Raw genomic sequence first — 144,179 nt, 5'->3', positions numbered from 1 at the left:
GAAGCTCAACCTACTCTTAACAGAGGTCTTCATTGAAGAGAGTGCTATTATGTTTTTGTTAAGTATTTTTGTATGGCTGGGTGAGGAGCTTTAGTCTAGACTGTTTCAAAAGATTTGGGAAAAGTGGGGACAACTTGGCAGTTGGGGATCACCAGTTGGGGACTAGAGCCATAGGTGGTTGAGTGTGATTGGAGTATACTGTGTACATGTATAAAATATACAACTAATGTATATTTTTTGAGGTCAACAAAATGGCTCACAGAGTAAGAATGCTTACTGCCAAACATGAGGACTACAGAAGCCATACCAGGAAGGAGGGAACTGACTCCCTCCCACAAGTCATCCTCAGATAACCATACTTGTGCCCAGACTCTTGCATGCATGGACACACACCTCAAAACACACACACACACACACACACACACACACACACACACACATTACATCACACTACATATATCTATATTCTTTTTTTAAAGACCATTTTAAGCTGACTTCTATTTTTTTGTTTTGTTTTGTTTTGTTTTAGGGAGGTCTGAGGATGGAACCCAGGGCACTGAGCTTCAACCCTTCCACAGAATTAAATCCCCAACTCCTTTAGCTGACTTCTAATGAAGACTACAAAGAAGAAAAGCTAGGCATCACTTGTACTGTATAGCTGCCACCCAAATGGAAGTTCTCAACAGAAGAAGTGCAATTAATCAATTCATAAAGAAAATCGTTACATTCTAAGTGAAAAATGTAACTAGTAATGTGGAATGAAACCTAATAACAGCTCTAACTATTCAAACTCAGAGATAGCCATTCATTTCCCCCAAAGAGCTATTTTATGGGGATGGAGTAGTAGTTCAGTGGTTGCGAGCACCTCTTGATAGTACAGGAGACCCTAGTTCAGGTCCCACCACCAGTATCAAGTGGCTCACGGCTGCCTGTAACTCAAGACACCCTCATCTGGTCTTCCCAGGCTCTCCTCTCCTTTCTCCTACCTCCTCCCCTTCCCACTTCTTTCCTCTCTCTCTGATCTCAAAGGGTCTCTCTACATAGCCCTGACTGTCCTGAAACTCACTCTGTAGACCAGGCTGGCCTCGAACTCAGAGATCTGCCTGACTCTGCCTCCTGAGTGCTGGGATTAAAGACATGAGCTACCATGTCAGTCTCAAATACTCTTTTCTAAAAGACCTTTTAAAGTCTCTCTCTCTCTCTCTCTCTCTCTCTCTCTCTCTCTCTCTCTCTCTGTCTGTGTGTGTGTGTGTGTGTGTGTGTGTGTACATGTATGTGTAAACCAAAAGAAAGCATTGAATCCCTTGGAGCTGGAGGCAGAAGCACACTTATGAGCTGCTACTGGTAGGTACTGGGAAAGGAACTCAGATCCTCAGCAAGAGCAGCCAGGCCTATAAACTGCTGAGCTATCTCTCCAGACCAAATCTTCTTTATAAGACATTTCAGGGCCTTGGAGAAATAGCTCAGTAACTAAGAACTCTGGCTGCTCCTGCAGAGGACCTGGGTTTGAGTTGAGGCACTCACTTGGTGGCTTACAACCATCCTTTAATTCCAGTTCCAGGGGATCTGCCACCCCCTTCTGGCCTCCTCAGGCAATTCACACACATGATGCACAGAGATACACATGCATGCAAAAACACCCATACACATGAGTTATACATTTTCCTTTTTATTTAAAAATATATTTTGTAATAAAACATATAGAAAATAAAACCAGATTTCATACATTTATGTATAAAAGCATTTCAAGTAAAATACTAGGTGGATAAAAATCTCAAAGCAGAAAAATACCAGAATCATGTGAGGAGTTTTTAGAGATTTTTAAGTTTAATTTTATGCATGTAAGCGTTTGCCTGCATGTATGTATATGCACAATGTTCATGCCTGGTGCTGGCAGAGGTCTGAAGACACAGGATCCAATGGAACTGAAGCTAATGATGGTTGTGAGGTATCATATAGGATAGGAACTGGGGATCCCTGCACGAGCAGCAAGTGATCTTGTTTTTTTAATTTTAAAACTATTTTTCATTTTACATACCAACCCCATTTCCCCCTCCCTCCCTTCCTCCCACCTCCTTGTCCATCTCCTTCCCACCCCCCATTCACTCCTCAGAGGCAGTAAGTAAGGCCTTACTTGGTGAGTCAACAAAGTCTGGCATACCAAGTTGAGGCAGGACAAGCCCCTCCCCCGTATCAAGGTTGGGCAAGCTATCCTACCACAGGGAATAGACTCCAAAAAGCTGGTTCAGCAGCCAGTAGTGTTAACTGCTGAGTCATCTCTCCAGCCCCAGGTTGGTTTGCTTTTACTCATGCATGTTATTTTTTTAAACTTAATTCCCCTTTTATTCTTAAAAACAAAACAAAAAAAATGTTACATTTCAGTAATCAGTGGAAAACAGAAACTGTTACAGACCAAGTAGTTAAAAATGTCAATATATAAAAATTGAAAATTCTGATTTAGGTCTTAATAATCCTTTGGAACATAGTCCTCTCCTTACTTTTTCCCCTCACCTCTCGCCACCTCCACGTTCTCAGGCTGCCATCTTTATCAAGTACCAACAAGGGAAGTGATGCTGTCAGAACTACAACTTCCATTTAAATGTAGTTAAGAATTTTAAACATTGCTTTGAAATGACTTCTCTTAAAACAAACTAATATGGATTATTTGGTCACCTTGGTATTTATTTGTAGGTTTTTCCTCACTGTATGGATGGATATGTATCTATTATATTATAGTACCTAAGAACTTGTGTACATGATTGGGAGGAATTTGTCAGCTGTTGGTTATAACTTGTTAAGTAAAGATAGCTAACCAGAGGAAGTATATGGCCAGAAATTCTACACTTACAGATAGCTTTAGGATCAGAACAGGCTAAAAGGCACCACCTGAACATTATTTTTTCTTTTTTTTTTTTCTCCCACCTAAACTTTTTAGAACACCTGGACTTCTGGACATCTTAGTGTTGTCACAAGAGGCATGGGTGGTCTTCACGAGACAAATGCAGTAAATGTACCCCCATTTCTGACACCTCCATTTGTCTTTCTAAAGTTGATGGTTTAAAAAATAGTATACCTTTTCAAAAACTAATATAATAAATAGAAGAATTATATTCGCTTGCATTTATCTGGATGGAGATCTGAGACTATGAAGTCAATTATCTGTCTTTTGTTTTTGCAGGAATTGATCTCCAATAAATCTGTACCAATGATTCAATTCTTGCATCTGGTGGATGGGTTGTGGCGCCCTTTCTGACATGCTTCCATGAAAGATGCCGCCCACTGTGCTTCAAAATTCAAGTTACATACCTTGAAGACCTCATCTAGCACAACTTGATTAAGGATATGTTATGTACCTGTAACTAAATTGTGCAGACTGTAATTTCTTAAACAGAAAAGTAGGAAAGATATTCTGTGTTCCATCTGAACCTTGGCTTTCTTTCTTTGGGGTATGATGGTCAATTTTATATAACAAGCCACCAAAGTGGGTTTTCCTCAAGATGAGACACCCTTTAAAGACTGTGGGTTATGTTATTCACGACTTTGTATTATGACCAACTCATGACTATGTTCTAAGCTAGGATACTACATGTCTTTCATGATCTGATGTTTCAGGTTGTGAGGGCAGATGCTTGTACTGCATTCCAGGAAGACAATTCTCCACTGTAGCCCTCCTAATTATTAAGATGGATCTTCATTTCTTTAAAATAGCTGTTATTCAAGTTTGAAAAGCAGCTACTGTGTAAGCAGCCTGACTTAAACTGACAAAAGCAAGGAAATTCTGGATCCATAATTCGCCTTCCACCCCTTGACCTCACAAACCGCCATATTAGCGTGATCACACCAAAATACCAGCTTGTGTTTACAGTTGCTATCCTCCTGATGGCGGACGGGCGCGTGTACACGAGCACTCGCCCTGTGTGCACTCAATAGGATCACGATCCGGAGAGCTGAAAATGTAAACACAAGCTGGTATTATGGTGTGACTGGCGGTTTGTGGTTCTTTGTTTGAATACTTAAAAAATGGGCACCCTGGCAAGAACAAAAGAGGCAGAAAGCTGAACTGCTCTTAAACGGCTTCTCTCATCTTTGTCCCTACTCAGGTAGACCCAAAGTAACATATCCATTTCACGGGGTCCCGGGAACCATGTGTTTTTGACTAGTTGGCTACACTTCAACTCAACAGTTTTGTTTTCAAATGCAGGCCGTTAGTACTGTGCGGTTGGTAGCTTTAAGTGATGCTCTGAGTACCCTCCAGCACTGTACCTCTCTGATTATTATTTACAACAGAATCTTCCATGTTCTGAATTCATCCCGATGTTTGATGTTTAATCAAGAACTCAAACACCTTATTTGTTTTGTTTTTTAAATTCTTGCAAGTTATCAGCGGTTGGCTCTTTTGCCCTCAAAGAGTGTTGACACCAACATAACCACCTATCTGCCAATCACAGTTCTTGCTTATGTTGTTTCAGTGTTGATTTTGAAGTGTAGAAGTAGACCACAAGAGAAATGCAAAGAATTAAAAGAAAACCAAACCATAAGCTCTATTTTACCACAGTATTCAGTTGTCTAGTTGGCCCATCTGTTTCCTGAGTAGTTTTTGCTATCTCTTAACCCTAACACTAAATAAACTTGATCATTGGCCTCACCACAATGAACTTTGATTCTGAAACTGATTTATGCCATGTTGAAGTGATGACCAAATCATTTCAGGGAAAAATTAAGACATAAAAAAAGAAGTTTAAAGAAATATTTTCTGGAAAATGTCAACATGAGGCAATATGCTTGACTTGGTGGTAAATGACAATGACATGCTTTTTTAAGAACAAAAATTTCCCTTTGGAATTAAGTATGCCTTTGGTTCCAAAAGTCAGTAACTAAAGGAACAGTGTGTAGTTTGACAGATCTCTTTTCTTAAATAAAGGTTATAAATTGATTTTACACCTATTGAAACAACCATTCACCTATTTCTGACAACTGTTTCTCTTGGAATTGAAAAATAAAAGTGATTTTCTCAATACAGTTGAAAAGTAGTTAATGTAGAGACATAAATACAATCAAGCTGTGGTCATGGTCATAGACAGTTTTTATGTAAACTTAATAAAAGAATGAGAGAACTTAGCTTGGGATGTTTTAATGAAATGCCACTCAACCTGAAACAAGTGATTCAGAAGTGTTGTCAGTCACTTTAGACTGAAAAGAAATAACCAGAAATAGCTTTTAAGATATCAAATAATTTGCACTAAAATGATACACTTGAATACCTCGCCTTTGAACGGGCTGTCAATTTCCTTTGTTTGTTTAAAATGGACTAGATCACTTCACGAACCCACACAATCTGACAACCCCGGCCATCTTGTATCTTAGTTCTCTCTTCCCATGTGAGATCTCTTGCCAGGACAGCTCACTAGCTCTTCACAAATTATAATAAAGGAGCCACCTCCATGTACATCAATACTGACAGATTCCGATCTTCTCATTTTCACCTGAGATATGCTCAGGCCCAATTGAAAAGTAAATTAAAGAATGAATCGATTTCCTGAAAGAAAAGTTCGGCTTTATTTTACACATATGTTATGAGAACAGACATATGAAAGCTGTTTCAGAAACTCAATGTCTATGGTAATATTTGACTATACAAATAATGTACAAAGAATTGACATTTTCACAAGTTTCAGCCCCCAGTATCATCTAAACTCATCTCCAGAACAGTCTTGAGGTTTCAGGAATTCATAGCTGTGGCACTGGCTTTTAGTTTTAGAGGTTGCTTTTCAAATCTGTTTTGTCAGTTCACCACTGTAACTTTACAAATGCTTTGGAATATCCATGAGTCTACAGACACACTATTTAACCTTAGAATTCTTTTCTCATCTATTTTCTAACTTCATCACTTTTCTTTCTTAACTACTTCTTCCTCTTTTTTTTTTTTTTTTAATAAATACAAGGTTGGCCTTTTAAAATTCAAAGGCCTTTGACATTTTTTTTCCCTGAAAAACACCTAAAAAAAAAAGTACAGAGGAAGTAGTATTATTTTTATTTTATGTTACTTATTTTTTTAGACAAGGACTTACGATGTAGTCCTATCTGTCCTGGAACTTGCTATATGGACCAGGATGGACTTGAACTCACCAGAGATCAGCCTGCCTCTGCCTTCTGAGTACCAAGACTAAAGGTGAGTGAAAAATTTTAAAGCTGCAGCAATGGCCCAATTCTACATCTCTAACAGTAAGGGATGTCTTAAAAGTCTACATTTGGATGGTTATAGAGAAGGACAATATAGATAAAATAATAAATCTTGTAAGTGATGTGTATTTTACCACAATAAATAAGAAATCTGGGACCCAGTTTGAGACGCTGCTTAACACCCCAGTAAAAGCAAGTACGTAAGGTTGAGCAAGCAGGAAAATCAAACAAGCTTCCCAATTCTTTGGAGCAAATGTTTAGGTGTTAACTTGCTGCTGGAATTCATTCAAGCACCGATTATTAAAGGAAGTCACCAAAGGCAATAGTAAAGTTAAATATAATCAATTAACTGTTCTTTCCCACCCCAGCTCAGCTTCTTTCTTCCCTTCTTTCCTTCCTTCCTTCCTTTCTTCTTTCTTTTCCTTCCTTCCTTCCTTTCTTTCGTTCTCTTCCTTTCTGCCTTTCTTTTCTTTCTCTAATCAAGCATCTTTTTCTCCAGGTTGAATTTTTTTTAAGTACATATGCATGAGTGTGTAATTTCTCTATATGAGTATTGGTAAAAATGGGAATGAAAAAGAAGTGAAAACAACATTGCCTTAAACAGTAACGAATTTCAAGCAGTTGGATTTTTAAAAGTAAACTCTAAGTCATACTTTGGGGCCTACTTTCCCACTTTTTAATAGCTTTCTAAAAAAACTCCAACCTTGAAATGCATGCAATTAGAAACATGCAACAGTGAGGCTAGGCTTAGTCACAGAACTATTTCAATGCAAGCTGCTTCTATTTTTGGTGTCCTACAGAGAAATAGAATCAGAATGTTCTAACCTCTGCTCATTCTGTAGGTGAGAATATTAAACTAACTGTTTGGAAAAAAAAAAAAAAAACCGGGGAAAGTCAGCTCTTTATCATGTTTTAGTTACTAGGTGATTGTTCTACTATGATGGAGCAGAAAGGACATTGTGGAGCAGAAAGGATGTACAATTAATTTTACACTCATAATTGCATCCACATCTCCTTCTGCAGTGATATGGAGTGGCCTACCTGTAACATCAGGACATGGCTCCCTCACATTGTCACCTCAGCTTACTGCATTGGCTTTGTGTCCCATCTTTATGAGTCTTAAGGCTCTCCATCATCTGTTACAGCAGTATTGGATAAAGTGAAGAAATATTAGAACTAAGCCAATTCTGAGTTCAAGCACCCATCTGACACCTGTATCCCTTTAAAAACATATGCATCCTCGATGTCAATCATTGTTTTGGTTATTGCTAGAACATAGGTAGTTAGGAATAAGCAAAATAATAAGCCAGGAATGAATTACTACTTCTTTATCTGTGAAGGACTTATAGAACCGGGGATTAAATTAATTAACCTATAGAAACATGCCTAGCAAGGTGTTAGAAAAAGAAAGAGCACTCAGAATTTTATATTTAAATCATTTGCAGCACACTTGTTCGAGTATCTGGTCCTATTTTCTGTCACAGGAGTTTTGGTTCTTTGTTGTCATTATGTTAAAGATGGGGTTGCTGAAGTGTCATTGGTCTAATAGTATCATGTAGAACCAATTCACAACTTCTTAAATGAAAGAAAAATGGTGCTACTTCTCTCATATACTAGATTACTATAGTGATAGGACTTTGGCTATGTCAAGATGAATTTGCATAGATATTTACCTGTTCATTTCATTCTCACTCACTCTGTTGCTCAATACTCAGTCCCAATCTACAAACGTAACAAGAAATTCTAGAGTCTTACGATAGTCTCAATAAATTATCTTTACAAATCCAAGCTTCTTTAACTCCATTCATGCCTTTTGACTGACTAGACATAGGAGAAGGAAAACTGTAAACATTGATATCTAAATTATCCCACACATCTATTTCATAATTTCATGTATAGATAGAAAAAACTCCACTTTTCTCTGGTACATTTTCATTCTACTAGATATTGTGATTTTTGAAGCTTTGATTTCAAAAGTTCTTAAAAACTCCTCATTCTGTGGTTATAATTATCATTAAAGAAATCTGGCTATAAGCAGCTTTGTTGAAGATAAATTAATTCCGTTTATGAATACGTGACCTAAAAATGTTAAAAGTAATTAGCAGCTCTAGCTTACCTGAAAGATACAGTTATCAGGAGTGGATAACTTAATATCAGCACATTTCTAATATCGATGTTATTTAAAGCCATATATTAAGAGTCATAAGCATCTGTAGTGACAGAAGAGGCATGCAGCAAAGTACTGAAAAACTGGAATAGAATTAATTGGTTTTGGTCTACCCACTTCAAATTAGAAATAGCAACAGAAAAAAAAAATCAAACACTAAATGTATTCGTTAGGCAGGATCAGCAATCATGCTGCCCACACATGATCTGCAAGTAATTTGTAAATAAGAAAATTCATCACCTGGAGAATAATAAACTCTAGTTTTATGGTCCCAAAGACTAGACAAGTAAAAACCCTAATGAACGCACCACATAAACACAGGGGTAAAAATGTACATTGGTAAGCAAGTGAAGATAATAAGGAGGCTCTTTTTTTTTTGTTTGTTTGTTATTATTATAGTAGACTAGAAGATGTATAGCACACATCTGCAGATTTCCCGACGTGTTAGCACTGCTCAAAACAGGGGCACTTAAAAGACATGGCAAAGTGTTACTACCAGTTAAGGAGGGCAAAAGTCGATGTTTAGAAAGAGTTAGCATTTCACCAAAGGAATGGTGTTAAAAAAAAAAAAAAACAAAAAACTACCTACAACAGCCTCCTCGATTTTAATTTTCCTAGTTGTATATTAGAAAACCTCAGTAGTAAATGATAATCTGAAGCAATTTTAGTTTATCATCCTTAGAAAGATATGACTAGGTCTTTGGAGAAATCCCCCAACGCATTATTTATTGAGAAAATAAATATTAAATGGTACTTTAAGTATTGCTCTACTTTGGAAGGATCTTTGATGTGGAACACTACATTTTCTCTTGTAAACTGTGGTTATGTAACACACTTTAATTCTGAACTCAAGCTAATGCACTCTATTCTATTCGACTGAGAATTTCTTTTACAGTGCCAGCTAAGCATTCAGAAGGAAAGGTTAATTCTGTTGGACTGTTTCTTTAAAATACAGAGGTTCATTTGCCTGGTTTAAGAAGGGGAAATTATATAGCCCATTTTACAAAGAGTTTAAAGAACTATTAACTCTTTAAGTTTTTGTAATTGACTGTGTATATGGGGGTGCACTTGTGAGTGTAGGTGCCTGAGGAATTCAGAAGATGACATTGGAGCCTCTGGAGCTAGAGTTACAGGTAGCGATCTGCCAGGTGTGGGCTCTGGAGACAAATCCCAATCCTCTGGAAAAGTGGCATGCATTCTTACCTCTGGAGCCATCTGGCCAGCCCCAATTCTTACTTTTAAGAGAAACTTCAGTCAGACTTACCTCAAAGGAAGACAACATAGTTTAACTCCAATATAGTGTAACTCAAGAATGGATTAGGTTACCTAAACATAAGAATCATATGCTGCTTCCAAGGTAAATGTTTTCTCATCTAGATTAGGATAAGGAACTGGCCTAAATCCAAAGGCTTCAACTCCACAGACTACTCTGAAAATCATTCACTTAAACTGAAAATACAGAATAAGGAAGATGACAAAGAAGTCGAAGATAGTAAAGGTACCGTTAACACAGACATAATGTAAGACAAGAAAAATGAAAAAAAGTACCAGTCTAGTTTAAGGAAAAGCATAACTGAATGCTTATTATAAATATATTATTAATTAAATATAGACATTTTATTGGAGCCAACTTTCTCAAATTGTAGGTTTCTTTTTTACATGTTATTAATGTGGCATGGAATTCTCTGATAAGGGTGATTACATAAAGTATTATTGGATTTGTGTGTGTGTGTGTGTGTGTGTGTGTGTGTGTGTGTGTGCGTGTGTGTGTCCATACCAAAGCCTCACACATGCTAGGCACTGCACACATGCATACCACTGAATGGAATTTCCAGCCTTTTTCTTTCCAGATAAGGTCCTTTACTACAGCTTAGATGAATCTGAAGCTCAATAGCTAGTCCACACTGGCCATAACTTGGTATATGGCCAAGGTCTTGACCTTGAACTTCTAACCCCTCTGCTTACATATCACACGTGTTGGGCAACCATCTCCAGTCTTAGCTCATGAGACACTATCTATCCAAAAGTTAGTTCTTCATGGGGCAAAATGATTTTCCTGATTAGTTAAAGTTAACTAACAATATTAAGTACATGTCCCAGGAAATTAATGGGTTGAAAGGAAAACATTCATTTTTGTTTATATTCTAAGTGATTTATTACAACAAGTAGCATTTAGTTACCAAGTTGGAAAAGTGATCATTTAAAAGGCGGTCTACACCTATAGCCACTGTTTCATCAAAACTCAAGACAGGGTTTTCTTGCTTTTTTGTGGTGCTTTGTGCCATCTTACTAAAAAAGCAAATATCTTTTTTTCTTTTTCTGTTTCTTTCTTTCTTTTTCCTTTTTTTTTTCTTTTGGTTTTCCAAGACAGGGTTTCTCCGTGTGGCTTTGAAGCCTGTTCTGGAACTTGCTCTGCAGACCAGGCTTCCTTCGAATTCACAGAGAACCATCTGCCTCTACGTACTAAGTGCTGGGATTAAAAACAGACCTGCACCACCACAACTCAGCAAAATATCTTAAAAGTCTATAGAATACTCATATTTCTACAATTAGCATATATTTATTCAACTTCTGACACTGCTGACTCAAACATAAATATATTTTTTCCCCAGTGTTAAATAGGAATTCTTCTTGCATCAGCAATCATTGTGGATGTTCATGAGTCATCAGGGAGTATGCAGGTGGACTTTGGGTTGAAGCCCAGTTTTGCCAACTTTTAGTTTTCAGAGTATCTGCAAACTGTCTGGCATACAACCTTTTGTGTTATAAAAAACACGTGTTGTCAACTGTGTGGAACCATACACAGCACTGCATGGCTGTAGTAGGTGTTTCCTTAGCTTTCCTTCCTTCATCCTTTGACCCCTTCACCAGCTCCAATAAAAAAGACTAGTAAAAAAAAAAAATCACCACTTAGATGGGATATGATTAGACAAGGGAGGATTTAAGATGTTTTGAACAAGGTAGAAGAGGAGAGTGACAGATATAACATGACAAAGAGAAAGCAAGGAGACATAGCAGCTAGGAGCATGGAACTGGAATTAACATGCAATATTGATGTAGGAGTCAAGGTAGAGAGAAAGAAAAAAATAACATGAGAATGGCATTAAGGTTATGTAAGAAATCATCTCTAAAAGGTGTATTTTATATGGTAGACAATAGGGAACCACAGAATTTTCTTGAAGAGAAAAAGAACTACCCAGGAAAGCTAGTTTCCTACCTTATTTTGTCATTAAATTGACTTCTAAATGCAGTGACATGAATCTTTCCACGGAAGAAAGTTAAAGGCTTAAGTTTTTGTTTTGTTTTTTTGTTTTTGTTTTTTGTTATTGGTGGTGGTGGTGGTGGTGGTGGTGGTGGTGGTGGTGGTGGTGGTGTGTGTGTGGGGGGGGGGGTGGGTGTGTATGACCAGAGAACCTGAAGAAGAATCTAAGGATTGTTTTTTTCTAGACACATGGCTCAATATGTGTTCACAGTGTTTTTCTTCATTCCATTCATTCCTTCTAATTAAAATTTCTATATAAAACGATGTACAACATCTCCAAATTCATTAATTATTTTACCTGAGTATGGCATTAGACATAAAGAAATAACAAAATAGAGGAGAAAACCCTATCTTTGTATAAGAGTTTGTAACTAGAAGGCTTCCTGTTAGGAGGGTGTGCTTCTTGCTGAATTGCCTTAAGCTTGCCCACGTGTCTTAACACAGTCCTCATTAAACTGTCTTCTAAGGTATCTTTTGAATATGTGTGTTTCCTGTTAGGATTCTAACTAATTCAAGGCCCTTAGAGTTCTAGGAAGTATTTTATTTAAAAAATGAAGCTATCATAAACAAATGAAAATAAGTACATTACTTATGTAAAATTGTGTATATATATGTGTAAATATATATGTATATATATGTAAACATATATATATATATATACACATTTTTTACTTTTCACAACTTTGAGGTGTTCAAATTCCTGTATTTGAAATGAAAATAAGTTTACTCATAGCTTTTATTTTCTTGAAACAAGATTTTCCCATGTTGATCAAGATGGCTTCAGACGTCTGTACTCAAATGATCCCCTTGTGTCAACTTCCTCATAGCTGGGACTCTAAGCCCATTTATAGCTATTTTTGTTATAATTTCTTATAAAATTGTTATGCAGATGACATGCTGTTAAAGTGAGTAGAGTCCTTCCCTGCCTCTCTTCTTACCTATAATGCAATATCATAAAAGTTTCTAATTAAAAATTAGATTGAATATAACGCTGTGCTTAAAGAGGAAGATGGAGAACATCTTGAAATGTTAGAAGAAAGAGGGGATTTGTAGCCAGAAGGAGTCCATGTCCTAATCCCAAGAATCTGAACAAATTGCTTCTTATTGCAAATGGGACTTTCCAGACATGACTGAGTTTGGGTTCTTGAGATAATAATGTCCTGGATTGTGTGGGAGGAAGGAGACTGGAGAGAATGCAATGTGACAAAGAAGCATACAGGAGTGATATAGCCATAGCCAAAAATGTCTGGCCACCTTGGGAGATAAAGCAGTTAAGGAATAGATTGTCTCTTGGAGGCATCCAGAGGAAATTAATTCTTCAAGTACCTTGAAAGAGCTCATTTTTTACATCATCACTCTTATTAGGAGAATAAATATTTGAGGCTTTTGGCCACTGTTTGTGGCAATTTGTTAAAACAGCAGTGAGAAACTAGTACAGATGCCAAATCTAGAATGTAAACCAAATAGGTTAGAAAATAGAGTTCTAACTCCCATGTGGAAATTAGAGACTTGAGCCATACTCCTCCAAAGACAGGAGCAGAAACTGAAGCCATGCCTAAAGACAGTGATCTGAAATGCAATCCCTTCTGAACCATGCATGCATATTTACACAATATGAATTTTCACAAGGAAACTCCATGAAGAAAGGAGTTTTCAGAAATGTAAGATTAGAATCCAAAGAGAGAATTGGTGAACCAAAAGATAAAAGTTATGATAAAATTAAGAATTTTAAGGTCTACAGAGATATCTCAGTGATTAACAGCACTGGTTGCTCTTCAAGAGGGCCTGGGTTCAGTTCCCAGCACCCACATGACAGTTTACAACTATCTGTAATTTCAGCTCCAGAAGATCCACCACTCTCTTCAGGCCCATGTGGGCACTGCAAGTAAAATATCCATATACATAAAAATAAATAAAATATCTTTAAAAAGAATTTTAAAGAATTTAAAATTTAGAATTAGAAGGATGAAAACATGGAAATCCAAAAGGGAAATTAAGAAGTTGCTTCAAAGCCTTCATGAGTCTGCATGGGGTCCTAGAGCTGAAAGGAGAAGAGGACACGTGGCCCTATCCTTAACACATTTGCTAGCTCCAGTTGGTAACCACTTGCAAATGAAAATTTAGTTTCCTCTAAGAAAGCCTCACTGGGAAATAAACTACTCTCAAGGGTGGGCTACATGCCCACCAGTAAATAGCCAAAGTAAATTACCTCAGTGACATCTTTGGATGTTCCTTGTCCGTAATGTGTCAGGGCTTTTTATTTTGTTTGTTTTGGGTTTTTTGTCTTATTTTTATTTATGTTTTATTCATATACTTTAGCACAATGTACTGATTCCATATAAATTCCAAGTTTTCTTTTCATATGGTGTCACCAGAGAAGCAGTTGCAGAGTATATATTGCTAATAACACACACACACACACACACACACACACACACACACACACGCACTGATTAGCATTAAAATGTCAACAAGACCTTTGCATTCTTGTCTCATAAACTTATTCATAGCCAGGCATGGTGGTGTACACCATTAATCCCAGCATTCAGGAAACAGAGACAGGTCAATTCCTGTGTTGGAAACCAGCCTTGTCTATACAGTGAGTTCTAGGATAGCTGGGTCTACAAAGAGAAATCCTGACTCAAAAAAAGAAAGAAAGAAAGAAAGAAAGAAAGAAAGAAAGAAAGAAAGAAAGAAAAGAAAAAGAAAAAAAAGAAAAAAAATCGTGCAAATATGCACATTTCATTTTGAATTGTATGTTAACACTATTTAAAATATTTTACTTAGAATGATAAATTGCTCTTGTTAAGCTTTAATGACCCAATTATGCTTTAAAACATAAAATGAAAAGTTACCCATAAGAAAAAAATGATCTTTCCTTCATTAAGTTCTTTGTAGATTGTTTTTTTTTTTTTTTTTTTTTTTTTTTTTTTGCAGTCTCAGAACTACAACTTTCAAACCATTTCAGTGAATTGATGACATTTAAGAGTTTCCATCGATTTGCAATGGATTTTTGTCATTTCTGTGAGCAAATATTAACTTCTTTCCAGAAATGAGCACACATTCACCCAACTCTTAGGACATCTATATGTAACACTGATATTTTAAAATATTAAGTGTTGTGAACTATTTGTGATTGTGTGTAATAAAAAGCCGAATGGCCAATAGCTAGGCAGGAGAGATAGGTAGAACTTCCAGTCAGATCTGTTCCTCTGTTCCACGAATCCAGGCAAGGCCTAGAGATTGAAATAAAGAGACAAGACAGTGGGTCATTCTTTCAATAGCAATTTTGGAACGCTGAATGACATTTATTGAGGGGAATGGAACAGGTTTAAATACTGATTTACAGAACAGTGGAAAATAACAGGATTTTCAGGCTTAGATCCTCCCCACAAGTGTGTTATTGAAACAGGAAGAGTACCAATAGCAGCTTTGGGGCAAGGAGTTCCGGCCAACAGCTTCAGGCTTGCTCAAGGTGCCTCAGGGGTCCATGCAGGGCCCTACAGGAGGAAGAAGAGCAGGACTCTAGGTGGGCAAATTCCACCGTGGAGATGCCGATGAGACATGAAGGCAGTCGGACATGCAGATGAAGGAAAGGTAAAAAGGTAACCATGATGAAATGTAGATTAATAGGAACAGGTTAACTTAAATTATGAGAGCTAGCAGGACACACCAAAGCTGAGGCTGAGCTCCCATAATTAATAAGTCTCCATGTCATTATTTGGGATCTGGCTGGTGGGACAGTTAAGTTACTGCTTTGCTTATTAAATTCATGACAAAAACACAAATAGAGGAAGCTAATTTAAAGATTAGAAAAGATTTATGGTGAACTAGTCTAAATATCAAAGAAGTAGAAGCAACTGTACTATCATTTTTAGACCCAATTAATATTACCTAACAGAGACAATTTTGTTTCAAATACCTCGTTAAAGGCTAAGAATGCCTTTGGAGTTTTGCTAGAGCACCGTTTTCAGACACTTAGCACATTGTTTCATAACCCTCATGCTGATAAGTTGTAATCAAGTTCTCTGTTGTGGGACCACCGGCCTGCAAATACTGACATGGAGACTTATTATTAATTATGAAAGGTTGGCCTTAGCTTAGGTTCTTTCCCAATTAGCTTGTAAAACTTAAGTTAACCTGCTTCTATTCATCTACATTCTGCTATGCGGTTACCTCTCCTCTGTACTGACTTCTTCAGTGTCTTACTGGTATCTCTCATGTGCCTAGATTCATCCTGAGTTCCTCCCTCTGTCTAGAAGGCCTGCCTGTTCTTTCCTGCTTAGCTATTGGACATTCAGCTTTTCATTAAACCAATCACAGTTGGCACATCTTCATACGGTCTAAACAAATATTCCACACAATATGTAGACTGTGGCTGTATTATAAAAGTTCTGAAGCTTTATAAAAGTTTTGCCCAATGAACCATTGATGGGTTTTACAATTCAGATAAGAACTAAATTTCATTTGAGGATTTTGTGAAATTAAGAAAAGGACATTTCTATTGCAATTATTAAGAAGGTAAGGTTTATATGAGCAGTTCTTTTCATACTGAGAAAAAAAAAAGGAAAGGGACAAGAAGGGGAAACAGGGTTGAATAATATTAAGGTGTGCTGTGCACATGTATAAAAAGATCATATCAAAACCCATTATCTTATACAAGTTACATGTGGAAATAAAAAACAAGAAGAAAGAAATGTCAATACCATAATTTTTTGAATCCTGCATTAAAAACCAGTTCATGGTCAGCAAGATGATTGATTCAGTGGATAAGAACACCCACCATGCAGGCCTAAAAGCCTGAGTTCAGTCTTCTGACTATACAAGGTGGGGTGGGGGCAGCCCCCAAAAGTTATCCTCTGACTTCTTCATTCATGCCATGGTGGACAGACACACACACACACACACACACACAGAGAGAGAGAGAGAGAGAGAGAGAGAGAGAGAGAGAGAGAGAGAGAGAGAGAGAGAAAGAGAGAGAGAGAGAGAGAGAGAGAGAATACATAAAAAGATAAAAGCAAGATGTGCATATTATGTCACACATCTGTAATCCTAGCACTTGTGAAGCAGAGCAGACAGATATCTGTGAGTTCTACATAACTGTTCTGGGCAGTCAAATAGTGAATGATGAAAAATAACTCACATCAAGTTGTCCTCAGACACACACGCATGCTCATGATCACACAACACACAGCAAATACTTATGCCTTGAAATTTGGGTAATTAGGAGCAAACTTAATTTTTTTCACTATGTAGTCATGACTCTGCTCACAGAGATCTGCCTGCCTCTGCTTCTACCTCTGAGGTAGTGAGATTAAAGGCAAGCACAACTATGCCCACCCAGCATTAACTTTTAAGTTTTGAATCAGTTCTACCCATCATATATTCCTCTGTTACCCATGCTTTTTAGGCTGAATACACCTAATTCTATCACTCTATTAAAAAAAAACCTTAAAAACTGCTTTATAAATCTCCCATAAATAAATGTGTACAGTGTTCTAGAGCCTAAGGCAAAAGGCAAGTATTTGAGAACATAAGAGGAGGTTCTCTACACTAAAATATTGCAACCTGGATTTACTAAACTCATATCTAACATCTGAAAAGTTTTGACTTTTGGTAATATTAAAATTCCTTTGCTGTGTAGGTAACTTGCCTCCTGTTGGCTCTGCTTGAGGTAACAGAACTTCAGCTTCCCTTGAAGGCCCAAGAATTTGATAATTGGGGCTGGGGTAAAGAACTGCTAAAATTGTAACTCCAGTTCTAGAAGATTCAATGCCCTCTTCTAGCCCCCGTGAGAACTGCACACACATAATGCACTTACACAGGCACATACACATACTATAAACTTACATAGTCTCACATATACACATACTCTAAACTTACATAGTCACACACACACATACTATAAACTTACATAGGTACACACATGGTGCACTTACATGGGCACAGGCACACACACACACACACACACACACACACACACACACACGATGTACTTATATAGGCACATACACACAATACAATGCATAGGCACATACAATGTACTTATATAGACACACACGGTGCACTTACATAGGCATACACTCATACACATAAAACAAAATATATTTTTTTTAAATTGTTAAAAGTTTGCTCATTGCAAGGCGTAGTGGCACATGCCTTTAGTCCCAGCACTTGAGAGGCAGAACTAGCATGGATCCCTGTGATTTCTAGGCCAGCCTGGTCTACAGAGTGAGTTCTAGGACTGCCAAGGCTACACAGAGAAACCCTGCCTTAAAAAAACAAAAATAATTTTGATCATCATGAAAATGATGCATTCCCTAACTTTCAGAGAGTGTAATTTGCTGGTTGATTTAGATATTCTAAATACTTTGTATTTTCAATTGATTCAGCTTGCAGGGAACTGATATCCTAGCACTGAGGCTGGCTCAGTTACTTGAAAACTAATCCTTGTACACCTTTCTTCTGAACGTATTATGCAGGACAGGCTTGTGTTTAATCTAGTGCTAATTATTCCTACTCTTGAAGCATATACCCTCCTTGGTGTTCCACCTGATGCTACCCATATGAGTCTTACCCCAAGCTCATGTAGAGGTATCGTCTCCTCCCCAAAGCCTTTCATGGACTTCTTACCCTTAGCTACACCCTTGCCTTTATCTGGATATTTGAGGGATCTCTCTATGCAATCCTAAAGTACCTCCATGAAGCTCTCTTTTCTTTCTGTGCAATGCTCTGTATAACTTTGCCTTGCAGCCTTACCTGTCCTGGGTTCCTTCTTATCTCTTCAACTCAGGTAGAATGCTGATTTCTTCCTAATCATGCGGAAGCATGGAAACTGCTTCTAGACAGTAATCTGGGACAATACAAGTGCTGGGGGATATTCAATCACACTGTGAACCCTGAGTTACCCTTTGTGTTCATTAAATAAAATTAACCTTGGATCCGGAGGCTGAGTTAGCAACTAGTTTATGGAAAGTAACCATAGACCATCATAGGGCATTCTGAAGAGACAGACAGATGCACTGGAAGTAGTAGGGAGTGATTTTGAGTGGCATGGCAGCAAGGAGGTTAGGAGAGAAGATTAGCTAGTTGTTACTCAGCCTCTCTGAGCTAGTATGTTTCTTATTTATAAATAGAACAATAGAGATTTAATTAAAGCTACCTTTTACTGCTGGTGCCTGCAGGAACAGAATCCCCACCAGCTTTCAGCCTGAGTGGCCTGGCCACTTCCAGAGAAGTAGGGTAGTAACTGTGAAGTCCCAATTGCTGGATGAAATATCAGTAGATTAAGGTGCAGCCACAACATGCAAAGAAAAGTAGGACTCTGGCAATTTGTTTTCTACCTTCTAGGGACCTTTGTTGTTTGTTTGTTGTCCAGTGTCTTGAATTCTTATTTTATTCCTTCCTATTTGAGATGGTAATTTATTTTGCAATTAGCCACTAAAGTGCAAACAGAAATGATGTGTGTAAGCCTCAGATTATGTTTTAATCCATTGTCTTTCTTCCCTTTTCACATTTTATAGTGTTAGTGAAAGACCCATGGAGGGCTCGAACCCTCATGCCCTGACTCAGGAAAGGCGCCCCTCCCCCCACCCCAAATCACTTGATGCAAAAGCATGAGGTCTTTTATATTCCAGTGCACTGGAGTCCGCAGCCATACTCCACGTGGGGTAGAGGACTGGGAACCCCGGGTACAGGGTTCAGATAGCTTTTATAGGGTTACAACAAAGCCTGCACATCACAAACCAATCATCTCATAGCATTCAGTGCGGACCAATCAATTTGAACTATCCAAGCCCGCTCTTAGCCCAGGAAGTCTGCTTTTGCTAGGGCTTCTGGGTAGTGTGGCACGGCTCATTTTTTGTTCTCATTCACTCACAGGTGCTGTTGGTAAACCGCCCTGTCCTAAACAGTCAAGAATGACCTTTTGCCTACTCACTACTAGGGAGCAGAGTCTAGGGAAAATTAGGCTAAATTTTTCCATCCTTACATTAGAAGATGAAAGAATTATGTCAGGTACACTAGAAGAACTTGAACTTTAGATTTTTCATATGTGAAAGGTAGAAATGTTGGTCTTTGCTAAAACAAAGTTAGAAAGCTACTAATGCACTAATCAGACCAGCCAAGCAAGTAACTTGCTCAAATTCACATGAATTGGCAGTGATGGAGTTAATTTATGAAAACTGATCTGTCTACACTCAAAATCATTGTTCAGTATTTCCTAAATTTTGGTTATGTGTGTACCATTACCACATTTTTCAAAGCATTTTTAACTGTACTCAGTTGTTTCTGTGTCCCACAGCTGCTCTCAAATAATCACTCAGAGGCTTAATACTGATTGCAAATGCTTGATCTATAGCTCAGGCTTATTGCTAACTAGCTCTTTCATTTTAAGTTAACCTGAAGGTGAGGATGTATTAAATATATATATATATATATATATATATATATATATATATATATATCATTACACCCAAGATAAATGATAAGTGGGTGTTTATTAGGGAACAATTACACAGAAAAATACAAAGAACTGCAGGAACATTTCCCTGCACTTTCTACCAGATCTGCTGACCCAACAGAAAACAGCAAAGGAAAGCCACACCTCAAGCTCCTCTCTTTCTTCTTCCGGTTGCTTCCAGCCACCTGAAGCCACACCCAAAGGGGTGTGGCCACCGTTACAGATCCACAGACCAGATGTCTACATTAACCCATATTCCTTATGTATGCTCTGCCACTTAACATGGCACATTCCCCTCCTGCTCTCTCTGCATCTGCCTGGCCATTCCTGACTCTTGCTCTCCTTCTTTCCACCATTCTCAGTTTGGCTTTCCCACCTAATTTTCTGCCCAACTACCAGCCTGTTAGCGTTTTATTATCCAATGAGAGTAATACATATTCATAGTGTAGAAAAAGGATTATTTTACAGCATTTTACTCCCTGTATCATTGCTTACTTTAAAACTGGACGCTTTTAAAACTAATTGAGCACTGCCTTTGATAATGGCCATGAAATCATAGGTCTGATATGTTATTTGCACATTTTCTAATATATGCGTAAATAAATACACTCAGTATAAATCTGAAATGTCTACTAAAATATATATTATTATGTATTATTAATAAGTCATAGTATATTAATATTTTCTTAGTGTTTCTACATCTGTGAAGAGACACCATGGCCATGGCAACTTTGATAAAGGAAAGCATTTTATTAGGGCTGGTTTACAGTTTCAGAGGTTTAGTTCTTTATCCTCATGGTAGGAAGCATGGAAGTGTGCAGGCAGACATGGTACTGGAAAAGGAGCTGAGAGGTCCACATCTTCATCCACAGGCAGCAGAAAGAGAAACTGAGCTGGCTTGAGCTCAAAACTGGCCTTCCAGGGACATACTTCCTCAAATAAAGCCACACCTACCCCAACAATGTCTCACCTCCTAATAGTGCCACTGCCTATGGGCCTATGAGAGTCATTTTTATTCAAACCTCCACAAATATATATAATAATATAGTCTACATTGCAATCTATACGTTTTACTTGTAGGTATATTCATGAGATCTTTTGGTGAGATGCAATAGAAGATGTAACGAGTAAGATACTTAGAATATTCATAAAAATTCATAGTAGCAAGTAATAGAAAATTACTCAAATATCCATCAACTGAAAAGTAGATAGTGTTTGAGCCATAAAGCAATGAAAATTCCTAGAGAATATATCTATCTATCTATCTATTGTATAATGTATATGTATATGTATATGTGTGTATATATACACACACACACCTCAGAAATTTGCATGTACATTGTAACTAAGACTCTACCTACTCCCCAAAGAAACTTTCCATAAAGGCCTATGGGATGAATATATATATACATACACACACACACACACACACACACACACACACACACATATATATACACACAGATAGATAGATATATCAGAAACTTGCATGTACATGGTAGCTAAGACCCTACTCCCCCCCCAAAAAAAAAAACTTTCCATAAAGCCCTATGGGATGAGAAGAGACAGGGAGGAAGGGTGGTATGGGAAGAAGGCCCATCAACTTCCATTTTGGAAAAAGCAGAGGAAGTAAAGGCCTGGATTTTTTGCTTTAATACTTACCTAGTACCAGGTACCAAATACTGCTTCATGTAGGTTAAGTGCTATTTTCTATGCTACCCATAATGGTTTTTTTATTAAAAAAAAACTTATTTTATAAGCTGGAAAATTGTTTTGTAATATATAATCACTTAAAAATAATAATCTTTAGATTATTCTTGGTTCCTCCATGTAAGGAAATAAAGTATGAATCATTTGGGTTACTCTGTGCATTCTGCTTGTTTTCCTAGAACACAAGAAATAAAGTTCTAGAGTCTCTTGAAAGAAGAGATATTCCCATCCACTAGTAACTTGAATATATACTGTAGATTCCAAATTATTGTCACCTATAGAATGTCTTTTTTTCTTAGAAGATGTGAACACAATTCTTAGTTTAATTATTTGCTCAAATAGTTGAGAACTAAAAATTACTTGGAAAGATTAAATTTAATTGACATCAGGAATACTTATACCACATCATCAAAAAATCATGACAATATCAGTAAGTGCCTTTTAAATCAAATGACAAATTGGAAGTGTTTAACAACATATGGTCGCTTTTCCTTGACATATATGATTAAGAATATATCTTTTTATCAAAATGTAAAATACCATCTGGCAAAAGTAACAATTATTCTATTGGTTTTATACATTAAATTAATTCACTGTACTTTAAAATGTAAATATTTTCCTATTTTTTTCCTTTTCCTTGTGCTGGATCTATATTTATTTATAATACAAACTGCATAATTTAAAAAACTATAATTAGGTATAACAATTAAAACCAATTTTGAATTTTGAACGGAAAGTATTCCTTAAATTATTCCCAAACATTTCTTTAAAATTAAATGGCAACAGACCTTTTTTAAACATTCATAATTGTAAAGCTGGGTTAATGAAAATTTTACTAGTATAACTTATTAGGCATATCATCAGACTTTGTATTTGATAGCAGTTGTCTGTTGAGCTCTTTAGAAATAGGAAGGGGTTTTTATTATAAAGGTAGTGTGTTGGTGCATTTTAAGGCTATGAACATGCATGTAGTGTTACTAACTCATTCATTAATTAATAGACAGGCCGAGTTCAGTGAATAGCATATGACCAAAAAATTCCTTCCCAAGGAAACACAGTGTATGCCACTCATTTAGTGATGTGAACTTTTGGCAACTTCTAAGTTTTAGGAAGCATATTATATATAATTATTTACAGAACAGTGTTCTTAAAACCATGTTGGACATAATCTAAAAGATGAATGTGCTAATGTGAGTGTATAATATTCCTATCAGATATATAGCAACATAGGTTCTGTTGTTTGATTTTAAGGAATTTATTTTTTCAAGAAGAATTTTATCTTGATTTTAAGTGTTCTTAATCTTTTCAAGTCTTCTTTATAGTAGGACAGAGTAGTCGGATAAATATATTTAGTATTTGAGGTTAACTTTAGTATCTACTATGGTCTGAGCATCTTTTCTGCTTTTAAAAAACTTTCAAGTTTAGATGAAATGTTGATAAGTAAATCAAGGCTTATCAATAGGTTAGAGGATAGGATCACTCCCCACTCCAATGTGTAGGATGTAGTGTAGGGGTAGAAATGAAAGGAAGAACAAGAGATGAGAAGAGCTATGTATGCATTTGAAGATCCTAAAGGCATAAAAACCATGATTTAAAAAAAGCTGAACCCATTTTCACCACGACCAAGGCAAGATTATAAAGGAAAACACTTAATTGGGCTGGCTTACATTTTCAGAGGTTTAGTCCATTATCATCATGCAGGCAGACATGGTCCTGGAGAAGGAGCTGAGAGTTCTACATCTTGATCTGCAGGTAACAGGAATTGAACTGTGACAGGGGGCATAGCTTGAGCATAGGAGACCTCAAAGCTCACTTCTACAGTGACGCAGTTCCTTCAACAAGGCCACACCTACTCCAAAAAAGCCCTGTGAGCTTATGGGGGCCAATTCCAGAAGAACTACCACAGTGGGCATGGGCAAAATAATCCCTTCCTTCCATATGTTGATTCTTGTCAGGTATTTATTGACAGCCATTGAGAAACACAATAATACATAAACCACACCCTGTCCTTTGATTTTAAACACACACACACACACACACACTTATTTGAGCATTTTATGTTTTAAACTTTGATTTATTCATTTAATTAATTTGCATGTGTGTATACATGTGCATGTGTATGTACACTTGCCTGTGTGTACCCAGCAGACAGAAGAGGGTGTCAGGTATCCTCTTTGATCATTCTCGACCTATTCCTTGAAGGCAGAGTCTCTTCTCAAACTTGGAGCTTTCATTTTAGCTAGGCTGAAAACCTGTAAACCTGAGCAATCTTCTGGTACTCAACTCTGATTGAAGCAGAGGTTGTAGACTGTAAGGAATGTAAGGAATGTCTGCTGGCCTGTTAGGTGAGTGCTGGGGTCTCCAGTGCTCAAAGTCACTGAGTAGACACTCTTAACTAATGAACCATCATTCTAGCTCCCTATTTTTGAGCAATTTCTAAGTGCTTACCCTAGAAATTATAATTGAATTTTTCTAGATTGGATAAATCTATTTAAGGTCACTAATGTATGAAAGCCTTATGTTATATAATTTCATTTCCTTCCTCTTTATCATTATACAAACTTTATCTTTATATAAAATATTCGTATCCACTATGATTTGTAATTGACTTACTCAGTCCTTTAGATCAAATAGAAAAAATGAGTCATTTTTATTTGAAGATGAAGAACTCTTTTTAGTATCTGTTGTGGAGATTTTCTATTGGCAAATATTGTTTATTTTCTTTAGTACATTCAATTTTGAAGTGTCTTAATATCCTGGATTCACGATTCTTTGGGTGTCTTTTTGTTGATGATTTCTTTCAATGTCTTCTGTCTCATGTCTTATCAAAAATCTTACTAAAATTATGGGAAAGTAGATTCTTTCTTGTTACTGTCAAGGCTGCTTTTCTTTGACTTTTAACATATTGATTAATATACCAAGGTATGGGTTCCTTTATTCTAGCTGATATTTGTTGGGGTTCTTTAATGTGTATATTAATGGTTTTCTTTAAAATCACATTTAGAGTTTTGGGGCCATTATTTCTTCAAGTAATATGACAGCTCTGTTTTCTTTTCTCTTACCTTTTGAGACTCCCCTTGTATGTATGTTAGTCTGCTTGATTGTGTTCCACAGGTCTTTGAAGATCTGTTCATATTTTTTCACTGTTTTTTTCCGATTTTCAAATCTCAGTGATCCATGTTGAAATCACTGATTCTTTATTCCACTGCTCAACTCTGCTGTTAAGACCCACTATACAAAGTTTTCACTTAGTTATTGTATTTTTCAATTCAAAAATTTATGTTTTTAAAATAATTGTTAGTTTTAATAATTTTTCTTTAAAGCAGAGTATCATCATGTAGCCCTGGAACTCACTATGTTAACCATGCTGGCTTGGAACTAACAGAAATCTCCCTGCTTCTTCTTAAGTGCTAGGATTAAATGTGTGCACCATCATTCTTGTTTGTTTGCTCTCCCTCCTTCTCTCCCTCCCTCTCTCCATCCTTCCCTCACTCCTCCCTCCTCTCTTCCTTTTTCCTCCACCCTCCCTCCCTTCTCCTCCCCCTCCCTCCTTTCATCAAGAGGGGGTTTATCTGTGTAGTCCTGGCTGTCCTGGAACCCACCTGGCTGGCTTCCAACTCACAGACATCCACCTGCCTCTGCAATCCTGAGTGCTGGGTTTAAAGGCCTGTGACACCAAGCCCAGCTAGTTATTTCTTATTAATTTTTGGCAAAACATTTTTCTCTTACTTTCTTCCAGTTCTTCAGACTTGGCTGCCTTTTACTTTTAAACACATTTGAATTTCTTTATTAGGGGCCGGAAAAGTGGCTTGGTGGTTAAGAGCACTTGCTGCTCTTCTAGAAGATGAGCTCTATTCTCAGCACCCATGTCAGGTGGTTCACAACTGTCTGTAACTCCAGCTCCATTGGATCTGATGCCTTTTTTTGTCCTCTGAAAGAACCTACACAGAAGTGGTATTCATTTACGCAGACATACTTACATACACACAAACAAAAATAATAAAAGCAAACCGTTAAAATTTTACCCTGTTACTCTAGAAACTTGCTAAAATATATATAAATACATGTGACAAGAGATTTAATGGAGTCACCCTACAGTGCAGGGTGGGGGCCGTACCTCAACTCAAAACCACATGCTGGTAAATAAAAGCCCAAGTACCAGGGCTTTTTTGTTACCTCTTTTTAAGTTGTTGGCCAATGGAGTCATATAGATCAGCACCCAAGCTTACAGGTTATTGCAATACTCTTAGCTATGCTCCAGACCCTATTGCTGACTCAAAGAACACAGACAAACCACACTGGTGCTCACCTGGAAGCTCCACCCCTATTGGCTAACTTTCATCGTGCTGGAAGATACAATGCATGCTACCAGAGGAGAAAAATAATCATCAGTCTCACCCAGCTCTGAACCTTACAAACTCCAAATACAATTGGCCTGACATAATATGCCCACTGAAACAATGTTATGAGAGTGACCAACACTTTCTGATAGGTCTGCTCTATGAGATGGAACCAATACCTAGCACTGTTAAAGGGACCAAGAATTGTGGCTAGATAGGTCATGGCCCTTAAGAAAGGACCCAACACTGTTAGTCAGCTAAGTGGACCTGGTATTAAAATGACTCCCAGTGACATTTCTGTATCAAAGAAGCTTCTTGTAGTAGATGCCAATTAATACATAGTCTTTCAGTGAGTGGGTCAATGTGCAGAGAATAGGAGGCTGTTCAGTGCTCATCCCTTCTTCCAAAGCTCAGGGATCTGTCCTGAAGAGGGTGTGGAAAGATTCTAAGAATCAGAGGTGATGGATAACATCAAGGAAACAGTGTTTTCTTGACACATGAGGGCAGTTGCACATATGAACTCATAGTGACATGACAGCATGAGCAAGATCTAAGCAAGCTCAAGCACACAAAATCCAGCACAGAGGTGAGAGGGTAGATACCAAACTCACCCTTTCCTAAGGAGCTATTAATAGCTGCAGGGAGAGGAAGAGTCAGTTTTCTTTAATTATGTGATCCTTGTAGGTTCAACCACCTCTCACAACTAATTGGGTAACACAAAATAGACTAGATGGGGAGGACTGGTTCCAAGTTGGGTCGGAAGACAGGGAAGGTTTGAGATGGAGGTGAGTTGAGGGAGTGAATATGCCTAAATAATAGTTTAAAATTTTTATGTGTTTGTGTATTTGTGAATGCCGTGTGGGTAGTACTCTTGGGAGGACAGAAGAGGTCCTTAGATCCTCCAGAGGTGGAGTTACAAATAGCTGTTATGTGAGAGGCCCACTTTGGATGCTGGGAAATGAACTAGGATGGTCTGGAGGGACAGGAAGAGTTCTCAGCTGCTGAGCCAGTTCTCCAGCCCCTCAAGTGTTTTGTTATTTTTAGACAGGGTCCAACCAGGTCTTAATTTTTTTTTTTTTTAGATTTATTTTAAATTAAGTGTAAGTGTGTCTGCATATGGATATGTACCCATGTGTGGTGCACTCAAAGGTCAGAGAAATCAAATCCTTTGGAGCCGGGGTTTCAACTTGTCCTAGGTGCTGGGAAATGAACTTGGCTCCTTTCCAGTGGTAGCACAAACTCTTAACCACTGAGCTATGGATCCAGGCCCAGTAACCTTAACCATGTTCTTAGTCTTCCTTCTTTGTGGGTTTCACTAAAGAAGGGGCACGATTCTGTAATCCGTTCTCTTCCTTCATCCAATAGCTCCATCGCGATATTTGATTTAGGAATGCCTAGTCTTTTTTGTTTGTTTGTTTGTTTTTAAAGTTTAGAAACGCTGTAAAGATCAATTTTAGCATATTTGAGAAAGTGGGAGTAATCTGTAAACAGGGTGAATAATCTAAATAGAGACTGTATCTAGCCCCAGGGTGTGATAGAAACCTGCTAATATTAATTTATTGGGTAACTTTGCTTTATGAACATCTAGCACAGAGCAAAGATAAAAAAAAGGTAAACAGTCGTTTATTGATAATTATGTAGAGAAATAAGTAATCTTTTCAATATTGTAAACAGCTGAACTTAAGAGGCGGAACACTGGGAAAACGTCAATTTTCTATGAGATCTATAATCCTTCTTAGGCAGTGAAGGCAAGAAGGGGTAAACTGGGATATGGAAAAAGCTTGTTTCATCGCTAAAATCCCCACTTTTTTTACCCCTTCCATTTTCTTCTCGAGCGACCAAGATAAGTTTAATTCAAACTTTTACTTTTTGAGGAGGACCATAGTGCCGAAAAACAGAACTAAGGAGATTCTGGGCTCCGCAAAGGTAATACCTCCAAAATTTCCAAAGCAGGAGGACCTCAGCGAGGCCGGCTTGGCGCCATAAGGAGGAGCCGCCCGCCTGACTTCCGCCTCCCGGGCACTGGGCGAGCGGCGGACTGCGCGTGCGCCCTGCGCTCCTCCCCCCCCCCAAGCCTGCTCCATTCCCCAGCGGTCTCCAATTGGCGGTGCGGGAAAGGAAGCCGAAGGGGAGCCGGGAACCCGGAAGTACTTCTCGGCAGAGGCCTGCGCGACTCTTTTGAATGGAATCGGGCTGATTCATCGCCGGTTCTCGGTGCCAGGTCCCTGTTGAGTGTGAGGCGCTGCTCTCGCCACCAGGTTGACACAAGGCCAGGTAAGGTGCAGACCGCGACCTCCCTCCCGGCGGCCTCAGCCGAACCCCGAGGCGGGCCCGGGCAGGTCCGGGAGCCAGCCGCGCTAGGCCGCCACAAGCCCCGGGCTTTCCTGAGTCACGTTGCCCAGCCAGGTTGCCGGTAGAGTCCGGGGCCTGATGGAGAGCACCGGCCCCTTTGGCTTCTCTTCCTTTATCTCCGGGTCTCTGGCAGAGTCAGGTCTGGATGTCATCTCCTTCTGCTTCTCCCCAGCTTGTGAGCTTTTTCTACATCAACTGGCAGAACCCTGTTTATGACCATTTGTGTTCGTCTTCAGTCCCCCCCCCCCCAGTTGAAAAAACTTCCGTACAGTCCAGGAAGTAAAGGAGAGAGGATAGACTGAATTTCAATAGAGTGCGTGTTTTCTTAATCGTTTGTTTGCCCTTTAGGCTTAAAAAATCTCAGAGAGGCATTGCTTTTAATTTTGGATATTTTCAAACTAAAGTTTGATTATTCCTGCTATGCCATCACTTGCTGAATTGCTCCATTTGAGTGCTGGTCTGTGGATTGATTACATTTCCTTTTTGAGCAAAGTAGAAACCAGCTACCGCTGCTGTGGTTTATTGGAACTCCGTTTTCCTGTGAATGGAATTCAGCGTCGATCAAAAGCATAATTTCGGCATTTCAGAGGTGTCTTAGATCTTGTGACAGTTTGTTTACTTACTAATTTGAAGACAAGGTTGGTCTATTTCTGGTTGGTCTAGAACTAATTATAATTATGTACACCATGCTGGCCTTAACCTTCCACAGCCCTGCCTCAGTTTTCAAATGTTGCAATTTTAGGCTTATAATCCCACCTCAGTACAGAGTGGAAAAAAAAATGGAATTAAAATGGCAACAAAGTTCCACTTGATTGTGAACACTTAATCCCAGCACTCTGGAGGTAGAGGCAGGCTTGTTTTTGAGTTCAAGGACAGCCTGGTTTACAAAATGAGTTCCAGGTCAGCATTGAGGTCCTGTCTCACGACAAAAAATAAAAACCCAAACATTAATCAAGATTTACTATGAAAGGCTTTAAAATTAGCAAAGAAATACAGTTGTAGTGTGATCATTCCCAACACTCGGGAAGAAAAAGGTTAGGGAATCGTTGGAAGTTTGGGGCAGCCTGGTCAGTGTGAACCGGTTATAGGCCAGGCAAGGATAGATGGAAAGACCTCTTTCTCTAACTTCAGATAAAAGTATTTGTGGGATTTGTGTGTGTGTAGTAGTATTTTTATTGTTGTTTGCTTTTGAGATAGTGTCATCCTATACAACCCAGGCTAACCTCTAACTGGTATTATCACCTTACCTCAGCTTCCCCAGCGCTGACATTATAGGAATATGCCTCAACATCCAACCCAAAAATTGGTTGTGCTTCTGCAAACATAATGTAAGTAAAGCAACAAGACAAGCACTTAGCTATGCTGCAATTAGAAACTGTGATGGAGCGTCACTGTGATGATAATTAATGTAATGGTGGCCTTCTTGCCATGTTAGCTCACTAAATGGTTCATTTTAAATGTTTGAATTGTATGATTTAGGACCTAAAGAAATAGCTCAGTGGTTAAAAGAGTGTGTGCAGTAGCATACACCTTAAATCCCAGCTCTCAGGAGGCAGAGGCAGGCTGATCTCTGTGAGTTTGAGACCAGCCTGGTCTGCAGAATGTTCCAGGACAGCCAAGGCTACACAGAGAAGCCTATCTCAAAAAACAAAACAGAAAACCTAAAGAAGAATACCTGCTGATCTTGCAGATGACCCAGGTCCTGTTCCCGGCACCCATATCCAGTGGCTCACAACAGATTGTAACTCTAGCTCTGGGGTGCCTTCAGGCAATTATACAGAAGTGTAGATGCCCACCCACCCACCCAGACAAAATTAAAAATAATGCAGATAAATTATTCGACTTAAATTGTGTGGGTTGTATGTTAAAATATACAGTGACTCCTAATTAACTATAGTTAACGTATGCTTGGTGAAAAACTGAAAATTGTCTGGAATTTGTCTAAAACAAAATTAAATCTTGCCAGAAGTTCAAGAAAACATTGAAGTCGTGATCTTTTAGTTTAGTCTTACCTATTGGATTTGTAATATCCATCCCAGCCTCAACCCCCCACCCCTACCCTGAGATCTTTGGTAATAATGCATTGCTATTCTAGTAACAAAGCTGGGTTTTAAGAGTGATGATTGTCTTTTTATGTTGGCTGTTCAGTGTGTACCTGGGAAAGCCTTACCTGAGTACTGAGTACTCACCATGTCTCTTAGTCTTGCTGCACAATTGGAGAATTCATATTTTGCTTTGTGATAGTTTGTTATCTTGCATCTGTCAAATGAAAGCATTAGGTTGAATGATCTCTATCAGTTTTTACGAACACTGTAACAGTGTCAACATTTATTGAGTATTGAGGATATTACTTCTAGGCTCTGTTTTTTTAGACACTTTTTGACAACAGACTTGGCAAGGTTATATATTTTGTAGATGAACTTTAGGGTCTAACTCTGGAAGAAAGTAACTTGTTATACATAATTCAGTGGGTAAATGGTGGTCTGGATTTAATCTCAGTAGATTGGTTCTAGAGTTGCTCTTAACTGTATACTGTCTTTTCCTATTGCATTCTTAAATCTTGAGTGTATAGGGTAGTACTTTGCAAATATTTTGCTTAAATGTTGTAATTAGTGACAGTGCAGTAGCTGTATTTCTTGTAAGAATCTTGTTTTTTAAATTACTGGCACACACACACATACACACACACAGAGAGAGGGAGAGAGAGACAGAGACAGGGCTGGAGGAGGGAGAAAGTCGACAGCCTCAACAGTCAGTTCACCACTTCTACCCTGTGGGTTCTGGGGTTCAAACTAAGACATTAGGCCAGGCAGCAAGCTTTTTCTTGCTAAGCCACCTTGCTGGTGCCTCCCAATCTTGCCATTAAATTTTTGTAATTCCAGTACTCAAGAGGCAGAGGTGGTGGATTACTGCAGGTGTGAGACTAGCTTGGTCTATAGCAATGTCCGGGCCAGCCAGGGTGTGTGGTGAGACCCTGTCTTTAAAAAAAAAAAAAAAATCTGTTTAAAGAATTAAATTTTCATTCTTTCTGGTTCTTATTCTACTGGAAAAAGTAAGGAAAAAAATTCCTATTTTCCACCTATCAGAGAATAGAGAGAATTGGAAGATGTCGAACTATAGTGAGATAACATAGAGTAGTTTAAAAGGATTTATTATTAGTTTGAGGCTATTAATATTTACATAGAGGAGTAGGAGACACAATGATAAGCCTGAATGACTAAACACTTTGTGACTTTTATATGTAGTTTATGCATTTTTGGTATGTTTTAATCCCTAGGAAAAGTTTGAAAGGTTGAAAAATCCAAATTAATACAACTTAGAAGGATCTGCTTTGTAGGTCACCATTGTTTCAAATAGTGCCTGTAAATAATTGAGAAGTGATTTAAAGCTAACATGTACTTGTTTTAAATTTACCCCATTTTAGTCAAGATACTGTCCTCAGAGATTAAGTGGTGAGTCATCAACTTTCAAGTAGATGCTTGTTTTATACTCTCTGCTGTAAGGGTAATGCTGTTGCTGTGTGTGTGATGTTGTAGTGGGGTTGTAAACCACTTCATATTGTGGTAATAAATGTGTTAAGCTAAGTTATCATATTGGGATGGAGAGAGAGGGCTCAGTACTTGTTCTTGCAGAGGCCTCAGATTCTGCCCCCAGCATTTGTAACTCTAGTTCTAGGAGATCTGACACACTCTTCTGACCTCAAGGGGCACCAGGCATTCATATGGTGCATATACATGTATGCAGGCAAAACAGTCATAACATAAAAAATAAATACATTTAAGGAAAATATCAAAGCAAATCTATCATGACTAGTCTCTTAAATTCTCAGTTTTTTGATAGGTGTAAGCTTAGTTTAGAACTATAAACCTTTTACATTGCTTCTGTTTCTGAGAATTAAAGGTGGTCTCTTTTAGACAAGTGGTGGTGATGGCTCACACCTTAATCCCAGCACTCAGGAGCAGAGACAGGTGGATCAGTGTCAGTTGGAGACCAGTGTGAATTCCAGGACAGTTAAGTTAGGGCTACACAGAGAACCCCTGGCTCAAAAAACAAACAACAACAACAAAAGTGATGTCTTTCATAGTATGGTGCACAGTTTAGTATGTGAACCTCTTTGCTGAATTCTGAAAATGTATGTCTCTGTCTCCAATGTGATGAGTTTATTTCTGTGACATACCTGGAGTTGTGAGGTCCACTAAATGACTTCAAAGGGAGAAAGAAGGGTAGGTGTTCTAAGATGGTGAGTGTGGTTGATGCATACCAGGTAGCATTCCTTGTTTGCTTATTACATGCCTATGATTGTGTTGAATGTTTTCCCATGTGCATTGGCTTCTTTATTCTTCTAAGCAGCTATATGAAATGTATTCTTTTTTCATTTTGTGGATGAGGAAGTTGAGGAGGAGAGATAACTAACTGAGGAATACACTGCTAATGAGTATTAGAGCCAGTTTGCATTTCTGGCTCTGTGGCTACAGGATGATAGCACTTAACCCTCATATACTAAGAAGAGTAATTGTCTCATTTATGTTATCCCAGTGGACTGTTTTTATTTCTTGCACTTTTAGATCATCTTGCTAATAACTTAAAGATAAGAAAATAAAGGGATGGCGAAAATGATATTGGAGATGTTAGTAAGGGGTGATGTAGCAAGTGTTAGTGCTTATTCTGTAGTTCTCTGGTTTTGAAAGTATAGGTAGCTCAGGTGGGCAACATGCTTTGAGTGTAAGTAGCTACTCACTATTCATTGTACATGAACCTGTAATATATGTCTCTTGTGAAGATGAGTTCAATAGGAACTGGAGCTATAGTTGCCAAAAAAATCCTGAAAGTATAAGTACAATTTTAGTAGGACTATGTGAATGTGTGTGAATAAAATAGATACAGTAAAATTTATCATTTTAACTATTTTTGATGGGGTTCTGCCAGCATTTAGTATATTCTCTTTGTTGAATCACTGTGTTACTACGAACCATTTCCAGAGCTTTTCATTTTCCCACTTATAATACTTTTAAAAACATTGACAGCTCATGATTTTGTTGAATGGAGGAGAGCCATCATAATTGCCTCAATTGTAAAACATCTTAATTTTAGAATTATAAATACCAATTATAATTGACAAATGGGATTACATGAAATTAAAAAACTTCTGTACAGAAAAAAAGCGTATCTACAGAGTGAACAGACAGCCTGCAGAATGGGAAAAAAATCTTTGCCAGCTATACTTCAGACAGGGTTACTATCTAAAATATATAAAGAACCATAAAAATTAAACACCAGAAACAGCAACCCCCTACTCCCACACACTCACAGTACACAGTGTATACATCATAGACACACACATAAATAAAATAAACGGTTGTTAAGGAAAAAAGCAACCAGTCAATAAATGGGCTACTGAGTTAGTTGAACAGAATTCTTAAAAGGAGAAACACAAATGGTCAATAGCTGTTTTAAAAGGTTTTCAGCATTTTAGCTACCAAGGAAACAACAAACTAGAACTGCTCTGAAGATTCCTCAGGCTCAGTGACTTAGGAGGACAACAAACACTCATGAGAATGTTGGGGAAAGGGAACTCATTCACTCTGTTGACAATAGCAAGGAAATAGAACTAGTCTTACTATTCACCAACAAATGAGTGAACAATGGAAATGTGACCCATACAGTGGAGTTTTATTAAATTGTTTTTTAAAAAAATGAAATTGTGAAATTTGCAAGAAAATGGATGAAACTGGAAAATAGTGCATTAAGTGAGGTCACCCAGGCTCCTAAAGACAAATACCATGTGTTGTTTCTCATATGCTTATCCTATCTTATAATTTTTACAGATGTGTATTTGTGTGAGATTGAATGTGGGTAAAGATCAGGAAGTAGATGGGGAAATGGAGCTTTAAGAAAGGAATGGGGAAGTGATAGAACAGCTGTAGCATGAAAGTGGGAAGGGAATACTGGGGTTGGAATGGTGTCCATTGGGGGAGGGCACATAGAGATGGGGGAAAGGAATGATGGGGTGAGTGGGGTAACCAACCAAAGTCAAGTATGTATGGAAATGCTGAATGTTTCAGTTGTCTTTATTTCATCTAATAGACTTACTGTGTAAGTGGAATTACATGTCCCCACTGCTGTGATTAAAACAAAACAAAACAAACAAACACCCTGGAAAAACAGTTTATGAAAGAAAGGAATTTTATCTTGCAAATCCAGATTGCTCTGTCCATCATCATTTCAAAGAAGTCAGGTTAGGAATTTGAAGCAGGCAGTCCCTTCACATAAACAGATAATAATAACAGAAATGAGTGTATGCCTAGTACTCAGCTAGCTTTCTTCTCTTACGTAGTTTGGGGCCCTGGGGCCCTGAACCAGAGAATGGTATTGTCCAATTTCTGGGTGTGTCTTTTCATATAAATTAAGGCAATCAAGACAGTCAAGATAATTCCCTACAGACCTGCCCATAGGCCAAGCTACTCTAGAGATAAGCTTTTATTAAAACTCTTCTCAACTCAAAGTGATTTGAGGTTATATCAGCTTGGAAGTTAAAACCATCACACTTGACATACCACGTTTTAGGTGTGATTCAGTCCTCCCCTCCACTTTTCTTCTTGTGCTAGGGATTAAACTCAGTGTTTTTTACACACTAAGGCAAACACTCAGTGGCTGGGCTACATTTCTAGCCCTTACATGTTTTCAGGTTCAGCCAAGGTGTAAAATGTATCATTACTTTGTTGCTTTTTATAGCCAAGTAGTACCTCATGATTCTACTATATGAATATATGATAGAATTTGTTTATTCATTGTGTGATGGGCATTTGGACTATTGCCACATTTTGACTATCATGAATACTAGTGTTGTACACATGAATAAAATAAAATAACACATCTTATTTTAAAGACCTGTTTTAAATTTTTGTGGCATATATCTAGGAATAGTAATTTTGTGTTTAAATTTTTGAACAAATGCCAAATTGTTTACAGAACTTCTTGGTTTTTAAGTTTGAAATTTTTTCCTTAGGATAGTTATCTCAAGATTCATAGCCTCATCTGAGGCTTCTCATTTGAGAGTGATTGTGCCCTTCCAAGAGACATTTACCAAAGTTTGGAGACTTTTTTTTTCCCCCCCCCGGTATTGTCACTGTTAGCTATTTCCACTAACATTTCGTGTGTAGAAGTCATAGATACTTCTAAACACTCTGGAATACATTAGACAGCCCCCCACAATACAATTCAGTGTTCTGGGTGTCAGTAGTACCAAAGTTAATGGTCTGATTTTTGACCTGAATTGTATTGTCGTCAGAGATAAGAGTTTCTGATACTTTGCATTAACTTGGGATTCTGCAATAAGAATGAAACTTTTTTTTTCTTCCGTATTTATTCCCTTTCGATTGTCGGTGGGAAATGTAAATTTCTAAATTCTGAAGTGTGTTCAGAGAGGGAAGTAAAGACATAATAGTATTTGTAGCTCATTGTTTTCTTGTGATTTTTGACAAGGTCTTATTGTGTAGCAGGACTGGTGTAAAACTCAGGATCTCCTGTATATTTTTGAAAGATAAGTCAATGCTTTGGGCAAACACAGTAGGAATTAAAGGATGATAATATTGCTATGATTTATTTCCCTCTAGAATTTTGTATAGTTTTTAGCACTTTACATTCTTTATTGTTTTCATCATAGTTGTGAAAATTAAAGGATGAACTAATTACAAGGATCCTGGAGGTCAAGTTTTCAAGATAAAAGAAAAACAACTGGTTATATAATAAAACGATTCTTATTCTTTTTAATATTGTTCTTTGAGGGACCTCAAGGAATACTGAAAGCCATAAAATATCAGTCCTCAAGGTCAATGGCAAAAGTAAAATGATCTCTATGTCCAGTAGCTGTATAAGTAATAAGTAAGTCCATGTTCTCAAGGAATAATTGTTAAAAATCAGTTTTAGAGCTGTCAGTGTAAGAAGAGTGTTTGCCTACCTTACATGAGGTCCCCGGTTCAGTCTCCAGCATTGGGAGAATGTTGCATTCTATTTCATTTGCAGAACTTTGTTTCTTTTAAAGATTCTTTTGGGGGGAGATATAAAATATTCTCATTTTTCAAATAAGTATCTTTCTTTTTTAGGAGAGAGAGAAAAAAGCCACTTGTGAAAAATTATACCTTTGGAATTAATAAGAAATTTATCAAATTCAACTAATTGAAGCCTAACACGAGTTCTAGTTACTGAACAGGTAAGATTTAAGACTGTATTTTAACTTTAACTGTTGTTTTAGGATCTGATAGATGCTGTGTAAATGTATTATTTTTAACAGGCATCGAATTTTGAATATGTGTGATAACCAGATTTTAGGAAGTTGTGTGATTTAGAATATTTATCAATATATTTCATTTCCAAATGTTAGTATTTTTATAAAATGTGTTCATCTTAAGTGTTTTAATTTGTTAAATATCTTTTCTTGTTTGCTGAGACATCTCATTTTGTGAAAAACACAAGTTTGACCTGCCAGATTTTCTTTCCCTCTGCTCCCTACATCGCTCATGTATATTCACAGCATCTGGAGTCTGTAATATCATTAGAAACAGCACAGGGAAAGTAGATAAACTAACACAGCTGGGAATCGATCGACTTTGGCCTAGAGTGAATCTGTGTATATGTATTCTGAAGTGTATGATGCCACCGCCATTGATTCTTTAGTTCTGTAAGCTTGAAATGGTTCAAGAGAATTTGAGAAAATAACTTTAACACTTTAAAATATGCAAGATTGTTTAAAAGGGATTTTACTGAACGACTATTTGAGCTGAGGAACTTGGTGGAGATGTCATTTGAAATTATAATTAGGAAGATAAGTATGGTTGTAAAGATTAGATTTGGTCTGAAATACCAAATTTTCTTGCCTTCTCATTTGTACAGATGAATTTATCTGTTGTGAATCTCACAGACATGTTGTATGAAAGAAAGAAAGTCAGACAAAAAAAAAAAAAGATTTGTAATTCTGTTTTTATACAATTTGAAAGTAGCAGTGCTATTCTGTGCCTTTAGAAGCCTGGATGCCACCTGTGTGGAGTGGTAGAGACTGAAACGGAGCTTCAGAAGTCTTCTTGTGACTTTTTTAATATACTGGACAGTGTCATAAAACTGAGTGCTCACTTTGTGAAATGTCCCCAGCTTTGTCTTTTAGGAAGTTCCGATTGTTAAATATTAGCAGGATTAAGTTGTTAGCAACTGGTTCAGCAAACCTAATTAGGCAGAATTGTAATGATTTAAGGACATTATTGAGGTTTAATTTGCAGCAGTTCCCATTGGTAAAACATGAACAAAAATTCCTACTCTCTTAACACTTAGTTTATGTTATAATTTGTGATAATCTAAGTGTACATTTAAAAAGAAGATGAATTTTAAGGCACAGTAGTAGTTTTTTAGTTAAAAAAAAAAGTTGCTTTGTTTTCATTTTTCCATACTTTGTTACATTGCTAATCCTGAATAATTTGACTCCTTGTTCTGTATCTGAGGCCATGTAAGTATAACTGCCATTCTTTCCTGTTTCTTTTGTGAGCTTCTCATGCTTATGAGTATCCTCTTTAGTTAGTTATTCCAGATGCTGAAGATAAACTGACATCTCAAAGTTGTGATAATTAACTCTGAAATTGTGATTGAGAATAGCAGCCGTGAAAGGATGTGCATCTCTACAACATCTGAAATAAGTGTATCTGCGTGGGTTCTAGAACACTATCTTAGTTCATTTAATGTTTATAGTATTTTCTTTTACTATAATGAGTTCATTTTTTAAAAGCCTTTGATGCTAATTCAGAGATCCATAATCTACTCACAATGTCTTTCACTTGTAGTTTTGATGATAACTGACAAGCTGTAAGTTAATTAGCACAGCACTTACTAATGAGGATGTTAAAATTTAATTTAAAAGTGTAGAATTTTATTTGTACACTCTGAACAAATTGAAGGAAATTCAATCATACATATGATAAGCATTCCAGGCACTCTTTCCCCCCCCCCCATCCAGGTGCTTTATTAGATAACAATAAGAAAATATAATTAACTTAAGGATAGCAAAGTTTTGAAAGTATGCTAAGATTGCTTGTCTTTAAAACTGGGGATAACCCAAAACCAAAGCAGTGAAATAAGGTCTGTTAATTAGCATGGAAGACAGCTTCTTGAATTAATATGTGGTGTTAATTAACAGGAAGTCTGATGTTGTGTTGTAATTACCACCAATATTTTTGACATACTGAATGACTGAAGGTGAATTATATAGATAGCAATTGAGTAAACACTTTTTTGCTTAGGAACATTTTCCTTTGTTTCTGTTTTCTAGAAATATGGACAGACTTCTTAGACTTGGAGGAGGTATGCCTGGACTGGGCCAGGTTAGTATACAGACTGTTTCTTAGTGTGTAAGTAACAAGCTTTTATGTCCTTATCCATAGAGAAAGAACCAACAGACCACCTCGTGGTAAGGGACAGCATACCTTATTTTTGGTGGTTGAATTGCAACATGAAGTAATATTGGAGACATTTTTTTTTTTCACCTAGTAAAAAGAACTTTTTTGTTGTTGTTTGGTTTAAAATGTTGGAATATGTGAGCTTATAAAGTTGCCTTTTCAAGTTAAAAAAAAACTTAAAACATGTTATATTTATAATATAAACTTTTAATGTTACACACAAAAATATAACATGACATACTTTTTAGTGGATACTTCTGGCTATCCATTTCCTTAATTAGTGAAAGGTATTAGATATCATTCTCTGCCTGCAACTTTAGTCTCTTAGCTCTTAGCTTTCCCTCATTTCTATATTACTGTTAGTATTTTGTCTTCTTTCATTCAAATTAAGCTGTATTTAGAGGAAGAAACATAGTTTTGAGACATTAAATGATTGTTTTGTGTGTTTCAAAATCACCGTGCAATCCTGTCATGGCTTGTCATTGATAAATACTTTTAGAAGGTACCACCTTTTTATGATTCTCCTTTATAGTATGCCAAAGCAGACTTAGTTTCCATTTATTTTTGTTAGTTTTGAATATTTCTCATGCTTCTTTATTATTCGCCAGTTTCATCATGAGACTTCATTTTCATTGTCTGTAGATTTACTTTCTGTCATGGAGATAATACAAATTTATGTGCAAATTATAAGGCATGGCCTTAGCAGAAATCTTAACTGAAGTTGAGTCATATGTGAATACCAGAATAACTTTTCCTTAATTATTTGACTTAAGTTGTTATTTATTCATATTATAAATCTGCTTTGAAAAATTGCTGTATATGAAATAATGGCCACAGATTGAGTTATTGTTTCACAGTCATCTCTGTACATATAGAATGTGGAAAACTCAGTGTTTGCTAAGTGATCTCTCCTTTGTTTCTGATGTTATTTGCTAGCCGCAGGTCCTCATTTTGTGTGTTTGTTGGAACTTTAATATGTGTTACTAAAGAACCTACTATTTCATGACTGTTTCATGTATTTCCTCTCCAGTGAGATGACAAGCTCTCAGAAGATAATGTAGAGGGGTTCTTTTTGTGGTGTCTCCTTTAAATACTAGGTGATCAATTCTTTTATTCCTCTCTTAAATTTAACTTTACTCTTGTTCATCTCCTGTTGGGAGTGTTACAGAACAGTTCAAAGTATAACCAGGAGTTGACATCAGACTACAAGTTACAGGCTTTGTCTTCAACAAAATTTCCATGACTTCAGAGGTATCTGCACTGCAGATATTTCCAGGTCAGCCATAGTTTGACCCACTAACTCTGGACTTGTAGTCTTCAGGGCCCTCTCCACTTTGATAATTTACTAGAAAAACTTACAGACCTGAAAGTACTATTCTTATAATTAGAGTTTTGTTATCAAGAGTATGGATCAAGACAGTCATCTAAAAGGGACATTTGACAACAAAATACAGTGCTCCTCAGTCTTCTGTAATCAGTATGTGTCACTGTTTGGCAAGTCAGTATGTTCACCGGCTAGGAAATTCCACATGCTTCATTGGGCCCTAAATAAAGGGTATGTATTAAAGTCTCAGTGCTTGTTGACCTAAACTGAGCCCAGTTTTCAGTTCTCTTCCTCCAAATGGGTCATCCTCAGAGTGCCCATATTTAAATCACATAGTGGATCTTGTTTGGTCTTTGAGTGGCTGGCTACCTGATGCCATGTGAGAGTCATAAATAGAATTAGTTACCAACACTCTTTAGGAAGTCTAAAAGAGTTTTGAGGCTTTGTGCTGAGGACTTAAAGACCAAATTATATAACCAGAATTTGTTTTCAGTAGTCATAACCTGATTATTTATATGGAAATAATTCAGTGTTTTTTCTGAATGTTTCTTGTGCTTTTATTTAGTGCTAGTTGTTTGTTTTATTGTGGTGTTGGGGATTGAACCCAGGGCCTCAGCTATGACATGTGTGCTTCCACTAAGTTATATCCCCTGTTGCGGTGCTGGAAGTTTTCTTATTCCCTGCCAAGAAAAAAAAAAAAAAAAAAAATTAGTATTAGGCTTAGAATCATCCATCACCTCTGGCTCTGTCTTAGGGTTTCCATTGCTATGAAGAGATACCATGACCATGACAGTTCTTATAAAGGAAAACATTTACTTGTGGTGGCTCACTTATAGTTCAGAGGTTCAGTCCATTATCATCCTGGCAGCAAGTAAGGCAGCATGCAGGCAGACATGGTGCTGGAGAAGGAGCTAAGAGTTCTTATATCTTGATCCCACAGGCAACAGAAAGTGATCTGTCTCACTGGGTGTTGCTTGACTTCAAAGCCTGCCTCCACAGTTACTCACTTAAAAAAAAAAAAAAAAAACAAAACACACACCTATTATACAAGGCCACACCTCCTAAGAGTGCCATTTGGGGAACCCATTTTCTTTCAAACCACCACAAGCTTTTATAGTCTTTCTGACTCCCCTTCTATATAGCTCCCTGATTCTTGAGGGGAGTAGTTTGATTAGGACTGAGTGCTCCAAAACCTCTCATTCTCTGTACATTGGCCAGTTACAGGTTTCTGTGTTAATTCCCATCTACTGCAAGAAGCTTCTCTGATGTGGGCTTAGTGCATTTATTTATGCATGTAGTAGCATGTTATTAGGAGTCATTTTATTGCTATGTTTCTTTAGCAAAATAATAATACTAGGTTTTCCTCTGGGTTTATGATCTGTATCTAGTTCCAGGTTCTTGGCCACTTTAGCATTGTTATGTATGAATTCTGTCTCCATGAACTGGTCCTTAAGTCCAAGCAATGAGTGGTTGGTTACTCTTGTAACACATATGCCACTATTGCACCAGTGTGTCTTGCAGGATGTTTGTTGTTGTAGATGTCAGGGTTGGTACCTGGGAGATATTGATGATTACCTTTCTCATCCAGTAGCATGCAGAGTACCTTCTAGTACCATGAATGCTAGTTGGTGGTGGGGTGAAACTTTTAGTTAGGCACCAAGTTCTCTGTCTTTAGTGATGTATGTATTGTCTTCAGTAGTAGGTCCTTACCTTTAGGTTGTAGAGAACAACCAGCGGCCTTGACAATAGCTTGTGATGTTTGGGGGTTTCCATGGCCCTGTTGACCAACACATCAAGATATAGTATGTTCCTGGCATTGGAAGTTTTACTTGATTGCATTAGATGGCTAGGTGGGACATTATTGCCCCTATTATTTGGTGACTCCATTAAGATTGTTCTCGTATAGGTGTATATTAGGAAGCTTCTACAGTAGTAGGTTTGCAAATGACCTATGGTGTTAGTTATCCCTCCCAAATGTCCCCTTTTCTCATACTCCCCTCCCTATTTAATCCTCCTATTCTAGTTTCCCCTTTGTCTTGCCATAACTATATTATTCTATATCCCCTTCCTTGGGAGATGCTGTCCTATCCCCTAGGCCTTTACTCATCTAACCTCTGTGGTTATTAAGGTTTTAATACAAATATTGAGAGCTAACATACCGCATATAAAAGAAAGCCTGCAATATTTGTCCTTTGGGGTCTGGGTTACTTCACCCAGGATGATTGTTTCTAGCTACAACCATTTACCTGCAAATTTCATATTCATTATCCATTCATTAGTTGCTGAACATCTATGCTGTTTCCAATTTCTGGCTTTTATGAATAGAGCAGCAGTGAACATGCATAAGCAAGTGTCTGTAATAGGATGTAAAGACCTTTGGTTGTGTAACCAAGACTGGTATAGCTGGATCTTGAGGTAGATCAAGTCTCAGCTTCCAGAGGAATCACTACACTGATTTCCATGTTAGCTGGACAAGTTTGCTCTCCTACTAGCAATGAATAAGTGTTCCCCTTTCCCTGCATTCTCACTGCCATGAGCTGTCATTTATTTTATTGATCTTGTCCGTTAATTTTCATTTCCCCGATGGCTAAGTATGTTGAACATTTTAAAAGTGTTGATTTTTCTGTTCTGTACCCCATTTTCAATTGAGTATTTTCTTGATGTTCATTTTTCTTTATATATTCTAGATGCTAACCCTCTTTCAGATACAGAATTGATGAAGATCTTTTCCCATTCTGTAGGCTGCTGCTTTGCTTGAATTTGGTGTCCTTTGTTGTAAAGCTTTTCAGCTTCATGGGGTCCCATTTATTAATTATTGTTCTTAGTGCCCATACTACTGTTCGTTTTCTTTTCCTGTGTCAATGAGTTCAGTACTCTTCTTCACATTCTATTCTAAAAATAATCAGCTTCAGGGAAACTGATCTTAAATTGAGTTCCTTGGTCTATTTGGAGTTGAGTTTTCTGCTGTGTGCGAGATACAGATACAGATTATTTGCATTCTTCTGCAGAACACCATCCAGTTTGACCAGGGCTATTTGCTGATGATGCTGTTCAGAAATAGATCCATGTATATATGAGAACTTGGTTTATAATATAAGTGCCATTGCTGGTGAAGCAGAAGGCCTAGTCAGTAAATGCTGTTGAATTAAGTGGGCTTTCAATATTTGGGACAATGAAAATTGGATCCCATCCTAATGTATGCACAAATACATCCTCATGTATTTACCAGGTAGGTTGAACCATCTGCATAGGGAATCAGACTTTATAGTTTTGGACCGTATACCTGTTTGGGTGGCTGTTATCATCCCGAACCAAAGTAGGCATTGTTAAGAATGGAGAAGTGGAACACTTGTACCTTGGCAGAGAGCTGAAATGGTGTAGCTGTTAGAAAAAGTAGTGTGCTAGGTTCTCCACTAGTGTGCTAGACTCTAACATTCTTAAATATCAGTATTTAAAGCAAATGTATATAGCAGCCAAAAAGATGGAAACAACCCAAATGTCCTCCAGAAAATGAGTAAATGGGATGTGGCATGTATTTATTTGCACCATGGAATATTATTCAGCCAGCTTGAAAGGAACGAACTTCTGGCATATGCTGTAAGATGGGCATACAAAGAACTGGACTGGAACTTCCTGTGTAGACCAGGCCTCAGATTTACGTAAATCCACCTGCCTCTGCCTGCTGAGTGCTATACACACTTTATTTATGCATGTAGTAGCCAGACCAAAATGGCCATTTTGTTTTTAAAGAAACTTATATCCTTACACCCTTAGTATAGAGCAGCACAACTGAAAACATTACAACTTGACAGCCTTAGGATAGATTTATTTATTTATTTATTTATTTATTTGAGGCAGGGTTTCTCTATATATCCCTGGCTTCCCTGGAACTGTCTATGTAGACTAGGGTGGCCTCAAACTCAAGAGTTGCCTGCCTCTGCCTCATGTATGCTGTGATTAAAGGTGTGTGCCACTAGTACTACAGCCAGCCTTATTACTAATTCTTTTTGGGAAAGACAGACTTAATGCTTAAAGACGAGCAGTAGAGGGGAAAAAAATTACTGCACATTTAGCAGAATGACAAATTATTAAGACAAAAAAAAAAGTGAAAAAAAAAAAAAGACACACATTTTGTAATTGTAAGGTTAAGAATGGCCAAAAAGCATATGCATCACTAAATCAGATAAATTACAAAGCCATTACTTTTGTGGTCGCTGAGGTTGGTCTGGAACTCACTGACCTCCTGCTTCTGTGTCTTTTGTCCTGGGGTTTCAATCATCATCTGTGGTGGTTTGAATGAAAATAGCCCCCATAGGCTCATGAGTTTGAATGCTTGCCCCAGTTCATGCTTGGGGAAGATTAGGAGGTGTGCACTGAGGATTGGCTTTGAGGTTTCAAAGGCCCATGCCATTTCTGGTTAGTTCTCTCATAAAAGCTATTTTTCCTATTGGGAGAGTGGTCGTATATGGAGTAGGAGGAGTTAGTTAAGGGTTGTGGCTTAGTGCTGAGACATTAACTAGCAAATATCTGTTAAATGAATACATTGTATATACACTAAAAATGGCTACTCAATTTGGAGAACATTTTGGCAGTACCTAGCAAAGCAGAAACACCCAAATTTAAGTGATTCAGCAATTACAATTTTTTCACTGTAGAGACTCTTACACATGTATATCAAGAAACACTTGGAATATTGACAAACTGACAAATGTCTCTCTGGGGCAAATGTGTTGAGGCAGTATTATACATCAGTGAAAATGAACTAGAATCTGTATATATGCACAGTAGACCTTATAAATATAGCATAAAAAACTAAGCAATACTACTTTTCAAGGGTATAGAACTGAGTAAAGTACTGTGGGTTTTTTTTTTTTTAAATAATTGGCTTTATAATATCCTGCAGTAATTGAAATGTAATGGGAGGAGCCTACGAACTCACTCTGTATTCATTTAAAATCTTATGTGCCTTTTGAGACCATGATATAGATATATCTAGTATGTCTTAAGATTATGTGTTTAATTTTATTTAACTTTACTCATATGTAGCTAGTGACTATAGCATTGTATAGTACTACTTGGATACCCTATGTGAGTCATGAGAAGGAAAGCAAAAGATACTTGGACTTTATAAAGCTAGGTGTGGTAGTGCATGCCTTCAATTCCAGAACTCTGGGGGGGCAGAGGCAGAGGCAGACAGGTTTCCGAGGTCCATGCTAGCTGTCTATAAAGTGAGTTGCAGGACAGCAAAGAACAGCTTAGGCTGTACAGAGAAATCCTGTCTTGGGGGGAAATTTAAAACAAACAAAAAATAAAAAAAAACTAAGACAAAATTAATGTAACAATATTAAAACATTAAATGACTTCTTTTATTACTTTTTTGGGGGGGGGTGGTCGAGATAGGTTTTCTCTGTGGCTTTGGAGTCTTTCCTGGAACTCGCTCTGTAGACCAACCTTGTAAGTGCTGTGATTACAGGCACCTGCTACCAGGTTTTTCTATTGAACCACTTCTGGCACACTTTGGGCTTCCTATCCTAAATTTGCTTATTGAATTTAAAAGTTTTCATTTCATGTTATCATTAAGACAGTTTTATGTTGATCATATCCACCTAAAACTTGGGCATGCAGGACTGGAGTTGTCCTTCACTTTACACCTCCATGGTTCTTTGTGGGATGTTGTCTAGGTTGAGTGCTCCAAAAGCATGGCATTGAGCAGAGCTGTGGTTTCCACAAGGCTGCCTTTCAGTATGACATTTTTAACTTCTGCCAGTCATTTCACAAGCCTTACCTTCCACAAGAGAGAATGCTTGCGGAAAGAAAGAGTGAACTGAGCAATTAAGGACACTAAAGAAGATATGAATGATGATGATAACCTTACTTTTCTTTTATTCTTGTCTATATTTATTCCCAAGAACATTCTTGCCCAGGGTGGCTCCTGGTTAATTAGTTCTTTATCTCTTTGTATTGTAAACATTTGAGTTTGAATAGTTGAGAGGAAAATGCTTATTTAAAAAAAAAAAAAAATCTGGCAGGAAGGTTGGAGAGAATATTTGGTAGTAAGAGTTCTTCCTGCTTCCAGAGGACCCCAGTTTTACCAGCACTCATCCTAGTTCCAAGGGACCCGATACTCTCTTCTGGCCTTCATGCTCACTTCATGTTCACTTTGAGCCATGTATACACACACACACACATTAGCTAGACCTCTTTGACACCCCCCCCCGACCTTCAGCTCTCTCTTACTGGCCTCTCTTTTCCCCACCCCACTTATGAAAAGAAACATGTGGTAAGGTTGGGTGTAGCTCAGTGTTGGAGCACTTACCAGACAGCACAGTTCCCTGGGTTTGATGGCGAAAGTGCTTCTTTCTATTTGTAGAAAAGCAAGTGTCTTATTTCTGCTCCCATTATATAACTGTCCCTCTGGGGAGTTGGTCTTACTTTAGTATACACCTCTTTCCCATTTCTGATTGCCATTGCTTTCCTGCTTGCAAATTCTGTTTGCTGTACACATTTCCTATTTCCTACTTTATAGACTAAAAGGAGCCTTTGAATATTTTATTGTTGCTGTCATGCAGTGCTCTAATTTGGAGGCTCTCAGTTTGATATACTATAAAAATTGTAGTTACATATAGAAAACTATCAGGTACTGGAAATTATGAAGTATAGCTCATGGAATTTAGAGCAAGTGTGTAGGTCCTGAAAGAGAATCTACTTCAGGATTGAACACTGTATCAAGATTCCTATCTAGTACTTAATAGAAATGGGTCAGGTGAGTACAGGGCTAGTAGAACATTATTAGGTGTTTTGATGTGAGATTTTTATGTGTTCAGTCTTCTCACTCATTTGTCATAATAGCCTTGCAAAAGTAGGAATAATTATTCCCATACTAGAGGTCTTTCAGATGCTAAAGCCTAATGTTTCCTCAGGTAGATAAACTATATTGTTACTGCCTCTATGCTTCAAAAGTTAATAAAATCAAAGCACTCATAATTTATACTACAAGATGTAGATGAAGAATAATATACTTGTTTTCTTAAGTTTAGAAAATAGAGTTTGAAAGGGTTGTTCTTGGGATCAGTAGTTAAGATCACTTACATCTCTTATAGCTGAGTTTAGTCCCCCATACCCACATCAGATTGCTCAAAACCACCTGTAACTCCAGTTTGGAGGGGTTCTGTAGCCTCCGGCCTCCTTGGGCACCTGAGCTCATGTGCACATACCCTCACAGTAACTAAAATAATGAATGTTAAATCCTAAGAATAGAAAAGAGAGGATTGTTTGTTGTTTTGGCATGAAATACTTGGTCCATGTGTTAGGGATATTTAAATAATGAGAATATTTTTTAATTTCATTTCCTGTAATAATGTGTATCTGGGCTTGTTGATGTAGGTTCAGGTTACAAGTAGTACAACTTCTAAACGAAGATTTGCATCTCTTGACTCCTAAACAACTGTTTTTCTCACTACTCACAAACAGATTATTGCTGTGAACTAATTGCCAGAATATGTTGGTTTACTAAAAAATTCTTCTGGGTAAGAAGCTTTCATGTTAATCCAATGACCGTTAGGTTATACCTTGACTTGTACAGTGAAAAAGAGGCACAGGGAGCTGGTTTATTTGAATAATAGACTTGCCAATTAGCCATCAAGTGCTTCCATCTGTGAAATTGTTGATCAGATGGGTTAGCTGGGATGTTTCCAGACTAGGGCATCATAAATGGCACTTGAAAACTGTCACTTTGATGACGAGGTTTCAAGTATTACACTGCTTGGTGCTGTGGAACCTTTTTTTTTTTCCCCTTTTGCAGCACCATGTTTTTTTAGAACATACTGATCCCACTTATGAATTCTGTGGCATCCAGAGAACTTGGGAGACCTGCCACCGATGTTAAAGTTCTGCTTAATCTGCTGCTCTGGCCTGTGCTGCTTTTAAACCACAGTGGTGAGAGCTTTTTTCATGGCCTTCCACAGTCATGGTGGTTGGTGACCTGACTGGGCGCAGTCAGGCAGTACTCATTGCCTGTTGGCCATGTAGCTGGCACACTGGCAAGTTCTTTGTACTTTCCCATCAATAAAAGCTCGTTTTCAAATGTCTCCTTTATAGAAGTGTATAGTAGCCTAAGGCCAACAAGTGTTGAGATTTCTCATGTAGCACTTGTGTGAAATGACTTTGGCGTGTGTTCTTTACATTTTATAAGGATTTAAATCATTTACTGGTAACTTACATTTTAAAATTTATTCAGTAACTCAGAAATACAAATTTCTATAAAGAAAAAAATCCTTTCTCACTGTTGTGTATCTTTATGGCTTGGCCTTCTATATTGTAGGAAGCTTTCCTTGGACTGATTCTTTCAGTGCCTGTGGAATGTGTTTAGACACTAGTATGAGTGACAGTTGTGTGTGGAGGCTTGTGTTGGCTTTTCTTCTTTTCTTAAGGCTACATCCCTGGATTTTGAATATTCTTTGTGGTCTCTAGTTTGTGTAGGAAAGAAATCCATGACCAACCTCTATGCTCATGCCAGCACAGATGGCCAGAGTCTGGTAGAGAGAGTGTATGCAGTTAGGCTTCTGGAGTTAGGCAAGGTCTAAATAAGGACTGAAATCCATGCTAGAGGCAAGAGGTGGAGAATGCAGTATAAACTTGTTGGTAATTGGGTTTAATTTTTTTATTCTTCCCAAGTAGATTTTTCATATATTGCCTTCATCTCCAGGCCTTTAACTCCCACATATAGGCAGTTGCAATGAGAGAAAGTTACGAACTCTTGTAATTTGGAATCTAGGGTTGCATTTTCTTTTGGTTTTTGAAGTTTGGGTGGTAGTCCTTCTGTTAAAAAAAAAAAAAAATGCCCAGTACTAAATAGATAAAAAATACCATTAACTAATTAGTAAGTTTCCTTTAGTAGGTAGGAAATTGAGGCATTGTGACAAGCAACTTTAGTATAACTTTGAAAAAATAGTACATTTGAAACAACGGCTTTATAACATAATTGAAAGACTGTTGCTTTTATGAATGAATAGAAGTATTAAAAAAGAAGGAGAGAAATAGATACAATAGTGTGACCTATGGTTTTCTTTGCTGGATACGACATTTCTTTGTGCCTTTGAACACTCTTACTCTAATACTTTCTAAGCATTTCTCTTCTGATGTGTTAGTCTGTTCATCTCCTCTCAATTCCTCAGAAGTAGTGGTAGTTTTCATCACCTCCCAAGCAGTATTTTTAATAAATGAATATTTAATGATATTCAGGTCATGGTCAACAATACCATCCTAGGAAGTACCAAGAAGGTAGTTTTTGTTCCTTAATTTCTGTTATGCCTGAGAACTTCTTAGCCTTTTTTGCTTTTCATTATCATAAATCAGAAAGTTTTTGTTGTAGTATAAGAAACAAACAAGGTATTTTTACATAAGTAAATAATTACTTTTAAATATGCCTGTATTAAATATATGTTTTGTTGCAGAATGTAGACATTATATTTGTTGAAGTTGAATTCTCATGTCCCTGTCATCCCTGCTCCCTTCTCGAGAAATAACTGTTACCTGTTTCTTTTAACTTTTCAAAGATACTGCCCATTACTTTTGTCTGAAATTTTCATCATGTGTGTGAAATGGAAAGGAAAGTAGAAATATATAGGAATAATGAATTGTAGCTTTTAGTCACATATGGCTATTAAGTCTTTGAAGTATAACTGATAATGACTGAAAACCAAATGTTTATTTAATTTTTAATTTGTTTAAATAGCTTCTTGAGACAATTGGTTACTGTATTGGGCAGTGTATTATACATATTATTTATAGTCTGCCATGAGGATTATTCCACTCCATTTTTCTATATAAAGCTCCTTCACCCAAGTGCTGGCTTTGTGAATGCTAGGCAAGTGCTCCTCTGTGGCGCTAAATCTTCAGTCCTATAGCTTGTTTTGTTGTGTGTGTGTGTGTGTGTGTGTGTGTGTGTGTGTGTGTGTGTGTTTGTAGTTTGTTTGTTTTGAGTGTGATGTATTTAGCCAGTCCTTTATTAGCAAACACTTGTTTCTTATCACATTTCAGGTGTTTCTTATCCTTTTGTTTACAGATGATTTGGTATAAGCCCCTCTTGGAGGTGCACATACACACCTCCAGAAGCTTAAATTTCTAGAATGGATTAGCTTGGTGTGGTAGAAATGCCTTAGACTTTGGCTCGAGTTTAGGCTCTATGTGTACACTGGCTAACTTTGAGTCTGAGCTTCTTCATTTATAACAGGTACTTTGAGTTGCTTTTCTGTTGCTGTGATAAAGCATTATGACCATGACAATTAATAAAAGGAAGGCTTTGTTTGTTTGTGAGAAGCTTGGTAGCAAGCAGTGCAGCAGACACAGTAGCTGGAGCAGAGCATCTCAGACAGCAAGCAAAAGAGAGCAAACTGGGGATGGCACCAGGCCTTGAAACTTCACTCTCAGTGACATAACTCCTGTAACATGGCCACACCTCTCAAGCTCCCAAAATACCACCACCAACTGGGTACTAAATATTCATGTGCCTATGACTATGGGGACATCTCATTAAAATCACCACAGATACAGTAGTGTCTGCTTTGTAGTTATTAATGTGTGGGATGGATCTGTCAAATGGTGTTAGAGGTTCAAATGAGAGGTGGTAATGATAGCATTGTTGTTATTTTATTGTTAACAGAAACGTAAAACAAACCCAGAGGCCTGGGGGAATATTGAATGTGGTGGAACCTTTGGAATGACTTTAGCTAACTCATCAGATTGTAAATATGGCTGGGTACTCCACCCTTTACTTGACTTTGAATTCTAAGTGGCTGTTTGTAAACTAATATTCATGTTGTAGAGTTTGTGTATCATCTAGCAAAACTGTACATTGCTTGTTTTTAGTGGTGCTTCGTTTGTCAGCCAGTAGTTCAATTTAGGAGGAGTCACTTTCTGAATACAGAATTGAATGTATTTGAATAGTGTTTGGTTTATCAGTAGAACACAAGAAAATAAAAGCTGCCAAACAATGCTGCACCACGCCTTTAATCCCAGCACTCCCAGAGGCAGAGGCAGGCCTATCTGAGTTCAAGGGCAGCCAGGGCTATGTAGTGAGTCTTGTTTTGGGGCAGAGGAAAGGAAAGGCTCAGGATATTTAGTGTTATGCCAAGTTCATGAGACCCCCCCCAAAAAAAAATAAATAAAAAAAGATCACCAAGGAGAGACTGATGCAAACTCAAAAGGTTTAATGTTAAGTTACAAGCCTCAGCAGGGACCCTGTGCTGCAAACTAGCACAGCAGCTACAGGAAAAGGAAGGGTGCCTGACCACAATTGTAAGGGTTTATAAAGGAAAAATCACAAGCAGGCTGTTCAGGATTGGGTAAAGTAGGTGACCTTTGAATTCATTGATAGGGGGGCTAAGGGAATTTCAAAATTGCTACTAATAGTAGCCCAGAAGGACAGATGTGGCATGAAGATGTTATTTAACAAAATTAGTCATTGTCTGACCATCTGGATGGGGTCACTTTAACCGGGGTGAGCAACAGTTTGGGTACTCCTTGGAACTGTTGATTCCTTGGCTGGAGCTGAATCAGCCTTGAGCCACATAGGGAATTTCTCAAGGTGGCTTTTTCTGAGGATGGAGTTAACTCCATCCTTTCCAGTTTACCTTGCTCTTTAGACTAAGCAGTTTTAGGTTCTAAAATTTCGATGAGTTTGGATATAGTTTGTCTCTTTAGTGTTTACAATGATTTTGCTTATTTGGAATAAAACTCTTAGAATTATATTTGAAAAGTTAAAATTTATGACTTGGTCCCTTGGTCACAGGTGAGCTTATATTAAAAGCTCCATGCCAACATTTAGCACTGTCATTTGAATGTTTAACTTTAGAAATAACGTATTCAGGCTGGCGAGGTGACTCATCAGATAAAGGCCTTTGCTGCCAAGTATGCTGACCCGAGTTTGGTCACTGAGAATCATATGATAGGAGATAGCCTATTCTCACACAGTGTCCTCTGACCTCTACATGCATGCCATGACTTGTGCACATACATAAGCATGAGGAAACAAAGAGACATACTGTATTTAAACTACATTTTTTAATGAAGTGTTTGTTTGAAATCAATAACCTAAAGTTTTCCAAGGATCCACATTAAGAATCAGTTTCAGACAGTCTCTGTATTTGTATGAGCGAGAGGGAAATGTGTTCTGTTTGTTTTCCTATCTTTTTTAGTCTCTACCTAAAAAGCATATTTGTGTATTAAACTCAGTTCAGGGAAAAACAAAGTATCGAACTTTTATATCTGAATTTAGTACATATTTCTTAAGTGTACATGTTATATTGAAATTAGATTTGCTATTTTTTGGTATGCGCCAGTAATCTTAAGTATTAAAGGTTTATTGTTAGAAGTAGTAGGAGGAATAGCACTTATGTGCCAGGCTCTATCCCAAATGTATTCCATATGTTATCTCATTTAATCCTTACATTAACCAGTACCATGTGGTATGATTAGCACCATTCACACACACACACACACACACACACACACACACACACACACACACACACACACACACACACAGAGCGAGTCTTCATTTTAAGCAGTAAAGATGCAACCTCAGATGTAGGCTTTTGGATTCTAAAATAATTACACACCATTGATATCCTCATTGATATTTTAGTTTGGGAAGGAATTAATCAGATTATTGTCAGGCTCTTTCATCTTAGCAGTGTAAATTGTCATTCACAGCTGCCACTGCAGTTGACTTTGAGCCATAGTAATATGTTTTTCAGAGTGAATAAATAAAGGTGTATTTGCTGGGCGTCGTGGGGTGCACACATTTAGACCTAGTACTTGGGAGGCAGGGGTAGGAAGATCTCTGAGTTTGAGACCAACCTGGTCTACATAGTATCAGATTTGTACCTTTTACAAGTTATCGATCTACCTTTATTTCCTTATATTTGCATTTGACTTAGTTAAAAGGCCAAGAAATAATATTTTCTATGTTTAAAACAAAGAATAATCAGTATTCTTCAGAACATGCCTGGGTCTCTGGAGCATTAATTAAGTCTCATGAGACTGGATTAGTTAACCACTGAGTTGTTTTAAAGCCAGCCTAGTACTTCCTCTGAGAGTCTTTAATGCATGCACATTAGCTTGTTGGCTGCTCTTGTACACCCTGTCATTATGTAAATGCCATTTATTATAAGGTCTTCACCAAACCAGCATAGATGTGTCATGTGCTTGGAGTGCTACAGCTTAGGCTAAATACATGTTTTCTTTATGAACCTCCTAACTTCAAATATCTTTAAAGCAAAATACTACAAAATATAATCAAACTGAAAGTGGTGCATGTGCATAATATAATATCATCCAACAGTAGGAAAGGATGAAACAACAGGGTAGACCTAGGGAGCATTGTTATGAGAATAAACCAGGCACAAAAACACAAACAATACATGGTCCTACATAGATGTAGGAGAAAAAAGTTGATTTCATAAAAGTAGGGAATAGTGGTTCCTAGAATCTGGGAAGTAGAAAGGGGAGGGGGCAGAGAATGATCAATATGTGAAATGTTGTAGTTCTGGAAGATTAAGTTCTGGTGTTCCCTTGACTATAGTTAATAAGGTACTATATGATAAATATACCTAGAAAGGAGGGTATGCTCAACATATACACACAGCTACATGTTATCACAGTCTGATTATTATACATTATATCCATATATATGTATCTATACATATATATAATCCATATATCAAAGCATCATATCTCATAAGTATGTATAATTATTATTTTGATGGAAAAAAAGAGAAATGCATTTAACATATCAGCCTGCTAATCCTCAGAGCTTAGTAACAGCACAATATAGCTTACCCACTGTTTGCCCTTCTGGTTATGGTCATGATGAGGTTGGCTGAGAGCTTTCTCTCACTGCCACTGACCAAGCATCTAAAGACTGTTACCATAGTTAACCTAGGAAAACCAAAATTCAAAGGGTAAAGTGTGGTTTCTTCTGACTCAGTTGAGAACATATCAACGGAATCACTCTAAGTGATAAAAGTGATAAAAGTCAAATAAATGATAAAAGTCAAATAAAGGTTGCAATATGATTCCATTATTAACACCATAGAAAAAGGAAACTAATGTATAATGACAGCACAGCAGAAAGTTGTCTGTCTTTAAAAGGATCACACGAGTAGGTTGCCAAAGAGCATAAGTACATTGAATGATGGATGTTCAGTAGCTTGATTGTAGGAATGATTTCACAAATGTGTTCCTAGATGTTCATGGGAGCAAATTTTAGAATCCCCTGTAGGTAAAACTCTTTGGTGCACACGTACTTCAACAAAGGTCACAGTATTTTCATTAGTATTTATACATAGGCTCCGATATAATTTAAATCACTTCTATATTACTTGTGACATTTGCTGCAATGAAAAAGCTATGAAAGTAGTCCTCATACTATATTGTCTAGGGAAGAAAAGGTCAGTATAGATGCACCTCCCCCAACTAATGGCTTTAGCTTGTGTCAAGTTGAATAAAACTAGCAAACTCAGTCAGATTGCTTTACAACTGTCTCCACAGAGCATCTCTGGACCTTTTTTATCTTCTTAAATTGTAACTCTGTACCCATTAAATAAGAATTGCCTCTTTTCCTGCATTAGTTATTTTACTGGGGAAAAAGTACCTGAGCAGAAGCAACTTGGGAAGAAGCATTTATTTTAGCTCACAGTTTCTTGCTTAGGAAGGCAGATAGTGATGGAGTTTCCTGCCTTGGTGGCAGCTGCAAGAACAAAGCTTGTTTCATTTAATATGATCAGGAAACTGAGTATTCTGGCCAGAATAAGGACTACCTATCATCTTCTAGCCCTGTTATATGGCCCTTCTCCTGACAGCTTGGTCCCATGTCCAGAGGGGTCCACAGCTTTCCAAACAGAATGACTAGCTGGGGACCCAATGTTCATATCCACATGGGAGACATTTCACATTTAAATTATATATAACACTCTTCCTCTGCTCACTGTCAGTTTCCATTGTATTTCTTATTTTTGAATGTGGCTACTTTCAGTACTTTGGTGACTGAGGCATATTTCATGTATGTGTTGTAGGTTTCAAAATTTTCAGTACCTTTTAGGGCTGAATAATAATTCATTATATATTGTCACCACTCTAGAGGTGGTGGGACCTGAGAGAATTGAGCCCATAAATGAGGCAGACTAAAGTCTCATGCAATAATCAACTTCATTCAGAGCCTCAGACAATTTATACTCTGAGGGTTAAAAAAGGTCACCTGAGTAAAGTTCTCCTGAGTTAAGCTGTATACAATCCCAAGGACAAGCTGCATGTGGCAAAACATGTTTTTCCATAGAGGCATACAAAGGATAGTGTAAACATTTAATTGAGTAACACCAGTAAGCAATAATGAGTAATCTGAAGTAAACTCGCTCCTGTCTGCTGCACCTGCTATGAAAGTACACCCCAGAAACAATTCTGTGTCTTGAAGAAACCGGTGTCACAAAACTTTTGTTTTCTTGGTGTATTCTCTCAAGCACTCAGAATTCTCCTTGGGCTCCATTCCTGGACAGTGCTCTGATTGTATGTGTGTACTACTTTCTGTTTACACATTCATCTACTATGGATAGTTGGGCTGTCTCCTGCTCTTGGCTGCTGAGCATAGTGCTGCTATGAACCCAAGACACACCTGTTTGAGTCTGTATATTTAGGGTTTTTCTTTTTTCTTTCTTTTTTTTTTTTTTTTTTTTTTTTTTTTTTTTTTTTGAAAATGTAATCAAAAGTGAGTGGCTGGTTTAAAAAAGAAAAGAAAAACTACTGTGCTGTTTTTTCCCAGCAGTCCATTACCTTATGGAAAGATTTAAGGAAGGGAAAAAAAATCTGTCCATGTAGTTTTCAATTCCAGTTGCTCTTTTCTTTGTGAAGAGACTTGCATTTCTCTTGAGCATCATTTTCCTTCTGCCTAAAGGACATAACATTTTGTGATGCACATATGTTGCCCATCTTGACAATTAGCCAATCCTTCCACCCTTTCTAACAGCTAAGCTTTTTTTCTTTATGAAAATCTTTTACTTTTTTTTTAAATATTTTTTTTAAAACATAAAACTGTTGAATTTAGGGGGTCTTTATTGTAGGCACAACCACATTACAAAATTTCAAGTATTTTCTCCCAATCTGTGACTCTTGTTTTCTCCATCTTGGTGGTGACCTTTGAAGAACAAAAGCTTTAATTTTGAATAAGTCCAATATTATTACCTTTCTTGATTTCTGTTTTTTGTATTGTATTAGTTATTTTTGTATTATGACCAAGGTAACTAGTGCATTAATTAATTAACCTTTACCTTCAGTAACTTGTACAAGAATGCATTTGATTTGACATAGAGTTTAGAGGGTTAGAGTCCATGATGACAGAGTGAAGGCTGAGAGCTCACATCTTGATCCACAGCCAGAAGCCAGAGAAAGAGAAACTTCAAAGGCCACCCACATTGACACATCTCCAATAAAGCCATGTCTCCTAAACTTTCCCAAATAGTCCACCAGCTGGGGACCAAGTAGTCACACATAGGAGCCTGTGCGGGCCATTTTCATATAAAACTGCCACAGATATTAACCCTTTTTTAAAATCATAATTTAAACCATGTTTACTTGTTGGTATTCCCCACTGTACCCCCAGTTCTGGGCATTGATCCTAGGGTCTCATACACACTAGGCAAGTATTTGATTTCCAGACCACATGCCCAGCTCCAAAGTTTTGGCTTTAATATTTAGTTCTGTGAACTATTTTTGCTTAATGCAAGGTGGGAGTCCAAATGTATACTTTTTCATGCAGATATATTTGGTTATTTCAGCACAGTTTATAGCAAAGACAACTCTTTCCCTCATTGAATTGTCTTGAGCATTTTGTCAATAATTAGCTGTGTTAGGATTTGTCACTGAACTTTCTGTTCATGCATCTACTTTGTGACTTTAAATATTTTCCCCTGGTATATTAGTGAAATTGTTTTCAGTGCACTGTACTGGGAGTTTGGCTTTTCCCTCTAATCTTTTTGGGTGATTCTCTAGACTCTGGTGCTTCTTTACACACATGTACTGGTTGGTACATAGCTGACTCTTCAGAATCTGATGACCCCCTAGAATTTTAAGGTGACTCAAGCTGTTTCAGTCTCCCAGTAATCTTGACTGTCTCACTTCATCTCACAGAGCCCACTAGATTGCCTGGATTTTCTACCCTTACTTCACCTTGGGAAATGCCTCAGACTGTAAACTAGGATGGCGGTGGAGAGGGCTAGTCCCATTTGTTACCTTGCCTTGGCCGTTTCTTTGTTACAAACTTGCTTCACATTGCTTTGTTCTTTGCAGGGAAGGATAGCCTTTTTTTTTTTTTTTTTTTTTTTTTTTTTTGTCTTCTGTTAGAATGTGGTATCACTGATTGTTTACATAGTTACATAGTGGCCTAAAGTAGTTTGTTCTCTTGTTTCAACTTGAGTACTGGGATGACTGACAAGTACCACCACCCCTCTCATTTACTTTTTAACGGGAATAATTGAAGTTGAACAGTATTTTTCAACCTACCTAGTGCTGTAACCCTTTAAACAGTTCCTCATGTTGTGGTGACCCCAACCATAAAATTATTTCATTGCTACTTCATAACTGTAATTTTGCTACTGTTATGAAATGTAATGTAATCTTGTGTTTTCTGATGTGCTAGTGTTATAATCTTAATATTTCACATGCATAGGTGAGATCCTCAATTAATCAATCCCCAGTATGTTTTAAAGAATAGAAAGTTCAGGAGCTGACCCAGGTGGCATGCGCCTGTAGTCCTTGTACTCTAGAGAACAACAGAATTGAAGCATTCCTGGACGGAACAGTGACCCGTGGTAGAGAAAGGGAGAAAAGGGAAATAAAATGAAATAATTGGTTTGTCTCACAGGTTTTGGTTCGCTGAGCCATTGTTAACCATGGTAAACAAACACATAAATAATGTAATTGTCTTAGCAGCTGAAGAAGGCATACATAGTTGTGTTTGACAGTAGAATTATTGTAAAGTAGTAAAAATGTGGTAATGGTCATCACATATTATTATCATTAATTTATACTGACATAATAAAGGAAAAGCAAGTTGAGAAATTATATATCCTAAATGAATTCCTTAGTAAACAATTTAAAACATTAAAAAATAATACTGTGTCACCTATATACAATAAAGAAGTACATGATAAAGCCAGATAAGTTGACTCATGCCTGTAATTCCAGCACTTATGAAGTTGAGGCAGGAGGATAAAGAGTTTGAGGCTAGTCTGGGCATGTAGCTGATGGCCAAACGAAACAAAACATGAATTCCCCCATTTTTTTTTCTTTAAAGCTTGCTAATTATTAAACTAGAATAATTGCCACATCTAGGTGTAAAGTGGGGGCTGCAGATGGTCAAGGGAGAAGGACACAGCTGCCTTAGTGATTTTTTTTTAATCTTTTTAAGCTAGTGATTTATTACAGAAGTAATATTTTTAAATTTCTTACATATTTTATAATAAATTTTACAAGAAACAAAGGAAAGGGATTGGCCAAAACTATGTATGTGTGTGTTGTTCACAGTGTGGATGGGTGTTGCCACTTAGGTCCTTCTTTCTTCACTGCTATATACCTACTCAACTCATTGGCTGCTTTCCTAGAGGCAGCTTTCTACTTGACTTGATTCAGAGAGATGCCTGCCTCTGCCTACTGTTCTCCCTAAGTGCTGGGGTTAAAGGCATATACCACTATTCTTCATCTGTATCTAATTGCTGCATAGAATATACTTATTAAAAGTATCTGAAATTAATTGAACTCATTATCTTGCATTTTAATATGGTCATTGTATTATTTGATTTTCAGGAAATATTGACTGCTTTTATGTTTTTAAACAGTCTTACATTAGTCCTTTTTGATCAGGATCTAGTCAGCCACTTGAAAATTAGATACCATGTTACTATTATAAGCTGTATGAATTCAGCTTTGGGTTTTAGGTCAGATTTTTTTTGAGCAATTGGAGGATCTTAGGTAATTTCCCGTAATAGTGAAGAAAAAAATTCATTAGAATGAGATAAAAATGGGCTTTGTATCTACATAAATATGTTTGTAATAAATCTCTGGTATATTTTGTTGCAGATTTGGTAAGAAGCAGATTTTTGAATTTTGAGATCCAGCCTATAGGTATTTCATACCTTCCTTAATAGACTTGATATTTGCCTAACTAGTCAAGCCCTACCTGCAACCATAGTATACCTTTCCATTTTCATGTCCCCATATAAGTAGTCCTCCAGTGTCCTCAGACTGTTCTTACTGAGCTTCTTCCTAGTTATCTATTATCCATGCGGTTCTCCCTGCAGGCCTCCCAGCTGAACCTCCTACTGTCAGAATTCAAGAAACCTTTAAAACAGTGTGCAGCTGACTTCCCTCCTGTGTTTAAATGCTGGTTATGTTTAAACCTTACTATCTTTGCTGTTGTCAGCTGTCTTCAACGTTGGATAAAAGTTATACCACTCTGACCAAGATGTAGTGACTCTCGTGCATGAAGAAAGGTCAAGGAGAGTGTCTTTCCTCAGGGAGTGTGACCAGGGTAGTTCTGGGTGTTTTTAATACAATGATGAGCAGTGGAGAACCACTATGAAGCCGAGAGGTCTTTTGACTTAACTAGGTATGATAGGATGGAAAGGACTGTTTATTTATTTATTTACTTGACTTGACTCATGAGCTTTTTTTCTTTCTTTTTTTTTTCTTTTTGCAGTTTGAGCTCCTGTTGCTGATGCCTTCTATTTTACTTACTTTAGTGTCCCATGCTATTTTGATCATCCTTTATAGGACTGTAAGATACTAAGTTCTTTTTTTTTTTTTTTTTTTTTTTTTTTTTTGCGTTCTTTCATTATTAATATTTGTTACTTATTTTCCTTCTTTTTTTAAATAGCTGCCTTTCTCTTCCCCCAGAAGTTGTTATTTCAGTGTGTCAGGTCATGATTTAGAAACAACTAAACCTTAGTGACTTAGCATGACAGTTTTTTTTCAGCCACACTGTGTGTGATGGTTCAACTGGGTTCTCTGTTCTGATGTCATCCTTATTCTAGGATGCCCAGTAACAATATTATCACTCTTTGAAAGTTTTCATTGGACACAATACAGGTCAGGGCCTTTCTGTGTGTTTCTCTTTTCAGTTGGTTAAAGCCAGTTGCTCGTTACACCCAACTATAAGAAGTCAAGGGAGTCTAATACTTTTAGATGCCCAAGAGAACTCAGGAGTATTTTATACAAGGCAGTAATTGTCACTTGTAATGTTTCCATACCTGACTGATCTCATCCTACTTTGTACTTCTGTGATATTTTGTAAACTGTGTCTCATTGGGTTAAAATTATAATAAATCTGCAACAACATAGAATTTGGTTTGTTTAGAAACTGGCTGTAAACTTCTGAAGTTTCAAGACAACTACTTGGGCAAACTTGCCCAATGATTTTATTACTCTGATAAGTAGTGTAGTCCTTTGCTTTATAAGTTTAGGTCTTTGGTCTTTTACCAGGAATCACTTGGTTTTTAAAAAAAAACAAACAAAAACAAAACAAAACAAAAAAACTTGCTGGGTATATTTATAGTGGTACGTCTTTAAACCCAGCACTTGCATTTCATCTCAGCACTTGATAAACAGAGGCAGATGGGTCTTTGTGAATTCTACGTTGGTCTGGTCTACATAGTGAGTTCTAGGCCAGCCAGGGCTACATTGTGGTACCCTGTCTCAGAAAAGGGGGTAGGGGGAAGATGCCTGAACCTCACTCCAGAGCAGTCATACCAGAATCTCAGGCTAGGTCTAGGTATCAGAATTATTTTAAATGATAAGTAATTTTGAAATATAAACAGGATTAAGAATCATTGACATGTTCATTGCTCATTTTCTGGAGAGGCTCTTTGAGCATCAGGCCTTACTTTGCTTTTATTATTCCTAAAGCTTACCATGTTTCCTGTCATTTTGGCCCCAAACCTGTGTTATATATTCATTTTTATATTTGTGTATAAATATAATATGTAGTTTTGGAGACACTACATTTTAAGAATTAGCACTACATCTAATTAGTTTATCATGTACATATCTAGTGCTTGTCATACTGTCTGTCACACAGGTTTTCTAAGTCTGTATACACACACACACACACACACACACACACATATTCTGATACCCATGCCCATTCATGTGTTTCTCACATGTTGTTCTTTGTCTTTTCTTTCATTAGATGACATAAATAACATTTGGGAAAGAAAGAAACATAGGATAACATTTTTAAAATACAAAGCAAAAACTGCACACAGGCAGGCAAGGTTATCAGTATTCGTTTAAATACCTTCAGGGCTTGGCTCTTGTGGCTGCTGTCTTTAACAGCTGATCACAGAAGCATCCACTTAACCTTCAGCTCCTTTGATCAGTGATGCAGCTAATCCAGTCTTCAACTCTGCCACCTCCTCTAGTGGTGCCCATTGCTTGGATGTTTGATAATCAGCTTCTTACAATATGTACTGAACGTTATGGGGATACCATGTTCAAGGGAGACCCAGATTTGAGACAAGACAGATATAATCTTTATACACATTCCATAAACTAGAGTGATACTTAATTTCACAATAATGAAATACTACTGTATTCTAATATATAGTTTTTGATTGGGAAAACATGATTATCTTATCCTTTGAGTAAGAAATCCTGTTTCTTTCATGTGTCAGCCAATTTTACATTATTTGATTTATAATAAGAGGTAAACTTTTCTTATGAATGTAAAGTACAAGTAAGTTTACCTTAATGTCTACCTGTGTGCGTGGGAGGGTGGAGGGGGCATGGGTGTGTGCAGGTATACATTTACTCCTGTACACAGTTATGAAGATCAAAGGACAATTTGCAGGAGTCGGTTCTTTTTCTTCCATGTGATTCCCATGGACTAAACTCAGGGACTTAGCCATTTCTCCAGCCCAGGAGGTCTACCTATGTGTGCGCCTGTGTGAGCGAAGGCAAGGGGGTAACCTTGGGTGTTATTTTAAGAAATGTCATCCACCTCTTTTGAAATAGTGTTGCTCTGGCCTGGAACTTACCAGTCTGGCTAGACTGACTGGCCAGTGAACCCCAGGGATTTTCTATCTCTGCCTCCTGGGTCCAGGGATTATAAGCTCTCCACCATACCCTAGCCTTTTACATGGGTGCTGAGAATTCAAATTCAGGTTCTTGTCTTCACACAGCAAGCACTTTATTGACTGAGCCATACTGCCAGCCCCAAAGGGTCTACCCTTTTAAAAAGTCCTGTAGAAAAACATGCATTCAAATTGAAGCAAAATTAAATTATGTTGGACATCGAAGTTTCTGCAGTTTAGTAAGCTCATATTGTTGTTTGGAAGTCTCTGAACAATAATGCATAAGACAATGACTGCCATGTGTTTATGCCTCTTAGTGTATTGCTTTCTTTTGCTTTGCTCCTTCTGTTCCTTCCTCACTTGGGAAAGGCTTGCGTAGTCTTCAGTTTTTAGCACAAGGGAAGATGCATCAAATTGGCTATCATGATTTGTGTGCTCTCTTTTATTTTTGTCCTTGTTCTAATATGTTGCAGTTTTTATTTTGCTGTTTCTCTGGTGCCTTCTGCTTTGTAAACTTTTTAAAAGCAGAGTTTGCCTATCTTTTCTTAGCCACATGACAGAAGGCCTCCTAAGCTTGTGATTATGGAATGAATAAATAAAAGTGTGTATTCTATATATCCATGTATATATGGGTGATAAGGTTTCCTAGAGTAACTGGGAGATGAACTAATGAGTTTTAAGTGCTTCACAAAATGATCATTTGTAACTGATTTTGTTTACATTTTGTAATTTAAACATTTAAAATAAGCGCTATTAATTGAATGGTATTTTTAAAATGGGGCTGGGCCAGCAAAATGGCTCAGCTGATAAAAAGTGACCCAGCTTGACAATGTGAATTTGATCCCTAAAGCACCATGGTGGTAGAAGGAGAGAACTGAGTACTGAAAGTTTTTCTCTGAGTTCTGTGTTTGTAGGCTTGCTTATGCATGCGTGCGCACACACACAAATATGTAAGAAAAGTTTAAATGTGTGTGGAGACTGCTGTTAACTAGTTGCAGTGTCTGCTATGGAACAGTTCTGATGCCTCAGTATTCTCTTGCAGGGAATTCAAGATTCTGCCTTCCTGGTCCCCTATGTGAGTTATAAAAGAAGGCATTATTTGCTGCTCTCAAATGCTTATAGTTAACTTTTGGGTTCTAACGTTTGAACTAAAAATAAATAAGTCAAGCTTCATCCTTTCCTATCATGTGGATGGTAGTAGAAGTCACACATCATGGAGGGCATTGAGTCTGTTCTGGTAAGACAGTTTATATGTCTATTGTGACTGATACTCATGACATATTTTACACACATACAAACACATTTTTAAGTAGGTGAAAATTGTTCCAAAGTGACTGTCAAAGGGTGGTTTTAAAGGGAAAGAAATGTCCAAGTTGTACACCAGACCCTGGGCCAGCAATTCTTGCATTACTTTTATCAGATCTCTTTATGACTAGGTAATGGTGTCCTCTCCCTGCCTCTCCTGCTACCCTATCACTTTCTCCCCACTGCCTGTTCCCCACTGCAATTTTTATGTTTTTAAATTATGGCTTTTATGGTGCCACTTAGTTTGTTGTGTTAGAGAAGCTCAGTAGGCTTATGGTGGGAAAGTTTTCAAAAAGGAACTGAATTTGTCAGATAATTAGAGAGCGTGACAGGAGGTACAAATGATAAAAGAGTATTGTATAGGAATATGCTGGATCCCCCAATTTTTATGTCCTTGACCCATTGCATTTTCTATCATTTTAAACTTCTAATGAATAAGCACATTTTTTAGTTATAGTTACTCAGGAGTCCAGAGCTATTTCAACAGTGAGTAAAATTATATATTTGTTATTATATTGGTAATTATTATCAATTTATCCCAGATATTTAGAGTCAGATATAAGGTGTAAGCTTTCAGATGTTTACTTCTCAGTCTGATGTTTTCATTAAAGTCAGTGCTTTCAAGATTATTCAGATTCAAGATATAGCATATGTACATTAATCTTCAATTTTAGTATTTAGTATCCTGTCTATATAGTTTTTTAATTCCTAAAATAAAAATATAGTTAATATTAGTATTTATAAATGTGGCATTTGAAAAGCAATGCATCATTATTTTGACATTTCCATTCTTATTTTCTTCCCTTTTTTGTGTCTCTCTCTTTTTAAAGAATTAATGTGCCATCTGGAAACCTGAGATCATGCCATAAAAGGAATTTTGGCTTTTTTTGGCAACCAGTCATCAGGATATGCTGTGACTGCACCTTATCAGAATAATGAAACATAATTAGGAAGGTGTATTAACTCCTATGCTTCAAAGCAGTTTTATATGAGAATTTTATATGCACATTAAAAATTTGATGGCAATTTATCTCAATGTTAATATGATTAATTGTATAGTTGTTGGATTCTCAAGCCTGAATGTAAATGAAATTTCTTATGACTACAATGGTTCTGAGCTATTTCTAAACACTGTATGCTAGATTTTTGTTCTGGTGTTAAAATAAGCAAATACAATTAGTTTATATGTTTATCTGAGGAGAGAGTTGCAGCATTACATTGCAATTAACTTGCTGTGTTCTTTTCTGAATGCAGTCACTGGAACTGTCAGCCAAAGGACTCCTCCCCCTCTTTTGGAACAATTTTAACTCTAAAAAGTAACAAGTTTTGTAAAAAATTAATTGAGAGAAAACAGCTGAAATCATGTAGTGAAAGGGTTAAGTCCACATGAAAGAATTCATTTCCACTTTAATGACCTAGCCTTGCTGGGTTAGGACGGTGGGGAGCAAGCTTCTGACTTGCTCTCCTATTGCCAATTAACACCTCCTAGAACAGGTTGCTTCAGCTAGTCATTGAAGCTCAGGCAGTAGAGAGAGTTTACATGCAGCTTGTTTTTCACACTAGTTGTTTAATACTCAAAAATTAAAGTATTAAAGGTTCTTTCTTACCTTGCTGGGTAAGAGATAAACAATACAGTGGTAGTTAGTTGTGTACTTTTGCATTCACTTATTATTTTAGGGTTTTGTTTTTAAGAAGTTTTTAATTGATAAAACTGATGGTAGTTTCACTAAATTTATGAGTTTTATAATGTCATTCAGGCCTATAAAATTTAAAAATATTTTCTGTCAACTGCTTAGCATACTGTACACTTAGGTTCTTTATATTAGAAATATAATTATCTTCATTTGTTAATAAAGTCCTTTCTCTTTTAGAAAAAAAATACTTTAACAGACTTTTAAAGATAATTTTAAAATTCAGACCAAGTATATACCTTAAACAGTTACAAAAAAAAATACGTTTGTGTAACATTTTAATGCTAAAATAACAACTTTGAAATGTTTAACTTTATTTCCCAAAGTAAATTTATTAAATATTAGATATATTCAATTCACTGATACTATTTATTTTACATTTCTTTTATGTGACACTCTGGTTCATGATTAATCAGCAGGTATTTTAATAACATAATAAAATTGACTAAATAATTGATACCAGTTCACACTAAGAGGAAGGTGGAGTAATATAACTAATAGTGTTAACAAATTTGTTAAAAGGCCCGAGTAGGTAACACTTTGAGGCTACGGTTTTTCTGCTGTTATCATGGCAATTTTTTTTTTTTTTTTTTTTTTTGCACTTAGTCAACAAGGGCTGCCCAAGTAAAAATCACAACTTTTTTTTTTTTTTTTAAATGCTAGATGAGATTTTTAGCCTTCTAAATGAGGAGAAAACAAGACAAAACAGAAAACGCAGGTTTCATTTAGATTAACTATACTTAATATTTGTGGCAATTTCTGTTTTACTCAATTTCTGTTTTACTCACTGTACAAAGGTAAAGTTTGTGCTGCTGTAGAGTGCATCACTTTTCATCACTGGTGGGTAGATGCTCATCTGAGTAAAGGCTACTCACATTGCCTGTGGATCAGTTATTTACGCTATAGTTATTTAGGTAGTTGACGTCTATATTTCTTCAGTTTACTCCCTGCCCCTCTTTTAAACAGACTTTAAGCAGTCAGATATAAATAATTTCAAAGTGGGCAGTAGAAATTGAGTACTGCAAATTCAATAACAAAAGCCTGTCAGTTTCTGATCTTTGTGAGGGGTATGTACATTTAATGGGTTTACAGAGTTGTGTAACTGTAAATCATTCTAATTTATATTTGTTTGTTTTAAGACATGGTCTTGCTATGTATCCCATGTGGGCTGTGCCCTCCTGGTAGCCAGCCAGATAGGCCTCAAACGTGCCCCAGTGTCCTGCCTCAGCTTCCTAAGTTCTGGAATTACAGGTGTAATTTCAGGCAGATTCTGTAATGCCTGGCAGATTCTGGTTTTTAGATGGGAGCATTCCTTTATGTTTTAACATTTAGCCTTTGAAAACATTCAAATGGCCCTTACTTTATGGACCTGCTAGATATGTGTGTGTTGATTTTGAGTGGAATTGTGTGAAATACAGACTGGCTTTCTTTAGTTCTGGATTTTTTTGTTTTGTTTTGTTTTTTCCTTGCTTAGATTACCTCTTTATTAAATTCTAGTGCTTTCGGTTCTTGTAGAAGTTGAAACAAAACAAAACAAAAAAACTGAACATTTAACCTATCAAAAATGTGCTTTCCATTTGTAATGTGCTGGTAAGTAGTTGTCATAAGGTTAGTAGAGTGCACATGAAGAGTTGGCACAATGTGAAAGCTGACAATTTTATATCTGTGTTCTTGAAAGCATCCGAAAGAAGATACCTTGTTTTTCATTACTCTACGTTGCTGAGTATACATTTATCCTAATAATAGTTAGGAAACTTACTGTATTGTTTTATCTAATCACCCACCAAATGTTTAATTTGAACAGTCATACTTGACTAACTCTAACTCCCTAACTAACTCAGGGAATTCATTTTAATTTTCTGTGTATCTTGGGCTAGCATAAGATTTTTCGTATAGTGAACCCCAGTGTACTAGCTTGAATGATTTTCCTGTTGGCTTAAACTTTTATACACGATGTAGTCTAAAGTCAATGTGCCTCAGGTTTCATCAGGACAGGACCCTGAGTTCTGGGCTGTGTCCATAACTTCTGATTCAGTAAGAATGTGTATTGCTAACAAGTTTCCAAACGATACACATGGGGCTAGTTCAGAGTTGATACATTCAGTATTAATCTAACTGTTGTATTCTGTCAGGTTTTTTTGAGAGGGGTGGGGTGGGTGTTCTTTACCAAACATTCTCAATTTTCTTAATATTTTATGTGTGTCATGATTTTTCTCATGCTCCTTTCCTGTGTAGCTCTAGATTTTGAAAGTAAAGAATTCTTTAAGAAGTGGAATCTTACCTGGAGGTAGTGGCACATACCTTTAATCCCAGCACTTGGGAGGCAGAAACAGGCAGATCTCTGTGGGTCTGAGATCAGCTTGGTCTACAGATCGAGTTCCCAGACAGCTGCACCTATTACACAGATAAACCCTGTCTTGAAGAACAAAAACAAACAAACAAAACAGTGGAATCTCTTACTTAAAAGTCAAGAACTGGCCAAAAATCTGCAACCCTTAAGTGCTTAAAAATGCTTTGCACTAGTAAATACTTAAACCTACCTGTTTGCTTTATGGATTACTGACTAGTTAACTTTCCCCTTCCATCAAAGCCCTGGAGAGTCTGCCTTCATGCCAGAGTATTTGGTGGCTACACTCTTTGTAGCTTTTATTTTTGTTACCTCAGCTTTATATTGAGCTATAGTTGACAAAATTGTATGATCTTAAGTTACACATGTGTGATTATTTAATATGCATATATTTTGTGGAGTGGTTCTTACAGTTATGGTTTCATATGCATTACACTTTTCCCCTGTGGCCCTCTGTCCCTCCCTTCTTTTACTTTAAGGGAGGCTTCTTTCAAGATTCTAAAATATATATCCTATAGCTGGACTCAGTGGAGCACTCTTTTAAGCCCCCTGCATGAGGCAGAGGCAGGGGGGTGTCTGTGAGTTTGAGGCCATCCTCAAAACAAGTAGAGCTACATAGAGAAACCCTGTTCCTATAGCAACAGATTAAGATACTTGTTTCAGGTGTATGCTTATTGCTGTTTAAGATGACTAAAACCATCAGAGGATGAGGCTTTCAACCATGTTCTTTAATTGTAGATTAAGACCTTGGGTTTATTTGCATTATTTAAAGACAGTTATGAGCATTCTAGTTCCTGCAAACATCTTTGTTTATTTACTCAAATAATTTCTAGGCATGCAAAAATAGGTCACTAAGTTTGTACAACCCTAATGCTGTTGCTATACATTGTTCAGCCGCCTTTGATGGATTAGACCAGTTCATATCATCACCAGTGCTGATCAGTGTTTCCTTTGTTACCCTTTCCAAAAGTGGACACTGTAAAACTTGTCTTGTTGGGGAAAAAGTCTTAATGTGTTAATTGGTATTTCTTTAATTAAAGAAGGTCAACTAGGGAGGTTGGACACTTTATATGTTTATATCATTTTGTATTTCTTACATAATTAGCTTCTATATTCTTTGCCTGTGTTTCTGCTGAGGGCTTAATAATTTTTAAAATTTGTGTAATGACTTTTTTGCATATAACTAATATGAGGCAACTAATTTTTCCATTTTAACTTTTTAATATTCAGAAATTATGAATTTTTGTTGTTTTCTCAAGACAGGGATTCTCTGTAGTCTTAGATTATATTTTTAATTGTATATTTTTATTGATGGTTTTGTACCTGTCAAATGTGTTCCTGCTTACATAGACATTTGTTATTAGAAAAGTTTTTGCCATGCATTGATTATCTTTTTTTAATGTAAGTCTTCAGTCATCTTGGTTAATACTAGCATGATATAAAAAGTAAATTTAGTTTTAAGTGCTTCCAAAGATAGAATATGTTCAGTTTTATGTGGCAATTTGGAAAGCTAATGAGGTGAAATGTCCAAAATAGCATGGAAGCCTAGTTAGGTTCAAAATGGAGATAACCTGAGTTTATCAGTACACTGATTGAAAAAGTTACAGCAGCCAACTCTAAAATTATAGAGCCAAATGTTTTAATAGTGAATCCTTTGAATTTTAAATGCTAGGTAATTTTAATGTGTGCATACAACAGGATATAAAAATGGAAAACTTGTGAAAGTTTCCAGGTTATTTTATAAATTCTCCATATTGATACCAAAATCTAATAAACTTAATGAAGAGAAATGGGCCAATGTTCCTTTTGGTCTGAAAAACAAGATGTAAATACAAACTACTCAATTGGTTTTAGAAGTGCAAAGATAAGTTAATACTATATAGTATTCTGTTTCAGTGAAGAAGCACAAGTCAAGGGAGCTACAGTAGCCGCTGTGGTTTTTACAGAGACATGCAGGCCTAAGGTGTGCATCCCACACCCAACACTCAGTGTTTCCAAGTCACAAATAGTAAAGCATTCCAGAGAGAGAGAGAGAGAGAGAGAATTGTAGCAATTTGGATTTTTGGATTCTGTGTGCTTAATTGGTTTAGACTGCGGAAGTCAGTTTCTTGTTGACTCATTTTCTCAGTCTTTGCATCTTTACTTTTAAGCAGTATATACATGAATTTCTACATTATATGAACTTGAGGCACGTGTACCTTTTTTTAACATAGGACATCGTCATTGTATTTGTTCATAAAGAGTTTATTTCATCTTACCTTTTATCATTTTTTAATTTTTCTTGTGTTTTGATTTTTTTTTAAATTTTTTTATGGCTGTAGGAGAAATTTTTACTGTCCAAATCACTGACTCATGTAGTTCACTAAACAATCCTTTTTCTAAAAACTGAGAAAGCAGGTCTCCCCATGGTGTGCCAGCTGTCCTTGAACCTACAGGCTTCCTATGGTAGCCTTCAGTAAAGCCGGAGTGGTCCCTTCAGTGCTTTACAGCAGTCTCATACTTACCACCCCCCACCCCCCGACTTGGGAAGATGTACATACACTGTGCCTTAATTTTTAAGCAGTTGAACAGGTCAAGCATCTTTGAAATCTGTACATCTAGAACAGTCACCACTGAGCTCTGTCCCGCTCCATTTATAAGAGGTAATATTTTGTTCTATGTCACTGTGTGGAACCTACAGCAATGTTATTTTGTCCCTGTTTCTTTTTGTGTAACTTTGGTTCTTTTTAAATCTTGTCTTTCCTCCAATATTATATAACAAACAAAATTATATTCTATTGACAGGTTTTCTAAAATGTTATTCCAATTTGTAGGTGACTTTTTGAATTATCAGTATGCTGGGCTATAGAACAATTTTACCAAAAGACACTAGTTGTGGATGGTCTGTAATTCCACATTTTCCTTCTTGAGGGCTGTCTTTGTTGTTTAGCTGTTCAAGTTTTCACATGCCTCTCTTAACTTGGTTTCCAAGGTCTTTTTATGAGATCTCTTCTTTATTGCCTCATTGAGTCTTATTCAGAACAGGAGTGTTTGTGTAGAATCATTGTAGCCTAGATAAGATGCTCACTGCTCTCACAGTCTTCTTCATATGTATCCCATTTTCTCCTCCCTTTCCTTTTTTCTGTCTCACTGTACATTTAACTGCTACCAACCCCTCTCCTCTTTATTTCTTGCCAGTACCCCATTGCTGAGTAATTTTATTCTCTGGCTAACATGGTTAAGACATAAACTAGGTGGCCCACACCTGAGAGGTCAGGAAGCTGAATGAAGGCTTTGAAACCAACCTGGATCAATTAGCAAGACTTTGGAGGAAGGGAGGGCAGGCAGAGATCCTATTGGGGGTGGGGAGAGGCAAGAGCAAAATAGTAAATATCATTGACTGTTGTCCTACAGACAACACTGATACCAAAAAGGGGCAAGGCTCTTCCTAACACAGGGCTTTCTGTTAGTGTGATTGTGAATCTTAAGAAAATACATTGTAAGAGAAACTAAGCTCTCTCCATTTGCATGTGCTTGCCTCCGCTCATAACTGGTGAAAATTCGTTTTTCAGTTCTATTAGGTTTTTGTACCATCTTTTTTGATTCATTTATTTTTTTCAGCAAGTACTATTAAGTTCTTGCTATGTGACATATAATTTGCTACTTTGATTATGTATAATACATAACAAAGGTAGTTTAACTCCATTGATGACTGAAATAGTTTCTGGATTCTGTCGGTGGTATATATAGGTAAAATGTGATCTCTTTAAAAAAAATAGTTATTATTATTATCTGTTAAATTGAAAAAAGCTATTTTAATATCTATAGATGACACACACAATTTTTAAATTGTCCAAGAAATAACTTAAATATGGTATTTATCATCTTAAGGCTGAAGTATAATTTCACAGATATATCATCACATCTGATATGATGCAGTCTTCAACTTTCTTAATCTATCTTTAAAATTTTTATTAAATATTTATTTGTTTATGTTTTCTGTATAGAGGCGTTACCTACACATGTGTGAGCACTACATATGTGCTCTGGGCCTGTGGAGGTCAGAGGGGATGTGATATCCTCTGAAACTTGTTACAAACAGTTGTGAGCCATCATATGGGTGCTGGAATTCAAGCTTGGGTCCTCTGGAAGAGCAGCCAGTGTTCTTAACCACTGAGCCATCTCTTCAGCCCCATTTCTTAATCTTTCTTAGCTAAGTGAATGATATTAGATTTTAAAACTTTTATATAACTTCAGCAAAAAGTGCTTTTGCTTACCAATTAGTTTTCATTTTGAAAGAAACAACAAAGCTGTATTTAGTGATGATAAATTGTTTGCATTTGGCAATCACCTATGCTTAATGCTTCCAGTAAATATTGTAAGATTTTTAAATGCCCCCAAATGTGACAGAATTTAGTGTATAGATAGACGTACACATATACTGTTAGTGGAGTATGAGTAAAGCAGTAATTTAATTTCAACAAGTAAAAGCATAAAAGCAAGAGAGAATGAGTAGTTAGCATATTTGACATGGTATAGAAAAATAAAAATGCCATAGCAGTTAGAAACAGTTCTACACGTCCCAATATTGAAAAGAAAGACCTTTTTTTTTTTTTTTTTTTTTTTTTTTTTAATGCTGTGTGCTGCTTGACATGGAGTTGTATTTACTGTCTGCTGAGGTGAAGGTACCTTGAGGGTAAAGACTACAAGATGCTCTGTGAGGCTCATTATGACAACCACTAGAGATTTGTTTCTCTTTGTGAATAAGTAGGATCTTTTGGGAGAAATTTTTTGGTTTATTAACCAACTAAGTTATACTATGAATGCCAGTGTTCAATTATTGGAAGTATTTTTGTGCCACCTACCAGACCTTATCTGGTTTGTTGGCATCTGAGGTGGTGGTTGTAAATTTGTTGTGTGTTGGGGAAGGGAACAACTTCATTAGGCAACTGCAGAGTATGTTGTTCATTCACAGCTCTTTCACCTAGGGATTAGAAGTCTTCTACCGCCTTCCCTCCCACTCTATCTCTGAGTCTGCAAAGGGATCTCTCTCCCTAGTCTGCATATTGTCTATAGCTAAAGCTGAAGGAGCTCAGAGGATTTGCTGTTTTTGTTGATCCTTCAGTTTATCAAGCTAATCAATAGGTTCTGGTATTCAGATTATATTATATTGTAACATAGTGGTAACAAATGTTATAATAATTGACAATAATTATTTTGTAGCCAAGGTAAATTAGTACTTTGGAAGTAAACTTTACTTCCAAAGTTGTCAGGGAACTGAGTTTTGACTGTTGCCTTTATCCTTTATGAAGACATTTACAATTATAATTTATTATTTGTATTGTAATTGGATAAAAAGATACTTGATGGTCTCCTATAATGTCTTGAAAATAATAAAGTTTATTCCACATGTAATTTTATTTCTAACTCCATATTCTGTGTGTTATAGTAATTGATGAACTTGTTTCTAGGGTCCACCTACAGATGCTCCTGCCGTGGACACGGCAGAACAAGTCTATATCTCCTCCTTGGCATTGCTAAAGGTAAGTAAGGAATAGAGTTACTTGCTTTAGATCCTCCTTTGTAGTCATTCTTCTACTTGGGTGTATTTATCACCTTAATTCCCTCAAGCGTAAGTATTATTTAGGATGCATCTATGAAATAGGTTATTTCCACAGAAGCAAAATAGGCTGTTTAGCTGTGTGTGTGTGTGTGTGTGTGTGTGTGTGTGTGTGTGTGTGTGTGTGTGTTTCAAATAAATGTGCTTAATATCTATATCTTCCTCTTTACAGATGTTAAAACATGGCCGTGCTGGAGTTCCTATGGAAGTTATGGGTCTAATGCTTGGCGAATTTGTTGATGATTACACCGTCAGAGTGATTGATGTGTTTGCTATGCCACAGTCAGGAACTGTGAGTAGTACTTTTATGTTGGCTGCTTCTTGTCTTATTTTTCTTTTCTTTTTTAATTCAAAATAACTTTCATCTCTTTATACTTTTTCTTTGCTGTAGGAAGCAGCAATCATAAGACTCATAATATGAATTTGATGAATTAGTCTTTTAATTCTTCATTCTTTCCTTCTGTGAGCCAAACAAGCTGAATTTAAAAGTTAGTTGCTATAAAAGTACATTTATTTCTCTGAATATTTGATCAAAGTTTTTAGAAACTATATATAATTTGAATACATGTAAATTAATCCTCCTGTGAGATTTCCATTGTTCTGAAGTCTATGCTTTTTTTTAATGTGCTGTATATATGGAGGGCTAAGTCTAAAATGTAGATTTTTAAAAGCAATCTACACTGTTTAAAATGTCTTCTTTTTAGAGGTAATTTTTCTTTGCCTTTTATTTATTGAACTTTTTTTTTTTTTTATAGGAAGTAGTACATTTAGGCTGTGTGTGTTTGTTTGTTTGAGATGGGGGTCTCACTGTATAGTCCTTGCTGGCCTGGAATTCTCTATGTAGTGCAGGCCACCCTTGAACTGATAGAGATCTTCCTGCCTCTGCATTGAAGTGCTGAGATTAAAGGTGTATGCTGGATTTAAAGAAAATGTCAGAGAAAAGAAACACTAATAAAAGGCAATCCAGTGGCTTATACCTTGGATTCCAGCACTGGAGAAGTGGAGGAAGAAGATAAGGAATTCAAGATCATCTTGTTTCGAATATTCAGTCTGAAGCCATTTGATCCCACATTGAGATACTTTCTCAAAACAAAAATTTCAATATTCTACCTGCTTTTCAAAACATGACACATACTGTTCTCACTTCTGTGTTTTCTGTGTGTCATGGATGCTACTTTCCCTCTGCTGTGGCAGTGTTCTTGTTAAGACTGGCAAGGCTTATAAGGTGAAGCTGCTTGCTCTGTTTGAAGGTCCTTACATACTCAAGTACAAGTTATACACATTTAAAAGATGCCATGCATACATACACATATGAAACAAGTATTTTCTGTAGACTAGTTGCAATAATATACAACAGATTTGAAAATGGTACAAAACAATAGGAAAATCTGTAATACATCTTGGTTTTTGTTGTTGTTGTTTTGGGGTTTAGTTGGTTTGCTTTTTTGGGTAAGTTGATTTGAAATTCTTTTGTCTTAATGTATATCCATTATGCTTCTTGTCCATGTGTGTATAGAAGCACACTGTATTATCTATAATTTATATTTAGATTTAAATCTTGGTCTGCTATTTCTATCAAAATATATCAAGCACATAAAAATGAACTTGTATTATAGGTAGTCCCTATGCAGATAATCATGATAATAAATGAGTCTGATGCATTATTATCACACTTCCATGTAAATGTCCATGTGACAGTATGAGATAAGCTATTTTGATCATTATTTTCACTCTGTGTAGTAGAAGAGCCAGTAGACTCTTCTATAGAGGCTTATGTCTGCATATTCATTCCCCTCTCTTCTTCCTTTCCCACCTTCCTTCTCCTGAGATCCTGCCCTTCTTCTACTTCTCTTCATTCTCTCTTCATCTTTTCCTCTTGAAAACAATGAAAAAAACAAAAACAAACACAAAAAACTCCAAAACGATAATCTTAGCCCAGTATTAGAGTACATACTCTTGTTTTTCAAGGATGCCTTCTTTATTGGGATTCCTTGAGTTATTTGCTTTGGTTGGAGGATGTGCTTTTGTTAAACTTTTTTTAAAGGTAAATTAGACTTAAATTCCTGATGCTGGAATGGTATTAGGTGTGCTCACCATAGGTAGTTGTAACTAAAGAAATCATAGTTTGTCAGCTATTTGGTACTTCTGATGATATATATAATCAGAAATATATATAGCAGCGACTGCAAACTTTTAATGCCCTGAATTTTGTTTCAATCATTAGCTAACAAACAGCATTTAGTACTTGGAAGTTTTAGAAATTTTGTTGGTATAAGTCTTAGAGTTCAGTGATTTCAGTAGCTATGAAACCTATAAAATTGTAATACAAAATTGGGGTTGTCTTTTATTGTTCATTTACAGTATCTTTCTTCCCCTAACGTTCCCCAGACAAAGTATTTTTATTTTTTCTGATCTAGGGTGTCAGTGTAGAAGCAGTTGATCCAGTGTTCCAAGCCAAAATGTTGGATATGCTTAAACAAACAGGAAGGTATGTATCATACATTAGCATTTCTTATAAATGAGAACTATTTTTGGAAATTTACCTTAAAGTTAATAGGTATTTATGAGTGTCATTCCAAGGGGAGGGATCAGTGTATTTGATCTGCCTGTGTGGTGCCTCTTGACATCCTGAATGAAAATCTATCAATCAGAAAACTGAAGTGTATTAAGAGTCTCAGCTGTCATGTCATAGGCTTAGACTATAATGTTCCTCTGTTTCGCATGTAGGGTTACTTTCTCTTCATTTGTTATTAAAGACCTGGTGGTGTGATGTGTGTATTTGAGAATTGCAGCCAAGTGCAGTTCTGAATAAGTGTTTGTAGACATGAGTTTTAAAGACAGTATAATCCAAGTGTTTCCCCCCTCAGACTAAGTCTCCCAATAGTTGTCGTTCTCTTGCTCAGATTCTTCTACTGTGGAGAAAACTCCAAGATTAGTGTTAGCAAAAGGCTCAGCAGCTGAGCAGAGCAGTGCAAATTGGTTTTTGACTGAGTTCCTAGTTCTACTGCTGCTTTAATTGATATTTAATCCTTTCACAACAGTGGATCCTGGTGTCCATTGTTAAAAAATGTACTGTGTGCCTGGAAAACGAAGCTCCCAGAGCTAAGGAGTTAGAGTAGATATTTACTCGAATGCTGAAGGAGGCTAAACACTGGCTCTGAGACGTGTGGTAACAAGGTGAAAACCTGAAAGCCTTATCTACCACTGCTAATGTGCATCTCTTAATGATAGCTCCTTTGTCACAGTTACTCATCTCCATGCTTTCTGGCTAATACGTGTCCCGTTTCAGAGTTTTTAATGGTGCTTTTTCACACCTGCGTGTTTTTCATCTTTTTTTAATTTATACCCTGTTAGTGTGTTGTTTCTTTCATATCATCAGTGTATTACTTGTTGTGTTCTGAGTGTCTGAATGCCCTCTTTGTTTCAGGCCTGAGATGGTTGTTGGTTGGTATCACAGTCACCCTGGCTTTGGCTGTTGGCTTTCTGGTGTGGATATCAACACTCAGCAGAGCTTTGAAGCCTTGTCGGAGAGAGCTGTGGCAGTGGTTGTGGATCCCATTCAGAGTGTAAAAGGAAAGGTAGAGTCAATTCTAACTTTATTGCCATCTGCTGCCACTTGTTATACACATACATGTAAAAAAAAAAAAAAAACTCCTTTTATTTGAAAGTGTTCTTAATTAAGCATACATATACACATGCTTTTTATTTAAATTCTATGAGTCCATAAATATATGGCATGGTATTAGCAATTTAACCAATTTTTAGTTTACTATTATTATGAATGAATGTTTATCCTTAATTTAAAAAAAATCATAAATTTGAAAGCTTTATACTAAAAGCTTTATACATCCCATTTCCATGTTTTATACATCATATATATATATATATCATGCATATATGGGATGTATAAAATCCTATGTATACATTATATATATATATATGGGATTGTTATTTATATAAAAATATATGTTTGGTGCTTTATACTTTATAGTAATAGTTTAATAAATACCAGCACATTTTAAAAATATTTATTTAAAGGGCTCTGTTTTTTAGGCATTATGCAAGATGTATTCTGGAGTTGTATTTTCCAAATATTGTAGACAATGAAAATTTGCCTACAGACTTGGTAATCAACCATTCATGTATTTGTAGTAAGGACACAGATGAATGATTAAATATGCTGACTGATTCTGAAAAGAGGTTAACTTGCAGAGCACATTGAGTTATATTGTTCTTTGTTGAGATCTCTTTTGTTCTTGTTTAGTTCTCTCTCTTTTTTTGTTCGTTCTTTCGTTTTCTTTCCCCTTATTTCTTTCTTTCTAGCCCCATATGCCATTTTCCTATTTCCTGCCTCATGACAGCAGGGTGCAGCTCTATTATCACCTTCACAGAGCTGTCTGCAAATGTGAGAGGCAATTCGATTTTGCTCAACCACAGGGAGAGTGGATTAGAAAAACTACAGAACATACAGAAATTGGCTAGGTGGTTACTGCTTTAAAATACTGCTGAGGTGTCTTGTTTGAGCATGTACTTCCATTGTAGTGCAGAATAATTGTTAAAGTCAAATCACAATACACTCACGGAATCCTTTTTATGCAGGTTTTACGAATAATTTTTAAAGCACTTAGAAATAAATATTAGCTTGATATCTATTAGACCTAGAGTTTGATAGTGGTGTGGATTACATTTACATCTACTCAGCAGCTGAGACAAACTAAATGGGATTGTTAAAACACAGATTCTTTGTGTTACAAATTTGAAATTGAATGTTTTTTGATACCATATTATTATGATGTATAAAAATTGAGGTCTTCTTTAAAGCATGATCCTATGAGATGTAATGTAGGTTTTCAAAAGAAAAACTTTCCCCCCAAACAATAATAATAATACCAACTGATAGACAGCAATTTAAGATAACTTCTAGTGTTTGCTGTATCCCTGAATTTCAGTTTGTTTGCCTTCTTTTTTACTAGGTTTGTTGTGAATTAGTACTGATGAAGGAATTGAAAATCCTTACTGCTTACTAGCTTTATGGTTTAAAGTGCAATATAATTTTCTGATGCGTATTTAAGGCACTTTTTCAGTAACATAATTTAATAATAATTATTCTAGAAATGCAGAATTGAAGCTTGGGAAGCTCCCATAGTAGTTTACAAACAATAATTAGGGCTTATCTCTCAAGTATAATTCTAATTAGCAGTTTTAGCTTAAAAACTTACATTCAAGTGTTGCACAATACTGCATCCTCACTAGTTCTAGTTAGTTGCAATTCATATTCAATGAAAATTACAGTTAGAACTATACTTATAGAATAGGTTTTTGTCAATGTCTAATTTTTAAAAATATGTAAAATTACTCTGTATTTTTTCCTGAAATGATCAGGTTTTTTCATTATATAGTCTGTCTCTGTGACATCTGAGTTTGGTTGTATCTTATTCCTCTTAACTGTTAAGAGCTTTTGACAGTACAAATCAAACTAAATGCTAGTAAATCCTTGATGGAATGTTTTAGTTAAATCATGAAACTTAAGAATACAAATTTATAAAAATGAAAAATAGCATTGTACTTTCCCTTCCTGGTATGTGATTTATCAACACTGTCAAAATATTTAGTAAAACAGTAACTAGATCAAGAGTTAAAATGACAGTTTTACTTCCAGCTTAAGTTGGAACTCTTCATACTTTTAACGTCTCTTTTTTTTTATATATTTTCATTTTTATAAATATCAATATTACCTATGTTTTTGAGCAATTTAGATAATTATGGATTCTTTCTTTGTTGTCTTAATTTGTTCCTGATAAGCTCAGTTTTTATTTAGGGTGACTTGGGTACAGTATAGTTTACTGAATAATATCTATAATAGAGTAGTAATTATTTTGACTCAATCCGCTACTTCTGTTACTGTTGCTATTATTATTGTTACTGGTAAAAATAAGCATAGAAATCCAACTCTATAAAATTATATAGCTTTTAATTTTTTAATTTACTCTTAAATATTAAATTTTATGGGTTATTTATAACCCAAGTAACTTGGGAGTGGAAAGTGAGCACCAGAGGCCATTGCACAGCCTTTTAAATTAGTGTGACAAGGTTATCACTCCCTTCAGCTTTCTGTAGCCTAAGTCGTGGGAAAGAGCTTCCGGTTTTCTCTAAATTCTCTACAGTAGTTCATGCTGTTTATAATAGGTACTATGTATGAATTGATTTTTCATCCATATGGTGGGTTTTCTATTAATTTTGTGTTAGATAGGTATATACCCTTGGACCTTTGATGACATACCTAGGACCAAATGGTAAGACCACCATAAGTATTAAAATGCACTATATGATTAATCCATACCACTCAATGCATTATACAGTACAAATGTTTTAAAATGATACAAGAGAAAGTCTCATAGAGATTGCCAGTGAGCTCTTGAGTTCAACTATTTAGTGAATTAGTTTCAAGATTGTGTTTTTTAGTTTTCACTTTATTTGTAAAGTACACATATCCAAATATTTTCTGCTCAGAGTTTCAAATGGCACAGTGATAGCCTCTTGCCTGGTTTGCTGGGTAGTCGATTGCAGTGAGGGCTTGATCCATGCAGCACAGAACTTTAGAAGTTGCTTCAACATGTTACATTGCTACACTTCTTTCATGTGTTTATTGCAGTGCAACTTTGTGCACCATCTGAAAATGCAACTCACTAATACACTTGTGTGTTATTTCTTTAAAATATTACTGATTTAGAGCATTAATGAGAGAGATGTAGGTGCTGCAGGCCATTCACATTGCCTGTCTTCTGCTGAAAACTTAAACAGGAAATAAATGACCGCCTAGCCTAAGCTGTGGCTGGGTTCTCTTCAGACATGTTTACTTATTCTAATGAGAAATAGTCAATAAACTTTTGATAATGGAATATTTATCTAATTACAAATCACAAACCCATATTTGCCAATATATAAAAGTACACTTTGATAGCATACAAGGTAAGTGCAGAGTAACTTAGAAAGCAGTGTGCATTGAGCAAAGCAGGTTAAACTGTGGCTAAGCATTGAAGGCTGGATGAGCAAGGCATTGTTCAGAGAAGAAGTACCTGTGCCATGTGGGAAGACTGAAGAAGGATACTATACTAGGTGGCTTTGGTCTATTTTCATTCTTTCACAGAGACTAGAATTTAAAACAAGGGATCTTTTACTAAACACGGAGCTCTGGAAAGTCAATACAAACAGGAAAAATTAATTAGAGAATGAATATTCTAAAGTCTTACTTTGCCCTTTCACCCCCCCACACACGTTTAGGGGTTGGGAAAATGTAGTTTTACAACATTTCATATTAATTTTAAGATGGTGGTAGTTTGAAATTACTTAAATAATAGGTTTACTTTTTTCTCATTAAAAATGAGTATTAAAGAAATAAAATTCATACCATTTATGATGATATAATTATAAATTTCCAACACGATTTTAATGGCATATGAAGAAATAAGCGTTATATAAAGGTAGCATTTGCTTTAAACTAAAGCTTCTGAGCTTATTGACTTTGCTTTAATATTTGCTATTCATTTCCAGTGGTGTGATTATGTGTAAAATTAATTTAAATGTAGCTGTGTTAGTTTAGGAAAAATAGAGTTTAAAACGATGAATGTCCCGTCACTTTTAAGAATATTATTGACTTTCGGCTTATTGAATGCTTTCCTTCCCTAATCATCTAATTATCTCCAGCCATTCAACACTGTGTGCTGGGTATGTACTGGACATACAAAAAAGACTAAGCTTCATCTCTTACTCTTAGTGTAAGTTTTGTATGGGTAAGCAGTGATTTGAAATAACAAATCTTTCCTGCAATATCACAAGTTCATCTTAAAGATGATTTTGTACATGATTTCACATTAGCTCTATTGTCAGTTTTAATGGGGGCTTTTTTGAACCAAGGCCTTAGTTTTAAGAGGTTTAATTTGTTGCTATAATTTCCTAAGAAGAATTGATTATAGTGGGTAAATTTTCTTCAAAGACATGGGGGATTCCTCATTAGGCTATTACTAAGCAGAATAATAGATGTTTATTGCCACATTTTATATCCTAAATAGACTTGTTGTCTAGTTTTTATTCTAAAGGAAACAGTGTTTGGTAAGACTTTGAGTTTGGTCTGCCTCTACAAGTGCTATATGGACTAAACTAAAAAGTAGTAAGAAAAAGAGTATATATTGTCAAACCTAATGATAGGATATATATGTTTATATTTCTTATTTTACATATTAATCCAAGTTCCCTCTTCCTCCCTCCTTCCCATGTCCCCCTCTTCCATCCCATTCCCCTCCTATTCCACAGGGAGAGTGATGCTTTCTAGGAGGGATCATCAAATCTGTCAAGTCATTTGGAGTAGGGACTAGGCCTTCTCTCCTGCCTCTAGGTTAAGGGAGTATCCCTCCATGGGGAATGTGCTCCTGAAGTCCTTTCATGCACCAGGGATATATCCTGGTTCCATTGTGAAAGTCCCCAGGCCTTCTAACTGAGACCCATGTTCATGGGGTCTGAGTCAGTCCAACGCTGGTTTCCCAGCTATCAGTCTGGGGGCCCATTAGCTCTTCCTTGTTCAGGTCAGCTGTCTCTGTGGGTTTCTCCAGCCTGGTCTTGAACCCTTATCACTCCTCCCTCTCTGCAAGTGGATCCCAGGAGTTCGGCTCAGTATTTAGCTGTGGGTGTTTGCTTCTTCTATTTCCATCAGCTACTAGATGAGGGCTCTATGATGGCAGATAAGTTAGACATTAATCTCATTATCAGGGAAGGGCATTTAAGGTAGGCTTTCCACTGTTGCTCAGATTGTTAGTTGGGGTCATCCTTGTAGGTCTCTGAACATTTCTCTAGAGTCAGTTTTTTCTCTTCAAACCTATAATGGCTCCCTCCATTATGGTATCTCTCTCTCTCTCTCTCTCTCTCTCTCTCTCTTTTTTTTTTTTTTTTTTTTTTTTTTGGCTCTCGTATCTTGGTCCCATGTGTTCTTTCCTCTCCTTCTCTTTCTCCTAACTCCCTCATGATAAGGTTTTTTAAATAGACAATTGACAGCTTTTTACACACATAATATAATACACAAGAATATTTTTTGGAGTTTTGTTATTATTTATTTTATGCCATTTTGATGATCTTTATTGTTATGCCCATTGCCATACTGACTTTAGCCTACAGGCTTTTCATCTTTTATTTGAATTCATCAACAGGAACACCAGTTTTGTTAATATGGTTTGTATACTAGAACAAGATTTGAAATCACTTGTTCATTTTGTGTAGACTGACTGTAGGTTCCAAGGCAACTGGTATTCTGAGTTGGTATTAGATCAGCAACCTATAGGTGATAGGCTCTTGAAGCTTATTAGAAGTTCCCTAAGGAGCCCGATATTAAGTGTGCTATTTGTCACCTGTGAGTTAAAAAATGTCTATCATGCTTGAGTAAAAATTCTAGACATTTTTCATATCTCTTTCTATCTGTTTCTGCCTCTCTCTCTCTCTCTCTCTCTCTCTCTCTCTCTCTCTCTCTCTGTGTGTGTGTGTGTGTGTGTGTGTGTGTGTAAGGAAAAGGTCATGCATTTAAAAAGCGGGGGTGGGGGTGTTGTTCATGTTCTGGTTTGGTGGGAGGAAAGGGAAGGAGTGATAAGGAGTGATGTTTTGTTAACTGTGACATGTCTGATGCTGCAGGGATCATGTACCAAAATGAAATTAGACTTGTGACCGATTTATTTGGAGAAAACACTTGTAATAGATAAAGGCATGAACTTTCAGACATGTTAAATTGACCATGCCATGGGACAAAAGGAAACTTGCCTAGGATAGAAAAAAGCCTGACCATAGGCTGATGGGCCTTGTTGAGTCATAGTTATTTTTCAAAAATGTCTTTATTTTGACAGAGATGGTTAGATTATTATACCATAGTTTTGTTTAGTCATTGGCTGGGAGCAGCCCAGGGGATGTCTTGCTTGGTGTGACTGCCCAGTGGATTAAAAGGTGTAGCGGCTGGAGTTTAGAAGTCAGTTGTGCTTTCCACAGCAGGTTCTGTTAAACCGAGAGAGAGATCTGAAGGGAACAGCTCTGTAAGTACCACAGTTAACCAGAACTGTAATGACAAGTACACGTGTATTATTTAATCTTATCTCCAGCTCTGTGAGTGAGCAAGGCCATTGAGACATTAAGTAACTTGTCTTTAGTCACTTGCCTAGCAGGTGATAGACATAAAATTGCAACTTTGAGAGGAGTCTGACTCATGTGTAGGCACTCAAACTCTTTACACTATGCTGGCTGTGTGCATTCACTAAAAAGTTGTGCTAAACTTCCTTCTATGACTTAAGTATATTTTTCACAATGTTTCATGGATCTAGAAAATGTCTAATTACCTTTGCCATACTAGTTTCTAAAAATTGATTTGTTTTCATTAAGGGGTGTATGTTTCAAAACTTGTGGGTTTAACTCTTTGAATTTTGATACATGTCTTCACTTGTCAGAGAAATACATTATGCTAGTTCTGCCCCATCCCTATTCTTCCCAGTATATGAAATTGTAGTACAGATCTGCAGCTACAGTAAGCAATTCTCTGAGGATGAAGAAAGAAACTGTATGTTCACATAGGAATTTCTTTTCCAGAGCTAAAATTGACATTTTATAAATAATTTCCATGTTGCAAACTTGAGACCAAGAAATCACAGCAATTCAGTGATATGCATTTGGCATGAGTCAGTTTTAGTTCTTAGTGCTTTTCATTGGAAATGGCATAAAAAGTAAGATATCTCTGAATTTTTTATGCTATGGGCTTACAAGAGACAGAAAATGTTTTTATCTTATAGATGCATGGCAGTGCATAGCAGCAGAAGTAACGAAATGGTCACAAACCTCCACAGTATTTCCCAGGTCACATTCATTCTTAATTTTTAAAGAATCTAGAAACAAACCAAGCAGCTGATAATAGCCCATTTCCAGGCAGCAGTGTTTGGTGTGGTATTGTCCTTCTTCTCATTTTCATAGTGATTTAGAGATGGGTTCTGTATGTCACTAGGTTTTCATGCTTTTAAATATATAACCTAGCTGGCCACTTTGTTGTTTCCCTCCTTTTTCTTTTGTAAGTAGTTAGCATTGATTTTGGTCTTAATTTTTTATTTAATCATTTATTATAGCTATAGCTGATCTGTAGTCATGAAAGATTCTGATTTTTAACATCCCCCTAACTCTTTAAGCTCAAGAAAGTGAATGCATTATAAATGTTTTAACCTCAGTTCTTTCTTTTGTTGTGTTTTTGAAACACTTGCATTGGTCATTAGCTTCAGTGTAAGTGCTGTTGAAACAGCCCCTGGAAGCTACAGTGAGGAGGAGAGGTATTAACAGTAACCACTGCTGGAAATATATATGTAATAAAATACCTTTCTTTAAAGTATGTTGAGTGTTGCTTAAAGAAAATGTAGCTTCCCTTGAATATAAAAATGATGATTGAAGTTTGATGCTTTAGAAATTTAGTTTGCTCTTTTAGTGACCTAGGGAAACATGGGTTAAAAAATAGCATATTGAATGAAGTGTGGTATACTCATAGAAGAAGTAAAAAAAAAAAAAAATGTGGATTAAATGAGTTTGAAAACAATTAGAGCTTAAATCCTAAGCCAGATTCATCATTAAAATGAAATGATAGGTCCTTGACCCTTGGGTATGCTTGGAATAAACATGGAACTCAGTATTGTTTTCCAAACTATTTTGCTTTTGTAAAGCTAAGACAGATGTACAAGAAAGATGCAGTTTTTATTTTGTATTGGCAGCTTCCAAATATTTAGTATCTATTTCCAAGAGTTGCAATTAGTAAAGCAACCATGGTACTGAAGTCTGCACATCCCACAGCTAATTATATTTGCAAGGTCAGAGTGAATACATATTTTCAGAAAAATAAAGGGTTATATAAATATGTGTCTTCTACTTGGCTGTTATATCACAGTTTGTTGATCTGGAGTATAATGTGTACAATTCACAAATTTGTCTGATAACAGAAAGTGGTGTGTGATTGTGTTTATTTTACTAACCAGTATATTCACAGCAATCACTTCCAAATATCTCTCCAGTAAAGATGTGTTAATTACAAAACAGACAAGGTCTTCTATTATATTAAAGCTACTAACAAGAAGACAGCAGGAATCACACATGTAAATAGCATCATCAACCCCTATTTTAGTCCTCTGTTTTGATCTGTGAGTTGCGCATAGACCAAAGGTGCTATTAAAGACTGAGTGTATGAAATAGGCAGCATTATATGAACAAAATTTATTCAACAAGAAAACAGACCTTTAACATGAATTTAACAAGCCTGAGAAATTATAAACTATCATATGCTGCAGATTCATGCAGTGATAATAAACAAAAAAAGGAAAGTAAGAGGTTTCCCTAAGCTAGCCAAACTGCTAATGGTTTTGTTATAAGCTGTCTACTGTTGCGGTGACCTCTGAAAAGTCTCAAGGCACTTGTACCAGAAAAAATTAACTGGCCAGGCTAAGAAATACAGATTCAGTGGGTTTGCAGGGCTTCAGCATGGACAGGAATTACTTTAAGTTTTCATTCTTCAGTGTGGAGGTTATTGTTTCTTTGGGGAGGTGATTTTGATGGAGTTTTTCTTTGTTTCTCTCTCTCTTTTAATTTTGAAGCACACAAGACAAACTAGTTTCATGTATACGTATTTCAAAGTGAGCCATAAAAAAAAGCAGAATGCTTTAAGAATGGATTATTCTTTCTTCCCCTGCTCCCTTCAGTGCCTTAAATTCTTGGAGGTTCTTTGTTTAGTGTGTTGCATGTTAGATTTATTTTCCTAACTGTGGAGTGACCACCTTGCTGTCATTCTGTTGCATCATTCTGTAAATACACAAACATGGAGAAACACCCTGAGCCCAAACACACCTCCAAGTTCTCACTAGGGCCTTTTCTTGAATCTTACTGTGGCATAATTAACACCTTCTTCACCCATTGCTCATTAGTGTACTGGACATTAATGAGTCTATTTTGATAGGTTGTTCTAAAGGAAAAATCCCCTTATTCTCACAGCAGAAAAGGCAATTATAAAAATTGTACAGAATATAAAATGTAGAATATATTGCCATATTTATTTTTTTATTACATGCTAAATCTAATTTTGGTCTGCAGGTTTTTGAACATGTTAGTTTCCTTAAGACAGTTGCTATAGCGATGGCAGAAAATTCCTTTAATCTTAGTGTAATCATTTCTATTGTTGCTCAGGAACTATCAGTCTGAACATGTCATTTCATATGGGTCATAATTTACTAGCGGAACAACATAATAAGTTCTTAAGTGTTGTAAAGTACTCATTTTTTTAATTCCACTGTTAAAAATAGGTCATGATATTCACATAAGACTTAACTGGCATTTTCTTTTATGACGTTTCATACCTGCTAGTAATATTCCATAGAAATGACACATTTTTGCATGAAAATTGCTAACTAATGTTTTAGTTTGAAAGCAGTTGGTATAAAAATGTACATAAGCATTTCATTGGGATATAATGAAATTTCCATAGTTTGTGACATTTTTTCCTAGAAATGACTTTTTCTGAACTCTAAGAACAGTTGAAATAAAGCTTATGATTTATTAATAGTTAATACATTAATAGTTAAAACCAATTGTGAAAGGTTATGATTAAATACTTCGCTTTGGAGCAAAAGGAGTTTTGGGAAAAATTCAGACCACAAGAATTAAAAGCAACATTAAAACGTACCATTATCAGTATTAGGACAACTGAAGTATACAAGGAGCTTATTAGATTGTCTCGTTATAATGTTTTGGTGTGAATTCATGATTGCTGTAAAAATAACCTGTATATTCTTCATAGTCTGTAGAAATACTTATTTGTGTGAAACAGGGCCTTACCGTGTAACTCTGGCTGGTCTCAGCCTCACAGAAACCTGCCTGCCTCTGCCTCCTCCAGAATGCTGGGATTAAAGGTTTGTACTACCAGGTTTGGCAATGAAGCCCTTAAGATAGATTTTTAGACCTGATTATATTACAGTTGGCTTAACTTGTAAATAATAGTTTTTAACATTTCAGTGTACTTTTCACGAGTTGTTTAACCAAAAACACATCTGGAAAACAGTGACTTTTATAAAATACTGACCGTCTCAGTTGTTAATACTTTTAAAGGTAAATCAAGAAATACTATATTTTCAAGTCTTGCTTTAAGATTGTCTTGAAAAGAGGCAGTCTGTCTTAGTATAACATAGTTTTACCTAACATCATACTTTTAAAAGCTTTAAGTTCTTTCAAATTCAAATGATGACTGTAAGTGTATCAGCAATATGATAGTGGGAAATAGCTGATTCTTGTTAATCCCTTGATATGTAAGAGCTAATTAACACTACATTGGGTTATGAAGGAATTTGAATCTTTTAATAGCCAAGATATATATATATATATATTCTTTTTTATGAACTTACAACCATGTTATATTGTTTCTATCTGAAAGCATGGGTGACCTTGGTTTTCTTATATTGTGCCTCCTAGGCTTGGCAGTGACTTGGATGTTTAAGGCCATAAGACAATGTATAAAGTATTTCAGAGTCAGAAGAAGTAAAGGCTATCTGACTAGTAGAGAGTACATGGGCAAGTGACGTGCTGGCTGCAATTTTGTTGTCATTTCAAGTACTGTGATGGCGTAATTGATGTGACAGGGCTGGGTCTTAGATGTAGTCCCTTAGCTTGTGCTCACTTTCAGTTTTAGATTCCCTGTCAGTCATTTTATCTAGGAAAATTTTAGGTAACAAATAAGCACAACAATGAAGGTTATTTGATGTATGCTTAGTAATGACATATTTTTAATAATAAAGATGCTAAGTTCATATTTTGCTGCTTTGTGGAAATCGCAATAATTGGTGTCACCTTACATTACAAGATAGAGGGTGGTATACTGATGGCACTATCAGCAGGAGGTTCTTTTTATTAATATTATAATTGAATGATTTTCTGGAAATAGGCCAAAAACAGATGCAAGTTGATCTTGCCTTGTCCACTGTTGCTTGGCACCAACACTTTTTCTTTTTTTTAAAAAAAAGAATTGACTTGACACCTTGTTTTACAGGTTGTTATTGATGCGTTCAGATTGATCAATGCTAATATGATGGTCTTAGGACATGAACCAAGACAAACAACTTCAAATCTGGGTCACTTAAACAAGCCATCTATCCAGGTAATGACTGTGTTTGATAATGTGTTAAAACTCTGTTTATAATGTTTAAATCTGCTGTCATCATTCTAAGTTCTAGTTCTTAATCATTTTAATTTTCTTATAAAAAGTCTTTTATTATTACTAATGTTTTAAAAGAGAATCTCAGCTTCTTTTGAGGCTTTAAGTTTGAACTCAACATGTGCAACAGAACAAAACTCATATGTGTACATATAATTCTTTTCTTGGTATCAAGAAAAGATGAGCCAGTTGATGGTAGCACGTACCTTTAATCCAAGCATTCATGAGGCAGAGGCAGGCAGAATTCTCTATGAATTTGAGGTCAGCCTAGTCTACACTTCTGTCTAGTTAATATCTAAGAGGAGGACCAATAAAAGTTTCAGGTGGGAACAGTTAGCTAACTTATATTGATTTCTAAAGAGTCTGTGTGTATGAGAGAGATAGAGAGAGAGAGAGAGAGAGAGAGAGAAAGGAGTGCATTTTAAGAGGTTACAAGAAACGGTTCCTAGGTAGTAATTTTTGTTTTATTCCCACCTTTTGATTAAAATCCCATAGGATACATACAAACATTACTTTTGACAAGTTTATATTTTGTTCATCTAATGATATCAACCACTGTTACAGTAGTTGTTGGGAGTTCAAACACTTAATACCCTTTGAGTGATTAGTGTTTTCTTTGTTCCATTCATATGGCTCATTGTTTAAACGCAAGTCTTTATGTCTGTAAGAAATTATGTTAAATGTGTTTTTAAATGCACAGTCTGTGTCTGTATAGGTAATTATTTCTCTAAAGATTAATTAATAGGACAAAAATACCATGTTTGATTACACAGGACACTCAAGACAAAGACATTATAGTAGCTACTGCTATTCCCCCTCTGAAACCTTGTTTTGCCTCAAGGTTGTCTTTGGGGAGTTGTGGCATTAGTTCTTCGCAATGGTCCAGCTTGGTTATACTTGATAACTTTGCATTTTTAAACATTTTTGCCATTGTCATTCATTCTAGCTCTTCATCATAGTGAAATGTTTTGTCTCAAAAGAACTGAGTATGTTGCTTTTGAAAAAATAATTTTTTTTGGCTAAGTTGGGGGGGACTACAGAGAATAATGAGTATGAAATAAGCTACCAGTGATTTTGATTGGGCACAGACAAGCCCATACTTGCATGTTCCAAGAGAATATATTATTGGGTCTGTTTAGCCCATGATAATGACCTTTCTTGTACACCTACACCCCCATAGCATCATCCTGCTTCATTATTTTCTACAAAAGGTTGAATAGCATCTCATAATCTAGAATCATTGTGATTACTACATGGTGTATTTCTACCAGAAGTTTTCACTAATTGCAAGTCACCAGTTACCTGCTGCATATTTCCTTTTTTAAAAATAAAATGCTGTCTTTTAATTTAAAAGACAGAATTGATATTAAATCTGATACCTCTGTATTAATCTACTTGGTAGTTTTTACTCCTGCTTTCTATCTGGAATTTTAAATGGGCCTTTTGAAGCAATTTTCAAGACTAAGTTTAAAAATTGCATTATTTTCCCATCATTTTAAATTTGTTTTTCCTCCCAATTAGAATCTGTAAATATATTTATTCCACAGTTTATGTAGTGCCCATCAGAATGGCATCTGTTTGGGTTCTTTACAGTTTTAAGACAATTTCAATACTAAGGTACACAAATAGGATCAAGCCAAAAAGGGGCGCACCTTAAAACTCTTTCATTTTGTATGACAAACGATAGAACATCCATAATTGAATTTGAATGTCCCTATGTCACATTTCTACGTTGGTGATAGGAACCTTTCAGAAATAGCATGCCTTTGTCTTGAAGGGAAAGTTAGCTGTGTTAAAAGGAAACTTGTTCCCAAGAAAACTTAGAAGTGGTAGAAGGGTGACAACAGTCACTAATGTACACTCTGAAAGTCATTGATGGCTCTCTAGCACTGGTGTCTCTGTTGTACTTAAAGATGTAGGAGAATATTGTGATCACATTCTAAACTAATTTAAAAATTAAATGGGATATACAAGTTCTCCATTTAGTAAGTATATATTAATATATATCAAGATGTTGGGTTCCATTATTTCTTGGTAGTAGACTAAGGGGATTACCCACTTTGTTTTTTCCTTATCCATATTTTTTTTTAAAACTTTCTACAGTAACACAGTATCTTTACAAAATAATATGTTATGTGTGCCTTATGTATTTTATGTGCAAATGTTTTGCCTGCATGTATGTTTGTGTACCACATGTATGCTTGACGCCCATGGAAGTTGGAAGAGGGTATCAGATCCTTTGGAATTGGCATTCTGTGTGGCTGCGAACCACCATATGAGTGCTGGGAATTGAACCTAGTCCTCTGGAAAAACAAGTGCTCTTAACTTCTGAGCCATCTTTTCAGCCCCAAGAAAAAAATGTTTTTAAGTGTTCGTGGCAATATTGAAGTAATTAACTAACGGTAAAGTTTACTTTCATTTTCAGAGAACCATTGTTATAACTAATCATGCTATTGGCTTCTATAGTAATATAGAATATAGTAATAAAAAAGCTATATTTGGACATGGATCATTTGACTATTATTGTCAATGTTTAGAAATGGCAGTATTTATTTTAATGATTAAATCTTTTTCAGAATTCCATTAAAAACTTGTTGGGCTTTTGGTGTTTTAGATCCCTATATGCCACAATAAATTTTGGAGTTGTCATCCTTTGATCATTTAGTAAACACTGGTTGGTGTCCAATGTATGCACCAGCTTTAAATCTCTAAGTGTGGCCCTGAGCATGCTTACATGCTTACATTGTGCGATTGAGTTAAAGTATTTGAAAACATTATTTTCAACAATTATAAAACACAGAGTTGTAAAACAATAACAGTGGAAACTATTGATTGTAACAGCCCTGAGACATTCTAGATGTGGCAGCTGAGGCCCAGAAAACTGAGCTGCTTCAGTTACTGTTAATTTATTCAAGACTGCTAGGTCTTCTCATACTTTATATTACACTTGGGAATTTAATGAATTAAATTTTGGCATAATTCATACGTTTCCTGTGTGATGCTTTTGTTTTGTTTTGTTTTGAGACAGAGTCTCACTATGTATTCAGGCTGGCCTGTCTCTGTGTAGTCCAGGGTAGTCTCAAATTTAGAATTCTGCTTGAACCCCTTTAGTGCTGGGATTACAAGTAATACCCAGCTAGCTGACTTACTGTGTCTGCAGTGGATCATGTGTGGAGGTTAACCAACCATAAATATACTGTATCTATACCTGCAGTTCTCAACCTGTGGGTTGCCATCCCTTTGGGGGGTCAAAAGACCCTTTCACAGGGGTTGCCTAAGGTCATCCAAAAACACAGGTATTTATATTACAGCTCATAACAGTAGCAAAATCACAGTTATGAAGTTGCAAACAAAGTAATTTTATGGTTGGGGGTTACCACTACATGAGGAATGAATTAAAGGGTCACAGCATTAGGAAGGTTGAGAACCTCTGTTCTTTACAGCCCTCTTGCTGCATGAGTTTATGACCTGGGATGGATACCCTAGAAGTGTATAGTAGGTGAGTAAGTAAAGTAGGAAGACTGTTGGCTATATTTGTTTTATTGTGTACTTGCTAGTCTTTCATGGTGCTTGTGTTAAGTTTTACTACATTTATCTGAGTAATAAAATTGAAAACCAAATAGCTCCACCAAACACCAGGTTGTTTGTTTCATTGACATTGGTGATTAATCTTTAAAATTAGGCCTGTCTGTGGATTCAGTGATTGGCCTCTGGGTTTATTGGTCAGAACCATTGTTAGTTTTGCCAGCATGTACATTTTATAGTGCAGTTAGTGAGTGTATTGTGCAATCCTTTGATGATGAACAGTTAAACCCCAAGCTCCACTCCCCAGTCAGGCCTTATCTGCTTAGAGAAATGCTCATACTTACCCAGATCTCCACCCAGAAGATACACCTCCTGATGTGTGCAAGGGTAAGTTCAGGGTTAAAGAATCCCTGGTCGGTTTTACTCCTGATCTGTGAAGTACATTTTTATTCAATGAAAGCTGATATACTACTTCTGGTAATTATTGAAAGTGGATTTACTAGGTTTTCTTAATGGCTAAATTTCATGTATCGGCTATTTGAAATCTACTACTGCTTCCTGTTGACTTTAAGATTTAGTTTTATAGAAGATATTAGTAATGTGAAGATTTGTTATCCTGGGAAATATCAAGTGTTTAATATCTAATTTTATACCTAATACTTAAATTTTAATTTTTTTTTTAAAACAGTAATTCTTTAAAATAAAACTTAAAATGTGTAGACTTAGTCTTACCCGGGATTGCATTGTAGCACAATACATCAGAATGGACATGGGTTACAGAGTTAGTGATCTGGCTTCAAATCCTCAGTGCTGCCTCATATTAGCTATTAATTAGGATAAATTAAGAGTTAATGCCCCCCTCTTTACTCTTCTGTCATGTACACATAGATGGAGCCTACTAGATTGTTGCATTGGAATGTGTGGAATGGATGCTAGGCAATCATTAGATATTCACTTCCCTGCTCTTCTCCTCCGACTTAGCACTTTTAAGACTTAGATGGTAAAACCCCTAATTAGGAAGCAGTGGTTATTTGGTTAGCTCTGTCTTTATTTTCCGACAGTTAATCCCACATCCTTTTGATTTTTTGCAATTGTTAAATAGTATAATTCTGTGCCTTTGTGTCTTAGGAGGCTAATGTGTTGTTTTTTGTTTTTTGTTTTTTTATAGGTTTCTCGAATACTGTTATGAGCTACAGTTGAACTTATGTTGCTAGAGCGTTAGATACTTAAGCAGTATATAGCATAGTTATTTTTACTTTTTTTAATTGAAAATAATTCTTTTTTCCTACAGCATATTCTAATAACTGTTTCCCCTCCTCCATCCACTTCCAGATCTCCCCGCTTCCCCACCCACCCAACTCTAAGACTTCTTTAGAAAACCGGCAATAAAGAAATAAGAAAAAAAGCCTAAGAACTACACATTCACACTAACAAAACACATATTGAAACCATAATATTCAAGCAAAAGACCTATAAAATTAAAAAAAAATCCCAAACAAAGCATTTTGAGACAAAAACAATCTACATACAAAAAATACCATTGAGTTTGTTTTGTGTTGGTTATCTACTGCTGGGCATCGGGCCTGCCTTTATTTATGTGTAGTTTGTATTCCCAGTGAGTCTTCATTGGAAAAAACTAATTTTTCCTTTGCGAGTGGTTGTCAGTTGGAGATAGCTTCTTGGTTAGGATGGGAGCCTCTGTACACTTCCCCCTCTCAGAGCTGGGACCTTACCGGTCCTGGATCTGTCAGGCCTTTTGTGTGCTGCCACAGTCTTTGAGTTAATGTGTGTCCATCCTGTTGTATCATCTATCCCCTCTGGCTCTTAAAATCCTTCTGCCTTGTTGTAGACATTGTTCCCTGAGCCCTGAGGAGTGGAACTTAATGAAGGCAGCTCATTTAGGACTGAGTGTTCCAAAGTCTCTCACTCTCTGCATGTTATCCATTTGCCCAGTTGTGGGTATGAGTTCCCATCCTCTGCAAGACAAGGCTTCTCTAATGATAGCCCAGAAAGACACTGACCTTTGGGTGTAGCAGAGAGTGTTGTTAGGATCATTTTGTTGTACACTGCTTTAGCAGAGCAATAGTATTTGGCTTCCCCTATAGTTACTTTTTTTTTTTTTTTAATAACTTAAAGTTTTTATTGTGACTGCCCTATTCATCTTGGAGATTGAGTTTGAGTAAAATGAAAATAAATTCTGATAAGTGAGATTTTGATTTCTTGGTTACTGAATTAAGAGTGTGAGTGAGAAGACATGTTAAAGAACAAGCTTCTGGGTCTCAACAGATAGCTCAGTTGGTGAATGCATACTGCGGACACTTGACAGACATGAGGTTAAGTAAAAAGTGACAGTTGCATCTGTAACCCAGCACTGAGCTAGGGCGGGCAGACCCCAGAAGTCCATTTGCTAGCCAGCAGAACGTTGAGTCAGTAAGCGCTAAGTTTAGTGAATAGACCCTGTCTTAAAAATTAAGGTGGAAAGCAGTCAAGGAAGACTCCTCAAATTGACCTTAGGTCTCTACATGCAAGAAGACACAAATACATGGGCATATATGTGAATTAGTACACACACAAGACACACTCATACTGTTCTCATTGGTAATTTGGAGACTTGCCTGGACACAAGTCTTTGAATTAGTGAAAATTGAGTTAACAAAAAAGGAAACACCAGATTGATATAGATGGAGAAACAAGTGTACTATTACAGTCTTTTAGATTTTTCTTCTGAAATAGCTCTTTCCTAAACACCATAAAAATCAGACAATAAATTATGGATAGTTGGTTTGTAAAAGGCTGTGAGTTCAGACTTTTTGCTCTGGCCCCTGTGCAAGGCTGTGGAAAGTTTTGAATTAGTGAAGTACCTGTAATGCTTTGAATAATTTGTCACTAGTCCTTTACACTTTTATCTTTAAGCTTGTACCTGAGAAAATATTTTAACTTACTCTGTATTTATAATATGATCCCTTTAAATTTTTTTTTAAAAATTTATTACATTTCATTTATTTTGTGTTATGTGGAGGGGACTTGCACGTGCCAGTCCTCTCCTTCTGCCATGTGGGTCCCAGATATTGAACTCAGATTGTCAGGTTTGGTAGCAAGGGCTTTTATCAACTACACCAGGCATGGTGAGTACTTAGACTCTAATCCCAGGTCTCAGGCAGAGGCAGGCAGATCTCTTACGAGTTCAAGGTCAGCCTGGTGTGTTGTGAGTAAGGTTTTTCCCCTGCTGGCCTGGACCCACCGCAGCCTCAATGAACACACAGAGACTCTGTATTTGATATAATGATGTTGGCCAGGTACTAGTTTCTTATCGGCTAGCTCTGTCTTAAGTATTAACCCATTTCTAATAATCTAAGTATTTCCATGTGGTCTCATCTTACTGGAGAATGGGCCCGGACTTCTGTTCTCCAGTATCTCCATGTTGATTCCTCCTTACTACTTCCTCGAATCCTCCTTGTCTCCTAGTCCCACCTATCTTGCTTTCCTATTACTCATTAACCAGTATGAGAAACATATATACAGAATGGCATCTCCCATCATCTCCTCTTTTCTGTCTAAATAAAAAGAAGGATTTTTAACCTTAGCATATCAAAATATATCACACAACTGTCATAAAATCCCACTTCTGACACCAGATATCGTGGTTCAATAAGGATCAGGATAAACAGTTAGACCGAACAGATGTTTATTCAGGGAGAAATAACTCACAACATAGACAGATGAACATCAGCAGGTTTTTAGTCCCAAGGATGCCTCCAGAAGTCCTCCTGTTCCCGTGCTGCCAGCAAGAGAGCATTCCCCAGCTCCTCCTTAGACCTAGTTCCACAGGTCACTCCCTCCCCTGGCTGCACCCCCCAATGGGCGTGGTCAGTGCCACAGAAGGAGACAAAGTGAATATCCCACTACACTAGTGCACATAGTGAGTTTCAGGCCAGACAGAGCTACATAGTGAGACTGTGTTAAATAAGTAAAGATGATGTGCATAAGATGTGTCAACAGTTTCAAACATTTGTGTTTGATTAGGTGAATGATTAATTTATCATATAAAATTGTTTCTATAGGCATTAATTCATGGACTAAACAGACATTATTACTCCATCACTATTAATTATCGAAAAAATGAACTGGAACAGAAGGTAAGTTAATGAAAAATCTTATTATTTTTTATAATTACATCTGTGAGTGTTTTGCCTGCATGTATATCTGTGTGCCACTTAAATGCCCAGTGCCCTCAGAGATCAGAAGAAGCTGTTGAATGCCCCAGAACTGGGGTAAACCTCCAGATGTGTGTGCTGGGAACTGAACTTGAGTCCTCAGTAAGAGCAGCATGTGCTTTTAACTGTAGAACCATCTCTCCAGCCCCTTATATTTATAATAATCATTTAGTTCATCTGTTCTCTCAGAACAGAAGCCCCACTGTTGCCCTTATCTAACTAATTGGATATTGAACCTCAAGCCTTTTTGTGAGTGACCCAGTGGAATCCTTGTCTAGGCATGATAGGGATGACTATGTTGATAAAATCCCATTCTCTGCATTCAGTTATGGGTGATGTAGAGCATGGGTGAGTACAACCTTTGGTGCTGACACATAGAAAAGTTGGAAAGTAAGCGAAGAAATTAGAATTACTTGGGCATAATATTCTCTGGTTGGTTTTGTTTTATTTTGTATGTTTTGTTCTGTTTAACAAATGCTATTCTTGCCCCGAGACCAAAGGCAGGGTCTTTTACCTTAAGAAAGCCTCATAGTGATTTTCACATGTGACTTATTTTCCAGCAGAAAATAGACTTTGCGCACCTATGAAAGTAGTTGCAAACCTCTAAGCAGGATAATTAAAAAAAAACTAATGAGCAAACCCAAATATTTCCAGAAGTTATATGTTGAATTTGTGATTGAACAATTAAAAGTATACTGTGGGGTTTTTTGTGTGTGTGTGTTGGGGGTGTCAGTCTGTCTGATGTTAGGGATTAAGGTAGGGTCTTCTGTATACAAAGCAAGTCCTCTACCACTGAACTATAACCCTGACCTCTAACAGGAGCTACTATGGTTATAGTGACACTGTAGCATCAAGCAGTCTGTTGCTGTGATGTTTTCTTCACATTTCATAATATATTCAAATATCATAAGAAAAAGCTTTAACTCGGTAGTAGTACTTAACTGAATGCAAATTCTAGAGTATGACTTTGAAGAAAATTTTTTTAACATTGTAAGAATGGACTCAGTGTTCTTGTTCTTATAGAGGACCTGAGTTTGGTTTCCAGCAGCCACATCAGGCTGTTTACAGCTGCTTGTAACGCTATCTCCAGCGGATCTGATGCCCTCTTCTGGCCTCTGCAGACACGTGCACATATTTACACATAGTGGATTTTTAAAAAAGGAGTAAGTCTTATGAAAAATGTAGGAGATTAGTCAGGGAAACAGGGACAGGGGGAAGAAAACTGAACTTCGGCAGGTGAGATAGCCCACAGGTATAAGTGCTTGATGCCAATATAATGTCCAGAGTTCAGTACCTGGGACCCATGTGGTAGAGGGGAAGGACTGACTCCCTCAAGTTTTATCTGACCTTCACATGTATGGTTTGGCATGTGTGCTCACCCCACCCCCAAAAAAATAAATGTCGTAAAAGGAAATTGTAAATTTGTAAGGCATGTGAAGTGTCATGGCCTTTGGGGAGGCTGAATTAAGGCAGGAAGCTTGTGAGTTTACAGCTAGCCTGGGCTATATAGTGTTACTCTTAACCCCCCCCCCCCAAAAAAAAGTATGCATGTACACAGACATATACTCTCTAAGTATTTGAGCATGTAAAGATACAGTCTTTGAACTTGAGTCCAATTTGGGACACTAAGTTGTTTAGATTCTTAATAGGTAGCCGGTCCCAGCTTATTGGTGTATTTCAAAATTGAATATTTCTGTGATGTTTTTCCTAGTTTGTTTTTTCAGTCCTGTCAACAAGTAAATATTAAGTTTTTATAGCAAATGTGTGTAATATAAGAGTTCAATACAACCTTTGATTTATCGGCTTTTTTCCATTGTGGTTAGATATCTTAGAATCTAGCTAGACCCTGGGGAATCTTAAATATAACTTGATACAGTAAAGATATAGATACTATAAAAAGTAACAGGAGAACAAGGGAAGAAAAATCTTTGTTCAAACAATGTGAGATGGTTGTTTTCAGTCAGTATGGTTAGGAAAGGCATTGTCTCTAGTGTGAGAACAAATGACTGAGTCCTGCAAAGATGGCAACAACTGAGGTCAGTATCAGAGGCAGAGGACATGGAGCACCTGGCTGTATTAATATAAATTTCCAACTGGTACTTATTTGAATGGATAAAATCAAATTCATTAATTTTTTTGTGAAGTTTTTTTTCCCCCTCAAGACAGGGAAGGCAATATTACTAAGGTAATAAAATAATTTCCTATTTCTTATATGTTTAGATGCTGTTAAATTTGCATAAGAAGAGTTGGATGGAAGGATTGACACTTCAAGATTACAGTGAACATTGTAAACACAATGAATCAGTGGTAAAAGAGATGTTGGAATTAGCCAAGAATTATAATAAGGTAAAAAAATATTTGTTTTCTTCATAACTGATAAAGTATGTATAATTAGGTATTAAGTGGTTATATAAAATAAATAATTAAAAATAGGCCAGTTTTGTAGGTTAGAAAATAAATATATGATGTTTAAGTAGGTAATCTTGTATTTTTCTAAAACCTAGCACCATTATGTAAATGCTGCCATAGAAAAGATGTGAAGAAAACAACTGGGTTCTTTTAAAATAGGCAGCTAGGGATCTAGAGAGATGTCTTAGTGATTATGAGCACCTCTTATGAGCTTCTCTTAGAATCTGAGTGGTTCCCAGCACCCATGTTAGACAGCTGATAACTCCAGCTCCAAAGGGCTTGGCACATGGCATATACATGTAAATACACATTCATATAAATAAAAAATAAGCTGGGTGTGGTGGTGTGCACCTTTAATTCAGCATTCTGGTGGCAGAGGCAGGCAGATCCCTGAGTTTGAGGCAGCCTTGGCCTAACAAAGCTAGTTACAGGATGTCCAGGACTGTTTGTTACACAGAGAAACCTTGTCTCCAAAAAGTAGAAAAATGCTTTTTCTTTGCTACATATAATATAATGAACTTTTTGTTCTGGGTGGGAGCAGTTCAAGACAGGGGTTCTTTGTGTAACCTTGGCTGTCCCAGAGCTAGCTCTGTAGTCCAGGCTGGCCTTGAACTCAGATCCAACTGTCTCTGTCTCCCAAGGGCTGGAATTAAAGGTGTGCACCACCACCTCCCAGCTTATTTAATGAACTTAAAAATTTTCTTTTCTTTGCTACATATAATTTATTTAATTGAACTTTTACATTTTTTCATTTAATTAGTATTTACTGAGAACCTACTATATGCCTGATACTGGGACATGCTAAAAACTAAAGTATTAAAAGTCCCTATTTCCCGGAGAGCTTGCTTTCTGAAAGAGAGCATAAACAAAGCTAGCACAGTAATTAGTTCATGCTGTGGAAAGAGGAGTGACCAGGGAGACTGACTTCATATGGGGCCATTAAAAATCATGTTGTTAAAAAATCATGCACAATCCCCTGAAAATATTTATATGGTAAAATATATGTGGTTATTGGTTTGGGGAGATGCTCCATCATTAAAGGCCTAAGTTGCAACCCCAGCCCACTAAAAAGAGTTTGGTGTGATGCCAGTGCTGCCTGGGTAGAGATAGGCTTGTTGACCAATATACAGAATTGCCAAGACAATTTGTAGCTTCCAGCAACAAATGAATGCGTTGTCTGTCTGTCTGTCTTTAATACTGTTCAGTCATTACAAATGCAAGAAACTTTGTCATTGCAACATGGTGATCCTGGAAGACATGGTTAAATGAAATAAAATAGATACAAAGAATTACAATATGTGAAGTCCAAAAAGCCCAAACTTAGGAGTAGAAAATAATGAAATAATGGCTTTTAAAGTTTTGAAGCTGGTGGTAGGACAGGTTTGGAAAATGAAAAGGCATGGGATATATTTATGAAATGGTATGTGTGGCTAGAGTGTGTATGAAGAAGAATAGGAGGGAGTTAGAGTTAGTTTGGATCAGGGACATGACATACCTAGAGCCTGACTTTAGAAACCTTGAAGAGATTTGAATGAATGTTACACTACATGGCTGTGTTGATAGTGGCAGTGGGAATGGAGGCACCACTGATTGGATTCTATGAAAAGAGGAGAATTGAAGATGAATGTAACATTTCCTGCCTACGTGACTAGAAGTATGTTAGTAGCAGTAACCTTTTTTCCTCGTGGTACTTTATAGGTTGTTCTTCCCGCTTGCTCTGCTGTGCCCCATCCCCTCTGTGCTCTACCACTTCGGTATTCTCGCTTTCTACTTGATGGCATACTTCCTGTTGTTTTCCTTCTCACAGCTCCCTTTCTAGTTCCATGACCTATACCCAAACCGCCATCAAAAACATGCACATATATAAAAATCCAAAGCTACATTCTTTTAAAAGTTTGAAATGTGGGATTGAAAATTAATAATGCTGGGCATATGGATCTCTGAGTTCGAGACCAGGCTGATCTACAGAATGAGTTCCAGGACAGCTAGGGCTACACACAAACAGGGAAAACAAAACAAAAAGAAAAAAGAAACGAAAATTAAAAGTAAAGGCTGGAATGAAAGATTTAGGAGTCATAGTTAAGACTGATTCTTGTAAGCCAGGCTGTGGTGGCACATACCTATAATCTCAGCACTTGGGAAGTGCTGGGTCTTGTGTCTCTGAGTTCCAGGACAGCCAAGGCTATATAGAGAAACCCTGTCTCAAAAAACAAAAGATGATTATTGTAACACCAGAAAGTAGTATTTCTGTTTTAAGTACTTACTATAATATATTAAAAAAATACTATTCAAGAAGACAGTATATAAGAATTACCAAATGTAACATCAAGTCATTTGAAAGAATAAACTTTGAAATTAAAGGTAACAGGTTCTTCACAACTAAATTCCAGCAGTTGGGTTAGGTTTTTGTCATACATATCCTTGAGTATGATATTTCAGCTGGAACCCCCTGGTAAGTGAATTTTTTTTTTCTTAGTGTTGCTTTCATGCTGTGCGGATGATTTACATATAGAAAAAAGTCATTTATCATTTAAAATAGTTAACCTTTTTATTATAAAAACAAAACAAAGTTAGAACAAGTTGTTATTCAGCAGACTGTAGGAATGGTTTTTATTTCTCTGTGACACTACATTTAAGTAAATTCATATTTCCTTCTGCCAGGAAATAACTTATTTATGGTTACTGCTGCCCATCCATAGAAGTCCCCCCCCCCCCATATTGCAGTTTAAAAAAAAAAATCTCTGTAGCACTAAAAATCTTGTAAGGTTCAGTTAAAAAATGAAAACAGTGTGTAAGCTGTGATATGAAGAGTCCAAATTTGGGAATGTAATTCCCTCTATGATTGAAAGAAATACGGTGAAGTTTTTATAGTAACACTTAAAATATACAGGGAAAGGCCCATACCACCACAGTTCTTCATGGCATTCTTTTTAATTGGTTGGTTTTTTAACTAAGGTAATTATTGTTAGATGCCAGTCAGGTCCTAAAGTAAAAGGAGTTTGAAGATAATTAAATTCTTATGGTCTGAATTCCACACAGGAGCTCTGCTTGATATTACTCATTTGGTTTTTCTAATTACTGAGCTGTAACACCTGACGCACTGTGCTCCAAACCCTGGATCTATGCAGACTAAAATGTTGCTGCTAGATTTTAAAACTGCTAATGTATTTGTAAATGAATGTATAGGTGAAAAATGTATTGTAAAAGATCATTTTACACATAACACAAAGTCAGATGTAGGGGTGGTGCATGCCTTTAATCCTAGCACTTGGGAAGCAAAGGCAGGTAGATCTCTTTAGTTTGAGGACAGCCTGGTCTACAGAGCGAGTTCTAGAACAGCTAGAGCTGTTAAAAAAAGAAACCCTGTCTCAACAAGACAAAACAAAACAAAACAACAAAAAAAAAAAAAAAAAAAAAACATAGAAACAAAAATCTTGCATTTTTATGCACATAACTCAATACATCGTAAGACCTAACAACTTTTTAGATAAGGTATTTTTATATTCATAAAAACTAAGTATATTTGGTTTGTCTCAGTATGTATATTATGTAGAAAATTTTGTGCTCATGTAATTAGATAAGAAAAGCAAGAAGATAAAAATATTGAGGAAAAATGGGTCAAATCATCATTGCTTGAATATGTGATAGGTTGTAATCAAATAGAAATCCAAGAGAATAAAGAGATAACTTTCAGAACTGTCAGATCAAGAATGTTATAGGTGGTTGAAGTGCTTTTTAAAACAAATAGTAAAAAGAATTAGAAAAAAATGGTATTTAGCATGAAAAAGTTTCCCCTTTACTAAAGAAAAAGAACCTAACAAGTAGATAAAACTTTCAACATTAAAAGTTTATGAAATGTACTACCAGTGGGAATAGTCTAATATTTTATAGGTTGTGTTTGATTTTATGTGTATGTATGTTCACATCGTGCATTACATGCATGTATGTTTACCATGTACATGCCTATTGCTGAAGGAGGCCAGAGAGGACATTAGATCTCCTGGAACTAGAGTTACAGAAGGTTGTGAACTGCTGTGTGGATCCTGGGAACCGAATGAGTCCTCTGGAAGAATAGTATGGATGTTTAACAGCTGAGCCATCTTTGTAGTCCCTTGAAAGAGATACTTATTTTAAATATATCTCATATGTCAACATTGTTTTAGTATAGTAACATTGTCATCTTTGAGGTTGGAGATAGGAAATTCTATACTTACTGTAACTACTTTTTTTTTTTTTTTAACTTCTAATGTCGTGCATGTTTACTCAAAATAGCAATTGCTTAAATGAAATTGAAGTTCTGTCTCTTATTCTTTAAGGCCAGTTTGAAACTTCACAGTCAGATTCTGATTCCTTCTGTCTCTCTGCTCTACTTTCATTGTATTGACATCCATCTTTTAAGTCATAAGGCACAGGGCAGTTGCTAAACCTAATTTGACACAACTGGAGAAAAGGAAAACCAAGGGGTGAATCATTTTTAGGAGCCTTTGTATTAGTCCAGCCAGCAAGTGTGATTACCTCTCAGTGGCAGAACATGGCCCAGTGAGCATACCTGATGGCCCAATGAGCATACCTGGCAGCAAGAAAGTCTACATAATGTAGTCTTGTAGCTGAGAGCATTGATGCCTTCAGGAAAATCAGTTACGTGGAAAAGAAGATGGATATTGGAAACTACCAGATAATACCTTTTACCTTGTTTGTTGTTGTTGTTGTTGTTTTGTTTTGTTTTTGGCAGTTTCTCACAGAGCCTCTGTTGGTACCTACTATCTAGGCCAGACTGGCCTTGAACTCTCAAGAGATCCTCCTGACTCTGCTGGGATCAAAGGCGTGTACCACCATGCTGGGCTCACCAGAACCCCTTTTAATTTTCAAAAAGCTGAATTTGCAAATTGCTGTTACACATGCAGATGTTTACATACTCATGCCATCTGTATTTTATATCCATTATTTGATCTCACTATGCTTTAAAATTGAATTCTCTGCTAAGATTTTTGCAAAGAATCTGTTTGGGGTTGTCTGATAAGTCATGTATTTGTCTCTATTACTATTCATGATGTACAATCTAAAGAAATGAGTTTCCGGGCTAGAGGGATAGCTCAGCCGTTAAAGGCTAGGCTCACAACCATAAATATAAGAAATGAGTTTCCCTAGTTACTGATGTTGCTATGAAGCTGGGCACTGGTGCCTCATGCCTTTAATCCCAGCACTTGGGGCAGACGTGGTCAGGTCTCTGAATTTGAGTCAAGTCTGGTCTACAGAGTGAGTTTCAGAACAGGCTCCAAAGCTACAGAGAAACCCTTCCTTAAAAACATACATACATACATACATACATACATACATACATGCGCTGCAATTTAGTAGTAATAGTAGTCAAAAGTTTTATTGTCCTTTATATTCAAGTCTCTTCTATCTTATAAATTGCTTTATGTTTGTTCATTTTGCTTTCCAAAATTTATTTTGTAAAAACCATTTATTTAGATTTTCTGCTTCTGTAATCCATAGTGTCGTTTTAATTATATTCACTATGAGAATAATTTTTTAAAAAAAATCACAAAAGAAATAAACACTTAGCAGGTACACAGGTTGTTTACTGGTGAAAACATGGTATATACCATTCTAGCAGCTTTTTTTCCCATCTTTTGTTACATTACAAATAAATTGCTCTATTGATATAGAAATTTTAGCATGTTGTAGAATGGAGGAAGAATGTTAGTAAAGAAAAAAGGGTTATTAAAAGGTGTATATGGAATAAGATAATGTTCAAAACCGTGGTTAAGGGATGAGTGAGAAAACAGGTGTTGGAGCAATTGTACAGGTGTTCATAAAACTGGAGTTGCTCTGTGGATATCTGTCAAAGAATGCTATTAACATGCCAGGGCTCCAGTCTGTATTAAAAGATAAATAATGGTGAAATTTGAGATATTGTTCATTTGAAAATTTTGTTCATTAGTAGAAAAAAGAGAATGCTATTAATGGGTTTAATAAAAGTCTCTTTAAGATAGAGGGTACATTTGAGGGGATTACGATCACATAACAGACCAATTCCAAGAATTTCTTAGAACTGTGCAGACCGTGCATGATGGGATAGCCATCTGGGGGTCTTTGTTGATAAACTGTTAAAAACGTTTCTAGTGTGAATAGCCACAAACATTTTCAGTGCTTTTTTGTTGGTTGAGTAAACCGAAGAGCACGAATGCAAAAGCAAATTTTGAAGCCAAATCACAGAAGTTGCCATAAACACAGAAGTTCCCTAGTGAGGACACTGCCTGTGCCTGAATTTCATTTGTTTCTGCTGCTACCATTTCTTAATTTTTCCTGGGGACTAGCCAGATTAGAACTGTGAATGAAGACAGACTAGTCTTGCCCAGATGGTAGGTGAGATCTAGGTAACTTAGGTAGGGAGACAATACTGGGGACCTGGATGCCATGACCTGGTCTGTCTTATACTGGAAGGGATGTGCTTTCATCTCCTGTCATGGGGGTTTGCAACCTTAGTGTATGCCTGAATCTGCAGCTGCTCCTCCTCTCCCAGATGGCACCCATGGCTGGGAGTACTTTTTACCATCTGCACTTCTCAAAGAGTTTGTGAACTCTCTTTAATTATTGGGGATAGAAAAACTAATTGGTAAAGTGGTTAAATGTTGTACAAGATTTTAAAATTTTATCAGTGCTTTTTATATCCTATTTGTCCTTTCAAATAATATTAAAAAGCTTTAAGTGCTTTTGACTTTCATATTTGTATATTTGCCATCTTTGATACTTGCATTAATCCAAAATATTCTCTAATGGTTATTTATATGCAGATTGGTATTTTGAGCCAAATTCCAAAGTATTGCCTCCTTCCAGTACTGTAGTAAGTACTATTGTTGCCATGTGTGCAGAACAGCTAACACTGAATGGGTATGGAGTACACACTTAGGAGACTTGTTCCATTCAACTAACATATTTTCAAATCAGCAAAGGACAGTGTCATAATTGTGAAAGTAATTTAAAAGATAAACTATATTGCCTTTCAATACTTCTATTTTTGTAAGGCATTGAAAAGTAGGAAAACCAATTTCCTAGTTAGAAATACTTTTATAACTAGCAGAGACTAATAGAGTGACATCTGACTTAGAAAATGAACATATTCTCTGTCTGGGGAATTCTAGTTGGAGTGTTTGTGACTTTTAGTTTTCCTGCTTTCAGGTTTGAATGTAATTCCTAATATGTTATAAATAAGCATTCTCCTGTAATCAGCAGACACAGGAGATATTCACCATCTTTTCTCTTTAGGCAGGTTCTACTGGCGAAAATTCTCTAGATAGTTTGTCCATTTATAAAATTAGACACTTGCCATCTTTGCTCATTTTCAAGTTCTCTGTTTACAAAACTATTAAGAAGGTGTGAAATACAGCCAAACTTCCCAGTTTATGGGAAATGTCTGATGATTGCATTTCCTACATGTTCATTGTTCACACATGAAGAAATTTGGCAGCTGTGAGATTATTAAGTTTAGAGTGTCCAAATCTAATCCTCCCTGGGACTTGGGTTTTCTGCTTTCTGACACTACTATTTTACCCCCTTTTGTAACCATCTTTGTGGTAAATGCTGTAGTAGCATTTTTGGAGGTAAGTGATCATTAAGTCTCTTCATCTTCTCTTTATAAGATGCCATAAATAAATTATAGATCACAAGTTCACCAAATACAGGTTCTATCTTTAGGTTCTAATGCCCACACTATCCAAATGCAGACTTCTTCAGGTTGGCATGCTCTGTGAAGAGGTTTGTGAGATGTGGTTATTGGGATGGCAATGCTGCAGTTGTAGCCAAAATGTTCTAATTACTGTGAGGTTTTCTACTAGAAAGCTAGTAAGTCGCAAAGAATTTGTAGTTAACTCTAAAGTAGTAGAAAATGGTTTTTCATGTGCTGTTAATTTGGTTTTTAATTATTATCTTTTTTCTTTTTCTTTTTTCTTTTTTTTTTTTTTTTAGGGCAGGGGTGTTTCAAGACAGGGTTGCTTTGGAGCTTGTCCTGGAACTCACTCTGTAAGACCAGGCTGGCCTCATACTCACAAGAGTTCTGCCTGCTTCTGCCTCTGCCTCTGCCTCTGCCTCCTGAGTTCATGAGCCGCAGCCACCTAGCTTTAATTTCTATAATTAATTTGATGCTAAAAAACTTGAAATTATTTCTTTATGGTTACTTCATGTGGAATTGTGAGTTTTTTCCCTAATGTATATTGTAGAGGGTTAAAGATGTGTAGAGATTAACTCATGATGCCATGAGTTAAATCAAAAAGTCAGCAGATATTTTGATCCTTAATAATACTAAGTAGGTATTAGATACACACAGACTGGATTGGCAGAAGAAATGAAGGAGAAATGGGGACTTTAAGGGGATGGGGGTTTAGTAACACAGAGGCTACCCCAGACTTTCATGTCCCCATTTCTTCAATGCCATTTAGTGATCCAGTGTGATATTTTCTGGTATTTATATATTTCATAAGTGTTTCTAAATGATAGTGGTAATAATTTTCATTACCCTGAAGATTGTTCTGGATTAACAAAATTGCTGTTTTCAACAGCTTGTTTGAATGAAAGATGCTCTGCATGAAAATTTGATCACCTTTGCTTTGGTGGTTATTCTTCAGTGGGAAAAGTAAATATGGAATTTGAAACTCTGTCCTTTGTGTTCATTCACAGGCTGTAGAAGAAGAAGATAAGATGACACCTGAACAGCTGGCAATAAAGAATGTTGGCAAGCAGGTGAGGAGCTGTAATAGGTTATACAGTTGCATGCTAACATGCTCTTGTAGTGTTAAATCTGTTTTAGGGAGTATAATTTTTTCCTTGTCTGTTTATACTACATCTTCTGTCGTTTAAACACAGTAAATTTTAAAGGCTACTATATTTATTAGATATAAAATTCGCTTTGGTTTCTGTAGAGAAGAAATCATAAATATTTATGATATACTATCCTTAGTGAAAATAATATCCTGAAAACAAAGGACACTTGAGTCCTGAGATTATTTTACTGTAGATGAAGTAAAATGAAAATGATGATAGATTATTTAACTAATAACCATCTTCTTAATGATATAGTTAGCAATAGGTAGGTAGTATTCCTGCAGATTTACTTCATATATAACCATTATTTAAAGATACATTTTGTTACTATATAGCCGATAATGCCCTGAGAAAGCTTAGAATTTTATTGACTACTCTGTAAGGGTTTAAATAGTGATTCTTTTGCTCTTCTAATATGAAATATATATTTAATCCTAGTTATCAGAGGATGGGGGAACACACCCAGCAATTAAAAGAATCTACAGATTAATTAGACTGTTTTTCTAAAGAATGTTGATTACATTTTTCCCGTTTCATGGAACATGGTTATCATATTGCTGATGTTGGCAGAATCGTGATATTTCAGATGCAAGACACTAAGCTGTCTTTGCTTTCAGCCATCCTACCATATGCTCTGATCCCATCACATCTCACAAGCTATGTAGGTTTGGGCCAGGACCATTCTTGGATAGGAAATCTCTAAGAATCACCCAGCTGCCACAAGTAACGTGGATAATTGATAAATGAGTTACTGATTTACTGTAAAACCAATTAATCCATCAGAGTAGTAGGGTCAGAGGTCTGACTTTATCATAAATTATAAAGGAAGAACTCAGATATGTGTATAATTATTACAGTTTAAAAATGAGTGCCCTCAAACCAAAATAAAACAAAGTTCATCGTATTTTCCAGTCTGTGTGATATCAGCCTTGTTTTCATTTTCTGCTGCTTATTATCATCTGATATGTTAGATTACCAGTTTGGAGCATTATGCTCTCTAGAACTCACTAAATAAATTACTTTCTGAGGCTGTGGTTTCTTAAGACACATATTTTCTTTTATGGCGCACAGGAAAATGAAAGGACTAAATTAAAATTGAAACTGGAATATATATATATATGTGTGTGTGTGTGTGTGTGTGTGTGTATACATACATACATATACATATATAATTGATGAGGTTTAGAAATCATCAGGCTCACCAGGTGGTGGTGGTGAACACCTTTAATCCTAGTGCTCAGGAGGCGTGGGCAGGGGCTCTATCACTGAAAGTTTGAGGCCAGCCTAGTCTGTGGAGAGTTCCAGGACAGCCAGAGCTATGTAGAGAATCCTATCTCAAAATAGGAAAGGAGGGAGTCATTTGAATCATTTTGTTTTTGTTTTGTTTTATTTTTGAACTTAAATGAGGAGTTTATTCAGAAAGGGGAGTGAGGAAGAAGGGAAGAGACATAGAGGCACCGGGAACAGAAGAGGAGAGAAGGGAAGAGAAGAAGGGGGGAGTACCTGGTGGCCAACAGAAAGCAGGAGAGAGAGAGGAAGAGCTGTTTTGTTGTTTTAAGGCAGGGTTTCACTGTGTAGCCCTTGCTGTCCTGGAACTCACTATGTAGATCAGGCTGGCATCAAAGTCGAAGAGATCCTCCTGCCTCTGCTTCCCCAGATGCTGGGATCACAGGCCTGAGCAAAATGCCCATGTTTTAAATGTGGTAACTAGTTCACTGGCCTGTGTTTCTCATGTGGTCTTTCTTAGTGCCTTCACCTGGAATGTGTTCAGGTTTAATCCCTAAATAGTACTGTAGTCCAGTCATTTAGATTACTTGTATCATGTGTTCTGTCAGTTGTAAGTTGAAATTATGGATAAGAAAATCAGAGCTAAGACTTACACAAGCCAGGGAAGGAGACTTTTGTAAAGTAATGAATCAATCTTAGGTATTTTAAAACACATTTAAGAAAATAATCCTTTAAAATTATTTCTTATTGCATGTAGTATTTACTTTCTTTTAAACTTTCAAATTAAGCAGAAATAATTTATTTGTCCGTAAACATGAGTAACCATTTATTTTATTTTATTTTTTTGTAGTGCAATTTTAGGGTTCATCTTTAACTTGACATTTTTTAAAAATGGATCTGATCAGGTTTAAGAGTCATGTCTCTATAAGTTACAGTGACACAGGTTCCAGAATATCGGGATGAAGCATTCTTAACATTTTAGAATTATTCCAAATTATGTTTAAATTTTCAGTTACAGTGGCTTTTGATCCAAGAATATTTTTGAATCACTTTCTTGAAATATTAAGATTTTGCGGAATTCATATTTTTATAAAGATAAAACAATTCCCATTGCATGCTTACCCACTCCTTAAATCATCATCAGACATTAAAATATGTGAACTGCTTGGGCATGTACACATGCATAAGTGCACCTTTTTAAATTGGGTGATTGTGAGTTTTACCTGTTACCCTTTGTGAAAATCTGCTGTACATATCTACAACTAGCATTGATTGCACAAATCAGCCTTTCCTAGGGTAATTTTTGTTTTGTTTTTTTTTTTTTTAAACAAATTTAGAAACATCAAGAATGTAACAATGTTAGGAAAAACTAGACGATAAAATATATGTAAATTTAGGCTTTGTTACTAATTTAATCTGCTCTTGAAAAAAAGCAGTTTACTGGTAATACAGCTATCTTTTTCTTCTTTCACTTTTTTTTTTTTTTTCTTTTAGGATCCCAAACGTCATTTGGAAGAACATGTGGATGTGCTTATGACTTCAAATATTGTCCAGTGTTTGGCAGCAATGTTGGATACTGTTGTATTTAAATAAAACAATGCAGAGAGCTGTCAGTGACACTCTCAGTCTGCTTTCCTTCATTGGCCCTGTTGCTCACAGTCAGGGGGGCCTCTGCAGGTGGCGTGGTGGCACTGAAGTCACCTGGGCCACCTCCATCTCAGTTGCTTCTGTTTATTTAGTCCGAGTTTCCCAGATTCCAAAGTTGTTCAAGAATACATCAAAGTGGACAAATTTTGTTAAAATCCCATTTACTATTTGAAAAAATCAGTAGCACAAATATATTTTGATTGTTGCTTACAAAATAAAATACATTTACAATCCATGTCTCCCGAGGTCTTTTTGGCACTGGGTGGAAGTGACAGAATGACATTTGACAGTGCTTTGGAAATCTCACACAAAGCTATGTTTCTCTTTGCGTTATGAAATCTTATAACACATGAAACATGACTGTGATGACAAAATTTCATAAATTAATGATTGCCATTAGTGAGTAACCTAGATAAAATACTGAGTTTTTTTTTTAAAAGCATTTCTCTCAAGCCAACATTATATATTCATATCTTAACATATTACACTTTCAGGATTTTAGAAAAGAACACTTAAAAGGCGGGCAATTTTAAACTCACAATTCGAATAGTATATTCTATGAACAATTTTGAAACTGTCTAGAAGTTGACTCCTGGAAACATCACTAGATTTTCATGTGACATAGTGTGTAAAGTTAAAAAAAAATCCTAGTGTAAATTGAATATCTTAAGTCTATAAACAATAATTTTGTTTTCTTTCCTGAATTAACTTCAAAGTACTCAGTATTTGAAATAATAGTATTGATTATTGGCAGTTCTCATAGCTTTTTACCTAAAGAAAACAGTCAATACCCTCCTTGTTAATAAATATTTACTGAAAAATAATTTAGTGAATACCCTAAGTAGACTCTAATAGTATGGAGACAAAGGTTTATTCTAGGTTGTCCCTTGTGAAAATACGGTGACAGTATTTCTAAGACTTGATGAAAGGAGGATTATACTGGTTAACTTTAGACTTCACATACTGGGGGGGGGTATCATGAATGCCATGTTTACCCCGAATACTGTCCTAATCCAACAATTCTATGTACTTTCCATCTGATGAAATTATCAGAAAATGAAGGTAGACTTGTCTTAAATGTCCAGTGTGTTTCAATGCCTTTTCTCCTCTCTCTCTCTCCTCCCCCCCTCTCTCTTTGAATTATGTGTTCTGGATACTGCTTGCTTGTCCTATAGTTCCTTTAGATACAGTAATAGCTTTCAGGTTGCATTTTCTTAATTTTTACTTAGTTTTCTGAAAAAAACCTAGTTAACTGCTGTGACTAGGAAGGCCTACATAGCCCTGTCTTGCTCTTACTTGACCTTATGGACTTTATTGGTTTTGAATAGCCACATACCACTTCTTTTGCCTGCTTCATGTTGGAAACTATCAGTTTCAGAACCTTTGCACAATCCCTCTTTCCAAAACTCATTTGTCCTTTTTTTTTTTTTTTTTTAAGTTGATCAAAATCAGGTCATTCTAATAGGCACTCATGGAATACCTTTGTTTAGTAATGTATAATAACCATTTTATCAGCAACCTGATACCCTAGGCACAGTTAGGTTTTGAACCAACTGTTAAGCAGAAACTAGATACCCCCTAACATGTCCCACATGCCCCCCACCCCAACACACACACACAGGTAGTGAGGAGCTAAACCTTGACAACCCATCTTGTTATTAGGTATAACTCCACACTACTGAAACTGATTTGTCTCGACCAGAGTTAAGGTAACTCTTATATGCAGTTCAAGTCCCACCCTAGACTTTGTGATATGTGAGGAACCACTTAATTTGGGGCTGATTAACTGAAAGTGGGTCACAGTGTCTGTTCGCCTCCAAATTCAATTTCTTAAAAACTAGGGAATGCATAACCCTTTCCTATCCTCTTCACACTGTGAAGAGCATTTTTAAGAGGTGCCCAGGATGGCATAAAGCTTCCAAAAGCTTAGGTGACATCCCCCCCCACACACACATACACACACCCTTTCATATGTACTCAAGGCTCCAAGTCATGCTCCCAGGGCAACACGAGGTGAGAATCAGGAGGGAGAGGAGAGGCGCTTGGTAACAAGCAAATGATGCAAAGAGGAGAAGGCACAAATGGCTCAAATGGGGCAAAAGCAGCTACATAGATTAAGGGAAGAAAGCCCACCACCAACCCGGTGCTCCTGTGCCTGGATAGCTAAAATCCTTATTTATGAAGCTTCCTACCCAGGAGCTGAGGTTTGCTTTCAAAGGGAAAATGGGTCTGGCGTTATTTTTTCTCTCAGACAATTGCTTCTATTGGATTCTGAGACATCTGATCATCAACTTGTCCGGCCTATAGCCACCAGTGCTGGACCTTGCTCCTGCATCCTTCGGAGGCTGAAGCTGGTACCTTCTTTCAGCCACAGTGCCAACCAGCCTCAGGAAAGTGGTATAGCAAAGGCTCAGCACTGGCCAAGCTGCACACCAAACCACCACACGAATCTGTTAACCCTTCACTGACCATACTCGTGTCCCACCCCTCATTTGCAGCATTGAACTCTGCTGCTTTGGCCGGGGTTACTCAGGCAGAGTGAAGGCAGAGGCCCCACTTGGTGCTGTACGCGTGGAGTGTGAGCCTCTAGGGTCCGAGCCTGACACGGTCGCCTGGCGCTCTCTTAGTCTCCCGAAGCCCGCCGCGTCTTGACCACCTTGCTGGCCTGAGTTGAGCTAAACCCGGGGTTGGCTTCGCATTCCTGCACGTTTCCTCTTCGGGGAAGAAAGCTACAGAGCAGGTTGGCTATGCCTGGCCACCCGCAGCAGCTCTGGCTTTGTAGATCTCAGGTGCTCTGTGCTTGAGGCTGGCGGCTGGCCTCCGGTGGAGCAGGTACAGGGAGATCTTTTTCCCCTACATCTCGGAGTTGCTTGAGGCCTCTTGTTATTTGTGCCCAAATCTCTTTAATCCGGTTCTTTTCCCTAATCCTTTCTAAACTACTGGCATGGATTCTTTCCCTCTGGATTATGTAAACATTACACACACACACACACACACGCGCGCGCGCGCGCACACACACACACACACACACACACACACACACACACACACACACACACACGGGTTCAGTAAGATCACTGCGTTGACACCACTTCCACTCTGTCTCCCCAGATCAACGCTTCTAGCGAACCCATTTTCACTGGGGATTCAGCCCTCTTTCCTGGCGAGGCTTATGAACCTGTCACCAAGCCAGTGCCTCCAAAAGGAGGAAGTGCGGTGGGACTCGAAGGATACATGGCGCCCGCCCCCAGCTAGCTGCTCTTCAGATGATCTGTAACCAAGTTGGCTGATAAAATATTTAGTAACGACCCAGTAAACATGACTGCAAATACATTAAAGCACTTCAGCGCGACGGCTTATGATTATTTCAAAACTTAAAAAGGAGATCATAGATTGTGACTGTTTCTGTACCCCAGCCGGAAACCGAACCTTCCCGAGGTGGGTTGATGGGTGAGCTTCTTCGCCTCCGCTTCTCCTCTCTCCAGCATAACGCTGAAGCTTTCGGCGGCGGTTTGTTTATTTATTTAGTCGTGTAGTTTAAAGGTGGGGGAGGGGGCTCAAGGACACACACTGCCTACTCACAAAGCAGGCTCAGGTGTGTGTGTGCTTCTGTGCATTAACTGGAAAAGACAGACTCTGGAAGTTTTACAGGGCGAGAAGAGGCCACCGGCTCGCGCTTTGTATACTTTGCACTTGAAATCGTTACATTCAACTGAATATTTGGCTCATTCAGATCCGAAAAGTCTCCTAGCATCATCGAATTCCCTCCTCCGCCCCTCCTCTCTAAAGAGAGAAAAGGGGGGGTTAGAAAATGTTTAGTAAATTGCACATCTCTGAATCTTCCTAAAGCAGTGGTCACAAAGCTTAAAGGTGACATAACAAAGCTCACGTAAACCAACACACTTTCCCCACCCCCCAAGCCAACAACAAAATCATCCCCTTCAATTTGCCATGATCGTCGCGACCAGGAGCCAGGTGATTATCCTAATTAATGTCTATCTAATTAAATTACTGTCAGCAGCTAACCAATGGCAGGAGCCGTTTCATCGACTGCATAAGCAGCAAGATCAAAAGTGAGCCTTTTCTGATTGCTGCATAGTGTCAATTGGCCAATCTCTTCTCCCAGGGAGAAAAAAAAAGTAAATCAAACCTTTGAGAAGCATTTGCTGGTTGAAGTGCTTTCTGTCTAGTGAGGGGTCTGTGGATTCCTAGTTTATGATAAACAGGACTTTAAAAACCAGGGACGGGAGGGCGAGTGTTCAGGTTCTAGAGCTATGCAGCTGGAGCACTGTCTCTCTCCTTCTATCATGCTCTCCAAGAAATTTCTCAATGTGAGCAGCAGCTACCCACATTCGGGCGGATCTGAGCTTGTCTTGCACGATCATCCCATTATCTCGACCACTGACAACCTGGAGAGAAGTTCACCTTTGAAAAAAATTACCAGGGGGATGACGAATCAGTCAGATACAGACAATTTTCCTGACTCCAAGGACTCACCAGGGGACGTCCAGAGAAGTAAACTCTCTCCTGTCTTGGACGGGGTCTCTGAGCTTCGTCACAGTTTCGATGGCTCAGCTGCAGATCGTTACCTCCTCTCTCAGTCCAGTCAGCCACAGTCTGCGGCCACTGCTCCCAGTGCCATGTTCCCGTACCCCAGCCAGCACGGACCGGCGCATCCCGCCTTCTCCATCGGAAGCCCCAGTCGCTACATGGCCCACCACCCGGTTATCACCAACGGAGCTTACAACAGCCTGCTGTCCAACTCCTCGCCGCAGGGCTACCCCACGGCCGGCTACCCCTACCCGCAGCAGTACGGCCACTCCTACCAAGGAGCTCCGTTCTACCAGTTTTCTTCTACCCAGCCCGGATTGGTGCCGGGCAAGGCGCAGGTATACCTGTGCAACCGGCCACTTTGGCTGAAATTTCATCGGCATCAAACGGAGATGATCATCACTAAGCAGGGAAGGTAATGCTACTTTCTTGGCTGCCGCCGTTCCAGGCGTGACCCTGGGCGAGCACACTCAAGTTGTGACCGCTGGGCAGCGACGATGTGGGGTCGGGGAGCGGAGTGAAAAGGCGCTCGGTTGCGCCCTGGAGTTGGCTGGTTTTGGAAAAGGGGAAAGTGGACGGGATAATAGCCATCGTGGTGATGTTGGTGGCAGGGAGCCTGCTGTACCAGTGCGGTCGGAGAGCCAGTCTGTGACTGCAGCAAGACGAAGAGCCGCGGCCGCTGCCAAGCGTTGTTAGAGCAACTCATCAAGGCTGGCCTGTGCCGACAGGTGAAGCAGGTCGCCAACCCCGCTCTTCACCATCGCACTGATACCTGCTGGCCCCCTACTACAGAGCATTCGCTGCTGTCTTCCCCACTTTGGCCTTACGTCTTCCCCGCTCCCACTACCCCTTTTCCAGATCAGCGAATATTCGTTCAGGAACGCTGTGAGGACAAGTTTTGCTTGGTTAACTGGCGCCCCGCTTCTAGCATTTAATTTCTAACATTTATTTTCTCCCCCCCCCTTGTTTTCTCTTCCTTCTTAATTTAAACAGGCGCATGTTTCCCTTTTTGAGTTTTAATATTTCTGGTCTCGATCCCACCGCTCATTACAATATTTTTGTGGATGTGATTTTGGCGGATCCCAATCACTGGAGGTTTCAAGGAGGCAAATGGGTTCCTTGTGGTAAAGCGGACACCAATGTGCAAGGCAAGTCCTTCCAATTAACACGTTTTCTTGACACTTATTTAGGTGAGAATGATTAATTAAAGCCTTTGTGGACTGGCTCGAGCGACTTTTAAAACGATCGGCCAATGGCTTCCTAAAGAAGAGAGGGACAGGGGGACATACTGAGCGGCAAGAAAGGGAAGGATTATGCAAAAGCTATTTTAATCATTCCCACTTAATGGGAAGAAATCGCCACTTTAAAAAATATAGCCCAGCTAATGGTTCCCGCTGTGAAGGTGAGAGAGAGAGAGAGAGAGAGAGAGAGAGAGAGAGAGAGAGAGAGGGAGGAGAGAGAGAGAGAGAGAGAGAGAGAGAGAGAGAGGAGAGAGAGAGGAGAGATGTGATACAGAGTTGGGGCTGGACAGTAAACCTATTTTAACAATCCCCAGTTAAAAGAAGTATACTCCCCCCAAAGAAACTGTGTGTGTGTGTGTGTGTGTGTGTGTGTGTGTGTGTGTTTCATGTGCTAAGGAGTTGGGACTGGACAGTGCCCAGAGCATATGTAAACAAGCTATTTCTTTATCAAGGAAACCGTGTCTATATGCATCCGGATTCCCCCAACACTGGGGCTCACTGGATGCGGCAAGAAATATCCTTTGGAAAATTAAAACTAACCAACAACAAGGGAGCATCAAACAACAATGGGCAGGTCAGTCTCTCTCTCCCTCCCTCTCTCTCTCTCTCTCTCTCTCTCTCTCCCTCTCTCTCTCTCTCTCTCTCTTACACACACACACACACACACACACACACACACACACACACACACACACACACACACACACACAGCCCTTTAGTTTACAGCAGCAAGAAAAGCTGAGTAGGATTTCTTTCCATCAGTGAGGACTTCGAAAATAATTTCTACCTCCCAAAATTACATTTAATCCATTAAGTTGCTTTCTTTCCTTTCCATCCGACCTCATTCTGAATTCACCTTTCCAAACACAAATACTGATTCATTTGGAAATATAAACGCATGAGATTTGAGATTTGTAGATTGTGAAAAAATCTTTGTTCCTCTTCTAAGGAGGACTAGGGAAAAGGGACTGATGATGGGCATTCCGGCTTCGTTTTCCCCAGTGCCCAGAGGATCCTGGCTCCCAGATATCCGGGCCAGTGAGTCCTGGCCATCCAGTCACTGGGAGGCGAGTCCCTTAGCCAGTACGGGGCAGCGGGTTCCAGTTGGCCCAACCCAGCCCAGAGCTAGCCCTGGGGCTGGGGCGAACAGGCGCGCATTAAAAGGCGCTCTCCTTTCTCTTCGCTGGACAGATGGTGGTTTTACAGTCCCTACACAAGTACCAGCCCCGTCTGCACGTGGTAGAAGTAAACGAGGATGGCACAGAGGACACCAGCCAGCCTGGCCGCGTCCAGACGTTCACTTTCCCGGAGACTCAGTTCATCGCTGTCACTGCCTATCAGAACACCGATGTAAGGAGACTGGGGCTGGGCGCGGGCAAGTGGCACCCCTTATCCCCTGGTCTTTCACTATTCTTCACAGACTAGCCTTGGTAGCAGCTGGTTTTAGGATCAGGCTAGGGGCCTGCCAGGCCCTTCCCCCAAATGCCTAGCCGGTGGGGAGGCTTCTAGCCCCGCCAAGCGCCCTCCTCCCCAGCTGTGTGGTGGCCATGATTTCTAGAACAGATCCTTTTCGAGATTTAGTTTGGCCCTCAAACTAGAACACGTTAAAACGTGCATTATCTACCTATCTACCTTTCAAAAAAAAAAAAAAAAAAATCTCTTTCGGGAAACAGGCAGATCTACCCCGTGCATTTTATTAGCAAGCTATGAAATCTAAAATAAAATATTCTAAAATCTCAGAACTGGTGGCTAAAATGAACAGATATTATTATTCTGAGAGTTCAAACAGGATAGTATATACACATGCGTAGATCTGCAATGTGAAAACACCAATAAAATCATATTACAGGGAGTTTGCTAGCATTCGAACTTTCTCAGTATTTGCATGTTTGCAAAAACTGATTTTAGAAGCTGATGTGACTCTAGATCTATAGAAGTTCCGTGTTTGGTCATGTAAGTAAAAATATCAGAAATGAAATAATTATTTCAAATCAAGCCAATTTTAAGATGCAGTTTACAGGATTTTTTAAAATTTAGAAGCAGAATTGGCCTATTTAAAAAAAAAAAAAACTTCTGGTTAAACTCTTGAAAACAGTAAAGAGTGAATGATATTAAAGATTTTTGTCTTAGCGTATTGCATATAATCAGTATTTTTTGAAATGACTATTTGAATTAACTTACAGCACACAGGAGAGGTAACTGAAATGCTATCAGATATTATTAATTTAAACCCAGTTCTCAAAACTTTCCTAATACTTATTGCTTTTCCTCTCCTGCTGTTCTCCTAAAGTTTTGCTAGAGAACCCTTGCTGTTTAATGACAGGCCCAAGCCCCTGTCAGTGGCAGAAGATATATTCTCAAACACACAACCTTTCCATGCAGCAGAGGAGACCACAATCACCCTTTCTTCTCTTTTTTTCCAGATTACACAACTAAAAATAGACCACAACCCCTTTGCAAAAGGATTTCGAGATAATTATGACACGTAAGTAATTTTACATGTTCTTTCTCAGGTAGCTGTTGAACTGGCCACTAGCTTAAGCGTGGATTGTTGCATTTGAGGAGTTTGAGAGTCAAATGTGTGAGGAAATTATATGAGATTTTCCCCTTCCTATCATGGTGGTTCTCTCTCTGGACCTTGTGGCTTGGTATTTGTGTGGATTTTGGTTAAAAGTTTTCTCCACTTATTTTTTAGCGTTCTTTCAAAAGCCAAAGTTATTGCCCCCTCCCTGTGTGGGGGGGGTTTGGCTGACTGGCTAAGGTGGCTGTCTTGCCCCCCACCCTCATCGCAAGCTGTATGTGTGGCTGCAGATGCTCAACTCAGATTGCCTGTGTCTGAAATGGGGGCAATTGTGCCTGAAAGTGTGTGTGGCTCTGGCAGTTCTTACAGTCTCCTTGGCATATGCGACTTTTATTTACCCATTTCCAAGTTTTGTGTGATAGCATTTCCTTTGAAGTTTACTATGGACTCAATAAAAATGTGCACTCACCAGGCCAGTTTGTGAGTAGAACTTAACTTACAGTCATTACAGGTTCTGGGCAGCACTGAGACATGGTTGCATCTTAAATATCTCCTCTTACTTTTTGCATCTATGGCTTACTTAAATGTGTTGGTTCTCTTCCTTCAGGCCCCTCTTACCAATCTTGAGCAAGGCTGTCATCTGAGTGCAAACTGAATTCTTTCTAGATTTGTTCTGGGACTCTCTCTCACACAGGGACTATAACACCTGAGAGTTTTCAGAGGTTATATAGCAAAATGTAAAGTAGGATTGTGTCATTCGCCTTTTTTTTTCCTGACTATAAAAGATAAAGGGAAATATGCACTTTAATTTCCTGGCTTTGGGATAGAGCTAAAGTGTTGCCATCTTTTACTAGGATCAGAGGAAGAAACAGGGAGCTCTTTGCCCTAATCTCCAGACATCATCTCCCCTCTCCATGTATTTTTTAATAACAAGTGGGAAAGTCATTGATATCTACTGGCTGCAACTTTCTTATGTGCCCCTGCCCCAAAGCAGTGCAAGGCAGTCCCCCTAAATTATGAATATGTTCTCTAGAATAAAACTTTGCCGCTTCAGGTCTCAAAATATTAGAAAAGATGGACCCAATACAGTGTAAAGAATGTGGCCCAAGAGATTAGGGATGTTGGAAGAGAGTTGTATAGATTTTGAGCTTTTAATTCTGTTAACATCTGTTCAGAGGCATCTATTTTGCACAAATCAATTCAGTGATCCCAAGCGTTTAGAGACCTGGATGGGCATTTAAACTGTATCTTTTCAGACTGCCTTTTTTTTTTTTTCCTTTTAAAGAATATTTCCTTTTAAAGAAGATATTTGTACCTCTCTAATTATGTTCCCTCCCTGCCTCCCTCCATTTAAGATAAGTAATTGAAGCTTGAATTAAATTTCAGGAGGGGACTTACTTTTTATTTTTTATTTCTTTGTAAACAGAATACACCTGAGCAGCCATAGTAACTCTCATCTGCCCCTTGTCCTCTGGCTGCCTTCTGCTGGATAAGCCCCTCCCTTTCTTAAATCACTGCCTCTAATCTACACAAAAGTAAGGACTGGGTTTAGGGGGATGAGAAGGAGTTGAGTAGATCTAACACACTCTCTCCTCTTTAAGGTTAGCAATCATGGCCTGGTTTGGTTAGAGAGCTTTGTGGAGTAGAAGGGCTTGAGAGTTCAAGGGATCCTGGAAGGTTGCTTGGCCACACCCCGGGGGAGATTTCTCCCCGTGGGATTAAGATTTGACAATACTGAGGCACTCCTTTTAAAACAGGATGTTGACTAAAGACCGTATGAGCTAAATAAAATGAGGTATGTTTCTATGAGTATGAGGAAACAAGACTTCAATTCTAATGGGATCGCCTAGGCCCAGGGCCTAAAGTTAGTCTTTATCTAAGGTAACTCCCCCCTCTTGACTATGGCGAAAGTTCTCAGTTTCCTCATCAGGAAAGTGGAGTTATTGTACCTAAGAGAATTGTTGTGAGCTAAAGAAATCTATTTGTGCGTTTGTAAATAATTTCCATGTGTCCAGCTAAGTGCTGTAAGGAAGCCTTAGTTATTAGTGGTTGGTTGCTTGGATGAAGGTGTTAACTGTAAACTCTCCCCTCCCCAAGGGTCTTTGTCCTCTTTTTCTTTTAGTAATGGATCACAAGTTGGGTAGAGAAGATTTGAGTACACTCTGTTTTGTTTTCTCCTAAAGAATTTTATTGATTAATGAGTTGCGTCCAAGTAGTCATTTGTTTGCATTGGTAGAAGTTAAAGGGCGTACATGGGGGAGGCAGCAGACAAAAGTACCTTAGAGGATTCCAGCAGCAATCCTCTGCGGCTCTGAAGGCCATGAAAGTTAGCCTTTGATGTTATTACCTGGACGAGTCTGTCCCTATTCTCCACGCGTTTTTCCCCTCTGGAGATTTCAAACTATCTAGAAAAAGAAAAGGAATCCTCTGAACACTCAATGGACACAGGAGGTCTTAAAAGGGTGGAGAGAGTGGGCCACTAAGAAATTTCACTCAGAAATTCACCAGAGAGGCAAGGCCCAACGGGCAAATAGTCATAACGTGAGCATAATGCTGGATCAGTGGATTGAGGCCTCCTCTTGGTCCTCGAACACTTAAGCCGGAATAGGGCAAGATGGGAGACTTCCACTCTTCGCTTTGTGTCCGGCTCAGGTTCCAGCAGATAAACTGGTATTACTCCAGTTTGGGATAGGGAGGGTGCGGGTCCGTGATCTTCTGCACCCTGTATGTCAAGAGCAACTTACGGATGGACTGTTGTGCGGGTGGGCAAAACTAGAGGTGGCTTTCCCTCCAGGACCCCTAAAGGGACCTCTGCGCCACCCCTCGGTTCTCTCTTTCTCCCTCCCCCTCAGGATCTACACGGGCTGCGACATGGACCGCCTGACCCCCTCGCCCAACGATTCTCCGCGCTCGCAGATCGTGCCCGGGGCCCGCTACGCCATGGCCGGCTCTTTTCTGCAGGACCAGTTCGTGAGCAACTACGCCAAGGCCCGCTTCCACCCGGGCGCCGGCGCGGGCCCCGGCCCGGGGACGGACCGCAGCGTGCCGCACACCAACGGGCTGCTGTCCCCGCAGCAGGCCGAGGACCCGGGCGCGCCGTCGCCGCAGCGCTGGTTCGTGACGCCGGCCAACAACCGGCTGGACTTCGCCGCCTCGGCCTACGACACGGCCACGGACTTCGCGGGCAACGCGGCCACGCTGCTGTCGTACGCGGCCGCCGGCGTGAAGGCGCTGCCGCTGCAGGCCGCGGGCTGCACGGGCCGCCCGCTCGGCTACTACGCCGACCCCTCGGGCTGGGGCGCGCGCAGCCCCCCGCAGTACTGCGGCGCCAAGTCGGGCTCCGTGCTGCCCTGCTGGCCCAACAGCGCCGCGGCCGCCGCGCGCATGGCCGGAGCCAACCCGTACCTGGGCGAGGAAGCCGAGGGCCTGGCGGCCGAGCGCTCGCCCCTGGCGCCCGCCGCCGCCGCCGACGACGCCAAGCCCAAGGACCTGTCCGACTCCAGCTGGATCGAGACGCCCTCCTCCATCAAGTCCATCGACTCGAGCGACTCGGGCATTTACGAGCAGGCCAAGCGGAGGAGGATCTCGCCCGCCGACACGCCGGTGTCCGAGAGCTCGTCCCCGCTCAAGAGCGAGGTGCTGGCCCAGCGGGACTGCGAGAAGAACTGCGCCAAGGACATAGGCGGCTACTACGGCTTCTATTCGCACAGCTAGGCCTCCCGGGCCGCCCGCCCGCCCGCGCCCTCCCCGGCCCCAGTGCTCTGCCCCACGTCCTCCTCCCCAGGCCCGCTCTTGCGCACTCGCTCTTTCACTTGACCCTCGATGACCGTCTGCGGGGGATAAGTGCAGGTCTCCCATTATGATTTTTTTTTTTTTTAACTCCTTTTCTTCCTTTCTGCACAGCCATCTCGCAGTTAGCGCACCGACCTTGAACCTGGCTGTGAACCTTGTGGTTTTCCAACTTTTCTTCTGTGAAGTTATGATCCTCCCGCCTTTTATCCCCCCTCCCCCCTTCTTCTTCTTTCTCTTGGAATGGAACTCTTCAACTTTAGGAGACCTGGGCAGTCCTGTCAGGCAGCAGCGATCCCGACCCGCCTTGTCTTGGCCTCCCTCTTAACCATATAGGATGTTGACTCTAGAACCTGCACCCACCCAGCGCGTCCTTTCTTATACCCGAGTGGATGGATGGATGGATGGATGGTAGGGATGTTCATAATTTTAGTGGAACAAAGCCTGTGAAATGATTGTATATAGTGTTAATTTATTGTAACGAATGGCTAGTTTTTATTCTTATTGTCAAAGGCACAAAACCAGTTCATGCTTAACTTTTTATCCCCCTCCTCCTTCCTTTCCTTTTTCTCCTTTCATTCCTTCTTTCTCTACCCAACACCTCTTTGCTTTCTTGTGAGATATTAAAGATATTCTAAGAGGCTCTGGAAACATGAAACACTCCATAACGATGGCGCTCTCATTCTCAGTTCATTGCACGATATAACCACTCTGTGCCCCGGTGCACACAAAATAGCTAAGGAGAATCCACCCGAACACCTGTAAAAGCTAGTTGTCTGTCCCCAGGCAAGTCGATTAAGTGGCATGATGCCTGCAAAGCAGAGTTAACTGAAGTTGTCTGTTTCCCCTCTTTCCTTCCGAATGGAATAGCTCCACATCAGCAATATTATTTTGCCTTATTTGTTTTTCCCCAAAGTGCCAAATCCATTACTGGTCTGTGCAGGTGCCAAATATGCTGACAAACTGTTTCTGAATATCTTTTCAGTTCCCACTCCACCTTTATATGCTGTAAATCTTTGTAATGAATAATCTAATGATATAGATGACTGAACTGTTGGTAACTATAGTGTAGTCTAGTGAAGATGAATTGTGTGAGTTGTATATTTTACTGCATTTTAGTTTTGAAAACGATTGTCCCCACCACTTAGAGACAGCTGAAACTTGACTTTCTTGGGAAAACACTAGCATTATTGCAAGTAAGACTGATTCCCCCCCAAGTCTTGTTATATTTGGTAAGGAGCATTAATCCCCCTGGAAATAGATTAGTAGGATTTCTAATGTTGTGTAGCAAACTTATACTTTTTTGTACTTTAAAAATCAATGTGAAATATGCATCATACACAATATTCAATCTAGATTCCAGTCCATGGGGGGATTTTTTTTCCTAATAGAATTCAGGGTCTAAACGTGTGTATACATTGGCTCTTCTGTAAATCAAATGTTGTGATTTTTATATTTGTTTTGTTTTGTCTGTGAACTGAATAATTTATACAAGTACACACTCCACTGAGAATCGTTTTGTTTTCTGCTCGTTTGTATCGTCTGTGTATAACAAGTAAAATAAACCTGGTAAAACGCTAACCATGGTGTTTGAGAGCAGTTTACAGATGCAAATAATTTTTATAGATTATGGCTTTGAAGTCTTAAGCAAGACTGGCCCCTTTGCTCTGGGAGGCCAATAGTCGCCACCTCCTACACTCCCTGAATTTTGTTTTGTAGTACTGCCAAGGATTATTTTTTTCTTATTTACAATTATTTAATGCTCTATGAGTGTAGTTCTCTTTACTGCTGTATTTTTCTTTTTCTAGGAATATATATGCACTTTTATTCTCTCAGCTCTGATTCTCAGAAGTTGGAGTGACAGGAAAAGGAGGGTCTTTAGATGAGTTTATAATTGTCTTAAATTTCACACAGCAATCTGTGAGGCTTTAGGTGAGAGCAGGGTGCAATGTAAACCGAGTCAAGACAAACTGTTGACTGCAGGTGCTGAGAAATTTGGTTTTCCAAAGAGGCCTTGGAGGTGACGGGCAAATCTTTATAAATGCAAATGTACGAAGGGCCTACCTCACTAGAGAGGGCGGTTTTAGGTATTGTTCCGGGTGGGGTGGAGAACGACCCGCAGAACCTACGCGTGGAAGAGTGGCTTTTAAGGACTGAGTTAAAAACGCGTTAGAGAGGGCCTGGGGAGTGAGGAGTGATGCCTGGGGGCGTCTACACTGTTTCTTCTATATAGGAATCCTTGCCGTACTTTTAGCCAGGCCGGGTCTTCATCCTTGAGAACAAATGACGATGCGGAATTTCATGCGCAAGTTTGCAATTAAGTTTTACCTCTTAGAAGCGACTTCTGTGCTTTTGTCTCCAAAGACAGGGTGACTCCGGGAAGGGGCAGGGAATAGTTCAACCTCCTTTACTCTGAGTTGGCCTGGGGTGACAGAACTAAATTTATCAGCACTCAAGAGTTTGTCCTGTGTCCCTTTGTGGTGTGACAGTTGTAAAGCGGCTTCAAAATTGCAATTAAAATGAAAAGTCGAGGGGGAGATTGCACTGATTTGCCTTCCCTGGATAATCCCGCCGCTAGACGGCGTTCCGTGGAGTCTTGCGTGTCACAGAAAGAGAGAGAGAAAACCCCGATGACTGATTTTCCTTTGTTTTTCCTTTCCCCTCTCGTCACCTGCGAAGTGAAGACGACGACAAAAAGTACAAACACGGTGTGTGTGTTGGGCGAGGAGTGGAGCAGTGTGCTCCCGTGACCACGCACCCACCCGGGGGCTGCGCTCTGCGCTCGCCCGGCCTGCCCCGGGCCCAGCAGCAGCACGTGCAGCCCCGGGGCCGCGTGGAGCGCGCGCTCGCTCGTTGGGTCGCTGGGGGCCAGGGCTCCGGGGCGCGTGCACGCTCGGACCCGAGGCCGGCTCGCGGGAGCGCGCCGCCCGCAGCCCGCCGCCTCTCAGGCCGGGTCCCGGGGAGCCGGGGCAGAGTGGTGTCAAGCGCGCGAGCAAGTGAAGCCCTTAGAATCCGAGGAGAGATTTCCCAGGAGCGAAGTGCCTCGTGCGGAAAGAGGCGCTTTAGCTGCTCTTAGCAAGCTTCACAAACATTGGGGAGGTCGTTTCCCTCGCAGCTCCGCCATCTGCTGTGTGGACTGAGTCAGCGTGAGGTAAATTTGCAGCCACGCGCTCCTCTCCTCGGAGGCTGTGTGCTTTCCGGTCCCCAGACAGCACGATCGCTTCTCCTGGGGAGCAGAAGCCTGGGTGAGGGAGCGGACAGGGGCCCGCCGCTGGGCGGAGGAGCTGGCCCTGGGACATCCTGGGGGCGTCCGAGTTCACGGCCCAGGCCGCCCCCAGTGGGGACCCAGAGGCGCAGCGAGCTGTAAACTCAGTCCCCTCTGGTTTTGAAGGCGTGTTTCCACAGGCAGGAAGGGACGAAAGGGGAGAGCGCGCCACCCCTGGCTCCCTTCGCCTGCTTCCCGCGCGCCCGTGGCCTCTCGTGCCCTCTTGCTGCTCGCCATCCCCTTTGCCCCGTGCAGGCCGTCGAGTGCTGCTGCTGCTGCTGCTGGGCCCGAGGGGTGCAGAAGCCTTGAGGCCCAAGGCTCCTGGTGCGGGCAGATGCCTTCCCGAGGCTGCCAGTGCGGCTGGACCCAGGGTTTACCCAGGCTAGCTCACGCGGGGCCCAGGCCTCGGGCCTAAGTGAGGCCTGATGCGAACCTCTCAGCCTGGGCCTCCATTGCAGGGCAGTGGGGGAGAGGGCAGAGGGCAGAGGGCCGGCCTGGGGTCCCCTTGCAGGGCCCCGGCCTTCTGAGTCTTACCCTCAGGCTTTGCTGCAGGCTGCTACAAAGCCAGGCCTCAGTCAGCACTCAGTAGCCTTCAGGACCGCTCACAGCATTTTATTTATGGATCAAGTATCAGTGGGAACTTACTAACCCATTCATTTCACAAATCATATTGTTCCTGACTTTTAAAGCTAAAATAATGGGAGCTGTTAGCAATTAGGAACTTAGGGCCTGTGGAGAACTTACTATTCTTCTATCCTGAAGGTATTTTTTTATAAACTCAACTGTTCATAGTTCTTTTGTGAATCACCTTTTTGGGGGTGATATTATTTATCCTTTTAGGATTGAAGTTTCAAAGGGTATTTTATTTGCTGTTTAGGATACAGGCTAGGAACAAAGCTTTATTGAATGTAGGCCATCTGCATTCTTAGAGAGTTTAAAACTAAGTGGTAGTCAAATGATGTATATACATAAACGATTTTGCACAGACATTCAGCTTGGTCTCAAGAGTAGCACCTTGTTTGTGTGTGTCTGAGTAGTCAGTCACAGGTGTTTTGGACAAGGGATTGAAAAAAAAAAGTAGAACCTATAATCCCATGTTAAAACAACTGTTCCTAGATTCCCTTGAAAGAAACAGAAACCATAGATAACCTTAGGTGGGAAGCACACTCAACTCAATTCTTGAAATATTTAATTTAGTATGGCAGTAACTGTGTAGCTGATTTGAATATCTGAATGGCTAATATTGTAGCCTAATATGAAATAAGTGTTTTAAAGGTGGTTGAGACCTTTTAAGCACTTCAAATCTTTGTGAATTACCGAAGTCATTGAAGTTAGGTTTTCTTTTCCCACATCAAGAGGATGTGGGTTTTTCTGAGAAGATAGACAAAACAGGCAAGAGTTTAGCCATGACATTATACTTAGTTCAGATCAGTGGTTTTGAGCGTTGTGTGTCTTTTTGTTTTCCCTCTTTGGCTTGTGTATTAGGTTGTCACACTTAGAAATATATTCACTTGAAAGAAACCCCCACTGCTTTCACAATGAAGTAAACTTGATGGTGTACAAGTCCCTGGTCTCATCTGAGCTGATTACATCTGCCTTGCGTGTATTTTACACCCACAGTATGGTTTGCAGTGGTGTCCAAGGCATGGCGTGAAAAATTTGATTTGAATAGTTCCATTAATCCATTGGGGGGGCATAGCTTAATAGACCTTCACTTGATAGCTCCCCTTCTTACTATGCTAACTCTGAAATAAATATATAATCTAATATTGGGAACACGGCATTTAAAAGACCCTTGCTGGTAATATTTAATTTAATAAATATACCAACTGTGACATTATTAGTACAATGAAGCTGCGCCACAAGCTGATTCTTCCCAGTTGTTTGACCTATTACTTGTCACTAGAATCCCTAAAAACGTACCCTTCCATTTCTACTTCATTTTTGTTTTAAGATTGTTTTGTATTTCAAGCTTTTAAAAACATTTGCATGATAGCACTTCCTTGTACTATATACAGAGAAGCACTTGTATTTGTATCATGGTACACTTTTTCTATGAGGAGGCTGATGGCAAACAGTATGGAAAGGCATCTCTAAAGAGATGCTTTGTGATTGTTTTAGCCAGCATAGTTAATGTCATTAGGGAAAAAAAAGTACAGGGTTAAGTTTCAAGTTGGATGTGTATTTTTATGGTTAGATACTAAGTTTCAAGAAATGGCAAATAAATTAAACTTCCTGGTTGGAAAACAAAATAAATCTGCCTTATATTATATTTATTATTTATATTAAGTTAATTTAGGCTTAGGTTTAGTGTACTTTTTTCTGCTAGAAAAAAGTGTACTTTTTTTCTGCTAGAAAAAGTGTACTTACTATATGGATGGTAGGATCTTATCATTCAGGTGTCTGAAAAAAGAAAACAGCCAACTGTGTTGTTTTAAAACTACGGGACCTCCCTAATACATATCTGAACTTTTAGGATGTATTTGTCATTTATTTTACCATTCCTACCACGAAAGAAAGGCATTTCCAATCTTAGAAAAATTCAGAAGCAATTTTTTTGGTTCTCAGTTAATTCAGTTTCATCTTAAAAGTTCAAATTTAGCAAAGCACATGTTCCCTTGTTCATGCCAAGTGTGATAGAAACTAGTCGGAAAATAAAACCATCGCAAACAAGTAGAACACTGCACTCCACTGCACACTGTAGAGGCAACATCATTTGGGAGCACATGAAAATCTGCCTTTGGAAGTTTTTAGAGAACCCCATTATCTCAGATATGAGTTGTGCTTTTTTAATAGCTTCTTTCTCTATGATAAGTACACACATGAACATTCAGACATTTGCAATCTCCTATCAACAAAAAGTTATTCTTTCTATAGTTCCAGAAGGCTACGCACAGGTGATAATATTTTCTTGCTTGTATCTACATTATGAATTAGTGAAGTCACCTATCTTTGTAATGTAGTCAGTTATATGCTACTTTGTGGAATTCCAAATTTAATCTATTTATAATATGAATCCACCATATATATATATATATGTATGTATGTATAAGTATGATAGCTTAATATTTGTGAGCTTCAATGAATAAAATATACATGGCCTTAAGTTTTGGCCATATGAAATTAGCACAATTATTTTTTGAGAATGTTTAGTTATCATATATATTTCTGTTATTTCAAATGTCTTGCTCGATTGGTAATTTATGGGAGACAATGCAGTATTTCTAATTAGAGTGCTTCCAAAGTGGCTAGTATTCTTTACAACTTCTTGTGGTTTTGAATAAAAATTAAAAGTTTGGATATAGTTTTACCAAGTGATGGCAGTGCTTACTACTCAGAACCTTTCTTTTGAGAAAACAGAAACTATGAGAATTTATCCTTTCATCATTTACCTAACAAGGAATGTGATATATTTTATTCAAATAAAATCTTTTTCTACCTCTGCCTTAATTTGCTTTTCTTAAAGGACTACATTGTTAATAGTTGTTACAGCTCATTCACCTTTGGCACTCATTCTCTTAATTTGTGCTCACATTCTGCTTTGTTCCTGTGGAGAAAGTCAAAGAAACATACTGACTTCTTCCTCACCAAATGTGTCCCTCCCTCCTCCATCTCTGCTCTCTCTCTGACACTCTTTCTGCCCTTGCTGCAGCTCTTGCCAACAACTCTTTTTGGAACCTACTCTCTTTTTTTTTTTTTTTCTTTTGCTACCACCCTCAACCTGAATCTTTATAAACTCTATCCTGACTCATCAGTTTGCTTATTTAAGTTTAGAACTTTTACACTTTCCCTCAAAGCAATTTTAAAGTATGGGGGATAAATATTAGATGCATTGTGTCCTTTTCATTGAACCTCTCCTAGCCTTAAAAATTATGCTTTTTCCTCTATATACTTGTATCAGTTTCTATGATCTGGCCTCTGGTTGTAGTTGTAAAAGGACTATCTAGTATTTTTGTGTTTACTGGTTTTGGATTCTTTTTTATATAAAACCTCCTTAGCTATGTGAGCCACTGCGTTTATCCCTGATCTCTTCTGTACTTAAGATCCTTCTGTCAATGCTTTCTTTGATCTTTTTCAGTTCAGCTTCCTCATTTGTATGGACACTACCACAGTCTTTATTACATGTTCACCGATGCACTTGTAATTAAAGGCAATGGCCTCGTTACCATGTAGTCTTATTCTCTTAGCTATTTTAAGTCATAATTAGCCCTTTTGTGACTTGTTATCATAGATTTTGTAACTCCTTTACTTTCTTTTGCTAGCTCTTCTGGCTTTGCTCTGCTTGCTTGCCCATTCATCCATCCATTCATTAAGAAAAGCTTGTAGAAAGTTTGCTTTCCAATGAGTATGTCCTCATATACATCTCTCATAAGAAGCTGTGCCAGTTGTGTCCTGGGTGATGTGGAAAAGCTGTGAAAGAGTATCTGGTAGTGTTCTTCTTGTGGTTTTACTTAAACAATCCTTGTTATTCATTTTACAGTTCTGTTTAGGACAGTTGGATTGGTTGGTGGAAAAGGGCTTCTAGGAAAGGGCAGTTTGAAATCTTATGCAGAATTCTTTAACTACCATTTTTGATGGCCCTATGTTCCTTGGTTTCCAGGTGGTGGAAAAAATGGCTGCTTTCATTTTTAAACTGTTATTCTCCATGCACGTCTTCAACTCATTGTCTTCACCTACTTGATGGTTTTTCTTTTGGTCTGATATTTTAATTTCTACTCTACATTTTTTCTATTTAGCCTCCTTTGAAACTTCTGATATAAAGGTCACATTCTTTTTTTCTTAACTCAGGCTTAACATGATGAGGATAAAAATGGATTTTTTTTAAAAGTTAATTTTTCTTTGTGCTAACTTAACCCCTCTAAGGCAGCAGTATGCAGTATATTGTATCACACAAAAGGAAGAGATTTCATGACTACACAAATACACATACTATATGTACCTTTTAAAATAAGCACATCATTATTAGTCATTTTTTATATAGTCATAAAAAGGTATATGTGTGTACACTAGCATGAAAACAAAAAAAAAATGTCAAGGTGAGTGAGGATTTTGTTACTACATGCATTTTTTTTTTGTTTTTACCTTGGAAAATACTATGCTGTCCTGTCAGAGCCTACAATACACTTCAGCAGTCAATAATCTCTTATTTGTGAAAATAATTATTCCTCCAAATTATGGTCAGAACTCTTTAAATTTATTATTGCTTAATTTGCACACAGTTTAATCTCTATTTGAGCAAGAAACTGGTGAAAACTTAGCATGTTAAAGAAATATTTATGTAATATAATTGAAAATTTATAGTTGATGTCATGGAAATTTAGAATATAGCTTACTTAAATTAGTTTAAAAAATATAGAGTTCAAGGAAATTTGTCTTTTGGTTGTAGAAACAGTGAACACAAAGAAAGACATTTTATTGTTATTGTTTGTTGTTTTGAGATAGTGTCTCATTATGCAGCTCTGGATGGCCTGGAGTTCATGCTGTAGATCAGGCTGGTCTTGAACTTACAGAGGTCTGCCTGCCTACCTTTACTTCCAAAGTTCTTGGGGCTAGAGGTGTGCACCACCATGCCTGGCTAAAGAAAGGACAGTTTATGATGATCTATACTGTTTTGATTTGTAAAATGAAATATTTCAAATGCATTTTAGCTGTACTAAATTGGTCTATTTGTGGATTTCTGACTTTATTTTTCTTACAAGACAGAGTTTCTCTGCATAGCCATGGCTGTTCTGGAATTCGTTCTATAAATCAGGCAGGCTTAATCTACTTCCTGAGTGCTGAGATTAAAGGTGTGCACCACCATGGCCCAACAGTTTCTGACTTCTTAATGAACTTCAAATTGAATGTTATAAACTGGGATGGAGTTAGTGCTAGAGAGTGGCTTTAATGTTTTTAAAATTGAAATAATCAGGAAGTTTCCCAAAATGTTATTTATCTTCACTACATAAATTTACCTTGATATTTTAAAGATACTTTCAAATTTATTAAAAAGAAAATTTTAGATATGACCTAGAAATTATATTTCATGATTCTCTTGGGCAGTGGTTTTACATTTGAAAAACAAAGCAATACTGTTAATTTGATCAGCCAAGCATATCCTTATTTTTCTCTTGTATTAGATCTTTCTATATAACTTTTAATGTTTTTCTAGAATGATAGACTGTGTAAGAAAAATTAAGTGAATGACTTATTTAACAGTATATTCAGTCCATGAAGACATAAAGGGCGATAGTATGTAATGATAGATTGTCTTTTTTTGTCTTTTCTATCGTTAGGATCTTTAACCTTTTAAAAATGTTTTTTAAGGGTTTTGTTTTGAGACAGGGGCCCAGGCTGGCCTAGAACTCACAGAGGTCTGCCTGCCTCTGCTCCTGAGTTCTGGGGTGAACTGTGCCCTACATGCCCCAGGCCTTACCTACTCTTTATAGGCAGTAGAAGGGTTGATTGCTTTGCTCTAACTTGTCAGGTGGCAAAAGGTATCTGTCCATTACAATCTCATACTTAGGGATCACTATACTAGTAAGTAGAAAGTAAAAATAACCAGATTGAATAATGATCATTTACTCTGAATTCTTTCTTTCCATGTGGTGTGATTTTTGAGTTCAGAGCCTCTCAGAAAGCCAAGTGCTCTGTCACAGAGATTTATTTCCTAGCCCTTAAAAATAACTTTTTTTTTAAAAAAATGACATATTTTGGATTTACTTATTATTTTATGTGCATGACTGTTGACTGCATGCATGTACATCATGTGAGTGCTTGGTGCCCTTGGAGTTCAGAAGAGGGATGTTGAATCCCTTGGAGCTGTATTTACAGAGAATTATGAACCACAATGTAGATGCTGGGAATCAAACTCAGCTTTCCTTTGAGAGCAACAAGCACTTTTACACCGACACAGCTCTCCAACCCCTAATAACTATTTTCAAATAGTTTTGCCCTTTTTTTTCCTTTTTAAAAAAATCGTGTATCAGTATGGACATCTTTTAGGAGAAGCAGTTTAGCTTCTTGAGAAAAGTGATCTTGAGTAAAGCTCCTTCAGCTCTATATGAGAAAACAGAATGGCAAGTGCTGCCTTTGGAGCCTCTACCATCAGCTGTACAGTAGTGGCTTTTACCTGGAAAAACTGAAATGGGGGAGTGTTGTGGAGATGTTTTCTATTTGGAACCTGATGCCACCCTCTACATAATAAATAAAGCATTATTCAGAAAAAGCCTACTGTAGGGAACAAGTACAGAATTCTTAGGGTGGGAACTCCATTTAGGCAATGCCTGCTGTAGAACAGATTTTAATGCAGCTATAGAGGTAGAAAATTTCTTCTCATCAGTACAGGGCAGATGCAGTCTGCCTACTTTCTCAGAAGGCTTCATAGTTCACAGCATGCTCCCAAGCCGTTTTCTTTTAATGGTCGCATCCATTTGAGACCATCACCCAGAAAACAGAGCCAGTAACTTACATATTTGAGGAGTTCATTCAATTCATTATTATAAAAATATCACAGAAACTTGCATTTTGTATTTGTTCAGATTTAGAAAGCCCTAAAATGTGAGGGATATTTGACATTATTTTTCCCTAGAAAAACATTTGTATTATGTGTGTTTGTGTTTTGTATATTATTTGTGTATTGTAGAATTATAATTATAGAATGAAATAAAACCTTTTTATTTGTTGAGAGATATAATGTAGATTATGAACCTTTACTAGCTTCAGGCCTTAAAAATGTCTAAATGCAAAGGCTAAAAGGAAAGGCTTGTCTAAGTATAAGAGAGAGAGGAAGGGAAGAAGGGATGGAGGGAGGGAGAGAGAGATAGAGAGATTGTTTTTTCCAAGGTCATGCTATGCTGTGCACCCCAAGATGGCCTTGAGCTCCTCACTCATTTGCTTCTGGTTGCCAAATACTAGGGTTACATGAGTGCATCACTGTAACTTGCTTGATTATTGCCATGCTCAACCTAGCTTCTGCACTGGTCACAGATCTGCAGCTTCTAGGATTTAAAAATAAGAGAATGGACAGGAAGAAAATTTAAAGTTATTGATCTTTATTCCTTAGATTCTACTTAGATTTCTACTATTGGCTTTTCTCAAATGCAGTATGTCATCTGTGCTGGAATTAAGTATTTATTAATGCTCAAGAAACTAGGCAGTCATGTGACCATGGCTTAATATAGCTCGCTCCTAAATTTAGAAGTGTTCCCAGATTGAAAAATGGTAAAAGGATTAGAGAACAAATGCACAGTTTTTAGTTTATTACTTATTTTTGGTTTTATTTTTTTAAGGCTCGATTTCATCATTCAAATTATGTTATACTGGTCATTTAAAAATAATGTATGTTAGAATATTTTGAGACCCTTAGACTTTGTCTAAATAATACTTCTTTAGTTTTTTTCACTTAGTATTATTCCTAGAAATTATATGTAGTCAAGTTTTTATTACTGAGGCATTTCCCATTTTTTGAATTATCTGTATACATTGCTTCTCACTTGTTTCCATCTGCCAATCTTTTGATTATTTTATTTCTTAGTTTCACTTGTTAATAAAAAAGGGAAATTATGGTAAAAATGAAATCTGTTTATTAGTGAATATAATTTGGCAAGAGAGAAGATACAAATATTTCTAAAATAAAATCCTTGGACTAATGGGTTTTATTTATGCTTGCTCTTTTTGCAGTTTAAACTATAATTAAATGAAAAGGTTTTAGTTTGTTTTTGGCAAACCAAAAGCAATACTGTGATAGTTTCCTTAATGAGTATGTCTCACCAAGGTGTACTGTTTAATATGCAGATACCTGAACCAGACCTCAGGATTTCTGTGCTATTATACAAAGGCCTTGCTGGCTAGACTTCAAACTAAATGTCCCACCAACCCGCTTTTTCCCTTATGGGTTGCTGATTGAGGGAGGAGTAATAATGGCATTGCAGCTGTTGTTGTTTCCTCTTGCCTGCAGGTGATGGTGGTGGTGTGGTGCTCTACTGAGGTTTATTACAGCTGAGATGAACTCTCTTCTTCTTGCACTGCTGGTGTGTTCTCATAACTTAGAGAAATGAAAAGTAGCTTCTCTTTACAGAGTGATAAAAAACTGGAGATTCCCTGTTCAGTACAAACTGAAACAGCAAGAACTTCTCATGTAGGTTAGATTACTATTTAATTTAGTGGGCCTTTGTTGATTGCTATGACTGAGACATGGATAAGACACCTTGGAGACCATAGGATGCATTGAAGGCATTGTTTTCTGAAAACATTGTTCTACATGAAGGAAAATGGTGAAGTGATGAGTTCTAGAAGAGCATAGGATAAAACCCTTGGGAGCATAGGACCTGTATGACTATGTCCAGGTGAGGAAATCATGATGGCTTTGAATAGAAAACAGTCATAAATGAGGTATGGAAGACGGAGAAGACAAAGTCTACTTAGGAAATCAGTAGTGAGAGACTAGAAAGATGGCTCAGCAGTTAAAAGTACTGATTGCTCTTCGTTAGGACCTGGATTCATTTCCCAACTCCCACTTTGTGACTCACAATCTCTCATGACTCCTGTTCCAGGGGATCAGATGCTCCCTCTGGCCTCCCTGGGCACAGCACATTCCCCTACATATAAACATATAAATAAAAATAAATGTTAATGCTTGGAAAACGGAATGTGTCAGGAGAACAAAAAAAGAGTAAGATTAGAAAGGCTTGGGAACTTCCAAACTCTCTCTTAGGATTAACAAGATCCTGGGTTCTGTTCCAATACTGAAAAATGGAACTCTGATCAATAGAAATAACTGTGATTAAGCTGAGACAACCTTTAGTACATATGCTAAGAAACTGTGTGTTATTATACAACTTATATTTTCTAATTAATATATTTAGGCTCTATTTCCAAACAGTACATACTGTTTCATTCCTTTTAGTAGCTTTACCATCAATGTTGTATAGACAGATCATACCTACCATATGTACTTGTAGTTATTGTTAGAGTTTTGCTACTGTGAAAACAATACTTTGTATATTTATCCACATTTTTCTTGTATTAGATACCAATAGGATAAGTTTCTAAAAGTGTGATTTCTGGTATATAGGCTATACAAATTTTTAGTTACTCTGTAAGGATATGAAGATTTTTGCTTCTATAGTTCCTATCATCTCCAGTCATGTCAGTCTTGACATAATTAAAATTTTTATAGTATTGATAAATTTAGAAATTGGCATCTAAAATTGGGAGGTATGTACTTACTAGGGAACATATAACTGGGGATTTGTAATCTTGGGATGGGATAGCATAAGGAAAAATATGAAGGAATACTGTGAAATGCCTTTCTAGACTGTTAAAGTTTTCTGAAGAATTTGGGGGGAATTAGGGCCGGAGAGATGATTCAGCAATTAAGAGCATTTGTTGTTCTTTTGTGTAGAGGACCCAGGTTCAGTGCCCAATAGCCACATGGCAGCTCACAACTGTTTGCTACTCCAGTTTCAGGGGATCCTATGACCTCTTCTAGCTTCCATATGTACCAGGCACATTAAAGAAAAAAGGAGAAGAATGCATATTATTTTCAGTTTAAAACAACCTAAAAATTTGAAGGTAGCATATAGGAGCAATGTAATTTTATTTATAAACTGAGCATTTATTATATTAGTATTGTTTATGTATGAAAGCATTTTGCATATTGGGACATATGTATACAAATGCTGAACTGGGCATGGAGGCACATGCCTTTCATCCCAGCACTTGGGAAGCAGAGGCAGGTGGATCTCTGTGAGTTCAAGGCCAGCCTGATCCACAAAGTGAGTCCCAGGACATCCAGGAGTACAGAGTGAGACCTGTCTCAAAAAATCCAAAACACTAGTCAGATGCCTCTGTCAGATGTGGGGTTGGGGAAGATCTTTTCCCAGTCTGTGAGCTGCCATTTGTTCTTGTCGACTGTGTCCTTTGCCTTACAGAAGCTTCTCAGTTTGAGGAGGTCCCATTTATTAATTGTCGATCTCAGTGTCTGTGCTGTGGTCTCCTGTACCAATTCATTCAAGGGTACCTCTCACTTTCTCTTCTAAGAGGTTCAGTGGGGTTGGATTTATATTGAGGTCTTTGATCCATTTGGATTTGAGTTTTGTGCATGGCGATAGACATGGGTCTATCTGCAGTCTTCTACACACCATCATCCAGTTGTGCCAGCACCGTTTGTTGAAGATGCTTTCCTCCCCCCATTGTATACTTTTAGCTGTTTTGTCAAAAATTAGGTGTTCATAGGTGTGCGGGTTAATATCAGGATTTTTGATTTGATTCCATTGGTCTACCTGTCTATTTTTGTGCCCGTACCAAGCTGTTTTCAGGACTATAGCTCTATAGTAGAGCTTGAAGTTGGGGATGGTGATGCTTCCTGAAGTTTCTTTATTGTACACAGGATTGTTTTGGCTATCCTGGAAAGAAACTAGTCACCAAAACACCAATTAAGAACCCAATTAAGTCACCAAAACCCTATTAAGAAGTGGGGTACAGAACTGAAGAGGGAATTCTCAATAAAGGAATCCAAAATGCCTGAAAGACACTTAAGAAAGTGCTCAACATCCTTAGCTATCAGGAAAATGCAAATCAAAACAACTCTGAGATACCATCTTATTCCTGCCAGAATGGCTAAAATTAGAAACACCAATGACAACTCATGCTGGAGAGGATGTGAAGAAAGGGGAACACTCCCCCACTGCTGGTAGGAGTGCAAACTCGCATAGCCATTTTGGAGATCAGTATGGTGGTTCCTCAGGAAAATGGGAATTAGTTTATTACAGGACCCAGCAATCCCCCTCTTAGGCATATACCCAAATGATCTACATCCATGCAACAAAGACTGTGCTCAACTATGTTCATAGCAGCATTATTTGTAATAACAAGAACCTGGAAGCAACCTAGATGCCCCTCAATTGAAGAATTGATAAAGAAGATGTGGCATACCTACACAATGGAATACTACTCAGCGGGGGTGTGGGTGTGGGTGTGGGGGTGTGTGGGAGGGACCAATGTGAGGTAACCTAGTCACAAAAAGAGGAACATGGTATGTGCTCATTTATGGATTTTAGACATAGAGCATAGGATCACCAACCTATAATTCATACCACCAGAGAAATTAGGATACAAGGAGATTCATACAAGGTCCCTCATAGAAGGGAAAGGAACAAGATCTGAGCATATTGGGAGTGGGTAGTGGAGGGGCAGTGAGTACAAAGGGAGTTAGGAGAAAGAGAAGGGGAGGAGAGGAGAACATACAGGACTAGGAAGATTGAGTCTGGGGACAAATAGATGAGAGAGAGAAAGAGTGAGAGAGAGAGAAAACACATAATGGAGGGAGCCATTATAGGTTTGAAGAGAAAACTGACTCTAGAGAAATGTCCAGAGACCTACAAGAATGACCCCAACTAACAATCTGAGCAACAGTGGAAATGCTACCTTAAATGCCCTTCCCTGATAATGAGATTGATAACTAACTTATATGTCATCAGAGAGCCCTCATCTAGTAGCTGATGGAAACAGAAGAAGATATCCACAGCTAAACACTGAGCCAAACTCCTGGAATTCAGATGCAGAGAGGGAGGAGTGATAAGAAAATGGGGTCAAGACCAGGCTGGAGAAGCCCACAGAAACAGCTGACCTGAACAAGGAGGAGCTCATAGCCCCCCAGACTGATAGCTGGGAAATCAACATTGGACTGATTCAGATCTCTGAACGTGGGTCTCAGTTAGAAGGCCTGGGCAGTCTAAGAGACTTCTTACAGTGAAACCAGGATGTATCCTTGGTGCAAGAAAGGACTTTGGGAGCACATTCCCCATGGAGGGATAATCCCTTAGCCTAGAGGCAGGAGGGAGGGCCTAGTCCCTACTTCAAATGATTTGACAGAATTTGATGATCCTTCCTGGAATCCATCACCTCCCTGTGGAGTGTGTGTGCACACGTGTGTGCTTGTGCGGGGGTGGGGTGGGGTTGGGGGGTGGGAGGGTGGGTGGAATGGGGGAGGGGGGGATTGATATGTAAAATAAGAAAAAATAATAAATATATATTAAAAAAATCCAAAAGACAAAACCAAAACTAAGACAAAAAACCCAAATGCTATTATATTATCTAACAGCCCATTAGAGATATACAATATTTTTTCACTGTTTAGTCATACTACCAATGTATAAGATAAAGGATTAGTAAATCATTTATTCAAGTTTTTGATAGAATTATAATATACTAATCAAAAGCATTGTATAGTTGAGACATCTCTGTCCTTTCAGTTTGTAAGCAAAAGCAAACTATTATATTGCCATGAATAACATAATTATAACTTTCTAATTACATATTTTTTTTTTTTATTTTGTGAAACAGTTTCTTGCTACATAGCCCAGGACTAGCCTAGCTCTTGCAGTTCTCTTGCCTTGGCTTTTTGAATGCTAGGTTTCTAGGCTTGTATCTTTATACTCCCACTCACATTTTGCTTTTTATAAAAATGTTACATTTTAAACTTTAAGGTATCAGTTATTTTCTGTTACTACATACTGTATCATTTAAGTAGCTGATGAACAGAGATGAATTCATTTAGAAGATACATTAAGCAGTAAAGAGGCATTAGTGCATTAGTAATATGATCATTTACGCATGTGCCTCTGTGTGTGTGTGTGTGTGTGTGTGTGTCCTTCACATGAAGACAGGACTCTTCAGATTTGGGAAATTTTTCAGTGTAACTATTTCAGAACGCACTGATATGCAGATATGAAATAAGTATGAACCTATTCTGTGGAAGCCAGGGCAAGACCCTGGTTTTCTGTTCATTGAACTTCTCCCTCTGTTTTTCCAGTGACTCCTTATATTGGTCCATGTACAACATGTGTACTACTGAGAGTATAGTACAGAAACATATTCTTCAGGTGTCTGTCTTAGAAGGCACCAGATGAAAACCTCTGTTCTGCCTAATGAACCAATCATTGTTATGTTTTATCCTAGGAAGTTTGTAAGGTCTGAATTTATTGTTCAAAATTCAAAAGATGCCAGGTTTTCCTTTCCAGGGGTGTTGCTGAAGAGTACAGAACTTTACCTTCAATTGTATATTTACATATACTTTATTGCTTTATGTGGGCTGAGGAAGCATAATATTAAATTCTACTACCTCTGTGGCTTGTGAAAAATCCACTTGTGATTCATGAATATTTGTTTATGAAAAGAAATGGAGCTAGGGTCTTAAATACCACTTTGGCCTTAAGCTTGGTAGGTAGCCAAAGCTGGTCTTGAACTCTTGATCCTTCTGCCTCTACCTCCCAAGTTCTGGGAGTGGAGCCATTGTATGTGTCATTGTGCCTGGCTTCTATGGATTGAAAAAATATGTGACTTCAAAAAAACTTTACACTTGCTTCTAGTTTCTAGCTTTGGGCTCTGCTACTGACTTTTAGGTTTTCCTGAACCAAAATATTCATTCTGATAGAAGAGATAGATGGTGATTCTAAGATGTTAGTCTGTTTTTATTATACCAATCTTTTATACTCATGCTGCTGATTAGATCTGTCCACTAAGGAATGACATGTGACAAATGACTAATTATCACTGATGCTAGTTCTATGCATTAAATATTACTTTTGAGGGGCTGGGGAGATGGCTCAGTGGTTAAGAGTGCTGGCTTCCAGAGGAATGGAGTACTCATTAGCAAGCATATCAGGTTACTCACAAATGCCTGGGACTCCAGCTTCAGGGATACCTTCCTCTGGCTTTTGTAGGCATCTACTCACATGTGGCAGGCATGCACGCACCCTCCCCCAAAGGCATGAGTGTATGCACATATTAAAAAAAAAAAAGAAAAGAAAAACAACCCCCAAATTTTTGGTGCTCAAATTTTTGAAGTATAAAATAAAAAAGATAGAAATCGAACAGTCATTTAATATTCTTATTTTTGTTATTTATTACTTCAAATTGCAGTAGTTGTTAACACTAGGTCTTTCTATAACTTTAAATGTTCTGGGTAATCTTCAGTGGAAGTATGTATGTCATTAAGCTGATAGTTTCCTTCTTTCTTTTTTCTTTTTCTTGAGACAAGGTCTTTTCATGTAGCCTTGGCTGATCTGTAACTCAGAGATTATGCCTGCCTCTGCATCCTTGTTATAGGATTAAAGGCTGGCCACCAGGCTGTGCTCTAAATAATTTTATAATTCAGATTCTCGCAAAGGTATTAACTCTTATGAATTCATTTTATTTTCAGTGTTCTTTTGCATTTAACTAATTAGGCAAACGTTTATTTTTTATTTTTAGGGATTTTCATGATTTAATATTAATTCTGATAAGCAGCATATGAATTTCCTGACCATTTAAATAAATTTTTTCTTAAAGAAAATATTTATGAGATGCTAATAAACTATTAAGTGAACAAATAATACAATGTGGCAATTTTTACACCCTTCCTGCGGTGTGTAAAATTTTAATACAAACTTGGTGTATACATGATAACAATTTACATGTTTATTTTACCATCTGGTAAATGTGTAAATGTTATTTTGAGAAGCACATTTCATATTCACTTTGACAACTTATTCTTGACAATATGTGCCTTATCTTACATATTGATTGGAAAGATCTTGGAAATTTTTGAAAAGAAGAATCCTGGAAAAAAGATTCATGTGCTAGTTTGTTTGTTTAAAAATCATTAGGAGAATTAAGATTTAGTTTTTAGTACCAAGCTGGGGAATTGTTTGCTTAATCTTGCTGTATAGAGTAGGATAATCAGAATATTTCCAGATATTATATCATGTACATCAAGCAAAATTTTGTACCAATTCTAAAGTCCACATAGGTAGCAATAATAACATTTTGTGTGTTATTGTATAATAGTATGACATCTTTTTTTAGAGTGTTTAGCTTGCTATCACTTGTGTCTAAATATGGGAGGGTAATGCTTTTTCGATGTGTTGAAATGAACCTCAAGTGGATAGCTTTTATCAAATACTTTAACAGCTTTCATGACTCTGTGGCCTTCTGCCTTTTTACTTTCATTCCTTTTGTTTACTGGTCTCATTGGAGTAAATCTCAGGGATTTACACAAAATAAGCAAACATAATTTCCTGTTTAGTTTTGTCATAATGCATTCTTTCTTAGCTGGTAATAATAAGAGAACTTTGTGTAATTTTAAGGACTACCTCTATATAATAATTATATATTAATTACCATCTGCTTATCTGTAATGAAGGGTTTTGATAAGAAAATTGTAAATGTTGGCTTTAAGAAATTAATTCTTCACCACAAAATCTTTATAATGAAAGCAAAATGCAGCTCAAAACTATATTTTTATATAGTAAATTTAGAGATTAGAATACAAGAACATCAAGAATTTTTACATCAAGAATATTTTAAGTGAATTATTCATCTGTTATTTTCAAATTCCAAATAGCCATTCAAACTCCTCAGTTTAGTTTTCTTTATCATTTTTCTCTTCATCAAATTTCTGCCTCAATGTTATGATCATGTGACATGACTCTGTCATATTACCTGTGCACATTGTTCTCTACAGCTATGATTTGAATGACATTATTACTGATAATTGACAAAGCTGATTGCCTACTTTTCTCTAACAACCATGAGTGATGAGCAGCAGCTTCTTTTTCCAGTTGAGGCACAAAAGTTCAAACTGAGTAAACTTTCCTATAGTTAACAGCTGGGGAGTGAAAAGTAGGATTTTTTTCTCCAGATCTGCATTCCCTGATACCATACCCTTTTCATGACACTCTGTCTAAATTTTAATGTGGAGGGAGAACTGTGTGTGTGTATCTAGAAATGGTCCTGACATATAGATCAGGCTGGCCTTGAATCATGAGCCTTCTGTCTCAGTCTTTTAAATAGTGGAGTTATATTATAGGCTTGCATCACTGTGCCCACCTGGGATCTGCTCTGATTGAAGTGTTTTAAAGTTCAGTAAAGAGTCATTTTGTCTTGGAAGGATGAGACTGCCAGATATAGGCATCTGCTGGGGTAGAGAGGGAAGAAGTGGAGATGACCTTTTAGAGTTTATATAGCACTCTGAATTTTCTAAAATCTGACACTTTTTGAACTGTTATTGTTATACTTTCAAATCTTAGCTTATGTCAATTTCCTAAAGAAACAGTAAGTAGTAGATGGGCCAGGTTTTGAATTTAGGAAGTCTACTTTTAAAATGATGACTGTCAGTAGCAGTTATATAAAGATAAATGACACAGAGGCTGGGGAGAAGGCTCAATGTTTAAAAACCCTTGCTCTTCCTCCAGAACCCTAAGGTTTTATTCCCAGCACCCACATTATGGGTTACAATCACTCCTGATTCGTAGTATCCAACACCCTCCTCTGGACTCCATGGGCACCAGGCATGCATGTGGTGCATAGACATACATGCAGGCAAAACACTACTCCAGGTTTTTTCTTCATTCTGATCTCTTTCAATTAGAATTACAAAAGTCAGAATGAAGGAAAAAAATGAATCAAATTGGAATTAAGAACTCAAGGGAAAAATAAATCCCTAGTAGGTTTTCAGTGTTTAGGTTTAATTCATTTAGTGATGTTAAACAAAACAAAACAAAACAAAAAAAAAAAACAAAACAAAACAAAAAAAAAAAACAAAAAAACAAAAAAAGGATTCTTTGCTTTTAACTCTAATAAAGAAACAAGAGTTTCTCTGTGTGTGACTGCGTACACGCCTTTAATCCCAGTCCTGGGAAGCAGAGCCAGGCATATCTCTGTGATTTTGAGGTCAGTCTGGTCTACATAGAGTGTTCCAGGCCTGGCAGGGTATGTGAGGTCCCGTCTAAAATTTTTTTACTTCAGATGTGTAATATTCATTATTTTTCCAAATGGAATAATAGGAAAGTATTTTGTTTGTACATCTTCCAGCTTTTCTCCTGATTAGGCTCTATCATTTTCAGCAGTTTCAGAGCTAAAAGTCACTTATGCTGTGTGTTTTTCTTTTCTAATAATGAATGAACTGACATGGTTTCACCTTTGTTCAGGATTACCAGTATCTCAATATTTTTGTCAGAAGGTTTTGTTTGTATAACAGAAAAAACTATATCTGGTAAAATAGTTATTTAAATGAGAAAAAGTCATTTTTACCAATAGCATAGCACATTCAAAATAATGAAACTGTAGAGAACACCTGGTAGACCTAGTCATTGGGTATGCAAGCTTGAGATCTAGTGTGTGTGTGTGTGCATGAGGCAGTGAGGTAGGAGGGCAGGAGGTAGGAGGTTTTTATTTAAAATTGAACCTCTATTCTAGGTGCTTTATCTTATAACCAGACATAAAATGTAAATCCGCTCTTCATTTTCTTAGGAAGCAGAAAGATAAATAGGACCTGTAAAAAAGAATAGTAGAATTATTTACTTGTGGAGTTTATTTGTATAGTTTCAGTTAAATACATATAAATGTAAATTGAAAAACATTTGTTTTGGGATTAGGATATAATTCAGTGGTAGAACTCTTTCCTAGTGTCA

General features: G+C 37.7%; 2 protein-coding genes across 2 annotated transcripts; both read left to right on the top strand.

Moving 5' to 3' along the window:
• The first annotated feature begins 36,595 nt into the window (after positions 1 to 36,595).
• Psmd14 (proteasome 26S subunit, non-ATPase 14) lies at positions 36,596 to 110,613 on the top strand. The gene is made up of 11 exons (XM_051184583.1): positions 36,596 to 36,681; positions 38,782 to 38,833; positions 73,141 to 73,212; positions 73,462 to 73,581; positions 75,707 to 75,777; positions 76,717 to 76,867; positions 88,369 to 88,476; positions 96,120 to 96,194; positions 98,493 to 98,618; positions 107,361 to 107,423; positions 110,226 to 110,613. Exons 2-11 carry the CDS (start codon positions 38,786 to 38,788, stop codon positions 110,322 to 110,324), a joined length of 933 nt encoding a protein of 310 aa, XP_051040540.1. The 5' UTR covers positions 36,596 to 36,681; positions 38,782 to 38,785; the 3' UTR covers positions 110,325 to 110,613.
• A 3,700-nt stretch (positions 110,614 to 114,313) lies between these two features.
• Positions 114,314 to 122,440, top strand: Tbr1 (T-box brain transcription factor 1). Its single transcript, XM_051184582.1, has 6 exons — positions 114,314 to 115,344; positions 115,923 to 116,077; positions 116,623 to 116,744; positions 117,362 to 117,520; positions 118,594 to 118,655; positions 121,544 to 122,440. The coding sequence occupies exons 1-6, from the start codon at positions 114,653 to 114,655 to the stop codon at positions 122,403 to 122,405; spliced, it is 2,052 nt and encodes a 683-aa protein (XP_051040539.1). The 5' UTR covers positions 114,314 to 114,652; the 3' UTR covers positions 122,406 to 122,440.
• Positions 122,441 to 144,179: the final 21,739 nt, after the last annotated feature.

This window comes from Phodopus roborovskii, unplaced genomic scaffold (genome assembly GCF_943737965.1).
Source record: "Phodopus roborovskii unplaced genomic scaffold, PHOROB, whole genome shotgun sequence".
NCBI lineage: Eukaryota > Metazoa > Chordata > Mammalia > Rodentia > Cricetidae > Phodopus > Phodopus roborovskii.
Note: the sequence above shows the minus strand (reverse complement) of the source record. Positions and strands in the feature narration are given on the sequence as shown.

Bases quoted from the DNA above. Each gene is read 5' to 3' on its own strand.
- Tbr1 (XM_051184582.1), top strand. From the start codon at position 114,653: ATGCAGCTGGAGCACTGTCTCTCTCCTTCTATCATGCTCTCCAAGAAA. The intron at 116,078-116,622 runs GCAAGTCCTTCC...TTCTTTATCAAG, and splicing joins AGCGGACACCAATGTGCAAG to GAAACCGTGTCTATATGCAT. The intron at 118,656-121,543 runs GTAAGTAATTTT...CCTCCCCCTCAG, and splicing joins TTTCGAGATAATTATGACAC to GATCTACACGGGCTGCGACA.
- Psmd14 (XM_051184583.1), top strand. From the start codon at position 38,786: ATGGACAGACTTCTTAGACTTGGAGGAGGTATGCCTGGACTGGGCCAG. The intron at 76,868-88,368 runs GTAGAGTCAATT...CTTGTTTTACAG, and splicing joins TTCAGAGTGTAAAAGGAAAG to GTTGTTATTGATGCGTTCAG. The intron at 88,477-96,119 runs GTAATGACTGTG...TTGTTTCTATAG, and splicing joins TAAACAAGCCATCTATCCAG to GCATTAATTCATGGACTAAA.